The sequence below is a fragment of the Haematobia irritans genome, chromosome 4 (genome assembly GCF_050003625.1).
Source record: "Haematobia irritans isolate KBUSLIRL chromosome 4, ASM5000362v1, whole genome shotgun sequence".
Lineage (NCBI taxonomy): Eukaryota > Metazoa > Arthropoda > Insecta > Diptera > Muscidae > Haematobia > Haematobia irritans.
In genome coordinates this window covers 102982099-103126277 of record NC_134400.1, presented here as the reverse complement: position 1 = coordinate 103126277, position 144179 = coordinate 102982099, and the positions used below count along the sequence as shown (strand labels likewise).

Sequence of the window (144179 nt, the reverse complement as noted above, 5' to 3'; positions counted from 1 at the left end):
TTCGTCATAATAACGAACAATTTCGTTATATTAAAGAATGTTCTCCATAGGCTCACTTTCAATGACACATTTCGTTAATAAAACGAAACTTTTTTTTTTAGTGTAGGTTAGGTGAAAATATTACAGGTGTGAGAAAAACTTTCAGTTTTTTGTGGGATGCATTTTACAATAACGATTGCAATCATTGTGAGATAAATTAGAGATATTTTATGGTATATTATCTGATATCTAAAGGAATTTTGCCATTGAGCAAAAAAGGTTTTGCCAATAACTCTGGATGATTATCTCCATAGCATTGAACTAGTCTAACTAAGCAAATGAGTGTGACATTACAATTTTCCTACAATCACACACAAAGAAAATTTCATTAAAATTGAGCCAACGAAAATTTTTCATTGATACAACGAAATATTTTCATTATGACAATGAAAATGTTCGTTAATAGTACGAAACGTTTCGTTGAATCACAGAAAATTCGTTATAATAACGAAAATTTTCGTTATATCAATGAATTTTTTTCATTGGCTCAATTTTAATGACACATTTCATTAATATAACGAAACTTTTTCTACCAGTGCAGATATATGTTACATATGCAAATAATACATGCCATGGCAAACATATGTCTCGTATAATCCAATAATATTCCTCTCATAGCCATTAATCACAATAGCTTCAACAATATAATCAATTCTGCTTTCATACGAATATATCACATAACTTCACTACATTTTAGCAATCATATCCTATAGTGCACATTGAGTTTAGAACTTTAAGGGTAATAAATGGTTATATTTCTGTGGTTTCTTGGCGGTGTTTCTTTATTTGTCTGTGGCCATTCATACCTGCAATATTTTATGATTTACGATGAAACGTGATTTTCACAAGTATTTTTAGTAATCCCACAGCCAAACGACGAAACGTCGACGTCAACATCAAAAGCAAATTCCAACTTAAAATAAAAAAAGGATCCATCCAGCCAACAACGAGGAATATCAAATGGATTACTTATACATTTTACACAAAAATCCACTACAAGATACTCTATTTGTAGCGAAGGTAAAACATTTTCATGTTTTCTCCTTTATTATTTTCAAACATAAAAGACTACATCGAACAGGCAGAACACAAGCACAAGCAAGGGAAAGAGAGAGAGAGAGACATTTGGCCACAACCATCTGTGAGGAATACATATCCGCCATTAAAGGATCTGGCCAAGGTGCCACGGCCACTATACTCCAACCAAAACAGAAAAAAAAAATGAGAACAAAGTCGAAGTGAAAGGATATGAAATGAAAATAATATGCAAACGATTTGGCAACGATGAATACGTAGCATCATAAAATGCTGCACCAAGTGGCCAACTGCGATGAACCGGCAACCAAACCAACTGGCATTCGAAGCAACCAGCCGTAGAATGCACGACTTATGACGACGATTACCTTCATTGCACAGATGGAGGGCGTAGGAGTGCTGACTCTTAAGTAGCCAGTTTAGATTTTGTGAACATAGTGCAAATTCATGTAATAAAATCCTAAAATCATACTCCTTAGAAGCAAAGCATAAACGATGCAGTCGGTGTGCAAACTAAAATAGAGCCCAGGAATGCAAATGGAAAACACTAAAGCCAGAAACATTTCCTAGGACATGTAACATTCAGTAGGCATGCAATAGACCATCATATCATATACGAGAATTTCCTTGGTATGCGATCATTGCCAAAATTGGACATCATTTTCGCAACGTATTGTAATCGCATAAAATTACTATGAGGGTGACTAGCTAATTATGGACAAATTGAGGAACCTTAGTCATAAGCGTAGGAAGGCCTCTGGGGAGGGGGCTTAGACCCCTCCAGAAAAATTTTAATACCCTGGGGTGGAATACAATGTTAGTAAAAAGATATGGGAAACATTTAAATCTGAACCAATTTTGAGGCAACTTCGCAAAAGTGTATTTATGATTTATTGGAATCATTTTTACAATTTTTCGACTAAGCAGTGGCGATTTTACAAGGAAAATGTTGGTATTTTAACCATATTTGTCGAAATCAGAACAACATATATCTGAACGGATTTCAATTAAATTTGGCATGCATAGCAACAAAGCTAATTCTACTCCCTGTGCAAAATTTCAACTAAATCGGAGTAAAAACTTGGCCTCTATGGTCATATGAGTGTAAATCGTGCAAAAGCTATATATGAGAGCTACATATATCTTAATCTAAAGCGATATCAACCAAATTTGATATGGACAGTCAGAATGTTAATTCTACTTCCTGTGCTAAATTTCAAGTAAATCGGAGTTAAAGATTTGCCACTGTGGCCATATGTGTGTAAATCGGGCGAATTATATATATGGGAGCAATATCTAAATCTGAACCGATTTCAAACAAATTTAGCACACTTGACTTTAATATTAATTGTACTCCTAGTGCAAAATTTCAACCAAATTGGGCTAAAACTCTGACTTATGGGCCCATATAAGTGCATATCGGGAGAAAGATATATATGGGAGCTATATCTAAATCTGAATCAATAGGGTTCTATTCTGACCCAAAACACATACTTGTGTCAAACTTGAAGTCGATTGGACTAAAATTGCGACCTAGGTTTTGATTTCAAAAATGTATTCACGGACAGACGGACATGGCTAGATCGACTCAGGGACCCATCCTGAGCATTATTGCCAAAGACACCATGTGTCTATCTCGCCTCCTTCTGGGTGTTGCAAACATATGCACTAACTTATAATACCCTGTTCCACAGTGTGACGCAGGGTATAAAAATACCCATTCAAATGTGACAAAACGAGCTATAAACAAGTATATACCGAAGCTTATGTACCCTCCACCATGGATTGCGTAGAAACTTCTTCTAAACACTACCATCCACAATCGAATTACTTGGTTTGTGGCAACGCTCGCCGATGACAAGGTATCTTAAAACCTCCTAACACCATCTTCTAAATTGTATGTAAGTCCATACGTGGTATATATTAAATCAAAAAAGATCGATCCAATACATATATAATTCAGTTTGACAAAGTTGACATAAAATTTTCACAAAATTTTCTATAGAAATAAAAATTTTGACAAAATTTTCTATAGAAAAAAAAAATTGACAAAAATTTCTACAGAAATAAAATATTAACAAAATTTTCTATAGAAATAAACTTTTGACAAAATATTCTATAGAAATAAAATCTTGGTAGATTATTTTTGGCTCGAGTGGCAACCTGATTATGAACCGAATAAAATTTGAACAAAATTTTCTATAGAAATAAAATGTTGACAAAATTTTCTATAGAAATAAAATTTTGACAAAATTTTCTATAGAAATAAAATTTTGACAAAATTTTCTATAGAAATAAAATTTTGACAATGATAAAAATTTTATTATGAACCGAATAAAATTTTAACAAAATTTTCTCTAGAAATAAAATTTTGACAAAATTTTCTATAGATATAAAATTTTGACAAAATTTTCTATATAAATAAAATTTTGGTAGATTATTTTTGGCTCTAGTGGCAACCATGATTATGAATCAATATGGACCAATTTTTGTGTGATTGGACCAATTTTGGTATGGTTGTTAGCGACCATATACTAACACCACGTTCCTAATTTGAACCGGATCGGATGAATTTTGCTCCTCCAAGAGGCTCCGAAGGTCAAATCTGGACAACGTTTTATATGGGGGCTATATATAATTATGGACCGATATGGGCCAATTCTGGCACGGTTGTTAAAGATCATATACTAACACCATGTTCCCAACTACTACCGGATTGGATGAAATTTGCTTCTCTTGGAGACTTCGCAAGCCAAATCTGGGGATCGGTTTATATGGGGGCTATATATAATTATAAACCGATGTGGACCAATTTTGGCATGGTTGTTAGAGACCATATACCAATATCATGTACCAAATTTCAGGCGGATCAGATGAAATTTGCTTCTCTTTGAGGCTCCGCAACCCAAATCTGGGGATCGGTTTATATGGGCGCCATATATAATTATGGACCGATGTGGACCAATTTCTGCACGGTTGTTAGAGACCATATACCAATACCATGTACCAAATTTCAGCCGGATCGGATGAAATATGCTTCTCTTAGAGGCTCCACAAGCCAAATCTGGGGATCGGTTTATATGGGGGCTATATATAATTAAGGACCGATATGGACCAATTTGTGCATGGTTGTTAGAGACCATATACCAACATCATGTACCAAATTTCAGCCGGATCGGATGAAATTTTCTTCTCTTTGAGGCTCCGCAAGCCAAATCTGGGGATCGGTTTATATGGGGGCTATATATAATTATGGACCGATGTCGACCAATTTTTGCATGGTTGTTAGAGACCATATACCAACACCATATACCAAATTTCAGCCGGATCGGATGAAACATGCTTCTGTTAGAGGCTCCACAAGCCAAATCTGAGGGTCCCTTTATATGGGGGCTATACGTAAAAGTGGACCGATATGGCCCATTTTCAATACCATCCGACCTACATCGATAACAACTACTTGTGCTAAGTTTCAAGTCGATACCTTGTTTCGTTCGGAAGTTAGCGTGATTTCAACAGACGGACGGACGGACGGACGTACATGCTTAGATCGACTCAGAATTTCTCCACGACCCAGAATATATATACTTTATGGGGTCTTAGAGCAATATTTCGATGTGTTACAAACGTAATGACAAAGTTAATATACCCCCATCCTATTATGGAGGGTATAAAAAACAAGTAAGGAAAGTCTAAAGTCGGGCGGGGCGACTTATTATACCCTGCACCACTTAGTAGATCTAAATTTTCGATACCATATCACATTCGTCAAACGTGTTGGCGGCTATATATAAAGGTTTGTCCCAAATACATACATTTAAATATCACTCGATCTGGACAGAATTTGATAGACTTCTACAAAATCTATAGACTCAAAATTTATGTCAGCTAATGCACTAGGGTGGAACACAATTTTTAAAAAAATATGGGAAACATTTAAATCTGAAGCAATTTTAAGGAAACTTCGCAAAAGTTTATTTATGATTTATCGCTCGATATATATGTATTAGAAGTTTAGGAAAATTAGAGTCATTTTTACAACTTTTCGACTAAGCAGTGGCGATTTAACAAGGAAAATGTTGGTATTTTGACCATTTTTGTCGAAATCAGAAAAACATATATATGGGAGCTATATCTAAATCTGAACCGATGTCAACCAAATTTGGCACGCATAGCTACAATGCTAATTCTACTCGCTGTGCAAAATTTCAACTAAATCGGATTTAAAAATTGGCCTCTGTGGTCATATGAGTGTAAATCGGGCGAAAGCTATATATGAGAGATATATCCAAATCTGAACCGATTTCAACCAAATTTGGCACGCATAGTTACAATGCTAATTCTACTCCCTATGCAAAATTTCAACTAAATCGGAGCAAAAAGTTGGCCTCTGTGGGCAATTGAGTGTAAATCGGGCGAAAGCTATATATGGGAGCTATATCTAAATCTGAACCGATTTGGCTGGTATTTTGCAAGTTTTTCGAGACTCATAAAATATTCGGATGTACGGAATTTGAGGAAGATCGGTTGAGCCGAAACAGGACCCTATACCAAATTTTAGGACAATCGGACTAAAACTGCGAGCTGTACTGTGCACACAAAAATACATCAACAGACAGACAGACGGACAGACAGACAGACGGACATCGCTAAATCGACTCAGAATTTAATTCTAAGCCGATCCGTATACTAAAAGGTTGGTCTATGATTACTCCTTCTTGGCGTTACATACAAATGCACAAACTTATTATACCCTGTACCACAGTAGGGGTGAAGGGTATAACAAAACAATTTTTGCTTTGAAGTACATATGTGTTATAATTTGAATTTTTAAACTATCTGACACTTATACATGATATATAAGTCAAGGTCAAAATCTTTGAATTCAAGTAAATAGGTGTGGTCAAATCCGCATTGCTAATTTGCGCACCCAATACTTTTCATGTTTTTTGCTGGGTAATAATAAGATGACATTAGAGAGGACAAATAACTTAGTCGATAACATTTATTTGATTTTTTACTTATTACATACAAATTAAAATTACTTTTTGAATTTCCATTATAAATAAAGGAAATCAAAATGTTGGGTGGATCTAATGCCGTAGATTCAACATTTGGTATGGCGTGGTCCTTATTGTCTGTGGTCCTTACTTACTTGTGTTTGCTATTGTGCACCACTTGTCAACATTGCCAACCTATAAAATCGTTTGTATAAGGAACATTCTAAAGTTTTAAACAATCAATATATATCCACTTGGATGAAATGGTGTTGAGCCCTTCGCATCACTAGGCATTGTGAATAATCGGTATAAAGCAAAATCTAACTAAATATTTCATCATAATTGAAAAACTTTTTAACTCAGTTTGTTGAATATTTGTACTAACCTTCACATCCCAAAATGCCATTAACGTATCCATTAAACTAATAGCGAGATTCTGTAGCTCCAAACGCATATATACTCACTTCTGCACCACTGGCACTTTACCTTTTAGAGCTTGATTTGTTTGTCTACTTCAGAGCCTTCGATTTCATTAAATTTCAATTAAAAGCCATAAAAAGTTAATAAGCCATATTTCAATCTCTACGTCTGTGATTGTTACAATATGCAAATCGACGAATATTTATCGACATCTTTTCCTCTCTGTTCGATGGGCGGACGGCAAGATTGAGGTTCATGAAAATTTAAGCCAAAATTGTATAAAAGTTTGTTTACAAAACACTTTAACGAGCAAAATTTATGGATTTGCATGTTAAATATCTTTTGCCACTCTTCGATTCGATTTCCAAGTAGGTTGGAAACAGAAACGAGGGGACAATGAAGGTTAAAGATGTTCGACGTAAGGCACCACAACCTATGCCTCACTATCCACCGTCTATCGCGTGTAACAAGTACCCACTACGATTGGCTTTATTCATTTCAGCTTTTCACGTTGTTGTTGTTGGTGGTGGTGATGGTGGTGGTCCTATAGCTGTTGTTAATTAAAAAAGTTTATTCATTTGATTGATTCAATTAATATTTTTTGCCCATTAATTAGACAGACTCAGTTAAGTGTCTGATGTTGTAGGCATTATTGGCTTTAATAAATTGCAACAACAGCAGGTTAGAATTGTTTTATTTATCCATAAAATTGTTTTAATAATTTTTGATCAACGGAAGTGCCTGTAAATGGAAATGCATAAAATATGGTGGCTCTGCTATAGGCTGTCGTAATGTATTTGGCACACAGGACACTCTGTAATAAAGTAAACGTGACATTAAATTGATTAGGTCATAGATACATAAACATTTTATGTATTTTTTTAGTGTATCTTATCCTGTAATGTAATCATTAAAAATATTAAACGAATTGAAATTGAAATAAATATTGGATATAGATTCATTAAAACAAGTAAATATGGAATTAAGTTCTGCCAGGCTGAATTTTAAATACTCATCACCATGAACCAAATATATATGTTTTCTTTGAAAACTCTTTGTCGTAGAGGGTTACTTCAAAATTTTTAGAATTTCAGATGGATTTGATGACAGATACTCTGCTAAGCAAACTTATACACCAAATCATGGACCGTCGAATCGTAATATCGGTCTATATGGGGGCTATAATAAAACATGGACCGTTTCATACCATATTCGCCACACCTTTTTATGGACCTAAACTACCTAGAGGTTTTGAGTTTCAGGCAAATCGGATAAAAGTTGGGATGTCTAGACGCTCAAGAGGTCAAATTGGGAGATCGGTCTATATGTGGGACATATCAAACCATGGGCCGACTCACAGCATCTTCGGCAAAATTATGTGTGGACCTAAAATACTTCGAGATTTCTCATTTCGGACAAATCGGATATCGGGCTATATTGGGACTATACCGAAATATGGAATCGCTACACACCATATTCCGCACACTTATTTATGGACTAATATCTAGACGCTTAAGAAATCAAATCGAGAGATCGGACTATACCAAAATACGGACTGATACATACTAACGGGTTGTCTGATAAGTCCCCGGTCTGATACATAGATGGTGTCGCTAGTATTAAATGCATATTATTTTTATATAGTACCAACATTCAAATGATTCGTGTCAAAATTTGACGTCTGTAAGTCAATTAGTTTGTGAGATAGAGCGTCTTTTGTGAAGCAACTTTTGTTATTGTGAAAAAAATGGAAAAAAGGAATTTCGTGTTTCGATAAAATACTATTTTCTGAAGGGGAAAAATATGGTGCAAGCAAAAACTTGGCTTGATAATGAGTTTCCGGACTCTTCCCAAGGGAAATCAACAATAATTGATTGGTATGCCAAATTCAAGCGTAGTGAAATGAGCACGGAGGACGGTGGACGCCCGAAAAAGGTGGTTACCGATGAAAACATCAAAAAAATGCACAAAATGATTTTGAATGACCTGAAATGAAGTTGATCAAGATAGCAGAGGCCTTAAAGATATCAAAGGAACGTGTTGGTTATATCATTCATCAATATTTGGATATGCGAAAGCTCTGTGCAAAATGGGTGCCGCGCGAGCTCACATTTGACAAAAACAACAACGTGTTGATGATTCTGAGCGGTGTTTGCAGCTGTTAACTTGTAATACACCCGAGTTTTTCCATCGATATGTGACAATGGATGAAACATGGCTCCATCACTACACTCCTGAGTCCAATCGACAGTCGGCTGAGTGGACAGCGACCGGTGAACCGTCTCCGAAGCGTGGAAAGACTCAAAAGTCCGCTGGCAAAGTAATTGCCTCTGTTTTTTGGGATGCGCATGGAATAATTTGTATCGATTATCTTGAGAAAGGAAAAACCATCAACAGTGACTATTATATGGCATTATTGGAGCGTTTGAATGTCGACATTGCGCCAAAACGGCCCCATATGAAGAAGAAACAAATATATACGGCCGTAAGTTCGGCCAGGCCGAAGCTTATGTACCCTCCACCATGGATTGCGTAGAAACTTCTACTGAAGCCGATGGCAAAGTATCTTAAAACTTCCTAACACCGTAATATATACCACATAGTCCATACGTGGTATATATTAAACTAAAAAAGACCGATTAAATACGTATATAATTAAGTTTAAAGTTTCTATAGAAATAAAGTTTTGACAATATAAAATTTTGACAACATTTTCTATAGAAGTAAAATTTGGAAAAAATTTTCTATAGAAATAAAATTTTGACAAAATTTTCTATAGAAATAAAATTTTGTCAAAATTTTCTATAGAAATAAAATTTTGACAAAATTTTCTATAGAAACAAAATTTTGACAAAATTTTCTATAGAAATAACATTTTGACAATGTTTTCTATAAAAATAAAATTTTGGTAGATTATTTTTGGCTCGAGTGGCAACCATGATTACGAACCGATATGGACCAATTTTTGTGTGATTGGGGATCGGCTATATATAACTATAGACCGATATGGACCAATTTTGGCATGGTTATTAGCGGCCTTATACTAACTCCACGTTGCAAATTTCAACCGGATCGGATGAATTTTGCTCCTCCAAGAGGCTCCGGAGATCAAATCTGGGGAACGGTTTATATGGGGGCTATATATAATTATGGATCGATATAGACCAATTCTTGCGTGTTTGTTAGAGACCACACTCTAACACCATGTTCCAAATTTCAACCGGATCAGATGAATTTTGTTCCTCTAAGAGGCTCCGGAGGTCAAATCTGGGGATCGGCTTATATGGGGGCTATATATAATTATGGGTCGATGTGGACCATTTTTTGCATGGTCATTAGAGAACATATACCAACACCATGTACCAAATTTCAGCCGGATCGGATGAAATTTGCTTCTCTGCTTTGACTCCGCAAGCCAAATCAGGGGATCGGTTTATATGGAGGCTATATATAATTATGGACCGATATGGATCAATTCTTGCATGGTTGTTAGAGACCATATACTAACACTATGTACCAAATTTCAGCCGGATCGGATGAAATTTGCTTCTCTTAGAGCAATCGCAAGCCAAATTTGGGGGTCCGTTTATATGGGGGCTATACGTAAAAGTGGACCGATATGGACCAATTTTTGCGTGGTTGTTAGAGACCATATACTAACACCACGTATCAAATTTCAGTCGGATCGGATGAAATTTGCTTCTCTTAGAGCAATCTCAAGCCAAATTTGGGGTCCGTTTATATGGGGGCTATACGTAAAAGTGGACCGATATGGCCCATTTGCTATACCATCCGACCTACATCAATAACAACTACTTGTGCCAAATTTCAAGTCGATAGCTTGTTTCGTTCGGAAGTTAGCGTGATTTCAACAGACGGACGGACGGACGGACGGACATGCTCAGATCGACTCAGAATTTCACCACGACCCAGAATATATATACTTTATGGGGTCTTAGAGCAATATTTCGATGTGTTACAAACGGAATGACAAAGTTAATATACCCCCATCCTATGGTGGAGGGTATAAAAAGTGTTGTTCCACCAAGACAACGCACCGTGCCACAAATCATTGAGAACGATGGCAAAAACTCATGAATTGGGCTTCGAATTGTTTCCCCACCCACCGTATTCTCCAGATCTGAAACCCAGCGACTTTTTGTTGTTCTCAGACCTCAAAAGAATGCTCACAGGGAAAAAATTTGGCTGAAGGTGATCGCCGAAACTGAAGCCTATTTGGAGGCAAAACCTAAGAGTACTACCAAAATGGTATCAAAAAATTGGAAGGTCGTTATAATCGTTGTATCGCTCTTGAAGGAAACTATGTTGAATAATAAAACTAATTTTGACAAAAAAATGTGTTTTTCTTTGTTAGACCGGGGACTTTTCAGCCAACCTGTTATCAGGTATACCGGTATGAAGTGAGTGAAGTCAAGATACAAACAAGGTTTCGTTCACAACAATATTTGTTGCGAACGAAATCTTATTTTTTGTTTGTTTGCTATGACATCTGCGAAAAATATTTAGTATACATCAAGTCATTGAACAGACAACATCATATTTTTTCGAATTTTGTACCAGAAAATGATGATTTGCGGTAAACATTAATATATATATATATATATATATTTTTTTTTTTTTAATTTGAATAAAAGTACTCCACAGTCGCATCAATTGCTTGTCGAGGCATATGGTGATCATGGTCTATCAGAAGCAAAATGCAAAATATGGTTTCAACGGTTCAGAAATAATGAAATTTGATATGAGAAATGAAGAACTTGGAAGGCCACCAAAAAAAGTTCGAAGACGCCGAATTGCAAACGATATTGGATGGATATGACACTTTGAGTCAAATGGCAGCAATGTTAAATGTTGCACTAGAAACAATTTCTGACCGTTTAACAGCTATTGGAAAGAAAAAACGCAATTTCAGGCAAATAGGATACCAAACCAACCAAAGAAAAAAAAAGTATATACGACCGTAAGATCGACCAGGCCGAATCTTATGTACCCTCCACCATGGATTGCGTAGAAACTTCTATGAAAGACTAACATCCACAATCGAATTACTTGGGTTGTGCCATCTTAAAACTCCTTAACATCGTTTTCTAAATTGTGAGTTAGTCCATACGTGGTATATATTAGACAAAAAAGTTATGTATTTATAGTTAAGTCTACAAATAATTAGGAATCGATAGGGACTTTTTACACGGTACGTAGAGAGCCAGAATTGAAATATGGGGGTCGCTTATATGGGGGCTATATACAATTATGAACTTGATATGGACCAATTTTTGTGTGATTGGGGATCGATTTATCTGAGGGCAATATATAACCATAGACCGATATGGACCTAGTTAGGCATGGTTGTTAACGACCATATACTAGCACAATGTACCAAATTTCAACTCACTCGGATGAAATTTGGTCCTCCAAGAGGCTCCAAAACCAAATCTCGGGATCGGTTTATATGAGGCTTTGTATGATTATGGACTGATATGGACCACTTTTGGCATGGTTGTTAAATATCATATACTTCCACCACGTACCAAATTTCAAGCAGATCGGATGAATTTTGCTTGTCCAAAAAGGCACCGGAGGTCAAATCTGGTGATCGGTTTATATGGGAGCTATATATAATTATGGACTGATAGGAACCAATTCCTGCATGGTTGTTGGATACCATATACTAACATCACGTACCAAATTTCAACCGAATGGGAAGAATTTTGCTCTTCCAAGGGGCTCTGGAGGTCAAATCTGGGGATCGGTTTATATGGGGGCTATATATAATTATGGACCGATGTGGACCAATTTTTTCATGCTTGTTAGAGACCATATACTAACACCATGTACCAAATTTCAGCCGGATCGGATGAAATTTGCTTCTCTTAGCGGCCTCGCAATCCAAATCTGGTGAACGGTTTATATGGGGCCTATATATAATTATGGACCGATATCGACCAATTTTTGCATGGGAGTTTGAGGCCATATATTAACACCACGTACCAAATTTCAACTGAATCAGATAAATTTTGGTCTTCCAAGAGGCTCCGGAGGTCAAATCTGGTGATCGGTTTATATGGGGGCTATATATAATTAAGGACCGATCTGGACCAATTTTTGCATGGTTGTTAGATACCATATACTAACACCATGTACCAAATTTCAGCCGGATCGGATGAAATTTGCTTCTATTAGCGGCCTCGCAATCCAAATCTGGTGATCGGTTTGTATGGGGGCTATATACAATTATGGACCGATGTGGACCAATTTTTGCATGGTTGTTAGAGAGCATATACTAACACCACGTACCAAATTTCAGCCGGATCGGATGAAATTTGCTTCTCTTAGCGGCCTCGCAAGCCAATTCGGGGGATCGGTTTATATGGGGGCTATAAAGGGTGCTACGGTCAAAATTTGGTCAATATAAACTTGACGTATTTCTTTCAATTTTGCATTTAAAAAAACTGAACACCCCTCATTTTGAAGGTGTGTGTGTGTAGAATGTTGCTCCTATTTTGATTTTGGAATTCACTCTTCAGTTGTCAAAATGCCGTCCAAGCAAGAAGAGCGGCGTACCAAAATTTTGCTCGCGCATCCGAAATCGCGAAAATCCGAGCTACTCGCACGCAAAGCTGGCAAAATCGCTAAAAGTTGCCAAATCAACCGTTACGAATGTAATTAAAGTGTTTGGGGAACGTTTGTCGACAGCCAGGAAGTCTGGATCGGGGGGAAATCGAAAAGCGGAAGCCGCTGAGACGACAAAGAGAGTTGCCGGTAGTTTCAAGCGAAACCCTAACCTCTCTCTCTGAGATGCCGCAAATAAGCTGGGCGTATCGTCTACAACCGTGCATCGAGCCAAAAAACGAGCCGGACTATCGACTACAAGAAGGTAGTGACTCCAAATCGCGATGATAAACAAAATACGACGGCCAAAGCGCGATCCCGGAGGCTGTACACGACGATGCTGACGAAGTTTGACTGCGTGGTAATGGACGACGAAACCTACGTCAAAGCCGACTACAAGCAGCTTCCGGGATAGGAGTTTTATACGGCAAAAGGAAGGGGACAGGTATCAGATATTTTCAAGCACATAAAACTGTCAAAGTTCGTAAAGAAATGTCTGGTTTGGCAAGCCATCTGTACCTGTGGCTTGAAAAGCAGCATTTTCATAGCTGCCGGGACTGTCAACCAAGAAATTTACGTGAAAGAGTGTTTGAATAAACGTCTGCTGCCTTTCCTGAAGAAACACGGTTGTTCCGTACTGTTTTGGCCGGATTTGGCATCTTGCCATTACGGTAAAAAGGTCATGGAGTGGTACGCCGCCAACAACGTGCAGGTGGTTCCCAAGGACAAGAACCCTCCCAACACGCCAGAGCTCAGCCCAATTGAGAAATACTGGGCTATTGTCAAGCGGAAGATAAAGAAGACCAAAAAACTGCTAAGGACGAGCAGTAGTTCAAGGCAAACTGGCTTTCTGCGGCGAAGAAGGTGGACAAGGTGGCCGTACAAAATCTGATGGCAAGTGTCAAGCGTGAGGCGAAAGCCTAATCGAATATTTTTCCTGAATTTTATACTAATTGAACTTGAAAAATAAATTTAATTTGATTTTTTAAATACACGATTTCACCGATTTCGACGCGTTTTCCCTTGACCAAATTTTGACCGTATCACCCTTTATATAATTATGGACCGATGTGGACCAATTTTTGCATGGTTGTTAGAGACCATATACTTACATCATGTACCAAATTTCAGCCGGATCGGATGAAATTTGCTTCTCTTATAGGCCTCGCAAGCCAAATTTGGGGGTACGTTTATATGGGGGCTATACGTAAAAATGGACCGATATGGCCCATTTGCAATACCATCCGACCTACATCAATAGCAACTATTTGTGCCAAGTTTCAAGTCGATAGCTTGTTTCGTTCGGAAGTTAGCGTGATTTCAACAGACGGACGGACGGACGTGCTCAGATCGACTCAGAATTTCACCCCGAATATATATACTTTATGGGGTCTTAGAGCAATATTTCGATGTGTTACAAACGAATGACAAAGTTAATATACCCCCATACTATGGTGGAGGGTATAAAAACAAATTTACCACAAGGTAATTTCCTGCAATATCAACCAAACCTGCAAAATGTCATCCAAATCCGTTCAGATTTAGATAAACCTCTCATATCTATGTAGCACCCGATTTTCAAAAATGTTTCCCAAATAACCTTAATTTTGGCCACATGTATTAATAGAAAAATATGGACCGGTGTATTTCAAATTTAGCACAGCTCTTAAATGACTAAAAGTACCATTAGATTTCAAACCGTTATATACCAAATTTGTTACAGCTCTTTATAAACCTAGAATACCCTCTCCTTTTAAAAAATGCAAGCAAATTGGATGAAAATTGTGGCTTCCATGCCCCCAAGAAATCAAATCGGGAGATCGGTCTATATGGCGGCTATATCAGACCATGGACCGATATATACCAAATTTGGCACAGCTCTTTATAAACCTGAAAGACCACTGGTTATAAAATTTCGAACAAATTGGTTGAATATTGTGCCATCTATGCCCTCAAAACTTCAAATCAGGGGATCGGTTTATATCAGGGCTATGTCGAAACAGGGACCGATATAGCCCATCTTCGAACTTGACCTTTATGCACGCAGAGAAGAAATATGATTGTCATATATGGGAATTGAAATATGGGGGTCGCTTATATGGGGGCTATATACAATTATGAACTTGATTTGGACCAATTTTTGTGTGATTGGGGATCGATTTATCTGAGGGCTAACCTAGTTTTCTTTGAAATCCGTGTTTTTTGACATTCTTGTATAATGTCACTCCGACTTATAATGCTCTACCTCCGTTATGGTAGATATACCCAGTTGAATTTAATTTTTGACTTCTTTAGGTGATATTTGATTGAGTTGTTGTATAGTTCTTTTGATTATATGATTTTCTTTTGGCGTAGTCTTAGGGTTTCTTCTACCCCAGTGTACAGTTTTGGGGTATCCACTGTTTATAACTCGAGACGCAGTTGGTTTTTGCATATTGTACTCTTCCGAAATTCATTTTTGTGATACCCAAACTTTAAAATCATCGATATTTTGCTTTTTATTATGTTGATTATGCTTATTGCCGGCAATTTTATCGAATTATTCAAAAAATAGGGCATTAAGGCCTATGGCGATCTGTTTATGACCAAATTGAGCAATGAACTTAACGATATTTCTACAATGTTATTTTTGTACATTTCATCCATGTTCCTATAGGTTCCTAAAACTATTTCAGGTAAAAACAAGTAAGTAAAGTAGAAAGTCGGGCGGGGCCGACTATATCATACCCTAAACCACCTATACTGAATTAGTAATCATAAGCATTTGTGGGGTAACATTGATATAGGTCTGGAAGATAAATCGCAGTTGCATATTTAAGAAAATTAAGGGGTACATGTTTATGGGAGCCACCGTGATGCAATGGTTAGCATGCCCGTCTTGCATACGCAAGGTCGTCGGTTCGATTCCTGCTTCGACCGAACATCAAAAAAGTTTTTCAGCGGTGAATTATCCCACCTCAGTAATGCTGGTGACATTTCTGAGGGTTTCAAAGCTTCTCTAAGTGGTTTCACTGCAATGTGGAACGCTGTTCGGACTCGGCTTTAAAAAGGAGGTCCCTTGTCATTGATCTTAACATGGAATCGGGCAGCACTCAGTGATAAGAGAGAAGTTCACCAATGCGGTATCACAATAGACTGGATAGTCTAAGTGAGCCTGATACATCGGGCTGCCACCTGAACTAACCTATGGGCGCTTTGTCTAAATCTGACTATAGCTCATAGTCAGTGTTGCCAGGGAAAATGTTCGGTTTACCCTACAAGGACAAAAAAAGTTCCCTACTTTCCCATACAATTTTCCCTACAATATTTATACCCTTCACCACTACTGTGGTACAGGGTATAATAAGTTTGTGCATTTGTATGTAACGCCAAGAAGGAGTAATCATAAACCAATCTTTTAGTATACGGATCGGCTTAGAATTATTCTGAGTCGATTTAGCGATGTCCGTCTGTCTGTCCGTCTGTCTGTCTGTTGATGTATTTTTGTCTGCAAAGTAGAGCTCGCAGTTTTTTTCCGATTGTCCTAAAATTTGGTATAGGATCCTGTTTCCTGTCCGATTGTCCTAAAATTTGGTATAGGGTCCTGTTTCGGCTCATAGACGATCCCTATTGATTTTGGAAAAAATCGGTTCAGATTTAGATATAGCTGCCATATATATTTTTCACCGATCTGGTCATAATTGACGTGTATATCAACCGATCTTTCTCAAATTCCGTACATCCGAATATTTTATGAGTCTCGAAAAACTTGCAAAATATCAGCCAAATCGGTTCAGATTTAGATATAGCTCCTATATATAGCTTTCGCCCGATTTACACTCATTTGCCCACAGAAGCCAATTTTTTGCTCCAATTTAATTGAAATTTTTTCACAGGGAGTAGAATTAGCATTGTAGCTATGCGTGCCAAATTTGGTTGAAATCGGTTCAGATTTAGATATATCTCCCATATATAGCTTTCGACCGATTTACACTTATATGACCACAGAGGCCAATTTTTAACTACGATTTAGTTGAAATTTTGCACAGGGAGTAGAATTAGCATTGTAGCTATGTGTGCCAAATTTGGTTGAAATCGGTTCAGATTTAGATATAGCTCCCATATATATGTTTTTCTGATTTCGACAAAAATGGTCAAAATACCAAATTTTCCTTGTTAAATCGCCACTGCTTATTCGAAAAGTTGTAAAAATGACTCTAATTTTCCTAAACTTCTAATACATATATATCGAGCGATAAATCATAAATAAACTTTAGCGAAGTTTCCTTAAAATTGCTTCAGATATAAATGTTTCCCATATTTATTTTTTACTAAAATTGTGTTCCACCCTAGTGCATTAGCCAACTTAAATTTTGAGTCTATAGATTTTGTAAAAGTCTATCAAATTCTGTCCAAATCGAGTGATATTTAAATGTATGTATTTGGGACAAACCTTTATATATAGCACCCAACACATTTGACGGATGTGATATGGTATAGAAAATTTAGATCTACAAAGTGGTGCAGGGTATTATATAGTCGGCCCCGCCCGACTTTAGACTTTCCTTTCTTGTTTTTTTTTTTTTTTTTTTTTTTTTTAAGTAGTGGTTTTATCTTAAAAAGACAGTGTGCATTAAATTCAGTTCTCATTTACAAATAAACAATTTGATTTAAGTAGAAAATAGAGAACAGAGGTATTTTTACACTACACAGTTTTTTTACCAACATTACTTTCAAATCTGGTAAATATTATTTAACTTTAAATTTGTAGTGAACAGAAAAAAATTTCCGTAGTTAAACTAACACTAAATTTAACTTATTTTTAATGGAAAAAAATTATTTGCTTGTAGTTCAAATTTATTATTTTTACGAAATTTTCCACAGCTTAATGAAATTTTACTTTTTTTTTTTTAAGTAGTGGTTTTATCTTAAAAAGACAGTGTGCATTGAATTCAGTTCTCATTTACAAATAAACAATTTGATTTAAGTAGAAAATAGAGAACAGAGGTATTTTTACACTACACAGTTTTGTTACCAACATTACTTTCAAATCTGGTAAATATTATTTAACTTTAAATTTGTAGTGAACAGAAAAAAATTTCCGTAGTTAAACTAACACTAAATTTAACTTATTTTTAATGGAAAAAATTTATTATTTTTACGAAATTTTCCACAGCTTAATGAAATTTTACTTTTTTTATGTATGTCTCAAAACTTTATGAACTAAACGTGGGTATAAAGTTCAATGACCGTACACATGAGTTCAATATGAACTAAAGCAAAAGATTATTTTCGTACGATTCCCAAAAATAGTAAGAATGAACTTCTATATGGTTAAAATGGTCATGGTTTTAGTTAATTTTTTCTTCTATGAAATGATGTAGTTTCATGAACTGCAGTTAAGAAGTGCAACAGGGCATTAAAATTTCCTGGTTTTAACAACGCATTGTGGAAATCTCAAAATGTGGAGTAAAATTTAGTACAATGTTCGTGCGAGGTAGTTCATTCTTCCTATAAAACAGTTTACTTTTCTTCGGTGTGTTTTGATTTTTTGCTGAAAATTTGATTTTCAATTTTGGCTTCTGATTACTCAGAAAACATTTTTTTAGAAATAGCGCTATGATCCTTTAAATACAATAATCTTGATTTCATAGAATTCGGTCTCAATTTCTGATTGTATCTTAAGCGATACAGTGCGCATTTAAGGATTAAGTTTTATTATTATTGACAAAATTTTCCACAGTAAAGTGAAATTTTCCTCTTTTTAAGTAACATTTTATGAGCTTATCAATATCAATGGCCGTACACATATATTTAATATGAATTAAAGCAGAAGAAATTTTTCGTACGATTTCCAAAAATTGTGTACAATATATTCTTATAAGAATATATATTCTTATAAGAATGAACTACTTTACTATGATTAAACTGGTCATGATTTGGTGCCAATGATTTTTTTCTTTAATTGTAGTCAATTTTTTCTTCTATGACAGGGTGTAATCTCGTGAATTGCAGTTAAAAAGTACATCTGGTTTCAACAGCGCTCTGTGAAAATCTTAAAATGTGGAGTTTAATTTAGTTCAATTTTCGCACGATGTAGTTCATTCTTCCTTTAAAACAGTATTCCTTTTTATACCCTCCATCATAGGATGGGGCGTATATTAACTTTGTCATTCCGTTTGTAACACATCGAAATATTGCTCCAAGACCCCATAAAGAATATATATTCTGGGTCGTGGTGAAATTCTGAGTCGATCTGAGCATGTCCGTCCGTCCGTCTGTTGAAACATGCTAGCTTCCGAACGAAACAAGCTATCGACTTGAAACTTGGCACAAGTAGTTGTTATTGATGTAGGTCGGATGGTATTGCAAATGGGCCATATCGGTCCACTTTTACGTATAGCCCCCATATAAACCGACCCCCAAATTTGATTTGCGTATCCTCTACAAGAATAAAATTTCATTCGATCCGGCTGAAATTTGGTACATGGTGTTCGTATATAGTCTCTAACAACCGTGCAAAAATTGGTCCACATCGGTCCATAACTATATATAGCCCCCATATAAACCGATCCTACGATTTGGCTTTCGGAGAGAAGCAAACTTCATCCGATCCGGCTGAAAGTTGGTACATGGCGTCAGCATATGATCACTGACAACCGTGCAAAAATTGGTCCACATCGGTTCATAATTATATATAGCCCCCATATAAACCGATCCCCAGATTTGGCTTGCGGAGCCTCAAAGAGAAGCAAATTTCACCTGATCAGGCTGAAATTTGGTACATGGTGTTGGTATATACCATGCCAGAATTGGTCCATATCGGTCCATGATTATATACAGACCCCATATAAACCGTTCTCCAGATTTGACCTCCGGAGCCTCTTGGAGGAGCAACATTCATCCGATCCGCTTCAAATTTGGAACGTGGTGTTAGTATATGGCCGCTAACAACCATACCAAAATGGATCCATATCGGTCTATAGTTATTTATAGCCGATCTCCAATCATACAAAAATTGGTCCATATCGGTTCATAATCATGGTTGCCACTCGAGCCAAAAATAATCTACCAAAATTTTATAGAAAATTTTGTCAAAATTTTATTTCTATAGAAAATTTTGTTAAAATTTCATTTCTATAGAAAATTTTGTCAAAACTTTATTTCTATAGAAAATCTTGTCAAAATTTTATTTCTAGGGAAAATTTTGTGAAAATTTTATTTTTATAGAAAATGTTGTTAAAATTTTATTTCTATAGATTTTTATACCCTCCAACATAGGATGGGGGTATATTAACTTTGTCATTCCGTTTGTAACATATCGAAATATTGCTCTAAGACCCCATAAAGTATATATATTCTGGGTCGTGGTGAAATTCTGAGTCGATCTGAGCATGTCCGTCCGTCCGTCCGTCTGTTGAAATCACGATAACTTCCGAACGAAACAAGCTATCGGCTTGAAACTTGGCACAAGTAGTTGTTAGTGATGTAGGTCGGATCGTATTGCAAATGGGCCATATCGGTCCACTTTTACGCATATAAACGGACCCCCAAATTTGGCTTGCGAATCCTCTAAGAGAAGCAAATTTCATCCGATCCGGCTGAAATTTGGTACATGGTGTTGGTATATGGTCTCTAATAACCGTGCAAAAATTGGTCCACATCGGTCCATAATTATATATAGCCCCCATATAAACCGATCCTACGATTTGGCTTTCGGAGCCTCTAAGAGAAGCAAACTTCATCCGATCCGGCTGAAATTTAGTACATGGCGTCAGCATATGATCTCTAACAATCGTGCAAAAATTGGTCCACATCGGTTCATAATTATATATATCCCCCATGTAAACCGTTCCCCCGATTTGGCTTGCGGAGCCTCTAAGAGAAGGAAATTTCATCCGATCCGGCTGAAATTTGGTACATGGTGTCACCAAATGTCAAAAATTGGTCCACTTCGATCCATAATTATATATATATAAATATATATATATATATATATATATATATATATATATATATATATATATATATATATATATATATATATATATATATATATATATATATATATATATATATATATATATATATATATATATATATATATATATATATATATATATATATATATATATATATATATATATATATATATATATATATATATATATATATATAGGCCCTCAGATAAATCGATCCCCAATCACACAAAAATTGGTCTATATCAAGTTCATAATTGTATATAGCCCCCATAAAAGCGACCCCCCATATTTCAATTCTGGCTCTCTACGTACCGTGCAATAGTCCATATCGATTCGTAATTATTTGTAGACTTACCTATACATATCTTTTTTGTCTAATATATACCACGTATGCACTATTAACTCACAATTTAGAAAACGATGTTAAGAAGTTTTAAGACACCACATCCCAAGTAATTCGATTGTGGATGTCAGTCTTTCGTAGAAGTTTCTACGCAATCCATGGTGGAGGGTACATAAGATTCGGCCTGGCCGAACTTACGGCCGTATATACTTGTTTCTGTTTACACCGTACTATCAATTCTAATAGAGAGGTATTTTTGATTCGGCCCGGCCATAGTTTTGACCGTATATACATTTTCTGTGTTGCTTTCCTTAGCAGTTGACAAATAATTCGATTACCACTAAAACAAAATCGTCAACCACGGGTCAAATATTGCGAGAGCTTTAATTACAATTTCCTTTTAGAGATTTCGATTCGTTCTTGTTGCCTACATAAGCCGTGCAAAAAAAAAAAAAATTAAGTCCATAACATAATCTGGCATAAACAATTGAAAAAGTTAAATCCTTGAACTTTAAATAGGCCAGAATAATCGTGTTTAGAATTTTTTGGACACCATTGTTCGAACTACAATACCGGGGGGAAATTTAGTACGACATGACTATAATGTTGACGACTTTACGCGTTTTTTTTCGTCAAGGCATAATTCACTTTTTGCCCTTTAAATGGGATGTTCTTATTAGCCATTTCGCCCCTTCATCTATTGTTCTGTAGGCCAAATACGTAATCCTACTATACGCAGGCTTTTTTTCTGAGCTGTTCATGTTATGGTGCTTGTCGGTGGTGGTAGTGGTTCATTCAACCTATTTGCAAACATTACAATTAAACGCATAAAAATGGGTCTACTACGGTGCCATCATCATCGCCATCGTCATCATCAACGCCGACGCCAACAATGACGAGGGGGAAGGCAACAACAACAAGGAAAACAATAAGCAACAACAGTAACAATAATAAAATAGCCATGAAAAAATCTCATAATCCTCATGCATACTAACGAGTAGCTCCCGGCTAACTACACAGAAAAAATAGTGTCTCGTAAATTTAAGAAGATTTTTACAATAATTTATTACAAGAATTTTCCAGAATTTTAGTTCATTTTTCGTATCTTCAACGAAAATTAACTACTCGAAAGGAAATTTTACAAATTCTAAGTAGCAATCGTTTAGTTCATGGCCTACAAAATACGATGGAAATTTCCTTAAAAAATTTCTCAACTGGTAGTTAAAAATTCGTTTGTCATGCTATAAAACTACTTGTGAAATGTAAGGTATTTTCTAAATAATAAGTGCAATTTACCATAAGATTTTTTTGTATGAGAAAATATTTTTTTACGAAAAATGAACTTGAAAGTGGATAGCAATTTCTTACTGATAATTCCTATGGTTAATAATTGTTGGTAAAAAATTTCCCAATGAAATATTTTTAGTTCACATGTAATTAAATTTATAGACATTTTCGTCAAAAATGGGTAGATATCATTTCATGAAGTTATTGCTAATTTTAAGTTAAACGTTTCATCGTTCTTATACTGATATGCATTTAAGAGTATTGTTTTTAGAGTAAATTGTGGACAGATGCGATGAACTAATGCATAGTACAGAGATCTTTCTCGTCAAAGTGAAATATGTTTAATGTAAAGATGATGTTACTTTAATTTTTTTTTTTTTTTTTTTTGAGAGTGAGAGCATGCAATGCAATAATGAGAAATGGTAGCGAGTGATGGGGATGTTGTGTATATCTGAGCGTGGGGTTGTTTTTGTTCTTTCAGTGGTTTGTGTGTGTGTTTATTATTGGCGATTGGTTTATTTGTCTGGATGAGGTGTTGTTTTCAATGAAGGCACATGTGTTTTTGTTGTTGTAGGAATGTTTTGGTTTTGCTTGGTTTTGTTTGGCATGCTTCAGTTATATAGTTGGCGTTGGCGTGGGCTGTTGCGTCTTTTTAGCAAGTATGTAACAAGGGAATACAAAGGTATGGAATATTTTGGTTTTTTTAGACATATATTGGTGTTTGTTTATTAAAACTTTGAAATGAAAGTTATTAATATTTTAGCGATGAGATGTACGATGGCGAAGTGATGATCGGTAGCTTAGAAAAAAAGTTTAAGAATGTTCAATATTTAGGAAAAAATGCTGAAATGGAAAGTATATTGAAATTGTGTTATCTAATTTAATTTTTATTATTCAATGTAAAAAATAAATATTCAATTTCAGAGCAATTCCAGATGAATTTGGAAAATTGTTTGTTACACCTCAGCGTATAGTTTAATGATAAATAGGTAAGAGTTCTTTTTCAATGTGGTTTTCTTTTGAAAAATAATATTCTTTATGTATATTATTATTTGCTAATTATTATTATTATTAATTTTTTAACAAGTTTCTTTGTTGTAAAAAATATCTAAGTTAAGAGCAACCCAAGATGGATTCGGGCAAATTTTTATATTTCTCTTCAGCGTATAATTTAATAGAGAAGTGGTAAGTTTTCTTTTAAAAATTGGCTTTCTTTTCACTATAATATTTAAATTTTTATGACCTTTTTATTATCAAAATTACATGTTTCTAATACCTTATTTTAAAATTACAATAATCAAATATTTTTGGAAAATTTTTGTTACACCTCATCATATACATAGTTTAATCATAAATTGGTAAGTATTCTTTTTAAATTGTGGTTTTCTTTTAAAAACGATATTTTTTATTTATATCATTATTTGCTAATTATTATTATTATTTTTTTGAAACTAGTTTAATGTTTTTCTGTGTTGTAAAAAAAATATTTAATTTCAGAGCAACCCCAAGATGGATTCGGGCATATTTTTATATTCCTCCTCAGCGTATAATTTAATAGAGAAGTTGTAAGTTTTCTTTTAAAAATTGGCTTTCTTTTCAATAGAATATTTAAATTTTTATGACCTTTTTATTATCAAAATTACATGTTTTTAATACCTTATTTTAGTATTACAATAATCAAATATTTTTGGAAACAAATTTAATATTTTTATTGTAAAAAACAAATATTTAATTTCAGAATAACAATTTGGAAACATTTTTATGAATTGGTAAGCTTTCTTTAACATTCTTTTAACAAGAATATTTAGTTTTTTTTTTATGCATATTATTTCTTTAATTAGATTTTTTGGAAACCATTTTAATGTTTTCTATTTAATGTAAAAAAAAAATTTATTTACAGAGTATCCCCAAATGAATTTCGATAACTTTTTAACCTCAGCGTACAATTTAATAGAGAATTGGTAAGTTTTATATTAAAACTCTGGCTTTCTTTTGACAAGAATATTTATTGTATTATGTCCTTCACATCGATAACAACACAGTTTTATGAGTTAATATATTACTTAATTCATTATTTCTCTAATTGTTTCAGGTACAAACTTTATGAGGTACGTTTATCTAAGAAAAGTTGAATTCCTTACATCATTTAATAAAATGCCCCCAAATATGGTAAGTTACAAGCTAATTTAAAGAGATTAAAAATTATATTTTATTACATGTTAATTTTTAACAATTTTCATTATTCCTTCCATTTTTTTCAGCAAGATATGTGAATATACTAACGATGAATAAAAAACTAAGGAAAAGTCAAAATGTCCAAATAGCGAGTTAAAATAAACTACTTTCTTGTTCCACGTGGTCATAATTTTTATTCACAAAAACATTGTATTAAGAACTCTCATCATAAGTTTTTATAATAAAGTACTTTTGCTTAAAGAAAGTTGAATTTTAATGTATGAAAATTTTCATAATAGTAAAACGGGTTGTTGTTCCTTTAATTATTTAATTTCTCTGTACTGTGGAATGATTGATTTAAAAATAGTTTAGTCGTCGACATTTTAAGGAGACTGTTAACCACTTTTTATTATCGGGTTTCCCAAAAAATAAGCAGGTAAACCAAAATAATACTGACTTTTTAACTTGGTAGGGGTATATAAATCTTATGGTGTTGTAAAAATGAACTAAAATACAATGTTATAGATTAACTAAAATTTAAGAGAATTATAAACTAGACAAGTTGAAAAAAAACTTAAGGGCTAAATCATGGTCAATATTACTACAGTTTAGTTCATTTTGCAATGGAAAAGGGTTCACTGTTTTTTCAGTGTAACTGGTTATACGGCATACACACATCCTCCACCAGAATTTTTCTATTCAAGAAAAAATAAGGACAAGAAAATACGCCTCGAACTCCTCACACACCCATCCAACCATTAGGATATTCGTTGTCCATTGTAAGACTTGAGAAAAAAATAACGAAATCGAAATTTGAATACGATGGACGATCTAAAAGTTGAGTGGTCGTGTTATATTATAATTATCAACTTCGGGCCCATGAGAGAAAAATTGCAATGTATAAAAGCTCAAGTAGTAAAATCGGGAGATAGCGGTCTATAAATTATAATAATATAATCGCAAATTATCTCTAGATTTCAAATTTCAGACAAATCAAAAAAAAATCACTGTGGCTACACTCAAAAAAATGTTTACTTGGATCTAAAGATTTTGACTTTCCCTTAAGGATTTCGGTATTAATTCCTCATCAAAGATGCGGCTTCTTTGAAATAAAGAAATGTTAATTATCTATCTAGCTTTCAATCTAGGATCAATAAAATTAAAATTACAAATGTAAAAATTGGAGGATCTAATCAGATATGATTAGATCTCAAAATTGGCCCCTTTAGATATAAGCAGTTTTACCCATATATGATGAGATAGAATTAGATATAAATGTATACGATTCCATATATTACCAGATCTAACAACAGATCCAATTATATATAGGGATAGATATAATTATATCTAAGACATAATATCTGAGCCAATATTGATATCTGATCAGATCTATTTCCATAGTAATTAGATATGATTAGATCTTACCATTTTCGGATCATATCATATCATATCTAATTGTATCAAATTAGATCTCTCAATTTTTACGCGGTTATGATACAGATCGTATTATTATTATACCCTCCATCATAGGATGGGGGTATATTAACTTTGTCATTCCGTTTGTAACACATCGAAATATTGCTCGAAGACCCCATAAAGTATATATATTCTGGGTCGTGGTGAAATTCTGAGTCGATCTAAGCATGTCCGTCCGTCCGTCCGTCTGTTGAAATCACGCTAACTTCCGAACGAAACAAGCTATCGACTTGAAACTTGGCGCAAGTAGTTGTTATCGATGTAGGTCAGATGGTATTGAAAATGGGCCATATCGGTCCACTTTTACGTATAGCCCCCATATAAAGGGACCCTTAGATTTGGCTTGTGGAGCTTCTAACAGAAGCATATTTCATCCGATCCGGCTGAAATTTGGTATATGGTGTTGGTATATGGTCTCTAACAAACATGCAAAAATTGGTCCACATCGGTCCATAATTATATATAGCCCACATATAAACCGATCCCCAGATTTGGGGTGCGGTGCCTCAAAGAAAAGCAAATTTCATCCGATTCGCCTGAAATTTGGTACATGGTGTTGGTATATAGTCTTTAATAACCATGCAAAAATTGGTCCACATCGGTCCATAATTATATATAGACCCAATATAAACCGATCCCCAGATTTGGGTTGCGGGGCTTCTAAGAGAAGCAAATTTCATCCGATCCGCCTGAAATTTGGTACATGATGTTGGTATATGGTCTCTAACAACCATGCAAAAATTGGTCCACATCGGTCCATAATTATATATAGACCCCATATAAACCGATCTCCAGATTTGGCTTGCGAAGCCTCAAAGAAAAGCAAATTGCATCCGATCAGCCTCAAATTTGGTACATGGTGTTAGTATATTCATATCAGTCCATAATTATATATAGCCCCCATATAAACCGATACCGGAATTTGGTTTGGAGGAGCAAATTTCATCCGAGTCTGTTGAAATTTGGTACATTGTGCTAATATATGGCCGTTAACAACCATGCCTAACTAGGTCCATATCAGTCTATAGTTATATATAGCCCTCAGATAAATCGATCCCCAATCAAACAAAAATTGGTCCATATCAAGTTCATAATTGTATATACCCCCCATATAAGCGACCCCCATATTTCAATTCTGGCTCTCCACGTACCGCGCAAAAGTCCATATCGATTCATAATTATTTGTAGACTTACCTGTACATAACTTTTTTGTCTAATATATACCACGTATGGACTAACTCACAATTTAGAAAACGATGTTAAGAAGTGTTAAGATACATTGACATTGGTAAGTATTACCACAACGCAATTAATTCGACTTGTTTGTTTTTTTCAGCTTGTTTTTCTTCATAAATATGCTGTCCAAGTCCTTTAAAAATATGTTAACGACAAACATCTTTAAAATAAAGTTTTGAAAAAGGTGTCCTATTTTTGAACACTTTTTATACCCTGCGACACACTGTGGAACAGGGTATTATAAGTTAGTGCATATGTTTGCAACACCCAGAAGGAGACGAGATAGACACATGGTGTCTTTGGCAAAAATGCTCTGGATGGGCTCTTGAGTCGATATAGCCATGTCCGTCTGTCCGTGAACACATTTTTGTAATCATAGTCCAGGTCGCAGTTTTAGTCCAATCGACTTCAAATTTGGCACAAGTATGTGTTTTGGCTCAGAATAGATCCCTATTGATTTTGGAAGAAATCGGTTCAGATTTAGATATAGCTCCCATATATATATATTTCGCCCGATATGGACTTATATGGCCCCAGAAGCCAGAGTTTTACCCTAATTTGCTTAAAATTTTGCACAAGAAGAACAATTAGTACTATAGTCAAGTGTGCCAAATTTTATTGAAATCGGTTCAGATTTAGATATAGCTCCCATATATATCTTTCGCCCGATATGGACTAATGCGGTCCCAGAAGCCAGAGTTTTACCCCCATTTGGTTGAAATTTTGCACAGGGAGTAGAATTAGCATTGTAGCTATGCGTGCCGAATTTAGTTGAAATCGGTTCAGATCTAGATATAGCTCCAATATATAGCTTTCGGCCGCTTTACACTCAAATGACTACAGTGGCCAATTTTTTGCTCCGATTTTGTTGAAATTTTGCACAGGGAGTAGAATTAGCATTGTAGCTATGCGTGTCAAATTTGGTTGAAATCGGTTCAGATTTCGATATAGCTCCAATATATAGCTGTCGGCCGATTTACACTCATATGACCACAGAGGCCAATTTTTAACTCCGATTTGGTTGAAATGTTGCACAGGGGGTAGAATTAGCATTGTAGCTATGCGTGCCAATCGGTTCAGATTTAGATATAGCTCCCAAATATATGTTTTTCTGAATTCGGCAAAAATGGTCATAATACCAAAATTTTCCTTGTAAAATCGCCACTGCTTAGCCGAAAAGTTGTAAAAATGACTCTAATTTTCCTAAACTTCTAATACATGTATATCGAGCGATAAATCATAAATAAACTTTTTCGAAGTTTCCTCAAAATTGCTTCAGATTTAAATGTTTCCCATATTTATACCCTTCACCACTACTGTGGTATAGGGTATAATAAGTTTGTGCATTTGTATGTAACGCCAAGAAATAGTGGTCATAGGCCCATCTTTTAGTATACCGATGGGCTTAGAATAAAATTCTGAGTCGATTTAGCGATGTCCGTCTGTCTGTCTGTCTGTCCGTCTGTCCGTCTGTCTGTCTGTCTGTCTGTCTGTCCGTCTGTCTGTCTGTCCGTCAGTCTGTCTGTCTGTTGATGTATTTTTGTGTTCAAAGTACAGCTCGCAGTTTTAGTCCGATTGTCCTAAAATTTGGTATAGGGTCCTGTTTCGGCTCAAAGACGATCCCTATTGATTTTGGAAAAAATCGGTTCAGATTTAGATATAGCTGCCATATATACTTTTCACCGATCTGGTCATAATTGGCGTGTATTTCAAACCGATCTTCCTCAAATTCCGTACATCCGAATATTTTATGAGTCTCGAAAAACTTGCAAAATATCAACCAAATCGGTTCAGATTTAGATATAGCTCCCATATATAGTTTTCACCCGATTTACACTCATTTGCCCACAGAGGCCAATTTTTTGCTCCGATTTAGTAGAAATTTTGCATAGGGAATAGAATTACCATTCTATGCGTGCCAAATTTGGTTGACATCGGTTCAGATTTAGATATAGCTCCCATATATATGTTTTACTGATTTCGACACAAATGGTCAAAATACCAACATTTTCCTTGTGGTTTCGATCGGACATCATGACAACACAGCAAACTATTTGGTGGTGTGTAGGGTGACCTATTGACATTTTAAAATCTCTGTAACTTTTTTGTTTATGAATATAAGTAAATACTTCAGAAGCAAAAGTTTCATATTTTGTTAAGATCTTTAGAATGGTTATTAGAAATGGGCATCATAAGGGTACACGAAGCAAAATAAAACAAGTATATACGGCCGTAAGTTCGGCCAGGCCGAAGCTTATGTACCCTCCATCATGGATTGCTTAGAAACTTCTTCTAAACACTGCCATCCACAATCGAATGACCTAAGTTGCGGTAACGCTTGCCGATGGCAAGGTATCTTAAAACCTTCTAACTCCATCTTCCGAATAAAATTTGAACAAAATTTTCTATAGAAATAAAATTTTTACAAAATTTTCTATAGAAATAAAATTCTGACAATGATGAAAATTTTATTATGAACCGAATAAAATTTGGACCAATTTTTGTGTGATTGGACCAATTTTGGTATGATTGTTAGCGACCATATACTAACACCACGTTTCTAATTTAACCGGATCGGATGAATTTTGCTCCTCCAAGAGGCTCCGGAGGTCAAATCTGGAGAACGTTTTATATGGGGGCTATATAGAATTATGGACCGATATGGACCAATTCTGCCACGGTTGTTAAAGATCATATACTAACACCATGTTCCAAATTAAAACGGATTGGATGAAATTTGCTTCTCTTGGAGACTTCGCAAGCCAAATCTGGGGATCGGTTTATATGGGGGCTATATATAATTATGAACCGATGTGGACCAAATTTTGCATGGTTGTTAGAGACCATATACCAATATAATGTACCAAATTTCAGGCGGATCGGATGAAATTTGCTTCTCTTTGAGGCTCCGCAACCCAAATCTGGGATCGGTTTATATGGGCGCTATATATAATTATGGACCGCTGTCGACCAATTTTTGCACGGTTGTTAGAGACCATATACCAATACCATGTACCAAATTTCAGCCGGATCGGATGCAATTTGCTTCTTTTTGAGGCTTCGCAAGCCAAATCTGGAGATCGGTTTATATGGGGTCTATATATAATTATGGACCGATGTGGACCAATTTTTGCATGGGTGTTAGATACCATATACCAACATCATGTACCAAATTTCAGCCGGATCGGATGAAATTTTCTTCTCTTGAGGCTCGGCAAGCCAAATCTGGGGATAGGTTATATGGGGCTATATATAATTATTGACCGATGTGAACCAATTTTTTCACGGTTGTTAGAGACCATATACCAACACCATGTACCAAATTTCAGCCGGATCGGATGAAATTTGCTTCTCTTTTAGGCTCCGCAAGCCAAATCTGGGGATCGGTTTATATGGGGGCTATATATAATTATTTACCGATGTGGACCAGTTTCTGCATGGTTGTTAGAGACCATATACCAACACCATATACAAAATTTCAGCCGGATCGGATGAAATATGCTTCTTTTAGAGGCTCCACAAGCCAAATCTGAGGGTACCTTTATATGGGGGCTATACGTAAAAGTGGACCGATATGGCCCATTTTCAATACCGTCCGACCTACATCGATAACAACTACTTGTGCCAAGTTTCAAGTCGATAGTTGGTTTCGTTCGGAAGTTAGCGTGATTTCAACAGACGGACGGACGGACATGCTTAGATCGACTCAGAATTTCACCACGACCCAGAATATATATACTTTATGGGGTCTTAGAGCAATATTTCGATGTGTTACAAACGGAATGACAAAGTTAATATACCCCCATCCTATGATGGAGGGTATAAAAATAAAAAATCAAATTTGACGTCGGAATCAAAAATGACCAATGCACGAAATATAGCCCCTAATCAACCACGAACAACGATATGCGTTTCTTTTCGATCGGACTTTAAATGACGACACAGCAGAATAAATTGTATTTCGGGGGGTCGTAGGGTGCACGAAAAAAAAGTTTTGGTGTTCTGAAATTGTCTTCGAATATGCTACAAAACTGGGGGGTGAGCGCATCAACTTTTTTTCGTGACCCTATCTAAGGTATATGTAAAATTGAGGAATTTTAAAAATTTGGCTACTCAGACGATTTTACAAGGATAAGAGCTAGATCTCGCCAAGATAGGTGAATAGTTGTGGGTTTTAAGACAATATTTGGACAAATCGTGCGATATTTATAGAAGTTTAATTTGATCTCAACCGATTCTGAGGAAAGTATGCAATCTATGTGTGGGATATGACTACAATTCTTAATTATCATTGTGTGTTACATGTATTCGGGTATTCTGGCCAAATTTGCCCAACTCGGAAGAAGGGAGCCATATCTTAATCTTAACAGATTTGTACGAATCTTGGCACACATTGCCAATTAAGTATTAATAAATCGAAATGAAACATTGGCTTCCGGTGGTCATATGAATCTAAATCGGACATATCGGTTTATATGGGGGCTATATATTGTTACGTTTTTATATTTAGGCGTTTTTAATTACCCGACAATTAAAACACAGTTCTTTTAAATAACGACAATCTACAATTTATTTACTATGACTTCACACTTTACAATTCGTTCACACTGAAGTTATTCGTTTGACGCTTTAATTAAGACTGACTCGTTAGCAGCATGCGAGCGCTTTTATATATGACGGTGTGGCAACACGAGAACATTCTGGTAGCACTGCAATATTCTGGCAAAGCCAGAACATTCTTAGACAATGCTAGAAGGATCTACGACCATTAAGTTGTTCATCTGGTGGCTGCCAAACACATACACACTCACATAGATATATGCTCGCATGACTACAACAACAACAATAATGACAATAGACAATGAGATGAAATGAGAATGCAAAATAACAAAGCAAAGGGGTTGCTATTCTATGAGAGAGTAAGAACTAACATTTCGATAAGCAAACAAAAGAACATAAAAGAAATTCAGGAAAATACTAGAAAATGAATAGATGATTCCAACAAGTGATAGCGAAATTTTATCGTTACAATTTGAAATTTTAAATTAACGGAAACTAATTTAAATAAACTTATATCTATAACTTATATACTTATATCTTATAACTTATATCTATAATTCGTAACAATATAATTATGCACCGATGTGGACCAATTTTGCATAGTTGTTAGAGACCATATACTTACACCATGTACCAAATTTCAGCCGGATGGGATGAAATTTGCTTCTCTTAGAGGCTCCCCAAGCCAAGTCTGGGGATCGGTTTATATGGGGGCTATATATAATTATGAACCTATGTGGACCAACTTTTGCAAGGATATTAGAGACCATATACTAACACCACGTTCCACATTTGAACCGGATCGGATGAATTTTGTCCTCCAAGAGGCTCCGGAGGTCAAGTCTGGAGAACGGTTTATATGGGGGTTATATATAATTATGGATCGATATGGCCCAATTTTTGCATGGTTGTTATTGATCATAACATATGCTGACATCATGTACCAAATTTCAGCCGGATCGGATGAAATTGACTTCTCTGTGAGGCTCCGCAAGCCAAATCTGGGGATCGATTTATATGGGGGCTATACGTAAAATTGGACCGATATGGCCCATTTGCAATACCATCCGACCTACATCAATAACAACTACTTGTGCCAAGTTTCAAGTCGATAGCTTGTTTCGTTCGGAAGTTAGCGTGATTTCAACAGACGGACGGATAGACGGACGGACGGACGGACATGCTCAGATCGACTCAGAATTTCACCACGATCCAAAATATATATACTTTATGTGGTCTGACTCGATATGGGCAATATTTTGAATATTTGAGAATGTTTCCTAGTGCCTAGTTTTTTCCTGCAATGGTTGTGCAACCCTCGAATTGAAATATGTGATTATGTAACCGCGACTGAGCCTACAAGTATGCTGTAAATATTATGTTGAATGTATTCTTTCACGCCTCCTTCCGTTACTCCTTGGCTCCAAGGAAAAAAGTCATAAGCATGAATAAAGTTTGTTAAATATAAGTATATGGCCAAACTGCCGCCAAGTGTGGTAGGCTGCAGCAGCAGCAGCAGACATCACTACAACAAATGGAGGTCGTCGTGGTACTTGGTACCTTTCAAAATACAATAAATATAAAAACCCTCAGCCGCACATAGTTCGTCTATCCATGTCCATGGCTATGGACAAAGACGAAGAAGAAGAAGAAACCGACAAGACAAAAGGCAAGTGTACCCACCAAAGGAAAGAGACATCCGGTTTGTGTGCCTCAGTGTTTATTGTCCCACTACCCAACTGTGCTGACTAATGAAATTTTGGTGAAAATTTGGTTAAGAAAAGAATAAAAATTTAGAGGCGTTTGTGGAAAAATAAAACACGTTTAACCCAGATTCTATTTTTTTGTTCATACCTTTGCAATGGTCGCAGTTGATAATAAAAATGTTTCTTATTTCCTTTGCTTTTTCCGGAGATTTCCCTATTGATCTTGGGATGTTTTTTTTCATTTTAAATAAAAATGGAAAAAACTTGCCAGAGGAAATTATATAAACAGCAAGGATAAGGTCTCGAATTTATTATACACAGAAATCACGGGATGGGTAAAGCTAATTATTAAAGAGGGATCTATAAACACTGATTTGGTGTAATTTTTAATACGTTTCGAAAGTACACAGAAAAAAAATCCGTAGTTAAACTAACGCTAAATTTAACTTATTTTTATTAAAAAAAAATATTTGCTTGTATTTAAATTTTATTTTTTTTATCGAAATTTTCCACAGCTTAATGGAATCTTACTTTTTTTAAGTATGTCTCAAAAATTTTATGAACTAAACGAGAGTATAAAGTTCAATGACCATACACATAAGTTCAATATGAACTAAAACAAATGAAAAATTTCGTACGATTCCCAAAAATGGTAAGAATGAACTACTGTATGGTTAAAATGGTCATGATTTGGCGCCAATGTACGATTCCCAAAAATGGTAAGAATGAACTACTGTATGGTTAAAATGTCATGATTTGGCGCCAATGATTTTCTTCTTTACTTTTAGTTAATTTTTTGTTCTATGAGATGATGTAATTTCGTGAACTGCAGTTAAAAAGTGCAACAGGGCATTAAAACTTCCTGGTTTTAACAACGCTTTGTGGAAATCTCAAAATGTGGAGTAAAATTTAGTTCAATTTTCGTGCGTGGTAGTTCATTCTTCCTATAAAACAGTGTTATCTGTAAGAAAGCAAGTAAAGTCTAATGTCGGGCGGGGCCGAATATATTATGCCCTTCACCTCTACACCCAGAAAAAAGTGACCCCTTCTTTAAGTTAAAACAAGTAAGGAAAGTCTAAAGTCGGGCGGGGCCGACTATATTATACCCTGCACCACCTTGTAGATCTAAATTTTCGATACCATATCACATCCGTCAAATGTGTTGGGTGCTATATATAAAGGTTTGTCCCAAATACATACATTTAAATATCACTCGATTTGGACAGAATTTGATAGACTTTTACAAAATCTATAGACTCAAAATTTAAGTTGGCTAATGCACTAGGGTGGAACACAATTTTAGTAAAAAACAAGTATATACGGCCGTAAGTTCGGCCAGGCCGAAGCTTATGTACCCTCCATCATGGATTGCGTAGAAACTTCATCTAAACACTGCCATCCACAATCGAATTACTTAAGTTGCGGTAACGCTTGCCGATGGCAAGGTATCTTAAAACCTCCTAACACCATCTTCTAAATTGTATGTAAGTCCATACGTGGGATATATTAAATCAAAAAAGATCGATCCAATACGTATATAATTCAGTTTGACAAAGTAGACATACAATTTTGACAAAATTTTCTACAGAAATAAAATTTTAACAAAATTTTCTATAGAAATAAAATTTTCACAAAATTTTCTATAGAAATAAAAATTTTGACAAAATTTTCTATGGAAAGAACATTTTGACAAAAATTTCTACAGAAATAAAATTTTAACAAAATTGTCTATAGAAATAAACTTTTCACAAAATTTTCTATAGAAATAAAATCTTGGTAGATTATTTTTGGCTCGAGTGGCAACCATGATTATGAACCGAAAAAAATTTGAACAAAATTTTCTATAGAAATAAAATTTTGACAATGATGAAAATTTTATTATGAACCGAATAAAATTTTAACAAAATTTTATCTAGAACTAAAATTTTGACAAAATTTTCTATAGAAATAAAATTTTGGTAGATTATTTTTGGCTCTAGTGGCAACCATGATTATAAACCGATATGGACCAATTTTTGTGTGATTGGACCAATTTTGGTATGGTTGTTAGCGACCATATACTAACACCACGTTCCTAATTTGAACCGGATCGGATGAATTTTGCTTCTCCAAGAGGCTCCGGAGGTCAAATCTGGAGAATGTTTTATATGGGGGCTATATATAATTATGGACCGATGTGGACCAATTTTTGCATGGTTGTTAGAGACCATATACCAATATCATGTACCAAATTTCAGGCGGATCGGATGAAATTTGCTTCTATTTGAGGCTCCGCAACCCAAATCTGGGGATCGGTTTATATGGGCGCTATATATAATTATGGGCCGATGTGGATCAATTTTTGCACGGTTGTTATAGACCATATACCAATACCATGTACCAAATTTCAGGCGGATCGGATGCAATTTGCTCCTCTTTGAGGCTCCGCAAGCCAAATCGGGGGATCGGTTTATATGGGGGCTATATATAATTATGGACCGATGTGGACCAATTTATGCATGGTTGTTAGAGACCATACACCAACATCATGTACCAAATTTCAGCCGGATCGGATGAAATTTGCTTCTCTTTGAGGCTCCACAAGCCAAATCTGGGGATCGGTTTATATGGGGGCTATATATAATTAAGGACCGATATGGACTAATTTTTGCACGGTTGTTAGAGACCATCTACCAACATCATGTACCAAATTTCAGCCGGATCGAATGAAATTTTCTTCTCTTTGAGGCTCCGCAAGCCAAATCTGGGGATCGGTTTATATGGGGGCTATATATAATTATGGACCGATGTGGACCTATTTTTGCATGGTTGTTAGAGACCATATACCAACACCATGTACCAAATTTCAGCCGGATCGGATGAAATATGCTTCTGTTAGAGGCTCCACAAGCCAAATCTGAGGGTCCCTTTATATGGGGGCTATACGTAAAAGTGGACCGATATGGCCCATTTCCAATACCATCCGACCTACATCGATAACAACTACTTGTGCCAAGTTTCAAGTCGATAGCTTGTTTCGTTCGGAAGTTAGCGTGATTTCAACAGACGGACGGACGGACGGACGGACATGCCTAGATCGACTCAGAATTTCACCACGACCCAGAATATATATACTTTATGGGGTCTTAGATCAATATTTCGATGTGTTACAAACGGAATGACAAAGTTAATATACCCCCATCCTATGATGGAGGGTATAAAAAATTGGGAAACATTTAAATTTGAAGCAATTTTAAGGAAACTTCGCAAAAGTTTATTTATCGCTCGATATATATGTAAAGGGTGATTCTTTTGAGGTTAGGATTTTCATGCATTAGTATTTGACAGATCACGTGGGATTTCAGACATGGTGTCAAAGAGAAAGATGCTCAGTATGCTTTGACATTTCATCATGAATAGACTTACTAACGAGCAACGCTTGCAAATCATTGAATTTTATTACCAAAATCAGTGTTCGGTTCGAAATGTGTTTCGCGCTTTACGTCCGATTTATGGTCTACATAATCGACCAAGTGAGCAAACAATTAATGCGATTGTGACCAAGTTTCGCACTCAGTTTACTTTATTGGACATTAAACCAACCACACGAATGCGTACAGTGCGTACAGAAGAGAATATTGCGTCTGTTTCTGAGAGTGTTGCTGAAGACCGTGAAATGTCGATTCGTCGCCGTTCGCAGCAATTGGGTTTGTGTTATTCGACCACATGGAAGATTTTACGCAAAGATCTTGGTGTAAAACCGTATAAAATACAGCTCGTGCAAGAACTGAAGCCGAACGATCTGCCACAACGTCGAATTTTCAGTGAATGGGCCCTGGAAAAGTAGGCAGAAAATCCGCTTTTTTATCGACAAATTTTGTTCAGCGATGAGGCTCATTTCTGGTTGAATGGCTACGTAAATAAGCAAAATTGCCGCATTTGGAGTGAAGAGCAACCAGAAGCCGTTCAAGAACTTCCCATGCATCCCGAAAAATGCACTGTTTGGTGTGGTTTGTACGCTGGTGGAATCATTGGACCGTATTTTATCAAAGATGCTGTTGGACGCAACGTTACGGTGAATGGCGATCGCTATCGTTCGATGCTAACAAACTTTTTGTTGCCAAAAATGGAAGAACTGAACTTGGTTGACATGTGGTTTCAACAAGATGGCGCTATATGCCACACAGCTCGCGATTCTATGGCCATTTTGAGGGAAAACTTCGGAGAACAATTCATCTCAAGAAATGGACCGGTAAGTTGGCCACCAAGATCATGCGATTTGACGCCTTTAGACTATTTTTTGTGGGGCTACGTCAAGTCTAAAGTCTACAGAAATAAGCCAGCAACTATTCCAGCTTTGGAAGACAACATTTCCGAAGAAATTCGGGCTATTCCGGCCGAAATGCTCGAAAAAGTTGCCCAAAATTGGACTTTCCGAATGGACCACCTAAGACGCAGCCGCGGTCAACATTTAAATGAAATTATCTTCAAAAAGTAAATGTCATGGACCAATCTAACGTTTCAAATAAAGAACCGATGAGATTTTGCAAATTTTATGCGTTTTTTTTAAAAAAAAAGTTATCAAGCTCTTAACAAATCACCCTTTATTAGAAGTTTAGAAAAATTAGAGTCATTTTTACAACTTTTCGACTTAGCAGTGGTGATTTAACAAGGAAAATGTTGGTATTTTGACCATTTTTGTCGAAATCAGAAAAACATATATATGGGAGCTATATCTAAATCTGAGTCGATTTCAACCAAATTTGGCACGAATAGCTACAATGCTAAATCTACTCCCTGTGCAAAATTTCAACTAAATCGGAGTTAAAAATTGGCCTCTGTGGTCATATGAGTGTAAATCGGCCGAAAGTTATATATTGGAGCTATATCTAAATCTGCACCGATTTCAACCAAATTTGGCACGCATAGCTACAAAGCTAATTCTACTCCCTGTGCAAAATTTCAACTAAATCGGAGCAAAAAATTGGCCTCTGTGGTCATATGAGTGTAAATCGGGCGAAAGCTATATATGGGAGATATATCTAAATCTGAACCGATTTCAACCAAATTTGGCACGCATAGCAACAATGCTAATTCTACTCCCTGTGCAAAATTTCAACCAAATTGGGGTAAAACTCTGGCTTCTGGGACCGTATTAGTCCATATCGGGCGAAAGATATATATGGGAGCTATATCTAAATCTGAACCGATTTCAATAAAATTTGGCACATTTGACTATGGTACTAATTGTTGGGTCTATCTAAGTCCATATCGGGCGAAATATATGTATGGGAGCTATATCTAAATCTGAACTGATTTCTTCCAAAATCAATAGGGATCTATTCTGAGCCAAAACACATACTTATGCCAAATTTGAAGTCGATTGGACTAAAACTGCGACCTAGACTTTGATTACAAAAATGTGTTCACGGACAGACGGACATGGCTATATCGATTCAGGAGCCCACCCTGAGCATTTTTGCCAAAGACACCATGTGTCTATCTCGTCTCCTTCTGGGTGTTGCAAACATATGCACTAACTTATAATACCCTATTCCACAGTGTGGAGCAGGGTATAACAAGTAAGGAAAATCTAAAGTCTGGTGGGGCCGAATATATTATACCCTGCACCACTTTTTATACCCTCCACCATAGGATGGGGGTATATTAACTTTGTCATTCCGTTTGTAACACATTGAAATATTGCTCTAAACGCCCAAAAAGTATATATATTCTGGGTCGTGGTGAAATTCTGAGTCGATCTGAGCATGTCCGTCCGTTCGTCCGTCTGTTGAAATCACGCTAACTTCCGAACGAAACAATCTATCGACTTGAAACTTGGCACAAGTAGTTGTTATTGATGTAGGTCGGATGGTATTGCAAATGGGCCATATCGGTCCACTTTTACGTATATAAACGGACCCCCAAATTTGGCTTGCGATTGCTCTAAGAGAAGCAAGTTTCATCCGATCCGTCTGAAATTTGGTACATGGTGTTAGTATATGGTCTCTAACAACCATGCAAAAACTGGTCCATATCGGTCCACCTTTATGTATAGCCCCCATATAAACGGACCCTCAAATTTAGCTTGCGATTGCTCTAAGGGAAGCAAATTTCATCCGATCCGGCTGAAATTTGGTACATGGTGTTAGTATATGGTCTCTAACTACCGTGCAAAAATTGGACCACATCGGTCCATAATTATATATAGCCCCCATATAAACCTATCCCCCGATTTGGCTTGCGGAGCCTCTAAGAGCAGCACATTTCATCCGATCCGGCTGAAATTTGGTACATGGTGTTAGTATATGGTCTCTAACAACCATGCAAAAATTGGTCCATATCGGTCCATAATTATATATAGCCCCCATATAAGCCGATCCCCAGATTTGAACTCCGAGTCACTTGGACGAGCAAAATTCATCCGATCCGGTTTAAATTTGCAACGTGGTGCTAATAACCATGGCAAAATCGGCCCATATCGGTCTATAATTATATATAGCCGATCCCCAATCACACAAAAATTGGTCCATATCGGTTCATAATCATGCTTGCCACTCGAGCAAAAATAATCTAGCAAAATTTGTGGAAATTTTATTCCTATAGAAAATTTTGTCAAATTTTATTTCTATAGAAAATTTTGGCAAAATTTTATTTCTGCAGAAAATGTTGTCAAAATTTTAATTCTATAGAGAATGTTGTGAAAATTTTAAATATTTTGAAAATTTAGTAAAAATTTTATTTCTATAGAAAATTTTGTCAAAATTTTATTCCTATAGAAAATTTTGTTAAAATCGTATTTCTATAGAAAAGTTTGTCCAAATTTTACTTCTGTAGAAAATGTTGTCAAAATTTTATTTCTATAGAAAATTTTGTCAAACTTAATTATATACGTATTTAATCGGTCATTTTAAGTTTAATATATACCACGTATGGACTACGTGGTATATATTACGGTATTAGGAAGTTTTAAGATCGGCAAAAGTTACCGCAACCCAAGTAAATCGATTGTGGATGACAGTCTTCAGTAGAAGTTTCTACGCAATCCATGGTGGAGGGTACATAAGCTTCGGCCTGGCCGAACTTACGGCCATATATACTTGTTTTAGTGTGAATCGCGTTGTTATGGTATACGGGGGGATTGTTTAAAAAAAACGTAGTAAAATATTATAATAAAAAATAAGTAAAATATTTTGGTATTGGTATTGGTTCCGAGCCAAAGAAGCGGAGAATACAAATAAGGATACTTTTAAGACACAATTCTCTTTTAAATTTTGTTTTTGTGTACTTGCTTCTAGGAAGCAAATTTTAATTTTTCGCTTTCTCAACTTTTTTTCTTCATATGCTATCAAAGTTCTTTAAAAACGAGTTAACGGCAACTTTATTTTCCAAATTAGGACTCGACTTCCAGTAGAAATTATGCTATGTTTGAAGTAAAAAACTTCTTTTAAATAAATTTTTGAAAAACATGTCCTATATTTGAACGATTTTTTGCTTTGTAGTCAAGATGCAAAAAGACAACAAATTTAAAGACAATTTCATTAAATTTAAAGAATTTTTCTGAATTATTAAAGTCAAGTTGACCTTAGCCTATACATTTTTTCTTTCATGTTAAGATACCCATTTTTAAGTCAAATCACTTAATTATAAGGACAATACGACTTCATTGAAAAGTTTATCGACTTTTGGACAAGGAAAATAACTTTATTTTAGAGAAATGCGTCTTCTATGCTAAGCAAAATTTGACATGAAATCTTTGACCTCACTACAATATTTTTTTCAGTGTGAGAAAAAACTATATTTGTGATGTTGTATAAATAAAGAAAACGGAATAACAACCCCTTCATTTCGGAATCTTCTACACGGACGAAAAAGACTTTTTTTCATATGTTTGGGTATAAACATTATATGTCTGGAACTCAAATTTTTAAACACAATATTTTTGAGTGCAAACATATAATGTTCATAAACTAGCATAATATGTTTGGGACATATATGTTAATATGTTAGAACATATTATGTTTGGGACATAAAATGTTTGTAAATATAATATGCTTGGATTCAAACATATATTAATTTAGAAATAGCCCATAAACATATATGTGTTTACAAAGAGAGACAAAGTGTATGCTGGAAGTAAAATAATGAAAGTAACCAATTGGCGCATTACAAATATATATACACAAAGAAAATTTCATTAAATATAGGAAAAATACTACGTGTGAATATAAACAAGTATAAATTTACATATTATGAGTAACCATATATATGTTGTGATATAAGACTTCGCCAAAAATTGTATATGCTTACACAGAAAAAAATATCACCAAAATATTTCCAATTAAAAAGTTAATTGAAGTTGAAAATTTTTTTAATTAATAAATTAATTGATACAATAAACTTTTTAATCATGCTAGAAACATTAAGTTAATTAAGTCAATGATTGAAAATTTTAAAAAGTTTAATCAAAAAATTAATTGATACAATTAACTTTTTAATCAAATTCGGAAGACTAATTCAGTTAAAAAAGTGCTGATTTTTTTTAATTAAAAATGTATTTCAAACAATCATTTGTTAATCCAAATAAAAACTCTAAGCCAATTCATAAAGTAATTAAAAATAGTTACCTTTTTTAAAATAAATTAATTGAGTTTTGAAATCAACATCAATTAAATTTTTAATTGAATCAATTAAAAAATTAATTGAAATTTGCTAAAAAATCAATTAATTTTTTAATCAAGAATTTTTTCTATGCCCAATTAAAACTGTGATTGATACTATCATTTTCGTGATTGAAGACATTTCAATTAAAAAATTAATTGGATCAATTAATTTGGTGATTGAATCAGAAACAAATTTTTTTGTGTGTAAGTAAAACATTAAAATGAGTATTCGAAGAGAAAATTCATTCGGAACCAAGATAAAATATATTTGAAAAAAGGAGCATGAGTTTTGTTTATCATTTTCGCATTACGCGCACAATTTTTTTGTTTCGTCAAAACAAATCGGAACGTAGGTCGAGTAAGTCAAAATATTCAAACAAAGGTAATTAAAGGGATCTTCATAAAAACTAACGAAAGGGCACTATACACTGAACAAAAAGCATGTCCGGTTCCAAAGATTGTGTCTCCACTTTAACAATTTTGGTATTGATTCCGAACCAAAGAAGCGGAGAATACAAGTAAGGATGCTTTTAAGACACAATTCTCTTTTAAATGGGGTTTTGTGTATTTGACTCTACGAAGCACATTTCAGTTTTTCGCTTTTTCAGCTTTTTTTCATATGCTATAAAATGTCCGTTAAAAACAAGACTTCCAGTAGAAATTATGCTATGTTTCAAGTAAAAAAATGTCTATAAAATAAAGTATTGAAAAACATATCCTATTTTTTAATGATTTTTGCCTTGTAGTCAAGATGCAAAAATGCAACAAATTTAAAGACAGTTTCAGTAATTTTAAAGAATTTTTCTGAATTATTAAAGTCAAGTTGACCTTAGTCCAAAATTTGTTCTTTCATGTTATGATACCCATTTTTAAGTCAAATCACTTAATTATAACGACAACACGACTTCATTGAAAGTATCGACCTTTGAACATGGAAAAAAACTTTATATTAGAGAAATGCGTCTTCTAAGCTAAGCAAAAGTTGTATTCTTATTTTAAGGACATGAACTCTTTGGCCTCACGACAATACTTTTTCAGTGCACTCTTTTTAGAGTTGTGAAAGTAAAATGAAAATAGGGGGAAACAGTGAACAATTAAACAGTAAGATCTATAAAAACAAAGATTAGTTCCTCTTTATTAATGAGTAGTCCAAGAGGAGTTGACGGATTTTTTCGAAAATAAAAGCGTTCGAGTTTTGCCGCTAAAATTATTTCTCATTTTAGCGGCAAAACCAAATTAACATTACAACTTTTTCCGGTAAATTGTATTATAACATGGTGGGGAAAGATCCAAAGCAACAATTGAATAAGTTTATTTTCTTTAAAAGAAATTATTAAAGAAAAGTAAAAGGGTAAACATGGCCATTTTAACGTGAAAATGCCAATTATACCGGCCTTAAGAATTAAATTAAGTACAAAATTATTCGTTAATAAAAATTTATATATTTATTTATATTTCTAAATTAATGGTGTTACATGCTAGCAAACAATTGTTCACACCAAAATAAATTTATGTGCTGTTGTAAAATTACTGTTTAGAATTTAAATATAATGTGCTTTTGAATGGTTATCGTTAACCTTAGGATTCGATGGAAAAATATTTTTATATATATTGTATATATATTGTAAGAGTTTTTGAATTTCTTCGAAAATTTTAAGCTTGTATACAAAAACCTTTATTTGTTACACAATCTTTATTGTTGCAATAAAAAAATAATATTTGATTTGAACTCAGTCCATTTCGTTTATATCAAGCACTTTTCTTTTCTGATTTTAAGTCTTTTATAAAACACACTTTACAATTTCGTAGTAAAAATTTAATATAATAGTATGTAATGCTGAATACGGGCCAAATTTGGGAATATCGAGCGATGCATATATATGGAAGCTATATCTAAATCTGAACCAATTTGCATAATATTTTGCGGGTTTGATTAATATCACAAAAGGTTACCTTGTGCAAGATTTGAGTAAGATCGGTTAAGAAATGAGGCCTGTATGGTCAAACATAAGGTTATTAGGGGCGAATTTTTCAAAATCGGGTGATACATATATGGGAGCTATATTTACATCTGAACCGATTTCGATGAAATTTCGCACATATAGTTAGTACTATAGAGGACTGGATCTAGCCAACTTTTAGTAAGATCGGTTAATAAATAAGGGTTCTATGGCCAAATTTGGGAAAATCGGGCTATACATATATATAGAAGCTATATCTAAATCTGAACCGATTTCGATGATTTTTTGCACATATAGTTAGTGCTTTAGAAGACTACATTTAGCCAAATTTGGGTAAGATCGGTTGATAAATAAGGGTTTTATGGCCAAATTTAGAAAAATCGGGCGGTACATATATATGGGAGCTATAGCTAAATCTGAACCGATTTCGATGATTTTTTGCACGTATAGTTAGTGCTATAGAAGATTATATTTAGCCAACTTTGAGTAAGATCGGTTGATAAATAAAGGTTTTGTGGCCAAATTTGGGAAAATCGGGCGATACATATATATGAGAGCTATATCTAAATCTGAACCGATTTGGATGAAATTTTGCAGACTTAAAGGGCGGTGAAAAAGATTACCTTTTGCCAAATTTGGAACGCAACGTGACCCCATTTGTCGAAATCGGGCGATACATATATATGGGAGCTATATCTAAATTTGATCCGATTTCTTCCAAATTCAATACCGTTCGTCCTTGTGCCCAAAAAACTCCCTGTACCAAATTTCATCTAAATTGGTTAATAATTGCGACCGGAATCCTGTGAACAACAAATACATGGACAGACGGACGGACGGACACCAGCGTTGCCAATTTAGCTTTTTTCCCGCTAGATTTGGCTTTTTTTGAAGACGTTTAGCGGGGAAAAAATGCATTTAGCTTTTAGCTTTTTTTCTGGCTTTTTTTCATGACCCTTTTATCTATTTTTGGCTTTTTTATTTTCGACATGTTTCTATTGAAATATGGATAAAACGGCGTTTTTATCTAAGCCTTGCTGCAAGAATAAGGGTTTCCACATATTTCAAAGCTCAGTTGAAACATTAATAATGATTCCAGCCATTATGCGGGCATTTTTGTAACAAATACACCTTGTTGTAGTTTTTTCATCATATTCATAAAAGTTGTCATTTGGCTCGTTTGTCGTTTTTATGTTATTATAACATTCTAAAGTTATTACGATATTACTAAATTAAAATAGTAGATGTGAATTGCTTTGTGCACTGAAAAAAATATTGTCGTGAGGCCAAAAATTTCATCTCCTTAAAATACGAACGCGAATTTTGGTTATAATAGCATTTGTGAGTTTCTCTTATATAAACTGTTTTCCTTGTCCAAAAGACGATAAAGTCGTTTTGTCCTTTTTCTTTTCATGAATGAAGGAAGAATTAATGAAATAGTCTTTAAATGTGAGGAGTTTTTACTTCTCGACCACAAACCAAAATAGCGTTCAAAAATAGAAGATGTTTTTCAACACTTTATTTTAAAAACGTAAACATATAATAATTTCTACTTGAAGTCGAGTCTGAATTTGGAAATTTAAGTTGGCGTTAGCACGTTTTTAAAGCACTTTGATAGCTCATGAAGAAAAGGAAAATGTTTTACTGGGAAATGTAAACTGTAGGTATTTTCTACAATTTAAATAAAAGTAATGTATTTCGAATTTCTCACAATTTCACAACCAAACTAAAATTTTATTTAAAAAAATGACAAATCATTTTTTTTTTTACAAAATCCAAAGCATGCTTAAATTATTTAATATTTCAAAATAACAAGTAAATAAAATAGAGGTGTTGGGAAGGTAGCTCCCACAAAACGAAGGACTTCCAGTAAAAAATTTGTGATAGTAATCAAAATGTATTGAATACGCAAACAGAGCTAATATGCCTTAGATATTGTTACAGTCTCAGAGAAGTGGAATTAAAATGAATTAAAATGAAAATAATATGCATTTTAAGTGAAATAAAGCCTTTAAGTTTGTTAAATTTCAATCAAAAATGTGACTTTTGATACAAAAAAAATTTAGCTTTTTTTCTAGGTATTTTTTGCATTTTTTAGCTTTTTTTAGCTATTTTTTTGGGCAAATCTAGCGGTTTTTGGTGAAACAATTCTGGCAACGCTGACGGACACCAAGCGCTAGATCGACTCAGGAGGTGATTCTGAGTCCATCGGTATATATTTTATGGGGTCTAAAATCTATATTTCTGGTAGGCAGGCGATTTACAACAAATAGTCTGTCAAGTTTAAAAATCAAAATGGCGCAATTCTTTTACTATCCAATTTTTTTGTCTTTAAAAATGTGTTAAGAACACTTTCGCTTTGTTTTTAAAGATTTCACTATTTGTTTGGCGCGTCCATGTTCTAGACAAATTAATGAATTTCTTTTGTAGAGATTTTGTGGCATAGCAACGCTCACATCCATAGGGTAGTTGTATCTGCTGGGGTGTGGTACGGTTTCCAAAAACAGAAGACAAGAAGAGGAAGAGCGATATCCATTCAACGACAGTGATTTATGAGGATGTGTCAATTATATAAGAAATTAATGAATGATATGTTATGAAATATCGATGTTATTTTTGTTTCACTTTATATGTGTAGGTTTCACAACGACGGCGATTATTAAAGAGTGAATTTATTACATATTTCAACACTTGAATGAAATGTAAGAAAGGAAGCAATCTACTTGTTGTAGCAACAACAAACTTTCTTCCCAACGGGAAATGGGTGCAAATGGCCAAAGGCATACCAATCCCTGGACTGGTTCTGATTCTCCAGATCCCAGCAAATAAGCGAACCAGAACCAAAAAAGTAGTGAAAATGTGCTTTTTGGATCCGGAGGTGGTACAAAATTGGCGCAGAAGCGATGAATTTAACATTGGCTTGTCATAGAACGGATGTCCACCATTTCCACAGCCGCTGCACTGAATTTGCATCACTTATTAGGGTGTAATCCGAATTTTGGATGTGAATTAGAAAAATTTGCAATATTTTGCCAAATAAATAATTTGTTATAATTTGTTATGATTTTTAATGCATTCTAACGCTTGCCTGAAATATTTGGCATCAAATATTTCCACAAATTCGCAATTTTTCTAGAATGTATTTAGCATTTTTTTCTACAAAATTTAAACAAGTTTTGCCATTTTATTAATCCTTACTCTGTTTTTAACATATTTAAAAAAAAAAAATAAATTTACCCTTTAAAAAAATTAAAAAAAAAAACAGTTATAAAAAATTGAATTAAAAGAACTTCCTGAGTAGTTAAAATAAATAACATCTTTGGAGGACATTTTTTGGAAGTTGTGCTCTTGGAAGTATTTCCAAATTTTGCTGCTGGGATGGGTTCGTCATAGGACGTATGTCCACCATTTTAACAGCCGTTACACTGAATATACATCACTTTTAAAGGTGTGATACGAATTCAGTGTTTTGGATGTGTACAAAAAAATTTATGACATTTTCATAAATAAATAAGTTTTAAAACATTTTATGATTTGTGCTGCACTCTATCTAGCGCTTGTCTGAAAAGCGTGATGTCAAATATTTTAAAAAATTTGTAATTTTTCTAGAATGGACTTAGCATTTTTTCGACAAAATTTAAATAATTTGTACCATTTTATTAACTCTTACTCTGTTTTTAACATTTTTGAAACAAAAACAAGTAAGGAGAGTCTAAAGTCGGGCGGGGCCGACTATTTTATACCCTGCACCACTTTGTAGATCTAAATTGTCAATACCGTATCACATCCGTCAAATGTGTTGGGGGATATATATAAAGGTTTCTCCCAAATACGTACATTTAAATATCACTCGATCTGGACAGAATTTGATAGACTTCTACAAAATCTATAGAAAAATGTAAGTCGGCTAATGCACTAGGGTGGAACACAATGTTAGTAAAAAAACAAGTATATAAAGTAGTAAGTTCGGCCGGGCCGAATCTTAAATACCCACCACCATGAATCAAAAATTTCAGAGGGATTTGGTGACAAGCAGATTAATTCAACCTGTACATTTCCCGAAGATAAATTCAAAGATTCTACCTATGAAGACTAGATCAGATTCTGGATTTAAAGGGTGACACGGTCAAAATGTGGTCAAGGGAAAACGCGTGTAAATCGGTGAAATCGTTTATTTAAAAAATCAAATTAAATTTCTTTTTCAAGTACAATTAGTATAAAATTCAGGAAAAATATTCAGTTAGGCTTTCGCTTTTCCAAATCCGAATTGCCGGGCCTCACGCTTGACACCTGCCATCAGATTTTGTACAGCCACCTTGTCCACCTTCTGCGTCGCAGAAAGTCAGTTTGCCTTGAACTGCTGCTCGTCCTTAGCAGTTTTTTGGTCTTCTTTAGGTTCCGCTTGACAATAGCCCAGTATTTCTCAATTGGGCGGAGCTCTGGCGTGTTGGGAGGGTTCTTGTCCTTGGGAACCACCTGCACGTTGTTGGCGGCGTACCACTCCATGGCCTTTTTACCGTAATGGCAAGATGCCAAATCCGGCCAAAACAGTACGGAACAACCGTGTTTCTTCAGGAAAGGCAGCAGACGTTTATTCAAACACTCTTTCACGTAAATTTCTTGGTTGACAGTCCCGGAAGCTGCTTTTCAAGCCACAGGTACAGATGGCTTGCCAAACCAGATATTTCTTTGCGAACTTTGATAGTTTTATGCTTGAAAATATCTGCTACCTTTCCCCTTCCTTTTGCCGTATAAAACTCCTGTCCCGGAAGCTGCTTGTAGTCGGCTTTGAAGTAGGTTTCGTCGTCTATTACCACGCAGTCAAACTTCGTCAGCATCGTCGTGTACGGTCTCCGGGATCGCGCTTTGGCCGTCGTATTTTGTTTATCATCGCGATTTGGAGTCACTACCTTCTTGTAAGTCGATAGTCCGGCTCGTTTTTTGGCTCGATGCACGGTTGTAGACGATACACCCAGCTTATTTGCGGCATCTCGGAGAGAGAGGTTAGGGTTTCGCTTGAAACTACCGGAAACTCTCTTTGTCGTCTCAGCGGCTTCCGGTTTTCGATTTCCCCCCGATCCAGACAAACGTTCCCCAAACACTTTAATTACATTTGTAACGGTTGATTTGGCAACTTTTACCGATTTTGCCAGCTTTGCTTGCGAGTAGCTCGGATTTTCGCGATGCGCGAGCAAAATTTTGATATGCTGCTCTTTTTGCTTGGACGGCATTTTGACAACTGAAGAGTGAATTCCAAAATCAAAATAGGAGCAACATTCTACACACACACACCTTCAAAATGAGGGGTGTTCAGGTTTTATAAATGCAAAATTGAAAGAAATACGTCAAGTTTATATTGACCAAATTTTGACCGTATCACCCTTTATAAGAACCATATTTGTTTGAGTTTTAGAGGAATCATAAACATCTCGTGCAAGAAAACGATGAAATAACGCCATGATTTAAAATCTAACATCGGTAGATTTTTACCACCATTATTTAAATGATTACCAGAAGTAAAATCTGGAAACTATAATTCAGTTTCAAGCAATTTTCATTATCAGTGCACATGGCCCGATATTCACCATTTTCGGCACACCTCTTTATGTTCTTAAAATACTTCTAGATTTAAAGTTTCATGCAAATTTGATAAAAAAAACTATGGTTTCTAAAAGCCCAAGACGTAAAATCGGGAGATCGGTCTATTTGGGAGATAAACCAAAACATGGACCAATACACGCCATTTTGGGCTCTCATATTTAAGGTCCTAAATACCTCTAGATTTCTCATTTCAGGCAAATTAGATAAAAACTACGGATTCTAGAAGCCTAAAAAATAAAATCATTTCTTGTACACCTATTTATATTCCTAAAAACCTACAGATTTTCGATTTCAGGCAAAGTGGACAACAATTACGGTTTCTAGAAGCCCAAAAAGTAATATCGGGAGATCGGTCTATCTGATGGCTATATCAAAACATGGACCTATACTCACCATTTTCGGCATACCTTTTTATGGTCCTAAAATACCTCTAGATTTCCAATTTGAGGCAAGTTGGATAAAAACTACGGTTTCTATAAGCCCAAGAATAAAATCTGGAGATCGGTCTATATGGGGGCTATATAAAAACATGGTTCAGCACACCTCTTTAGAGTTCTAAAATATCTCTAGATTTCCAATTTCAGGCAAATTGGATAAAAACTACGGATTCTATAAGCCCAAGACCCCATATCGGGATATCGGTCTATATGGGGGATATACCAAAACATGGACCGATACTCAACATTTTTGGCACACCTCTTTGTGGTCATAAAATACCTCTAGATTTCCAATTTCAGGCTAAAAACTACAGATTTTAGACGGCCAAGAAGTAAAAACTGGAGATCGGTCTATATGGGGGCTATACCAAAACATGGAGCGATACTCACCATTTTTGGCACACCTCTTTGTGGTCATAAAATACCTCTAGGTTTCCATTTTCAGGCAAATTGGATAGACACTAAGGTTTTTATAAGCCCAAGACCCCAAATCGGGAGGTCGGTTTATATGGGGACTATATCAAAACTTGGACCGATATAGCCCATCTTCGAACTTGACCTGCCTGCAGACAAAAGACGAGTTTGTGCGAAATTTCAGCACGATTGCTTTATTATTGAAGACTGTAGCGTGATTACAACAGACAGACAGACAGACGGACAGACAGACGGACAGACAGACGGACATGGCTATATCGTCTTGGAATTTCTCCCTGATCAAGAATATATATCGGGCCGTATTTTTTCCAAAATGAGGCCGGTCAGACAGTTACTGTGAATGGTGTTCGCTATCGTGAGATGATAACGAACTTTTTATGGCCCGAATTGGAAGATATGGAAGTGGACGATATGTGGTTTCAGCAGGACGATGCCACTTGCCACATAGCTAACGAAACAATGGTTCTTTTGCGCAACAAATTCAATGGCCGTGATTTGACACCGTTGGACTTTTTTCTTTGGGGTTATTTGAAAGAAAAGGTGTACGTCGATAAGCCAGCAACAATTCAAGAGCTAAAGTATGAGATAATTCGGCACGTTAACGGCATAGAACCTCCATTGTGCCTCAGTGTCATCGAAAATTTGGACCATCGGATGAAGGTGTGGCACCGAGGTCGCGGCGCCCATTTGGCCGATATTTTGTTCCATACATAATGGAGTAATACCAATATATGATGATAATAAAATAAAATTACAATAATTTCCTCAATAATTTGTGTTTTATTCAAAATCAACATCGGCCCTTGAAATTTTAATCACCCTTTATTAATGGTATCAACCAAATCTGCAAAATATCATCTAAATCGGTTCAGATTTAGATACAGCTCCCATATCTATGCATCGCTCGATTTTCCCAAATTTGGCCGTAATACTCTTATTTATTAACCAATGTTACTCAAATTTCAAATTTTGAAGTGTTAATAATGGACTCAATATTAGTGGCATATTAATTCTATTGCTCCCAATATCAGACATTCTTGTTCAGATTGTGATAAAACTCTTAAATATGGAAATGCAGATTATCTCCGAAATCTGTACCATTGATACCCCACAAGCAGTGTTTACTAATTCAGTAGGGGTGGTTTAGGGTATGATATAGTCGGTCCCGCCCGACTTTCTACTTACTCACTTGTTTAATAATGGACTCAATATTAGTGACATACTAACTCTGTAGGTGCAAAATCAACTATACTAATATCAGACATTTCTGTTTAGATTTTGATAAAACTCCCATAAACATATATCTCTTAATGATATTAAATATGGAAATGCGGTTTATCTCCCAAGCCTGTACCAATGATACCACACAAAAGCTTATATTAATACTAATTCAGTAGGGGTGGTTAGGTTAAAGTGGCAGCCCGATTAAGATTCAGGCTCACTTAGACTATTCAGTCCACATGTTTGCTGAAATATCAAACATTGTCTGCTATTTTGTAAGATCGATTACACTAAAACATGTCTTAGTTTGGCTGAAACAAAAAACATGTCAAATGAAGGGCTAGCATGGTTTAGGGGTGGTTTAGGATATGATATAGTCGGCCCCGCCCGATTTCCTACTTTACCTACTTGTTATACCCTCCATCATAGGGTGGGGGTATATTAACTTTGTCATTCCGTTTGTAACACATCGAAATATTGATCTAAGACCCCATAAAGTATATATATTCTGGGTCGTGGTGAAATTCCGAGTCGATCTAAGCATGTCCGTCCGTCCGTCCGTCTGTTGAAATCACGCTAACTTCCGAACGAAATAAGCTATCGACTTGAAACTTGGCACAAGTAGTTGTTATCGATGTAGGTCGGATGGTATTGAAAATGGGCCATATCGGTCCACTTTTACGTATAGCCCCCATATAAAGGGACCCTCAGATTTGGATTGTGGAGCCTCTAACAGAAGCATATTTCATCCGATCCGGCTGAAATTTGGTATATGGTGTTGGTATATGGTCTCTCACAACCATGCAAAAATTGGTCCACATCGGTCCATAATTATATATAGCCCCCATATAAACCGATCCCCAGATTTGGCTTGCGGAGCCTAAAAGAAAAGCAAATTTCATCCGATCCGGCTGAAATTTGGTATATGGTGTTGGTATGTGGTCTCTCACAACCATGCAAAAATTGGTCCACATCGGTCCATAATTATATATAGCCCCCATATAAACCGATCCCCAGATTTGGCTTGCGGAGCCTAAAAGAAAAGCAAATTTCATCCGATCCGGCTGAAATTTGGTACATGGTGTTGGTATATGGTATCTAACAACCATGCAAAAATTGGTTCCCATCGGTCCATAATTATATATAGCCCCCATATAAACCGATCCCCAGATTTGGCTAGTGGAGCCTCTAAGAGAAGCATATTTCATCCGATCCGGCTGAAATCTGGTACATGGTGTTGGTATATGGTATCTAACAACCATGCAAAAATTGGTTCCCATCGGTCCATAATTATATATAGCCCCCATATAAACCGATCCCCAGATTTGGCTAGTGGAGCCTCTAAGAGAAGCATATTTCATCCGATCCGGCTGAAATCTGGTACATGGTGTTGGTATATGGTCTCTAACAACCATGCAAAAATTGGTTCCCATCGGTCCATAATTATATATAGCCCCCATATAAACCGATCCCCAGATTTGGCTAGTGGAGCCTCTAAGAGAAGCATATTTCATCCGATCCGGCTGAAATCTGGTACATGGTGTTGGTATATGGTCTCTAACAACCATGCAAAAATTGGTCCACATCGGTTCATAATTATATATAGACCCCATATAAACCAATCTCCAGATTTGGCTTGCGAAGCCTCAAAGAGAAGCAAATTGCATCCGATCCGGTTGTAATTTGGAACATGGTCCATATCGGTCCATAATTATATACAGCCCCCATATAAAACGTTCTCCAGATTTGACCTTCGGAGCCTCTTGGAGGAGCAAAATTCATCCGATCCGGTTCAAATTAGGAACGTGGTGATAGTATATGGTCGCTAACAACCATACCAAAATTGGTCCAATCACACAAAAATTTGTCCATATCGGTTCATAATCATGGTTGCCACTAGAGCCAAAAATAATCTACCAAAATTTTATTTCTATAGAAAATTTTGTCAAAATTTTATTTCTAGAGAAAATTGTGTTAACATTTTATTCGGTTCATAATAAAATTTTCATCATTGTCAAAATTTTATTTCTATAGAAAATTTTGTTCAAATTTTATTCGGTTCATAATCATAGTTGCCACTCGAGCCAAAAATAATCGACCAAGATTTTATTTCTATAGAAAATTTTGTCAAAAGTTTATTTCTATAGAAAATTTTGTTAAAATTTTATTTCTGTAGAAATTTTTGTCAAAATTTTCTTTCAGCATTGTTGTTGTTTTTTTATTTCAGCTTAAAACCATACATTGACTAAACTACAAGAGTAGCTTAACCAACAGAGGAAAAGAATGTTTGTCAAATTTATTTGGGCAAAGCCCTATAGACTGCAAGATGGTTGGATGGACGCACGTTTCGGAATTACCACATTCCTCATCAGCATCCTCTACTTGCAGCAAAACTATCAACCAATTATCAGAATAAATTCAGGCAGTTTATTAAACCCAACAAAAACCACACTTGAACCCTCCGAAAAAAGGTTTTACATTGATAGCCGGCTTATGCCGAAATAAACTCGAAACAAACATATCTCTTTTCCTATGCCACTGTCAAATCATCGATTTGAATTCACATGGCTGGGTTTATTTTGAGCGTGCCTCCTCTTCTTTTTCCATTTGTTTTGTTTTGTTATTGTTTCGAGTTTATTTCGGCATAAGCCGGCTATCAATGTAAAACCTTTTTTCGGAGGGTTCAAGTGTGGTTTTTGTTGGGTTTAATAAACTGCCTGAATTTATTCTGATAATTGGTTGATAGTTTTGCTGCAAGTAGAGGATGCTGATGAGGAATGTGGTAATTCCGAAACGTGCGTCCATCCAACCATCTTGCAGTCTATAGGGCTTTGCCCAAATAAATTTGACAAACATTCTTTTCCTCTGTTGGTTAAGCTACTCTTGTAGTTTAGTCAATGTATGGTTTTAAGCTGAAATAAAAAAACAACAACAATGCTTAAAGAACAAAACCAACAATAACAAAACAAAACAAATGGAAAAAGAAGAGGAGGCACGCTCAAAATAAACCCAGCCATGTGAATTCAAATCGATGATTTGACAGTGGCATAGGAAAAGAGATATGTTTGTTTCGAGTTTATTTCGGCATAAGCCGGCTATCAATGTAAAACCTTTTTTCGGAGGGTTCAAGTGTGGTTTTTGTTGGGTTTAATAAACTGCCTGAATTTATTCTGATAATTGGTTGATAGTTTTGCTGCAAGTAGAGGATGCTGATGAGGAATGTGGTAATTCCGAAACGTGCGTCCATCCAACCATCTTGCAGTCTATAGGGCTTTGCCCAAATAAATTTGACAAACATTCTTTTCCTCTGTTGGTTAAGCTACTCTTGTAGTTTAGTCAATGTATGGTTTTAAGCTGAAATAAAAAAACAACAACAATGCTTAAAGAACAAAACCAACAATAACAAAACAAAACAAATGGAAAAAGAAGAGGAGGCACGCTCAAAATAAACCCAGCCATGTGAATTCAAATCGATGATTTGACAGTGGCATAGGAAAAGAGATATGTTTGTTTCGAGTTTATTTCGGCATAAGCCGGCTATCAATGTAAAACCTTTTTTCGGAGGGTTCAAGTGTGGTTTTTGTTGGGTTTAATAAACTGCCTGAATTTATTCTGATAATTGGTTGATAGTTTTGCTGCAAGTAGAGGATGCTGATGAGGAATGTGGTAATTCCGAAACGTGCGTCCATCCAACCATCTTGCAGTCTATAGGGCTTTGCCCAAATAAATTTGACAAACATTCTTTTCCTCTGTTGGTTAAGCTACTCTTGTAGTTTAGTCAATGTATGGTTTTAAGCTGAAATAAAAAAACAACAACAATGCTTAAAGAACAAAACCAACAATAACAAAACAAAACAAATGGAAAAAGAAGAGGAGGCACGCTCAAAATAAACCCAGCCATGTGAATTCAAATCGATGATTTGACAGTGGCATAGGAAAAGAGATATGTTTGTTTCGAGTTTATTTCGGCATAAGCCGGCTATCAATGTAAAACCTTTTTTCGGAGGGTTCAAGTGTGGTTTTTGTTGGGTTTAATAAACTGCCTGAATTTATTCTGATAATTGGTTGATAGTTTTGCTGCAAGTAGAGGATGCTGATGAGGAATGTGGTAATTCCGAAACGTGCGTCCATCCAACCATCTTGCAGTCTATAGGGCTTTGCCCAAATAAATTTGACAAACATTCTTTTCCTCTGTTGGTTAAGCTACTCTTGTAGTTTAGTCAATGTATGGTTTTAAGCTGAAATAAAAAAACAACAACAATGCTTAAAGAACAAAACCAACAATAACAAAACAAAACAAATGGAAAAAGAAGAGGAGGCACGCTCAAAATAAACCCAGCCATGTGAATTCAAATCGATGATTTGACAGTGGCATAGGAAAAGAGATATGTTTGTTTCGAGTTTATTTCGGCATAAGCCGGCTATCAATGTAAAACCTTTTTTCGGAGGGTTCAAGTGTGGTTTTTGTTGGGTTTAATAAACTGCCTGAATTTATTCTGATAATTGGTTGATAGTTTTGCTGCAAGTAGAGGATGCTGATGAGGAATGTGGTAATTCCGAAACGTGCGTCCATCCAACCATCTTGCAGTCTATAGGGCTTTGCCCAAATAAATTTGACAAACATTCTTTTCCTCTGTTGGTTAAGCTACTCTTGTAGTTTAGTCAATGTATGGTTTTAAGCTGAAATAAAAAAACAACAACAATGCTTAAAGAACAAAACCAACAATAACAAAACAAAACAAATGGAAAAATTTTCTTTCTATAGAAAATTTTGTCAAAATTTTTATTTCTATAGAAAATTGTGTGAAAACTTTATTTCTATAGAAAATTTAGTTAAAATTTTATTTCTGTAGAAAATTTTGTCAAAATTGTATGGATCGATCTTTTTTGATTTAATATATACCACGTATGGACTTACATACAATTTAGAAGATGGTGTTAGGAGGTTTTAAGATACCTTGCCATCGGCAAGCGTTACAGCAACTTAAGTAATTCGATTGTGGATGGCAGTGTTTAGAAGAAGTTTCTACGCAATCCATGATGGAGGGTACATAAGCTTCGGCCTGGCCGAACTTACGGCCGTATATACTTGTTTTTATAATTAAGTGCGGATAAATTGCTAATAGAAATAAGAATTTAATGAAAGCCCATATATTTTTCTTTTCATTCTAGGTACTTTCTCTTCTGTGATGATTAAAAGCGTCATGATCACTCAAAAATGCATTTCATTCGATAAAGATTTTATGATGAAGAAACAAAAAAAAAAAAGAAAAGAGAATAACGATATGAATTTGTCAGGAACATAAAGCCAGTCAGTTTAGTCATCTTTACATTCGCTCACCTTGCTTGCACATGAGGCTGAGAAAAACAAACGTATCAGAAACTGGTGCTGCATTCGCATCATCGGTAAGTAGAATTTCCTCTCCTTTTTGCGAAAAAAATAATACACAAACATACTGACGTTGACACGCTGTGAATGCTTCGACTGAGGCCAAATAAAAGACGGTTTAACATCGCAACATCATGGTATCATAAGCCATTGCAAGGTTTAACGGTGCTCCTTCCAACTACACGGATAGAAAAATATGTGTGGATGGTTATTAGAGACCATATACTAACACCACGTACCGAATTTCAACTGGATTGGATACATTTTGCTCCTCCAAGAGGAGGAGCAAGCAGTCACTGTTTGCTGAAATATCAAACATTGTCTGCTATTTTTTAAGCTCGATTACACTAAAACAGGTTTTAGTTTGGCTGAAACAAAAAACATGTCAACTTAGGGGCTAGCATAACACAATTAAAACAATATTTTATGAATATCTATAGTATTTATCAAAAAAAAAAAAAAAAACAAAAATTATAATATTTATCAAACTGAGGCATAACAGCAAACAAACTGATTGCTTCTAAGTATATTACAGTGCAAAAATATACCAAAAACTATTTCTAGTTCATAAATATGCTTTGGGAAAAAAGTATAACCTAAAAATTGTATACTTGAAAGCAACCGCTGTTGAAAGGGTGTACAACCGTCCCATGACTATTCACCGTTTCTGCGCCAGTTTTGCAACACTTCCGGATCAAAAAATTTTTGGCGACGCTTTTTTATACCCTCCACCATAGGATGGGGGTATATTAACTTTGTCATTCCGTTTGTAACACATCGAAATATTGATCTAAGACTCCATAAAATATATATATTCTGGGTCGTGGTGAAATTCTGAGCATGTCCGTCCGTCCGTCTGTTGAAATCACGCTAACTTCCGAACGAAACAAGCTATGGACTTGAAACTTGGCACAAGTAGTTGTTATTGATGTAGGTCGGATGGTATTGCAAATGGGCCATATCGGTCCACTTTTACGTATAACCCCCATATAAACGGAACCCCAACTTTGGCTTGCGATTGCTCTAAGAGAAGCAAATTTCATCCGATCCGGCTAAAATTTGATACATGGTGGTAGTATATGGTCTCTAATAACCATGCAAAAATTGGTCCACATCGACCCATAATTATATATAGCCCTCATATAAGCCGATCCCCAGATTTGATCTCCGGAGCCTCTTAGAGGAGCACAATTCATCCGATCCGGTTGAAATTTGGTACGTGGTGTTAGTATATGGTCTCTAACAATCATGCAAGAATTGGCCCATATCGGTCCATAATTATATATAGCCCCCATATAAATCGATCCCCAGATTTGTCCTCCGGAGCCTCTTGGAGGAGCAAAATTCATCCGATCCGGTTGAAATTTGCAACGTAGTGTTAGTATAAGGCCGCTAATAACCATGCCAAAATTGGTCCATATCGGTCTATAGTTATATATAGCCGATCCCCAATCACACAAAAATTGGTCCATATCGGTTCATAATCATGGTTGCCACTCGAGCCAAAAATAATCTACCAAAATTTTATTTTTATAGAAAACATTGTCAAAATGTTATTTCTATAGAAAATTTTGTCAAAATTTTATTTCTATAGAAAATTTTGTCAAAATTTTATTTCTATAGAAAATTTTGTTAAAATTTTATTTCTATAGAAAATTTTGTCAAAATTTTATTTCTATAAAAAATTTTGTCAAAATTTTATTTCTATAGACAATTTTTTCCAAATTTTATTTCTATAGACAATTTTTTCCAAATTGTATTTCTATAGAAAATTTTCAAAATGAGGACCGCATGAACTTCAAAGCCGACAAAGACCACTCTGCATAGATTTACAGAAATCTAATACAAAATCACAAACACAATTAAGATAATAATGCAGTTAGACATGAGCATTGTAAGGAGAAAGTCTATTACTTTGTAAAATGTAAATACAATTAATGTTATATTTTTGTTCCAAAACGTTGTTAAAGTTAATATTGTAAAATATTTAAATTATTACAATTTATAGATAATATCTCGCTGAATATGATCACCGATGGTGTATCGAAATATCCGAGAAAAGCTATATTTCAATTAAAAGTAATGAAAAACATTAACACCAGCTTTTTCATTAGTCCATGACCTCAAGCCAAACAAATAATCCCAAAATTGTAAAATTTTACTTCTATAGAAAATGATGTCAAAATTTTATTTTGTCAAAATTTTATTTCTATAGAAACTTTAAACTTAATTATATACGTATTTAATCGGCCTTTTTTAGTTTAATATATACCATGAATGGACTATGTGGTATATATAACGGTGTTAGGAAGTTTTAAGATACCTTGCCATCGGCTTCAGTAGAAGTTTCTACGCAATCCTTGGTGGAGGGTACATAAGCTTCGGCCTGGCCGAACTTACGGCCGTATATACTTGTTTTGGCTGGGTTATTATAGTGTAGTATATTGTTATAGTGTAATTCTCATGACCGGCCCTTGAGTCTATGATATGTAGCCATGTCCGTCTGTCTGTCAACACATTTTTGTGCACGCAGAGAAGAAACATGATTGTTACAATCATATTCGAAGAGCAAAATAATATGATAGGAGCTATTTTTGCGGCGACCATGTAACATTCTCACCTGCAATCATGTTGGCTCAGAGAACATGGTTCTAAGAAAAATAAAATGTTCATCATTTAAAATGTTATTATATTGACAAAAAGAATTTTGTTTCCATTAAAAGACAATGGTCACGGTCTAAAATGTTATGGTATTCGTCAAAAATATTTTTCTTCCAGTTAAAAGAACATGGTCACAACCTTAAATGTTTTGATCTTTATGAAAAAAACTTTTTTCGTCGTCGAAAAAAGGACGCCACTTGAGAAAAGAAAACACAAAATTAACTTCATTTATTTATTTATTTATTTATAGTTGATACTAAATTTATAGTAAATATAATATTAGTATAAAGATAAAGGGTGATTCTTTTGAGGTTAGGATTTTCATGCATTAGTATTTGACAGATCACGTGGGATTTCAGACATGGTGTCAAAGAGAAAGATGCTCAGTATGCTTTGACATTTCATCATGAATAGACTTACTAACGAGCAACGCTTGCAAATCATTGAATTTTATTACCAAAATCAGTGTTCGGTTCGAAATGTGTTTATCGACAAATTTTGTTCAGCGATGAGGCTCATTTCTGGTTGAATGGCTACGTAAATAAGCAAAATTGCCGCATTTGGAGTGAAGAGCAACCAGAAGCCGTTCAAGAACTGCCCATGCATCCCGAAAAATGCACTGTTTGGTGTGGTTTGTACGCTGGTGGAATCATTGGACCGTATTTTTTCAAAGATGCTGTTGGACGCAACGTCACGGTGAATGGCGATCGCTATCGTTCGATGCTAACAAACTTTTTGTTGCCAACAATGGAAGAACTGAACTTGGTTGACATGTGGTTTCAACAAGATGGCGCTACATGCCACACAGCTCGCGATTCTATGGCCATTTTGAGGGAAAACTTCGGAGAACAATTCATATCAAGAAATGGACCGGTAAGTTGGCCACCAAGATCATGCGATTTGACGCCTTTAGACTATTTTTTGTGGGGCTACGTCAAGTCTAAAGTCTACAGAAATAAGCCAGCAACTATTCCAGCTTTGGAAGACAACATTTCCGAAGAAATTCGGGCTATTCCGGCCGAAATGCTCGAAAAAGTTGCCCAAAATTGGACTTTCCGAATGGACCACCTAAGACGCAGCCGCGGTCAACATTTAAATCAAATTATCTTCAAAAAGTAAATGTCATGGACCAATCTAACGTTTCAAATAAAGAACCGATGAGATTTTGCAAATTTTATGCGTTTTTTTTTTTTTTTTAAAGTTATCAAGCTCTTAACAAATCACCCTTTATAACAAGCATTGACAACTGAGGCCATCAGCTAGAACTTAATTATTTGTTTTTATTTATTTACTAGCGTAACCCGGCCCGCTTCGCTGCGCCTTCGAAACGTATTTGGAGGAACATTTTGCATTAACTTAGTCAACTATATCCTTCGTGCTGAAAACAAATTCGAAAAGATTTCATTCCTTTTAAATTTTTTTAATATTGTTCTGTATTCAAGTAGTTGGACAATCTTCTATATTTCTTGTGAATTTTAAGCACTATATTATAATAACGTACAAAGAATTACTGTTTCCCATCCAATAAATCGGAAAAAGCAAAAGTAGTAAAAAATTTTACCACATTAATATTTGCTAAAATGTTGGAAAATGATGCACCCTCTACGTTAGCTGCCAATTTCATGTAAATTTAAGTTCTTTACTAAAAAGAAGTCTGGCAGAAGCCTGTACAAAAATCATAAAATTATGTACCGAGTTCCCATTTACGGACAACCCTCTACTTTCAACTTAAGAAAAAAAAAACGGACAAAAGGGAACCCTCTCTTTACTAAAAAGAAGACTAACAAGTATATACAGCACTAAGTTCGGCCGGGCCGAATCTTAAATACCCACCACCATGAACCAAATATTAGGGTTTCCTATGAAATTTCAGGAGGGCTTGAGGACACTTCCCGAAGATAAATTTAAAGATTTCACCTATGAGGACTATATCAGATTCTGGATTTATAGGAATCATTTTTGTTTGAGTTTTAGAGAAATCATTAACATCTCTTGAAAGTGTGCAAGAAAATTATAAAATAACGTCTTGATTTGAAATCTTAAATCTGTAGAAGTAAAATCGGGAAATTTTACATTGAGTTTCAAGCAATTTTCATGATCAGTGCGCCTTCTACACCCTCAAGAAGTGAATTCGGTCTATATGGAGGCATTACCAAATGGACCTGTAAAAACTGAATCCCATACACGTTTTCGTGAACCTAAAATACCAGAATATTTACAATTTCAGGCGAATCAGATAAAAACTACGGTTTCTAGAAACCCAAGGAGTTAAATCGGGAGATCGTTCTTATGGGGTCTATACTAAAATATGGACCGATACTTTCCGTTTTCGGCACACCTCTTTATGACCCGAAAATACCTCTAGATTTTCAATTTCAGGCAAATAGGATAAAAACTTCGGATTCTAGAAGCCCAAGAAGTAAAATCGGGAAATCGGTCTATATGGGGGCTATACTAAAATATGGACCGATACTCACCATTTTCGGCACACCTCTTTATGGTCCTAAAATACCTCTAGATTTCCCATTTCAGACAAATTGGATAAAAACTACGGTTTCTATAAGCCCAAGACCCCAAATCGGGAGATCGGTCTATATGGGGGCTATACCATAATATGGACCGATACTCACAATTTTTGGCACACGTATTTGTGGTCCTACAATACCTCTAGATTTCCAATTTCAGGTAAATTGAATAAAAACTGCGGTTTCTATAAGCCCAAGAAATAAAATCGGGAGATCGGTCTATATGGGGGCTATACCAAAATATGGACCGATACTCACAATTTTTGGCACACATATTTGTGGTCCTACAATACCTCTAGATTTCCAATTTCGGATAAATTGAATAAAAACTGCGGTTTCTATAAGCCCAAGAAGTAAAATCGGGAGATCGGTCTATATGGGGGCTATACCAAAATATGGACCGATACTCACAATTTTTGGCACACGTATTTGTGGTCCTACAATACCTCTAGATTTCCAATTTCAGGTAAATTGAATAAAAACTGCGTTTTCTATAAGCCCAAGAAGTAAAATCGGGAGATCGGTCTATATGGGGGCTATACCAAAATATGGACCGATACTCACAATTTTTGGCACACGTATTTGTGGTCCTACAATACCTCTAGATTTCAAATTTCAGGTAAATTGAATAAAAACTGCGGTTTCTATAAGCCCAAGAAGTAAAATCGGGAGATCGGTCTATATGGGGGCTATACTAAAACGTGGACCGATACTCACCATTTTTGGCACATCTCTTTATGGTCATAAAATACCTCCAGATTTCAAATTTCAGGCAAATTGGATAAAAACTACGATTTCTATAAGCCCAAGACCCCAAATCGGGAGGTCGGTTTATATGGGGACTATATCAAAACCTGGACCGATATAGCCCATCTTCGAACTTGACCTGCCTGCAGACAAAAGACGAGCTTGTGCAAAATTTCAGCACGATTGCTTCATTATTGAAGTCTGTAGCGTGATTACAACAGACAGACAGACAGACAGACAGACAGACAGACAGACGGACAGACGGACATCGTTATATCGTCTTAGAATTTCTCCCTGATCAAGAATATATATACTTTATATAGTCGGAAATCGATATTTCGATGCGTTACAAACGGAATGACAAACTTATTATACCCCCGTCACCATTCTATGGTGGTGGGTATAAAAAGAAGTCTGGCAGAAGCCTGTGCAAAAATCATAAAATTATGTACCGAGTTCCCATTTACGGACAACCCTCTACTTTCAATTTAAGAAAAAAAAAAAAAACGGACAAAAGGGAACCCTCTCCCCACCTTCGCTCCACTCCGACCTGATATCGGACTATCACGTACCCTATATAATTTCGCAACTACTCAATGGTCCCTATAAATTCTATCGAAGTAAATCGATAAAGTTTATTTCAATTTTCCCCTTCCCCAACCAGATATCGAAAAATCATATAGTAATTTAAAAATTATGTATAAATTTAATCACCTCCTGCCACGTCCCTGTAAATTTCAAGTAGATCGGAGATGTTTAAATTTTGCTCTATTGTTTTAAAGGGACGTCACTTTCCCCGATACAATATCGACACCCCTAACCTTCCCTGAAAATTCTTGAAACTTTCCTTCAAGTGTGGGGCAAGGAAGGTTGCCTCTTCGTTCATAACCTTCCCCCACTGCCTTTGTAAATTTCAAGAAAACTTAATTTTTTTTTGTAGTTTTAGAGGAGGACCTCCTCCCCGACCAAATATCGAAAAGTGATTTAGCGTATCTTTTGTAAACGTCCCAGAAAATGTCAAGCAAATTATAAGCCTAAAGGGGCGGCCACTCTTCCGTCCAAATATCACAAAATCAGGTATCAACTATTACGGTTGACGGAGGTTACGATCTCTCCCCAGTCCTCTGTAAATTTCAAGTAACTCGGTAAAGTTTAATTGTTTCTCTGTATATACTTAAGAGAAGCGGATGTCTCCCTATGTCCTTTTATTTTTATTAAAAAATCAGGAACCTGATATAAATTTCGAAACCCATTTTTTCCGTAAAATTTCAGTCGGAGGAGTTTAGTTTTGTTTGAACTTAAAAAAAAATTCGGGCAAAGGGGTGGTCCCCCTCCGCGACCAAATATCGAAAAATAATGTAGCGGATTTTTGTCTACATGCCAACCCCAACATTCAATGAAAATTTCAAGCAAATCGCATAATTTTGTTCCAAGTTTCAAAAAGTAGGGCAAGGGGGAGGTCCCCCTCCCCATCCACATATGAAATCATCGGGTACCCCATATTAATTCTATAACCTCACCGCATGTTCTCTGTAAATCTCAGATAATTTAGATAATTTTAGTTTTTTCACTGTACTTAAAAAAAAAAAAAACAACAAAGGGGAGGCCCCCCCTCCGCCACAAAATATCGAAATAAAAAGTAGCGGATCTTTGTCTAGATGCCAACCTCAATCTTCAACGAAAATTTCAACCAAATCGGTCAACTTTGGTCCAATTTGCAAAAAGTCCGACAAAGGGGAGGTCCCCCTCCGCGACCAGGTGTCAAAAAATGAGGTACCCTATTTTCAGCACATGAACGCCCCCTACGATCTCTGAAAGTTTCAAGTAAATCGGTTCAGCCGTTTCGGAGCCAACTCGGAACATACAAACAAACAAACAAACAAATAAACAAACATAGATTGAATTTTATATATATAGAAGATAGATAAACTAATTCATTGTATATTTGTATTTATAATATCGTGAAAGCAAACATCGAATATTTTTATACACTCTATTTTGGTTCAATTTCAATAATAAGTAATCATTCCATAATTACTTCGTACCCATCAAATGTACCAACGCAGACATCATGTAACTGCAAATAAAAATAAATTATACTATATATCAAAATGCAGAACAAACAAGTATATACGACCGTGAGTTCGGCCAGGCCGAATCTTATGAACCCTCCACCATGGATTGCGTAGAAACTTCTACGAAAGACTGTCATCCACAATCGAATTTCTTGGGTTGTGGTATCTTAAAACTTCTTAACATTGTGAATTGTGAGTTAGTCCATACGTGGTATATACTAGACAAAACAAGTAAGGAAAGTCTAAAGTCGGGCGGGGACGACTATATTATACCCTGCACCACTTTAAATATCACTCGATTTGGACAGAATTTGATAGACTTTCAAAAAATCTATAGACTCAACATTTAAGTTGGCTAATGCACTAGGGTGGAACACAATTTTAGTAAAAAACAAGTAAGTAAAGTAGAAAGTCGGGCGGGGCCGACTATATCATACCCTAAACCACCATTACAGAATTATTAATCATAAGCATTTGTGGGGTAACATATAGGTCTGGGAGATAAACCGCAGTTGCATATTTAAGAAAATTAAGGGGTACATGTCTATGGGTGCTTTGTGTCAATCTGACTATAGCTCATAGTCAATGTTGCCAGGGAAAATGTTCGGTTTACCCTACAAGGACAAAAAAAGTTCCCTACTTTCCTATACATTCCCAAACAATTTTCCCTACTATATTTTTCGTTAAATTTAAAAAATTTTACAAAACAAAAATGGTTCTAAGTACTTTATTATCTTAAAACATGAATATGCAACGTATATAACTTAGAATATAAATTTGTATTACGACCACGGTTGCCACAGTTGGTATAATTCTACTTAAATTAGTAATCTTTTTTGTTAAATCTTTATAAAAATAAAATTTTGGAAAAAGTTTCTATAAACAAATTTTTGTGAGAAATTTTTCTATAGAAATAAAATTTTGAGACAAAATTCCACAGAAATAAAATTTTGAAAAAAATTTTTATAGAAATAATATTTTGAAAAAAAATTCTATAGAAATACAATTTTGACAAAATGTTCTATAGAAATAAAATGTTGACAAAATTTTCTACAGGAATAAAGTTTATCACACATTGTTAAAGATCAAGCCTTGACGGCTTCTAATTTCCTCCTCTAGAGCCACCAAAATGTAAAAATTATTACAAATTGTGTTGAGTGAAAATGTCCTACATTGTGGCCATACGTCCCTACAAGACGCTAAATATTAGAAAAACCCTACATATAGGAAATTTCCCCTACTTCTAGCAACACTGGCTGTAGTCGATATTGCACCTACGGAGTTAGTATGCCACTAATATTGAGCCCATTATTAAAAAAGAGAAAATCGGGCTATACATATATATGGAAGCTATATCTAAATCTGAACCGATTTCGATGATTTTTTGCACATATAGTTAGTGCTATAGAAGACTACATTTAGCCAAATTTGAGTAAGATCGGTTGATAAATAAGGGTTTTATGGCCAAATTTAGAAAAATCGGGCGGTACATATATATGGGAGCTATAGCTAAATCTGAACCGATTTCGATGATTTTTTGCACATATAGTGCTATAGAAGACTACATTTAGCCAAATTTGAGTAAGATCGGTTGATAAATAAGGGTTTTATGGCCAAATTTAGAAAAATCGGGCAATACATATATATGAGAGCTATATCTAAATCTGAACCGATTTGGATGAAATTTTGCAGACTTGAAGGGCGATGGAAAAAATTAGCTTTTGCCAAATTTGGTGACGATCCGTTTGAAAAACAGCGCAACGTGACCCCATTTGTCGAAGTCGGGCGATACATATATATGGGAGCTATATCTAAATTTGATCCGATTTCTTCCAAATTCAATATCGTTCGTCCTTGTGCCCAAAAAACTCTCTGCACCAAATTTCATCAAAATCGTTTAATAATTGCGACCGGAATCCTGTGAACAACAAATACATGGACAGACGGACGGACACCAAGCGCTAGATCGACTCAGGAGGTGATTCTGAGTCGATCGGTATATATTTTATGGGGTCTAAAATCAATATTTCTGGTAGGCACATTTTTTGGCAGATCTAAGTTATTATACCCTGACCACTATGTGGTTTAGGGTATAAATATGGGAAACATTTAAATCTGAAGCAATTTTAAGGAAACTTCGCAAAAGTTTATTTATGATTTATCGCTCGATATATATGTATTAGTAGTTGAGGAAAATTAGAGTCATTTTTACAACTTTTCGACTAAGCAGTGGCGATTTAACAAGGAAAATGTTGGTATTTTAACCATTTTTGTCGAAATCAGAAAAACATATATATGGGAGCTATATCTAAATCTGAACCGACTTCAATCAAATTTGGCACACATAACTATACTACCAATTGTACTCCTTGTGCTATATCTAAATCTGAATCGATTTCAACCAAATTTGGCACGCATAGCTACAATGCTAAATCTACTCCCTGTGCAAAATTTCAACCAAATTGGGCCAAAAATCTGGCTATTTCTAAATCTGAACCGATTTCAATCAAATTTTGCACACTTGACTTAGTCGTATAGTTTGTTTGTAAAAAATTTCAAGCAAATCGGTATAAAACTCTGGCTGCTGGGTCCATATTAGTGCATATCGGGCGAAAGATATATATGGGAGCTATATCTAAATCTGAACCGATTTCTTCCAAAATCAATAGGGTTTTATTCTGACCCAAATTAGGAACATGTGCCAAATTTGAAGGCGATTGGACTTAAATTGCGACCTAGACTTTAATCACAAAAATGTGTTCACAGACAGACGGACGGACGGACAGACGGACATGGTTATATCGACTCAGGGACCCACCCTAAGCATTATTGCCAAAGACACCATGTGTCTATCTCGTCTCCTTCTGTGTGTTACAAACATATGCACTAACTTATAATACCCTGTCCACAGTGTGGCGCAGGGTATAAAAAGGTGTGTATAGGTAAGTCTACAAATAATTACGAATCGATATGGACTTTTGCACGGTACGTAGAGACCCAGAATTGAAATATGGGGGTCGCATATATGGGGTCTATATACAATTATGAACTTGATATGGACCAATTTTTGTGTGATTGGGGATCGATTTATCTGAGGGCATGGTTGTTAACGACCATATAAAGGGTGATTTGTTAAGAGCTTGATAACTTTTTAAAAAAAAAAAACGCATAAAATTTGCAAAATCTCATCGGTTCTTTATTTGAAACGTTAGATTGGTCCATGACATTTACTTTTTGAAGATAATTTCATTTAAATGTTGACCGCGGCTGCGTCTTAGGTGGTCCATTCGGAAAGTCCAATTTTGGGCAACTTTTTCGAGCATTTCGGCCGGAATAGCCCGAATTTCTTCGGAAATGTTGTCTTCCAAAGCTGGAATAGTTGCTGGCTTATTTCTGTAGACTTTAGACTTGACGTAGCCCCTCAAAAAATAGTCTAAAGGCGTCAAATCGCATGATCTTGGTGGCCAACTTACCGGTCCATTTCTTGAGATGAATTGTTCTCCGAAGTTTTCCCTCAAAATGGCCATAGAATCGCGAGCTGTGTGGCATGTAGCGCCATCTTGTTGAAACCACATGTCAACCAAATTCAGTTCTTCCATTTTTGGCAACAAAAAGTTTGTTAGCATCGAACGATAGCGATCGCCATTCACCGTAACGTTGCGTCCCACAGCATCTTTGAAAAAATACGGTCCAATGATTCCACCAGCGTACAAACCACACCAAACAGTGCATTTTTCGGGATGCATGGGCAGTTCTTGAACGGCTTCTGGTTGCTCTTCACTCCAAATGCGGCAATTTTGCATATTTACGTAGCCATTCAACCAGAAATGAGCCTCATCGCTGAACAAAATTTGTCGATAAAAAAGCGGATTTTCTGCCAACTTTTCTAGGGCCCATTCACTGAAAATTCGACGTTGTGGCAGATCGTTCGGCTATTCATGATGAAATGTCAAAGCATACTGAGCATCTTTCTCTTTGACACCATGTCTGAAATCCCACGTGATCTGTCAAATACTAATGCATGAAAATCCTAACCTCAAAAGAATCACCCTTTACTAGCACAAGGTACCAAATTTCAACTGACTCGGATGAAATTTGCTCCTCCAAGAGGCTCCAAAACCAAATCTCGGGATCGGTTTATATGGGGGCTATATATGATTATGGACTGATATGGACCACTTTTGGCATGGTTGTTAAATATGATATACTACAACCAGATCGGATGAATGTGGCTTCTCCAAAAGGCACCGGTGGTCAAATCTGGAATCGGTTTATATGGGGGCTCCATATAAATATGGACTGATATTCCTCCATGGTTGTTGGATACTATATAGTAACATCACGTACCAAATTTCAAACGAATCGGATGAAATTTGCTTCTCTTAGAGGCTCTGCAAGCCAAATCTGGGGATCGGTTTATATGGTGGCTATATATAATTATGGACTGATGTGGACCAATTTTATATATATATATATATATATATATATATATATATATATATATATATATATATATATATATATATATATATATATATATATATATATATATATATATATATATATATATATATATATAATATATATATATATATATATATATATATATATATATATATATATATATATATTTTTTTTTTTTCATAATTTAATTTATTGACAGTAGGAGCCAATTGGCCTTACATTTGAAATATAGAGATTTTTAGACTTATAAAATGATTAGATTTGTTAGTATTCAATTGGCGCCAAAAGTGCAATTTACAGCTCTTTTGCACTCATAAGTAAATAAGATAATTTATACCGGCTCGTTTTTAGTGGAGGGTACCCATACAGTTCCAAATGAGTTTTATTAAAATGCGATTTAGTTATATTATATTATATTTTTTGGTCAAAATTCTTCCAAATATATTATATGTCCACATAAAACACACATCACAATTCTTTCGGGAATATCCAAATATATATGTGCTACTTACCAAATGTGTTTGTGACACAGAGCGATTTTTTTTGGGTGTATATGTGCTGGGTGAGGATGCCAAGTACGCAGTCCAATCATCCACCTGTGGAGGCTAAAGAATATTCATTGCATTCACATGTGTAGACCACCAACCCCGTTCGCTTCAAGTCACTCGTTGTGTTTACTCAGTGGGAGGAAAGCTAACGTGAAATTCCGTCGCACAATATGGTGCTTTGGGAAATGGTGGCCCATGGGTAAACAGAATTTTTAAAAATGGCTTAATTTAAAGTTGATTTCTTTGTCGACGCGAACTGCCTTCTCCACCAACGAATCAAATTATATTAAAATGCCTGCCGGTAAAGTTACAACAAATAAGGCATCAGGAAAGGATTTAAATGCGAATGGATATGTTTTTATTAAATTAAATTTGTAGTAATTTAAATAAAAAGTCTACATGAAATTTGGAAAGTAACTCGATGATTGTCCAGATCGTACTCACTGTAAAGTGTTTCCCAACAATAATCGTCTGCCACTTTTGAGACTTTTATATCCTTCTCCGCTACTATGGTACAAGCTGTAATAAATTTGTGCATTTGTATGTAATGCCAAGAAGGAGGAGTCTGGTTAGGTTAGGTTAAAGTGGCAGACCGATTAAGATTCAGCAATGTCACTAGCATTATCTAAGAGAGGTGGCGAATTGGCTGAGAAGTAATGTTCCAAAAAATGTGGGCATTAATATATACCCAGACAGTCAACCTGCAATAAAATCCTTGGACTCTGTGCTCCTCAACTCGAAAACGGCCATCGACTGCCGCAAATCTCTCAATGAGATGGCTGAGCAGTACAATATTCACCTAATATGGGTGCCTGGCCATGGGAACATACCGGGGAACTGCGAAGCGGATGAGTTGGCAAGGCTAGAGACTACCTTACAGATTCCAGGGGAACTAGAATCTGTTGGTATGCCCCTGGCTACCTGCAAGCTCATGTTGCGTGAGAAGGCTGTCATGATGGCAAATGTTCGATGGGAGAATTGCAAGGGCTGTAACGACACCAAGCAAATATGGCCCCATTAAACCGCACACTAGATATGCTAGTGTTCTCGAGACGTCAGATATCACTCCTGATATCTGCTATAACGGGTCGCTGCCTGATAGGCGATTTTGCAAAAACTATAGGCGCGAAGTATAATGACTATTGTATGAGCTGTCATGATGCGGAGGAAAAGGAATCAATTAAACACCTCTTGTGTGAGTGTCCTGCATTTTGTGTACAGCGCAAACAACTTTTAGGAGCATATAGCATATGTAATAGGTACTTTTAGTTAATGTGGTATCACAATGAATTTAAAATAGATGCAGGGTCAGAAGGGTTTGCAGGTATCCACGCATGTGCTCTAGATCTAGCCGGTATACCTTTCTTCTCGACTAACTCTAGAACAGCTCCTTCCCAAACTTCACCAATTAGTATCAGAGCAGATTTAAAACATTCTATTGACCTCTGGTCCTCAAATGCCACTAGCTTAAATCGTCCTTGATACCAACCAGCCTCTTGGTGTCGAGGATCTGGGCCGGGAAACTTTTCCAGCACCTGTGAGTAGACGCCAGACAAAGCATTCTCAATTTCCCCCAATTTTTGCTTTGGAACCATACCGTCCAATGCTCCTTTATTTATGATAGCCATCACAAGACTGTCTTTAGCAACTGAGGCAAACGATCGTTGATCCCTTTTGGAGAATGGCAGCTCATCCGGCGATCGTTCCGTTTTTCCAGTCTCAAGAATTCCTTGAGCCCATTTTAAGGAATCGCTTTGTTTAGCCGACAGCGTGCTTGGGTCGACTGATCCTAACTTCTTTAGGATAAACAACGTATTTCTGCGTTCCTTGAATCTCTTTCGTGAAGGATTACCTCCTTTTGATGTCGTTACCTTAGAAAAAGTTCGGCTTGTCAGAGTGTCGCCACCTGTCGAACCGTCTGCAGGTCGACTAATTGGGCCTAACTCTTGGTCATTGCCCAGATTTATAACTCCAGTCGATACCCGTCCACTGGGCCCTGAAGTTAGCAACCCAGTGGATGACTTTGAATTTCGCTGCATGGTGGCTTAATATCCCACCACACTTGAAATTCTTAGTAGGTACCTATTACGATGAGTTTATCCGCCATTAAAAAAAACACGTCCGTTCCGTTCGACGGTTGAATAGATAGAAGGAGGAGTCTGAGAGCCACCGTTTAAAATACCGATCGCCTTAGAATTAAATTCTGAGTCAATTTAGCTATGTCCCTCTGTCTGTTTGTTCATGTGTTTTTGTATGAAAAGTACAGGTCGCAGTTTAAGTTCTCAAATTTAGCATGAGGCCTTGCTTTGGTTCTAAAACAATCGCTATTGATTTTGGAAAAAGTCGTTGAAATTTAGATATAGCTGCTTTATATATTTATCACCGATCTGGTCATAATTGACGTGTTTTTAAACGATCTTCTTCAGGCTCCATAAATTTAAATTTTTTGTGCGTTATGCACCCTCAAAAAAGATTCTCTAACATACGTTCCAAACATATTTTGCAGGAAGCACATACATTTTGGATATTGCCGAAGGTTAGGTTAGGTATAGTGACAGCCCGATATTTCAGGCTCACTTAGACTATTCAGTCCATTGTGATACCACAATGGTGAACTTCTCTCTTATCACTGAGTACTGCCCGATTCCATGTTAAGCTCAATGACAAGGAAGCTCTGTCAGCAATGTCACCAGCATTACTGAGGTGGGATAATCCACCGCCGAAAACTTTTTTGGTGATTGGTCGAATGGAAATAAAACATTATTTTTTAGAAATGTGGATTATTAAAGATTTACAGTCAGAAAAGAACAGTTCTTGATATAAACGAAATGGGCTGAGCTTTTGGATAAAATATTATATTTTTTATTGCAAAAATAATAATTTTGTAACAAAAAAAATTTGTTGGTTTATACTAAAATTTTCGAAGATATTCAAAAACTCTACAAAAAAAAAAAAAACGTGAAGTCGAGTATAAACATAAATAGTTTTACAATATTTACATAAATTTATTTAGATGTGAACTATTTTTTACCAGCATTTTTATATCCTCCACCATAGGATGGGGGGTATATTGACTTTGTCATTCCATTTGTAACACAACGAAATATTGCTCTAAAACTCCATAAAGAATATATATTCTGGGTCGTGGAGAAATTCTGAGTCGATCTAAGCATGTCCGTCCGTTCGTCTGTTGAAATCACGCTAACTTCCGAACGAAACAAGCTATCGACTTGAAACGGAAGTTAGCGTGATTTCAACAGACGGACGGACGGACATGCTTAGATCGACTCAGAATTTCTCCACGGATGCTGTAGGTCGGATGGTATGCAAATGAGCTATATCGGACCACTTTTGGCATAGTTGTTAAATATCATATACTACCACCACGTACCAAATTTCAACCAGATCGGATGAATTTTGCTTCTCCAAAAGGCACCGGAGGTCAAATCTGGGGATCGGTTTATATGGGGGTTATATATAATTATGGACTGATATGAACCAATTACTGCATGGTTGTTGGATACCATATACTAACAGCACGTACCAAATTTCAACCGAATCGGATGATTTTTGCTCTTCCAAGGGCCACATCTGGGGATCGGTTTATATGGGGGCTATATATAATTATGGACCGATTTCGACCAATTTTTACATGGGTGTTTGAGACCATATATTAAAACCATGTAGCAAATATCAACTGAATCAGATGATAACACCATGTACCAAATTTCAGCCCGCTCGGATGAAATTTGCTTCCCTTAGAGGCTCCGCAAGCCAAATTGGGGGATCGGTTTATATGGGGGCTATATATAGTTATGGACCGATGTGGACCAATTTTTGCACGGTTGTTAGAGACTATATACGAACACCATGTACCAAATTTCAATCGGATCAGATGAAATTTGCTTCTCTTAGAGGGTCTGCAAGCCAAATTTGGGGGTCCGTTTATATGGGGCTATACGTAAAAGTGGACGGACGGACATGCTCAGATCGACTCAGAATTTCACCACGACCCAGAATATATATTCTTTATGGGGTCTTAGAGCAATATTTCGATGTGTTACAAACGGAATGACAAAGTTAATATACCCCCATCCAATGGTGGAGGGTATAAAAATATTCGGCATTACATACTACTATATCAGATTTGTACTGCGAATGCTCATAAAGGCAGAGCTTGACATAAACGAAATGGTTTTGGAATAGACAGAATTTCTTTGTTGCAAAAATAAAAATTTTGTAACTACCTTGTTTTTTTTAGTGATAAAGGTTTGAATGTTTTGAATGAATTAAAATAATTACTACCCGCTTTCCAAACGTTTGTTTTCGCAGTGTTTATATGCTGTCATACTTTGTTTTCTTTAAAGCCTTTTTTCTTCGGCTGTCTACTAGTATAATGTAAATGTATGCTGCATGAAAATTGGAGCAGTGATATTTAAATTTAATTTACGTAAATTTTTATAGCAACGGGCATGGAACTTTAAATGAATGGAACATTGAAAGAGTTGACATTCAACTTGTGTACACCCAAAGGAGGCATAGTTGAAACACATGTGTCCTTGGTTCCTGTCGCCCCGGAATTATTTTAGACATAAATTTTATTAGGACTTTCTCGTATATTAATACATGGAGATAAAATAAGACGTTAATGAAGACGAACACTTCCCTAATGAAAGCACAAGAATTTATATTTGTTTTATACACATACTGATACTGATTACACTGAAAAAATAGCATACTCGGTTCCAAAAATTTTGTCTTTACTTTAAAAAATTTGGTATTGATTCCGAGCCAAAGAAGCGGAGAATACAAGTAAGGATACTTTTAAGACACAATTCTCTTTTAAATTTAGGTTTTGTGTACTTGCTTCTAGGAAGAAAATTTTAATTTTTCGCTTTCTCAGCTTTTTTTCTTCATATGCTATCAAAGTCCTTTAAAAACGAGTTAACGGACACTTTGTTTTCCAAATTAGGACTAGACTTCCAGTAGAAATTATGCTATGTTTGAAGTAAAAAACTTCTTTAAAATAAAGTTTTGAAAAACATGTCCTATATTTGAACGATTTTTTGCTTTGTAGTCAAGATGCAAAAAGACAACAAATTTAAAGACAATTTCATTAAATTTAAAGAATTTTTCTGAATTATTAAAGTCAAGTTGACCTTAGCCAATACATTTTTTCTTTCATGTTAAGATACCCATTTTTAAGTCAAATCACTTAATTATAAGGACAATACGACTTCATTGAAAAGCTTATCGACTTTTGGACAAGGAAAATAACTTTTTTTAAGAGAAATGCGTCTTCTATGCTAAGCAAAATTTTTATTCGTATTTTAAAGACATGAAATCTTTGACCTCACGACAATATTTTTTTCAGTGTATATATGGCATGGTATACTTAAAAAGAACTCACTTAACCCTCTAATGCCCAATCCCGCCATTAGGTGGGCTTCATTAAATCAGCAAGTTTTTAGTAAGAGGCACCTTAAGACAAACAAAAATTGATAAAATAAAAAGAAAAATTAGTTAAAACTACCCTGCAAAAAATTTTGGAAGTTCTTCCAAAGTCACAACTTTAAAAGCACTTCCAGAAGATGCACTCCCAATGATTTTCTTTATTTTAACTACCCAGGAAGTTCTTTGAATTCAACTTTTTATAACTTGTTTTTTTTTTTTTATATACTTTAATGGGTAATTTTAACTTTTTTTGTTTCAAATAGGTTAAAAACAGAGTAAGAATTCATAAAATGGTACAAATCATTTAAATTTTGTCGACAAAAATGCTAAATCCAATCTGAAAGAATTGTGAATTTTTGAAAATATTTGAGGTCAAACGTTTCCTACAACCGTTAGAATCCATTAAAAATCATAAACAACTTTAAAAATTATTTATTTATCAAAATATCACAAAATTTCTTAATTCACATCCAAAACACTGAATTCGCCTCACACCTTAAGAAGTCATGCAATTTCAGTCCAGCGGCTGTTGAAATGGTGGACATCCGTTCTATGACAAGCCCATGTTAAATTCATCGCTTCTGCGTCAATTTGGCACCAATTCTGGATCCAAAAAGAACATTTTCGCTACTTTTTTGGCGACGCTTTTTTTGCTGGGTATATTCAAAAGGCTTTACAGCATATACTGAATTTTACCGTATATTTTTTTCTTGTTTAGTTTTCTTCTTTTTGTGTCGTTAACATTGACTATTTAATCCGCTGGCAAAAAAATCGGGCATTAGAGGGTTAAATCCTTATTTATCAACCGATCTTACTCAAAGTTAGCTAAATGTAATCTTCTATAGCACTAACTATATGTGCAAAAATTCAACGAAATCGGATCAAATTTAGATATAGCTCCCATATATATGTATAGCCCGATTTCGACAAATGGGATCTCGTTGCGCTTTTTTAAAACGGATCGTCACCAAATTTGGCAAAAGGTAATCTTTTTCACCGCCCTTTAAGTCTGCAAAATTTCATCCAAATCGGTTCAGATTTAGATATAGCTCTCATATATATGTATCGGCCAAAAAATGTGCCCCATAAAATATATACCGACTCAATATATATCGACTCAGAATCACCTCCTGAGTCGATCTAGCGCTTGGTGTCCGTCCGTCCGTCCGTCTGTCCATGTATTTATTGTTCACAGGATTCCGGTTATTATTAACCGATTATTAACCGATTTTGATGTAATTTGGTACAGGGAGTTTTTTGGCAACAAGGACGAACGCTATTGAATTTGGAAGAAATCGGATAAAATTTAGATATAGCTCCCATATATATGTATCGCCCGATTTCGACAAATGGAGTGACGTTGCGTTTGTTTTCAAACGGATCTTCACCAAATTTGGCAAAAGGTAATCTTTTTCATCGTTCTTCAAGTCTGCAAAATTTCATTTAAATCGGTTCAGATTTAGATATAGCTCCCATATATATGAATCGCCCGATTTTCCAAATTTGGCCATAAAAACCTTATTTATTAAGCGATCTTACTAAATCTTGGCTTACTCTAATCTTTTATGGTACTGACAATATGTTCCAAAAATAATCGAAATCGGTTCAGATTTAGATATAGCTCCCATATATATGTATCGCCCGATTTGACCAAATTTAGCCGTAAAACCTTTACTTATCAACCGATAGTGCTCAAATTTGGCTAAATATAATCTTCTACACCTCTAGCTGTATGTGCGCAATTTCATTGAAATCGGTTCAGATTTAGATATAGCTCCCATATATATGTATCGCCCGATTTTACCAAATTTAGCCGTAAAACCTTTATTTATCAACCGATAGTGCTCAAAGTTGGCTAAATATAATCTTCTACACCTCTAACTGTATGTGCGTAATTTCTTCGAAATCGGTTCAGATTCAGATATAGCTCCCATATATATGTATCGCCCGATTTGGTCAAATTTGGCCGTAAAACCCTTATTTATCAACCGATCGTACTCAAGGTTGGCTGAATGTAATCTTCTATAGCTCTAACTGTATATGCGAAATTTCATCGAAATCGGTTCAGATTTAGATATAGCTCCCATATATATGTATCGCCCGATTTTTGCCAAATTTGGCCGTAAACTCTTATTTATTAAACCGATCATAACCACGGTTGGCTAAATGTAATCTTCTATAGCACTAACTGTTTGTGCAAAATTTCATCGAAATCGGTTCAAATTTAGATATAGCCACGTATATGTATCGCCCGATTTTGAAAATAACCTTATTTTTGACCATAGGGGCCTCATTTATATACTGATCGTACTCAAATTTTACACAAAGTGACCTCCTAAGGTATCAATCATACCTGCAAAATATTATACAAATTGGTTCAGATTTAGATATAGGTCCCATAATAATGCATCGCTCCATTTTGTCTTATCTGACCATAATACTCTTATTTATTAACCTATGTTATTCAAATTTTGATGTACTAGCTGGTCGTATTTAAACTTACATGTAGCTCTTACATAAATCTATTGCCCTATTTGCAGAAATTGGGATTTATTACCCACAACTTATTGACCGATTTCCTCTTTTTTAATAATGGACTCAATATTAGTGGCATACTAACTCTTTTGGTGCAAAATAAACTACAGCTCCTAATATTAGACATTTCTGCTCAGATTGTGACAAGACACCCATAAACATGTACCCCCCTTTATGTTCTCCAAAACCTATACCAATGATACCCCACAAATGTTTATGTTTACTAATTCATGTTTACTTTCTACTTTACTCACTTGTTTAATAATGGGCTCAATATTAGTGGCATACTAATTTAATAATTGGCTCAATATTAGTGGCATACTAACCCCGTAGGTGCAATATCCACTACAGCTAGTGTTGCTAGAAGTATGGGAAATTCCCTATATGTTGGATTTTTTCTAATATTTAGCATCTTGTAGGACGTAGAGCCACAATGTAGGGACATTTTCATTCAACACAAGTTGTAATAATTTTTACATTTTTGTGGCTCTAGAGGAGGAAATTAGAAGCCGGCGAGGCTTGATCTTTAACAATGTGTGGTAACAACAGTTACCACTCGTGCCAAAAAAATCTAACAAAATTTGAAGATTACCACAAATCTACCAAACAAATGTTTCTATAGAAATTTTTGTTAAAACTTTATTCCTGTAGAAAATTTTGTCAACATTTTATTTCTATAGAAAATTTTGTCAAAATTGTATTTCTATAGAATTTTTTTTTTCAAAATATTTCTATAAAAAATTTTCTCAAAATTTTATTTCTTGGAATGTTTTCTCAAAAATTTTTTTATAGAATTTATTGTCAAAATTTTATTTTTATAGAGATTTAACAAAAAACAAGTGCGTAAAGTCTAAAGTCGGGCGGGGCCGACTATATTATACCCTTCACCCCTATGTAGGCCAAAATTTGGGTTACCATCTCAACTACTTTTTTTACTTATACAAAATCTCTAGAATTAAAATTTAAATCGGCTAACGCTATCCAGTTAATTGGAGGAAACTTCCATTGAAAATGGGTCTAAGATGTGTAACAGTCTACCATATTTCCCCAACTCTGGTGTACGTATATATGGGAGCTATATATATATAATCTGAACCGATTTTAACAAAATTTGACATGTATAGTTAGAGTAATAATTCTGCTATCTATGCGAAATTTCACGTAAATGGGAGTATAACTTTGGCCCCCCTGGTCATATGAAAGCAAATCTGATGGAAGATATATATGGGAGCCATATCTAAATCTGAACCGATTTCAACCAAATTTGGCACAATTACCGATACTACTAAACGTACTCCTTGTGCGAAATTTGAAGCAAATCACGGCAAAACCGTGGATTTTGAGGCCATATAAGTTCAAAGCGGACGAAAAATATATATAGGAGCTATATCTAAATCTGAATCGATTTTGACCATATTTGGCACATGCAAGTACCGCTTGTGCAAAATTTGAAGTAAGTCAGGGCAAAACTCTGGCTTTTGAGACCATAAAAGTCCAAATCGGGCGAAAGATATATATGTGAGCTATATCTCAATCTGAACCGATTTTAACAAAATTTGACACACTTAACGATACTATTAAACGTATCCCTTGTGCAAACTTTGAAGCAAATCACGGCAAATCTCTGGCTTTTGTGGCCATATAAGTTCAAATCGGACGAAAGATATATATTGGAGCTATATCTAAATTTGAACCGATTTCAATGAAATTTACCAAGCATTGGTAGAATATCAATTCTACTCTCTGTTCAAAATTTCACGAAGAACCTCTGTGGTCATATGAGTCTAAATCGGACGAAAGATATATATGGGAGCTATATCTAAATCTGAACCGATTTGGCTGATATTTTGCAGGATTTTCGAAATTCATAAAATATTTGGATGTACGGTATTTCAAGAAAATCGGTTGATAAACACGCTAAATATGACCAAATCGGGAATAAATATATATGGCAGCTATATCTAAATCTGAACCGATTTTTTCCAAAACCAATAGCGATTGTCTCTGTCCCAAGAAACGGCCCTATGCCAAATTTGAGGACGATCGGACTTAAATTGCGAGCTGTACTTTGTGCACAAAACTACATATACAGACAGACGGACGGACAGACAGACAGACGGACATCGCTAAATCGACTCAGAATTTAATTCTAAGCCGATCGGTATACTAAAAGATGGGTCTATGACCACTATTTCTTGGCGTTACATACAAATGCACAAACTTATTATACCCTGTACCACAGTAGTGGTGAAAGGTATAAATATGGGAAACATTTAAATCTGAAGCATTTTTAAGGAAACTTCGCAAAAGTTTATTTATGATTTATCGCTTGATATATATGTATTAGAAATTTAGGAAAATTAGAGTCATTTTTACAATTTTTCGACTAAGCAGTGGCAATTTAACAAGGAAAATGTTGGTATTTTGACCATTTTTGCCGAAATCAGAAAAACGTATATATGGGAGCTATATCTAAATCTGAACCGATGCACAGTGGTCGATCCCTTTGGCCAAAAATAAAAAATCAAAGTTAGAAAATTTTCAAAAAGTGTGGCATCACTGTTTCTTGTGCAAACAAGGATTTACAATGTGTATTTGTTTTTGTTTTATTCCATCTGTACTCTTTAAGAACGGCTTCAAAACAGAGAGCAAGTAAGCTGTTCGTTTTTGAAGTGTGAAAAAGTATAAAATTAAGTGCACTTTTAAATAAATAAAACAAAAGAATGAACAATTATATCGAAATAAATTGAAATGGATATTGAACTAAATATTATTACCTATATTTTAAAATAAAACAAGTATATACGGCCGTAAGTTCGGCCAGGCCGAAGCTTATGTACCCTCCATCATGGATTGCGTAGAAACTTCATCTAAACACTGCCATCCACAATCGAATTACTTAAGTTGCGGTAACGCTCGCCGATGGCAAGGTATCTTAAAACCTCCTAACACCATCTTCTAAATTGTATGTAAGTCCATACGTGGTATATATTAAATCAAAAAAGATCGATCCAATACGTATATAATTCAGTTTGACAAAGTAGACATAAAATTTTGACAAAATTTTCTACAGAAATAAAATTTTAACAAAATTTTCTATAGAAATAAAATTTTCGCAAAATGTTCTATAGAAATAAAAATTTTGACAAAATTTTCTATAGAAAGAAAATTTTGCCAAAAATTTCTACAGAAATAAAATTTCAACAAAATTTTCTATAGAAATAAAATCTTGGTAGATTATTTTTGGCTCGAGTGGCAACCATGATTATGAACCGAATAAAATTTTAACAAAATTTTCTCTAGAAATAAAATTTTGAAAAAATTTTCTATAGAAATAAAATTTTGACAAAATTTTCTATAGAAATAAAATTTTGGTAGATTATTTTTGGCTCTAGTGGCAGCCATGATTATGAACCGATATGGACCAATTTTTGTGTGATTGGACCAATTTTGGTATGGTTGATAGTGACCATATACTAACACCACGTGCCTAATTTGAACCAGATCGGATGAATTTTGTTCCTCCAAGAGGCTCCGGAGGTCAAATCTGGAGAATCTTTTATATGGGGGCTATATAATTATGGACCGATATGGAGCAATTCTGGCACGGTTGTTAAAGATCATATACTAACACCATGTTCCAAATTACAACCGGATTGGATGAAATTTGCTTCTCTTGGAGACTTCGCAAGCCAAATCGGGGGATCGGTTTATATGGGGGCTACATATAATTATGAACCGATATGGACCAATTTTTGCATGGTTGTTAGAGACCATATACCAATATCATGTACAAAATTTCAGGCGGATCGGATGAAATTTGCTTCTCTTTGAGGCTCCGCAACCCAAATCTGGGGATCGGTTTATATGGGGGCTATATATAATTAAGGACCGATGTGAACCAATTTTAGCATGATTGTAAGAGACCATATACCAACACCATGTACCAAATTTCAGCCGGATCGGATGAAATATGCTTCTCTTAGAGGCTCCACAAGCCAAATCTGGGGATCGTTTTATATGGGGGCTATATATAATTAAGGACCGATATGGACCAATTTTTGCATGGTTGTTAGAGACCATATACCAACATCATGTACCAAATTTCAGCTGGATCGGATGAAATTTGCTTCTCTTTTAGGCTTTTCAAGCCAAATCTGGGGATCGGTTTATATGGGGGCTATATATAATTATAGACCGATGTGGACCAATTTTTGCATGGTTATTAGAGACCATATACCAACACCATATACCAAATTTCAGCCGGATCGGATGAAATATGCTTCTGTTAGAGGCTCCACAAGCCAAATCTGACGGTCCCTTTATATGGGGGCTATACGTAAAAGTGGACCGATATGGCCCATTTTCAATACCATTCGACCTACATCGATAACAACTACTTGTGCCAAGTTTCAAGTCGATAGCTTGTTTCGTTCGGAAGTTAGCGTGATTTCACCAGACGGACGGACGGACGGACGGACATGCTTAGATCGACTCAGAATTTCACCACGACCCAGAATATATATACTTTATGGGGTCTTAGAGCAATATTTCGATGTGTTACAAACGGAATGACAAAGTTAATATATGATAATAAAGTGTCAAACAGTGTAGACGTGTTTTTCATAAGCTCCCAATAAAAGCTTTTTTTAATACAAAATACAACGTTAAATGGACAAATAAAGTAACAATCATATGCAAATGCAACCGTGCGATACATTGGTGATATTGTTATACTGTCAATCGATATTAAAAATTAAAATTTTGCATTTGAAAATATAAGATCGACGCATTACACAAACCAAAAAAAAAAAACTAAAGGTGAAACCAAAACAAAACTATAACAAAGAGAGAGTGAGAAACAGTCAATATTGAGAGATTTGTTATTGACAAATATTACTTGTGGTTACTTACAAATTTATATTGCTACTCGATATTGTTGAAAGCTTTTTATAACAGTTTTACTAAGAGCTAACAAAACTGTTTAATTCCTATTGCATACTTTGAGGAGTAACATTTAATTAGCATTAACAAATATTAATGGACACTTCACACGATCAAAACGCTGGCCGTTATATCGGAGACTATACACAGCTTAAAATGTTTGATTCTAAACGAGAAAGAGAAGACGACAACGATGCAGGCATCTCAACAGTTGGAAACTCTAAGACACCGCGACTTGGTAATAATGATTCGCCGTTTCGCGTTGTGAATGTAATGGAAGAAGGCTTCGAGAAACAATCGGATTTTATGAAAGACGAGGTTACTAGTTTAAAGAATACTATTTACATAATTGAATCTGAGTGTAAGGAAGAAATTACTCAATTGAAAAACGAAGTACACTTTTTAAAATCACAAATAAAAAAGCAAGAAAATCTCAAAGTTTCTCGTGAGATAAGAATTAACGGGATACCTTACAGTAAAACTGAAAATTTATGCAAGCATTTTGAAAACATATGTTGTGCTCTTAACATTAATGTTCCGCCTTATAAGACAATCTATCGCTTATCTACAAACAAAAAGAATAAAACTACTCCTGATGGAACCATAATTATTAAACTTTTTACACCGTATGACAAACATTTTTTACTAAGAGCTGTATCCATCTTCTGCAAACAAAATAAATGTCAATTATCGCTCAATCATATTGGCTATGACTCCAATAAACCAATATTTTTAAACGAAAACTTAACTTCGTCTAACTTCAAAATACTTCAAACTGCAATTAAAATTAAAAAACAAAAAATTATTTCATCTGCTTTTTCTCGTCGGGGACTCATTTTTATTAAACAAAATGCTGAAGCTGAACCTATACTTATTGATGATATATCAGAACTCAATAAGTTTTTTCCATCGGACCAAGAGAATGAGGCCTAGGTTTTCTACGATTCTTATTATATATTTAAATATAAATTCTCTTTGCATATTGTTAACATATAAATTTATCATTATATTTATTACTACTTATATAATTGTAAAGCCAATTTGCGTTGCCAAAATGTTTATTTTCTATGTCCTTACTTAATACTACACCAGCGAGTTCCATTGATTGTACAAGCAGTGTATTACGGATTCTAGCGAAACAATGTCATGGCTTTAATGTCTGCCACTTGAATGCTCAAAGCTTAACCAAGAAAATCGACGAGTTTAGACATTTGTTTGAGAATTCAAAAATTGATATTGTCTGTGTTTCTGAGACCTGGTTCACTTCATCGGTCGCTGATGCTCAGGTTAAGGTAGATGGATATAAAATTGTGAGAAATGATCGAAGCTCTCACGGCGGAGGTGTAGCTGTATATGTTAAAAACAATGTCGCATTTAAAGTAGTGAAACAATCCCAACCAGATGAACGGATTGAGTATGTCTTAATTGAAATCAAACACAACGGAAAAAATGCACTAGTTGGCGCTGTATATAGACCAAATTCAAGAATAAATTTTGACAATTTTATGCATGAAATATCTCTTGTAACTACGTGTTATGACGACGTTATTTTAGCTGGTGATTATAACTCTAATGCACTTAAAGACGATAGCATTGTAGTCTCATTCAATTCAATTGGTCTTTACAATGTTAACGAGATTGTACCTACTCACTACTCTGAAACATCAAACACTTTGCTTGACTTATTCCTGGTAGATGACAAAAGTAAAGTTTTAAAATATGATCAATTATGTGTTCCCTGTTTTTCCAAACATGACCTTATATTTATGTCCTATGGTCACTTGCATCGAAATGACGAGTGTCACCGTACCGTTTTTGATTTCAAAAAAATAGACTATTGTCAATTGTATGAAGAATTTGTTTCAATGGATTGGAATGCTATATATAATAAGGTATCAGTAAATGATCAAATTTCATATTTAAATGAGAACGTTTCTAATCTAGTGAATAAAACGGTCCCAACACGAATAGTCCGTCCAGGCAACACTAATAGCTCATGGTTTAACACGTCTATAAAAAACATGATTAAACAACGAGATATTGCATATAAACGATGGAGACGTTTTAAAACCTCCGAATTGCATGAAGAATTCCGTTTACTAAGAAAACAAGAAAATAAAGAAATTAGCAATGCCAAACGTCAGCACTTTGAGGAAAGTTTCCGATCTGCCGTCGACTCAAAAAGTAAGTGGCGTAAAATAAGAGAAATTGGAATTGGCAAACCTCTAACAGATACAATCAATGCGAATCCAGATGAACTAAATGAAAAATTCCTCAATTTCTCCGACAACAGCATACGAGCACCTTCAGTTTCCTATGTGAATCCATTTGACGCAAACTCTTCATTTGAATTCTCGTGTATTACGGATGTCGAAGTACTTACAAGTTTTCAGACCGTCAGGTCAAATGCAATGGGACTGGATAACTTGCATCCAAGATTCATAAAAATAATACTTCCTCTAATTTTACCGTACATCACTCACATATTTAACACAGCAATCATGAGTAGCACCTTCCCAACAGTATGGAAATTTGCAAAGATTGTGCCAATACCTAAACCTAACACCACATCTGAATTTCGACCAATAGCCATTCTACCATTCCTTTCGAAAGTATTTGAAAAGTTAATACATCAACAAATATGTAATTATTTGAATATTAACAATTTAATGACAACGGAACAGTCTGGATTCAGACAAAATCATAGTTGTGTGACAGCACTCGTTAAAGTTACTGACGATATAAGAATGGAAATGGATAAAGGTTTTGCCACGATTTTGGTATTGTTAGATCATTCGAAGGCGTTTGATTGTGTGGACTATGACATCCTTTGTAGTAAACTTTTCTCTCAATACAACTTTTCAAATACAGCCGTATCATTGCTATCTAGTTACCTCCGTAATCGTTCTCAAGTAGTTGCTATTGGTGAATCTTTTTCGAATCCCCTTCCACTATCTAGGGGAGTACCGCAAGGCTCAATACTTGGACCTCTCTTGTTCTCCATTTATGTGAATGACCTCCCTAATCAGCTATTAAATTCCAAAATCCATTTGTATGCAGACGATGTACAAATATATTTAAGTTGTAAACATGACTCCTTGGCGGATGGGGTGTCTCGTATTAATGAAGACTTGGAAAGAGTTTGCATCTGGGCTGCCAGTAATTCATTGACTCTCAACCCGCATAAATCGAAATGTATGATAATTACAAACAAACGTCGCAACATTACAAATTATAACCCAGTATTACTAAGGGGACAAGCAATTGAAGTAGTCAACCGTTCCAAAAACCTGGGTATAATCTTCAACAATAACCTCTCTTGGAGTGATCATATATCATCTGCTGCTGGAAAAGTATTTGGAATGCTGCGTACACTATACCATTCTCAATCATTTACGCCTATACACATTCGGATTTTACTTGCCAAATCATACTTGTTACCTATCCTTCTGTACGGCTGTGAGTTGTTCAGCAAATGTGACGCTAAAAGTAAACAGCGCTTGGAATCCGTATACAAAGCTATAATTCGCTACGTATTTGGCTTAAAAAGATACGACAGCTCTTCTTCTTTCATTAACTCCTTATATGGCTTCCCGTTATTGGACTTGTTAAAGGTACGAACCCTTCTTTTCCTTCACAAGATAATATACTTGAAACAACCTGAATACTTATATGACAAGATACGTTTCGGGCGGTCTAACAGAGGTGTACTGCTTATACCAGATCGACATCGACTTCAAGTGAGCGAGAGACAATTTATGCTACATTCTGTCTTTCTTTGGAACTCGTTACCAACAAACCTTCAATCACTTGGCAACGCAAACAAATTTAAGAAATCACTTTTCAATCATTTTAAGAATTTGCAATAATTTTCTTTTCTTAACTTTGTTCTATTTCAATACTTTTAACTTTTTTATATTTTGTTATATTCTATATTTTATTTTAGTAAAGTAATTTTTGTTATATGAAATCTTATTTTTATATGTTCATTAACCTACTTAAAATATTTCAATGCTAATACCAATTTTATATGTATTTAGTTTAATTGCTTTCGTTTTCTTACATTTTTTCTATAATATTTTAATATGTAATTATGATAAGAATTAACTTCATACCTTGCAATGATAGACACATACTTTAATTGAAAAAATTGTTAAAATTTTGTTGTATGTGTAATTCCCTAAATAAAATAAATAAATAAATAAAAATAAAATACCCCCATCCTATGATGGAGGGTATAAAAAGTATAAAACTTGTTTTAAATTTGTAATAAAATCAATTTTTGTCAGCCTCATTGTTTCGTGTTCGTTCGTTCTTGTATGTAAATTTTATGTAGAGTTTTAGTTGTGTTCCCCTCTGAAGTCTCCAATGGGATTTTTTGTGGTTTGTTAGTTAATATTTCAAGATTCCAAATTGTTAAAAATCAGCTGCTTTCTTTTGCCCCCCTTTGTGTTATCTCCCTAATACCGAAGTGGTCTTGTTTCTTTATATCCAAATATGAATTTTTGTGTGGTGTTTGTTAACACTATTTTACACTGAAAATGTACATTTGATGACTGTATTTTGATCTGCTGAATTTGAAAATGAAGATTAAAAATTTTTTTATGAAACCGTTTTTGAGATATCCCGTTATTTTTAGTTTTTCTGGCTTTTATCGTTAACAAATTATACCTCGAGCTAGAAATGTCCGATTATATCGTTGGTTGTACGGGAGCCACCGTGGTGCAATGTTTAGCATGCCCGCCTTGCATACACAAGGTCGTGGGTTCGATTCCTGCTTCGACCGAATACCAAAAAGTTTTTCAGCGGTGGATTATCCCACTTCAGTAATGCTGGTGACATTTCTGAGGGTTTCAAAGCTTCTCTAAGTGGTTTCACTGCAGTGTGGAACGCCGTTCGGACTCGGCTATAAAAAGGAGGTCCCTTGTCATTGAGCTTAACATGGAATCGGGCAGCACTCAGTGATAAGAGAGAAGTTCACCAATATGGTATCACAATGGACTGAATAGTCTAAGTGAGCCTGATAAATCGGGCTGCCACCTAACCTAACCTAACCTAACCTATCGTTGGTTGTACTTGAATGCAAGTTATTGAGATGTCGAACAAACGTGTATAATAAGATCAATGATACGTTTAGTGGTTCAAAATATTTCGATGTAAATAGGGCGAATTTACAAAACAGTCTTGTTTTACAACTTCATGAAAATCGAATAAAAACTACTGCCCTTGGAGTAACATCGAGAGATCGGTGTATACGTGGGCTATACCAACACATGGGCTGATTCACCTCATTTCCGTTACATCTATTTGTGATCTTAAAATAACTCTAGATTATAAATTTAGGCAAATCGGATAGAAAGTACGTTTTCTAGAAGCCCAAAAAATAAAATCGGAAGATGGTTATATATAAAGGGATGTTCCAACACATGAACCTATAACCATCATTTTCTTCACACCTATTTGTGGTCCTAAAATACCTCTGTATTTCAAGTTTAAGGCAAATCGGACAGAAAATAAGGTTTCTAGAAGCCCAAGAAGTAAAATCGAGATATCGGTCTATATGGGGGCTATATAAATACATGGACCGATAGACACCATTTTTGGCACTCCTATTTGCGGCCCTAAAATACCTCTAGATTTCCAATTTCAGGGAAATCGGATAGAAACTATGGTTCCAAGAAGCTCAAGAAGTAAAATTGGGAGATCGGTCTATATGGGGATATACCAAGACATCGACCGATACACATTAGCACACCTACTTTTGGTCCTAATATACCTTTAGATTTCAATTTTCAGCCAAATCGGATAGAAAATACAGTTTTTACACGCTCACAAAAAATCGCTTCTGTAACATATACTCCCAAACATATTTTGCTTCAAGCATATACATTTTTGGGTATTGCCCAAACATTTATATGTTTGATCTCTTCCAATATATAATATGTTTGAAAGCATATTGGTCTAAACAATATATGTTTGGGTAGTCTAAGTTCCAAACATTTTGTATTTTTGCATCCAAATTCAATAATGTTGTCTTCCAAAAAACAATATGTTATTATGTGAACATATAATATGTTTGGAAGCATTTTGCACCCAAAAATATTATATGCTTAAAAAAAATTCTCCCAAACAATATTGTGCTCAAAATTTTATTTATTTATTTATATATTTACAATCATAATGAATTATGAAAATAAACAGGTAATATAGGTGCTAACAACATAGGTTTTCGACCTGAATGCTCAAAATTTTGTTTCTGCCCAATTGTATATTCCCCCACATCTTTCTCACTTCCACGAGATTTTTTAGTTCTTAGCACCTTTTTCTGTAATACAAACATTGTAGAAGAAATTATTAAATTTTATGATTTTTTTTTATTTTAATTTTACCTTTTGCCGGACGGGGATTCGAACAGCGGACCACATAGTTTGTAAGGATCAAAGAAGTATCTGATCAATTGCCCAAGGAAAAATAAAATGTTAATTTTGTAATAACAAGCAACAACCACCAACTTAATTCAATATCGCTCCCTGTTAAATAGCGCTCCAAGCTACTAAACACATATATGTTTATAGGCTATTTCTAAATTAATATATGTTTGCATCCAAGCATATTATATTTACAAACATTTTATGTCCCAAACATAATATGTTCTAACATATTAACATATATGTCCTAAACATGTTATGCTAGTTTATGAACATTATATGCTTGCACTCAAAAATATTGTGTTTAAAAATTTGTGTTCCAAACATATAATGTTTATAGCCAAACATATGAAAAACAGTCTTTTTCATCCGTGTAGAAGCCCAAGAAGTGAAATCGGGAGATCGGCCTATATGGGGGGGGGGGCTATACCAAAACGTCATCAATCAATGCCATTTTATAATTAAATAGTCCTGACATAATTATAAAGCCGTGACCGAAGTTTCACGATGATACCTATACTGGAAGTATTTTTGGCCGCTAACTCCATATAGCACCGACCACTGTTCGATGTCAACCAAATTTGGCACTCATAGCAACAAAGCTAATTCTACTCCCTGTGCAAAATTTCAACTAAATCGGAGTTAAAATTTGGCCTCTGTGGTCATATGAGTGTAAATCGGGCTAAAGCTATATATTGGAGATATATCCAAATCTGAACCGATTTCAACCAAATTTGGCACGCATAGTTACAATGCTAATTCTACTCCCTATGCAAATTTTCAACTAAATCGGAGCAAAAAATTGGCCTCTGTGGGCAAATGAGTGTAAATCGGGCGAAAGCTATATATGGGAGCTATATCTAAATCTGAACCGATTTGGCTGATATTTTGCAAGTTTTTCGAGACTCATAAAATATTCGGATGTACGGAATTTGAGGAAGATCGGTTGATATACACGCCAATTGTGACCCGATCGATGAAAAATATATATGGCAGCTAAATCTAAATCTGCACCGATTTTTTCCAAAATCAATAGGGATCGTCTTTGAGCCGAAACAGGACCCTATTTTGTGTGCAAAGTACAGCTCGCAGTTTTTATCCGATTTGCCTGAAATTTCACTTCTTGAGGGTATAGAAGGCGCACCGATCATGAAAATTTCTTGAAACTCAATGTAAAACTTCCAGATTTTACTTCTCGGGTGAAAATCTACAGATTTAAGATTTCAAATCAAGGCGTTATTTTATAATTTTCTTGCACACTTACAAGAGATGTTAATGATTCCTCTAAAACTCAAACAAAAAAGTTTCTTACAAATCCAGATTCTGATATAGTCTTCATAGGTAAAATCTTTAAATTTATCTTCGGGAAATGTACTGGTTGAAATGTTCTGCTTGATTTGTCCTCAAACCCCCCTGAAATTTCAAAGGAAACCCTAATATTTTATTTATGGGGGTGGGTATTTAGCTTCGGCCTGGCCGAACTTACGGCCGTGTATATTTGTTAAATTTGAAGTTTTCGTATTTGATTGTATGAAGAAAATTTTAATTTATTCGTTTTTTCATGATATGATATCAAAGCCCACTAAACAAATTTTAACGACAACTTAAATTTTTACATTCAGACTCGACTTCAAGTAGAAACTATGCTATGTTTCAGGTAAAAAAAAAAACTTTTTTAAAATAAAGCGTTAAAAATGCCTCTTATTTTTAGACGCATTTTTGACGACTTTAAAGAAAAGTTTGTCGACATTTGTACAAGAAAAAAACGTTATATCAGAGAAATGCGTCTCTGTGCTAAGCAAAATTCGCATTCGAAAGTTAAGTACATAAAATCTTTAGCCTCACGACGATATTTTTTCAGTGTGGACACCAAGGGCTAGATCAACTCAGGAGGTGATTCTGTGTCGATAGCAGCGTTGCCAGAATTGTTTCACCAAAAACCGCTAGATTTGCCCAAAAAAATAGCTAAAAAAAGCTAAAAAATGCTAAAAAATAGCTAAAAAAAGCTAAATTTTTTTGTATCAAAAGTCACATTTTTGATTGAAATTTAACAAACTTAAAGACTTTATTTCACTTACAATGCATATTATTTTCATTTTAATTCCACTTCTGTGAGACTGTAACAATATCTAAGGCATATTAGCTCTGTTTGCGTATTCGATACATTTTTATTACTATCACAAATTTTTTACTGGAAGTCCTTCGTTTTGTGGGAGCTACCTTCCCAACACCTCTATTTTATTTACTTGTTATTTTAAAATATTAAATGATCTAAGCATGCTTTGGATTTGGTCAAAAAATGATTTGTCATTTTTATACCCTGCTCCACACTGTGCACGCAAAGAAAAAAAACGTTTGGAAAACGTGTACCGAAAACGTTTTTCTTTTGTTAGAGTTTTTTTGAATTGCTTCGAAAAGTATACTCTTTTATCACCAAAAAAATTCGTTTGTTACAAGATTTTTATTTTTTCAGTAAAAAAAGTTATTTTTGAACCAACAACACAGTCCATTTCGTTTATATCAAACACTGTTCTTTTCTAAATTTAGGTCTTTAATAAGACACATTTTACAGTTCATAGTAAAAATTTAATATAGTAGAATGTAATGTTGAAAATTTTTTCGGAATCTTCCGATCATATCTGGAATATATGTAAAAAAAAAAAAAACTTTGGTCGAAGCAGGGATCGAACCCACGACCCTTGCCATGCAAGTGAGACGTGCAACCACTGCTCCACGGTGCCCAACTAAATGTATTTTTCTGTTAAATAAACTTTGTTTAATCGGCTCGTGGGCGCCGCAAGCTATGCTATATAAATATAACTTAGTTATATGGGTAATTGTCTATTGATGACAATAGCGGCTACATGGCTCAGTGGATAGTGTGTTGGCTTACAAATTGCATGGTCCGCGGTTCGATTCTCCGTCCAGGCGAAAGGTAAAAAAAAAAAAATTAAAAATTTATAAAATCGTATAATTTCTTCTACATTGTTTGTGTTACAGAAAAAGGTGCTAAGAACTAAAAAACTTCGTGGAAGTGGGAAAGATGTGAGGGAAAATGCAATTAGCCAGAAAAATTTTTTTTTTGAGTTAGTCTTTATGAAATTGTTTTTACGTCCTGGAAAAGAATAAACGTTTATCACAAAAAAAACTATACTTTTCTTCCAAATACACTTCCTTTCAACGAAAAGCAAATGAGAAACGAACTTTGTTTGTCTAAAATTTCGTTTGGGAGGAAAGAATTATTTTTTTGCGTGTGGAACAGGGTATTATAAGTTAGTGCATATGTTTGCAACACCCAGAAGGAGACGAGATAGACACATGGTGTCTTTGGCAAAAATGCTCAGGGTGGGCTCCTGAGTCGATATAGCGATGTCCGTCTGTCCGTGAACACATTTTTGTAATCAAAGTCTAGGTCGCAGTTTTAGTCCAATCGACTTCAAATTTGGCACAAGTATGTGTTTTGGCTCAGAATAGATCCCTATTGATTTTGGAAGAATTCGGTTCAGATTTAGATATAGCTCCCATATATAGCTTTCGCCCGATTTACACTCATATGACCACAGAGGCCAATTTTTTGCTCCGATTTAGTCGAAATTTTGCACAGGGAGTGGAATTAGCATTGTAGCTATGCGTTCCAAATTTGTTGAAATCGGTTCAGATTTAGATATAGCTCCAATATATAGCTTTCGGCCGATTTACACTCATATGACCACAGAGGCCAATTTTTGCTCCGATTTAGTTGAAATTTTGCACAGGGAGTAGAATTAGCATTGTAGCTATGCGTGCCAAATTTGGTTGTATACGAACCTTTTAGTATACGGATCGGCTTAGAATTAAATTCATTTGCCCACAGAGGCCAATTTTTTGCTCCGATTTAGTTGAAATTTTGCATAGGGAGTAGAATTAGCGTTGTAACTATTCGTGCCAAATTTGCTTGAAATCGGTTCAGATTTGGATATATCTCCCATATAAAGCTTTCGCCCGATTTACACTCATATGACCACAGAAGCCAATTTTTAACTCCGATTTAGTTGAAATTTTGCACAGGGAGTAGAATTAGCATTGTAGCTATGCGTTCCAAATTTGTTGAAATCGGTTCAGATTTAGATATAGCTCCAATATATAGCTTTCGGCCGATTTACACTCATATGACCACAGAGGCCAATTTTTGCTCCGATTTAGTTGAAATTTTGCACAGGGAGTAGAATTAGCATTGTAGCTATGCGTGCCAAATTTGGTTGTATACGAACCTTTTAGTATACGGATCGGCTTAGAATTAAATTCATTTGCCCACAGAGGCCAATTTTTTGCTCCGATTTAGTTGAAATTTTGCATAGGGAGTAGAATTAGCGTTGTAACTATTCGTGCCAAATTTGGTTGAAATCGGTTCAGATTTAGATATAGCTCCCATATATATGTTTTTCTGATTTCGACAAAAATGGTCAAAATACCAACATTTTCTTTGTAAAATCGCCACTGCTTAGTCGAAAAGTTGTAAAAATGACTCTAATTTTCCTAAACTTCTAATACATATATATCGAGCGATAAATCATAAATAAACTTTTTCGAAGTTTCCTTAAAATTGCTTCAGTTTTAAACGTTTCCCATATTTTTATACCCTGCGCCACACTGTGGAACAGGGTATTATAAGTTAGTGCATATGTTTGTAACACCTAAAAGGAGACGAGATAGACACATGGTGTCTTTGACAATAATGCTCAGGGTGGGTCCCTGAGTCGATATAACCATGTCCGTCTGTCCGTCCGTACGTCCGTCCGTCTGTCTGTGAACACATTTTTGTGATCAAAGTCTAGGTCGCAATTTAAGTCCAATCGCCTTCAAATTTGGCACATGTTCCTAATTTGGGTCAGAATAGAACCCTATTGATTTTGGAAGAAATCGGCTCAGATTTAGATATAGCTCCCATATATATCTTTCGCCCGATATGCACTAATATGGATCCAGCAGCCAGAGTTTTATACCGATTTGCTTGAAATTTTGTACAAACATAACACTGAAATTTTGTACAAACATAACACAGAATTAGATATAGCTCCCATTTATATCTTTCGCCCGATATGGACTTATATGGCCCCAGAAGCCAGATTTTTCGCCGAATTTGGTTGAAATTTTGCACTAGGAGTACAATTAGAAATATAGTCAAGTGTAGCTCCCATATATATCTTTCGCCCGATATGGACTAATATGGTCCTAAAAGCCAGAGTTTTGGCATAATTTGGTTGAAATTTTGCAAAGGAGTAGGTTTAGCATTGTAGCTATGCGTGCCAAATTTGATTGAAGTCGGTTCAGATTTAGATATAGCTTCCATATATATTTTTCGACCGATATGGACTTATATGGACCCAGAAGCCAGAGTTTTTGCCCAATTTGGTTGAAATTTTGCACAAGGAGTACAATTGGTTGTATAGTCATGTGTGCCGAATTTGATTGAAATCGGTTCAGATTTAGATATAGCTTCCATATATATTTTTCGCCCGATATGGACTTATATGGCCTCAGAAGCCAGAGTTTTGGCCCAATTTGGTTGAAAATTTGCACTAGGGGTACAATTAGTAATATAGTCATGTGTGCCAAATTTGATTGAAATCGGTTCAGATTTAGATATAGCTCCCATATATAAGTTTTTCTGATTTCGACAAAAATGGTCAAACTACCAACATTTTCGTTGTAAAATCGCCACTGCTTAGTCGAAAAGTTATAAAAATGACTCTAATTTCCCTAAACTTCTAATACATATATTTATCGAGCGATAAATCATAAATAAAATTTTGCGAAGTTTCCTTAAAATTGCTTCAGATTTAAATGTTTCCCATATTTTTTACTAACATTGTGTTCCGCCCTAGTGCATTAGCCGACTTAAATTTTGATTCTATAGATTTTGTAGAAGTCTATCACATTCTGTCCAGATCGAGTGATACTTAAATGTATGTATTTGGGACAAACCTTTATTTATAGCCCCCAGCACATTTGACGGTATCGAGAATTTAGATCTACAAAGTGGTGCAGGGTATAATATAGTCGGCCCCGTCCGACTTTAGACTTTTCTTACTTGTTTTAAATAAAATTTTGGTTTGGTTTTGAAATTGTGAAAAATTCGAAATACATTACTTTTATTTAAATTGTAGAAAATACCTATAGTTTACATTTCCCAGTAAAAATATTTTCCTTTTCTTCATGAGCTATCAAAGTGCTTTAAAAACGTGCTAATGCCAACTTAAATTTCTAAATTCAGACTCGACTTCAAGAAGAAATTATTGAATATATACGTTTTTAAAATAAAGTGTTGAAAAACACTAAGATGCAAAAACTCCTCACATTTAAAGACTATTTCATTAATTCTTCCTTCTTTCATGAAAACATACCCATTTTTAAGTTGAATCACTTAATTATAAGGACAAAACGACTTTATCGTCTTTTGGACAAGGAAAACAGTTTATATAAAAGAAATTCACAAATGCTATTATAACCAAAATTTGCGTTCGTATTTTAAGGAGATGAAATCTTTGGCCTCACGACAATATTTTTTCAGTGCACAAAGCTATTCACATCCACTATTTTAATTTAGTAATATCGTAATAACTTTAGAATATTATAATAACATAAAAAGGATAAACGAGTCAAATGATAATATTCCCAATAATTTACTGACAGTTTATCTAACAAATTTGTATGGTAATAGTAGATTTAAAGTTTACGATAACTTTTATGTATATAACGAAAAAACTTTACAATAAGTTTTTGCTACAAAAATGCCCGCATAATGGCTGGAATCATTATTAATGTTTCAACTGAGCTTTGAAATATGTGGAAACCCTTATTCTTGCAGCAAGGCTTAGATAAATCGCCGATTTATCCATGTTTCAATAGAAACATGTCGAAAATAAAAAAGCCAAAAATGGCTAAAAGGGTCATGAAAAAAGCCAGAAAAAAAGCTAAAAGCTAAATGCATTTTTTTTCCCGCTAAACGTCTTCAAAAAACGCCAAATCTAGCGGGAAAAAAGCTAAATTGGCAACGCTGGTCGATAGGTATATATTTTACGCGGTCTAAAATTAATACTTTTTGTAGGCACATCTTTGGCAGATCAATTGAAAATTCGTTTAAAATTTTTTAGATGTTGGTTGATCTCACAATTTTTTATGAAAGATACCCATTTTAAACTCAAATCACCCACCTTTCAGGACACAACGACTTCACAGCAAAACTTCTCACTTTTTTGTCATGTAAGAGACCCATGCACCTGAGAAATGCGTTTTTTATACCCTCCATCATAGGATGGGGGATATTAACTTTGTCATTCCGTTTGTAACACATCGAAATATTGCTCTAAGACCCCATAAAGTATATATATTTTGGGTCGTGGTGAAATTCTGAGTCGATCTAAGCATGTCCGTCCGTCCGTCCGTCTGTTGAAATCACGCTAACTTCCGAACGAAACAAGCTATCGACTTGAAACTTGGCACAAGTAGTTGTTATCGATGTAGGTCGGATGGTATTGAAAATGGGCCATATCGGTCCACTTTTACGTATAGCCCCCATATAAAGGGACCCTCAGATTTGGCTTGTGGAGCCCCTAACAGAAGCATATTTCATCCGATCCGGCTGAAATTTGGTACATGGTGTTGGTATATGGTCTCTAACAACCATGCAAAAATTGGTTCATATCGGATCATAATTATATATAGCCCCCATATAAACCGATCCCCAGATTTGGCTTGTGGAGCCTCTAAGAGAAGCATATTTAATCCGATCCGGCTGAAATTTGGTACATGGTGTTGGTATATGGTCTCTAACAATCATGCAAAAATTGGTCGACATCGGTCCATAATTATATATAGCCCCCATATAAACCGATCCCCAGATTTGGTTTGTGGAGCCTCTAAGAGAAGCATATTTCATCCGATCCGGCTGAAATTTGGTACATGGTGTTGGTATATGTTCTCTAACAACCATGCAAAAATTGGTCCACATCGGTCCTTAATTATATATAGCCCCCATATAAACCGATCTCCAGATTTGGCTTGCGAAGCCTCAAAGAGAAGCAAATTGCATCCGATCCGGCTGAAATTTGGTACATGGTATTGGTATATGGTCTCTAGCAACCGTGCAAAAATTGGTCCACATCGATCCATAATTATATATAGCGCACATACAAACCGATCCCCAGATTTGTGTTGCGGAGCCTCTAAGAGAAGCAAATTTCATCCGATCCGGCTGAAATTTGGTACATGGTATTGATATATGGTCTCTAGCAACCGTGCAAAAATTGGTCCATATCGGTCCATAATTATATATAGCCCCCATATAAAACGTTCTCCAGATTTGACCTCCGGAGCCTCTTGGAGGGGCAAAATTCATCCGATCCGGTTCAAATTAGGAACGTGGTGTTAGTATATGGTCGCTAACAACCATACCAAAATTGGTCCAATCACACAAAAATTGGTCCATATCGGTTCATAATCATGGTTGCCACTAGAGCCAAAAATAATCTACCAAAATTTTATTTCTAGAGAAAATTTTGTTAAAATTTTATTCGGTTCATAATAAAATTTTCATCATTGTCAAAATTTTATTTCTATAGAAAATTTTGTTCAAATTTTATTCGGTTCATTATCATGGTTGCCACTCGAGCCAAAAATAATCTGCCAAGATTTTATTTCTATAGAAAATTTTGTCAAAAGTTTATTTCTATAGAAAATTTTGTTAAAATTTTATTTCTGTAGACATTTTTGTCAAAAATTTCTTTCTATAGAAAATTTGTGGAAATTTTTATTTCTATAGAAAATTTTGTCAAAATTTTATTTCTAGAGAAAATTTTGTTAAAATTTTATTCGGTTCATAATAAAATTTTCATCATTGTCAAAATTTTATTTCTATAGAAAATTTTGTTCAAATTTTATTCGGTTCATTATCATGGTTGCCACTCGAGCCAAAAATAATCTGCCAAGATTTTATTTCTATAGAAAATTTTGTCAAAAGTTTATTTCTATAGAAAATTTTGTTAAAATTTTATTTCTGTAGACATTTTTGTCAAAAATTTCTTTCTATAGAAAATTTGTGGAAATTTTTATTTCTATAGAAAATTTTGTCAAAATTTTATTTCTAGAGAAAATTTTGTTAAAATTTTATTCGGTTCATAATAAAATTTTCATCATTGTCAAAATTTTATTTCTATAGAAAATTTTGTCCAAATTTTATTCGGTTCATTATCATGGTTGCCACTCGAGCCAAAAATAATCTGCCAAGATTTTATTTCTATAGAAAATTTTGTCAAAAGTTTATTTCTATAGAAAATTTTGTTAAAATTTTATTTCTGTAGACATTTTTGTCAAAAATTTCTTTCTATAGAAAATTTGTGGAAATTTTTATTTCTATAGAAAATTTTGTGAAAATTTTATTTCTATAGAAAATTTTGTTAAAATTTTATTTCTGTAGAAAATTTTGTCAACATTTTATGTCTACTTTGTCAAACTGAATTATATACGTATTGGATCGATCTTTTTTGATTTAATATATACCACGTATGGACTTACATACAATTTAGAAGATGGTGTTAGGAGGTTTTAAGATACCTTGCCATCGGCAAGCGTTACCGCAACTTAAGTAATTCGATTGTGGGTGGCAGTGTATAGAAGAAGTTTCTACGCAATCCATGATGGAGGGTACATAAGCTTCGGCCTGGCCGAACTTACGGCCGTATATACTTGTTTTCCATTGAAAATATGCATTTATATTTTAAGGTTAAGAAATCATTTTACTCGTGACACTATTTTTTGTGTAATTGTTGGCTTTAACGTATTGTTGGAGTCATTCAAATATTGTTCATTTATAGTATTGTCTTTTCAAAGGATTTCAAGCATATTTTGTGTGTCATTGTTCAAGTTGCTATGTCCTCGATTCGTGTATTACATTGTATTGTCCACTAGAGAAATGGTAGCGACACAATAGCATTGACCACCGCCTTCCGCCCTAAATGTTGTCGAGTGTGGGAAATAATTGTTTCATTCCTCTTAAGCAGTTTGCTACAGCAATTGTTCCAGTCATCCTCTAACTAAAAAGGCTATGTTTTTTGTTCAACATGATGCTTATAATTAAAAATTGTGTTTATAGGTATTTTGTAACATGTTTCTTTTCTTACACTCAAAAAAAAGTGAACTTCCTATTTCACTAAAGCCAATTTAACTTTCGTTTAGTTCATGGAATTATTATGTTTGGAGAAAGTTTCCTCTACTCTAATATTTTTTTGTGTACGTTAGTTAAATTAACTAAAACCGAGGAAAAAAATATACACAAATGAAGGATAAAGATTAACTAAATTCGTGTCTTCCACAAAATAGTTCAATATTTCTTTAAATTTGTAAATTTTACTACAAATGCGTTCATCATGAACTTCGTATGTCACTAAAGACATTCTTGCAATTTTGAACTCTAAGTTTTTCCTTAAAACTACAAAATTTTCTTTAACAAGTGAAAAAACTTAATTATGTCTAATAAATTTTCTTGAATTTGTTGAAAAAAATTTACTTATTTTTATGACATCGGCGTGATGCCAGCGTTTGTTATACTGTTTAGTTAAAATTTTCTAAAAATATTCAAAATTTTCTAAAATTAACCGAAATTTTTCTTCCTGGTGGGTTCACTGTTTTTTCAGTGTAGGATGTGGATAAATACAAACATGTAAGGAATGTGTAAAATCGGACGGCGCCGACTACACCCAGAGAAGGATTATGATCACCTCATACATGTTTTAAGAGCAAAATGTTATTTTTGAGTGGTGACCATGTAACATGGTTTTCGCAACCATATTATTTTCTCGGAAATCATGTATCTGATTTCGGCAAACAGGTTATATTTGACGAGAAAATAACATTTAAGTGACAAACATGTTACATGGTCACCATACGAAAATAACATTTTGCTCTTGAAACATGTTTGAGGTGATCATATTCCTTCTCTGCGTGTATATTATAACATTCACTACTGATATGGTACCATACAATTGTTGGTACCATATCAAATCCTTTATATTTGTTGGGAGCTATATAAAGGTTTATATTCCCACACTGAAAAAAAACTATGTCCGGTTCCAAAGATTTTGTCTTTACACTAATGATATTGGTATTGATTCCGAGACAAAAAAGCGGAGAATTGAAGTGAGGATATTTTTAGGACAGATCTCTCTTTTAAATTGAAGTTTTGCGTACTTGATTCTAGGAAGCAAATTTTAATTCATTGTTTTCTTTTTCACCTGTTTTTATGTGCTATCAAAGTCCATTACAAACGTGTTAACGACAACCAAATTCAGACTCGACTTCAAGTAAAAATTCTGCTATGTTTGAAGTACAGAACGTCTTTAAAATAAAGTATTGAAAAAAATCCTATATTTAAGGCGTTTTTGCTAAAAAGTCATCAAACTTAAAGACAATTCAACTAGTGTGGAAGATTTTTTTATAGCTGTTAAAGTCAAGTTGACCTTAGTCAAACAAAATCTTCTTTCATGTAAAGATTCCCTTTTTTAAGTCGAATTACTTAAATATAAAGACGGAATGACTACATTGAAAACTTTATCATCTTATGGACCAGAAACATTTTTTATACCCTAAACCACATAGTGGTTTGGGTATAATAAGTTTGATCGGCCAAAAAATGTGCCTACCAGAAATATTGATTTTAGACCCCATAAAATATATACCGATCGACTCAGAATCACCTCCTGAGTCGATCTAGCGCTTGGTGTCCGTCCGTCCGTCCGTCTGTCCATGTATTTGTTGTTCACAGGATTCCGGTCGCAATTATTAACCGATTTTGATGAAATTTGGTACAGGGAGTTTTTTGGGCACAAGGACGAATGCTATTTAATTTGGAAGAAATCGGATCAAATTTAGATATAGCTCCCATATATATGTATCGTCCGATTTCGACAAATGGGGTCACGTTGCGCGTTTTTGCAAATATTTATATTTTCCATCGCCCTTCAAGTCTGCAAGATTTCATCCAAATCGGTTCAGATTTAGATATAGCTCCCATATATATGTATCGCCCGATTTTCTCAAATTTGGCCACAAAACTCTTATTTATCAACCGATCTTACTCAAATTTGGCTAAATGTAGTCTTCTATAGCACTTACTATATGTGCAAAAAATCATCGAAATCGGTTCAGATTTAGATATAGCTCCCATATATATGTATAGCCCGATTTTCCCAAATTTGGCCATAGAACCCTTATTTATTAACCGATCTTACTAAAAGTTGGCTAGATTCAGTCCTCTATAGTACTAACTATATGTGCAAAATTTCATCGAAATCGGTTCAGACGTAGATATAGCTCCCATATATGTATCACCCGATTTTGAAAAAATCGCCCCTAATAACCTTATGTTTGACCATACAAGCCCCATTTCTTAACTGATCTTACTCAAATCTTGCACAAGGTAACCTTTTGTGGTATTAATCAAACCCGCAAAATATTATGCAATTTGGTTCAGATTTAGATATAGCTTCCATATATATGCATCGCTCGATTTTCCCAAATTTGACCATAGTACTCTTATTTATTAATCAATGTTACTCAAATTTCAAATTTTGATGTACTAGCCGATCGTTCCTATACGTACTTGTAGCTCTTACATAAGTATATTGCTCGATTTTTACACATTTGTATTTATTACCCACACTAATTTAACGATTTTCTCTTTTTATACCCTCCACCATAGGATGGGGGGTATATTAACTTTGTCATTCCGTTTGTAACACATCGAAATATTGCTCTAAGACCCCACAAAGTATATATATTCTGGGTCGTGGTGAAATTCTGAGTCGATCTGAGCATGTCCGTCCGTCCGTCCGTCTGTTGAAATCACGCTAACTTCCGAACGAAACAAGCTATCGACTTGAAACTTGGCACAAGTAGTTGTTATTGATTTTATTTATTTATTTATTTATTTATTTATTCGTATTTTGGTGATCCTTAGTACAACAGGATTAAATCTTATATATGACAGCACTAAGGTTTAAGTCGATTAACAATTTATGTTAGGTTTTTGGATACAAAAATAAAATAAAAAAATAAAGGGAACTATATAAATGGATTTTAATACATTTAACATTAATTATGAACATTAATTGTATTTAATAGTTTATATGAATGACAATAAAAATGGTTGCGATTTTAAATGCTACAAATATACACATTAATCAAGATTGTATAATAATAAGATTATTCTAAATGTGATTTTAATTCTTTTTTAAAAATCAATGCGTTGCTTATTAATTGAATTGTTGTAGGGAGATTGTTCCAGAGACGGATCGCATATATCAGAAATTGCTGCTCAGATCTGGAATATTTGTATCTTAATTGGATGATTTTTCTTCCTCGATTTGATCGAGCGAACTTTAACCTCTTGAATATATAAGGGGGCTCGCCACTATAAATAATTTTTTGCAGAAAAAGTAAACATCTGAATTTAATCAAGTTTTCGAAACTCATGTTGAACAGCTGGTAGGAAAACGACGATATGTGATCATAACGTTTCTTATTGAAGACATAACGGGCAATATTGTTGTAGGCTACAAGTAGCTTTTGTTTATCATCACAACTGCAATTTGCAAATATTTCAATTCCATATAAAAGAGTTGGTACAAGATACGTTTTCGCCAAAAGCATTCTGATTTGTATCGGTGTAGATAATTGTACAGCCCACAAATTCCTTAACATTCCATATGTTTTAGCGATATTTTGTTGTAAGTGGTTGGTCCAAGTTAGCGAATTATTGAATATAACTCCAAGGTTTGTAGCTGTTTGTACAATGTCGATATTGGTGTTATTTATGGTAATTTGATATTGTGAATGGTTGATGAATTTGTTTTTGGAAATTAACAGACATTTAGATTTTTTTGGATTTAGTTTAAGGTCATTGTTATAAGCCCAACTATTGATTCTGTCCAGATCATCATTTAGTTTAGATATGCAGCACGGAAGATCGTCAAGATTTGCACTTGTATAAACTTGAACGTCATCAGCATAAAGGTGAATATTGCAGTGGTGAAGGACAAGTGGCAAGTCATTAACATAAATACAGAATAGTAGCGGCCCGAGTATTGAACCTTGTGGAACACCTTTGTAAATACTAAGTATATTCGAGTTTTCTGAGTTGTGACAAACTGATTGTGTTCTACCGCTCAAATAAGACGAGACAAGTCTACATGCTGATTGAGAAAAATTAAATCTTCGTTGCAGCTTTTGAACTAGAATAGAGTGGTTTACTGTATCAAATGCTTTGCTATGGTCGAGGAGTACGAGTATTGATACCAAATTTTGATCCATCTTCGATCTTAAATATTCGACGACATCAGTAAGTACAGTAGCACAGCTTCTCATAGGTCTAAAGCCTGATTGCCGTTCAGTCAACAGTTTTTTTGATATTATATATGTATTTATTTGTTCATACATTAACCGCTCTAAGACTTTCGACAGATACGGCAATATGGCAATTGGACGAAATTCTTTGTTTGGTTTAGGTAGAGGTATTATCTTTGTGTATTTCCAAGTATTGGGAAAAATCGACTTTGTCAGAACTGTGTTGAAAATGTGTGTGAAATATGGCAGGCATATTGGTAATAATAACTTTAAAAATTTTGGGTTCAGTTCATCCATACCTACAGCGTTCGATTTAATAGATAGGAAGCTTTTTCGAACATCATATTGATCTACGCACTTGAAGGTGAACTCTTCAAACGAGAGATCTCCACAAGAGGGAAGACATTCACATGCAGAATTATTATTTTGATTGCCTAACGCAGTTTGGTTAGCAAAAATCTCATTTAGATCATTAATATCAATATTAATAGGTGTGGTACTTTTCCGCCCAATTCCAATGTTTCGAATTGTCATCCATTTTGCTCCGCTATCAACTGCATCATTAAATTTTCTTTGATAATAAGAAGATTTTGCGATATTTATTGCTTTTGTAACTTCACGTCTGGCAAGTTTAAAATGGTCATAAAGTTGTGTAGTTTTATAGCGTTTCCATCTTTTGTATTTAATATCTCTATCACGTATCAACTTCTTAATTTCATAATTAAACCACGGCTGCTGAGTAGGTTTAGTCCTTAAAACTTTTTTAGGCACACAGGCATCAAACAATATTTTTATTTTACCTTGCATAAAATTTACTTGATCTTCAACTGCTTCGTAGTAATAAACCTCGTTCCAGTTTATATTGTTAGCTATGTCATTCAGTAGATTATAGTTAATTCTGCGGAAGTCTCTGAATTCGAATACTTTGCTCTCTTTGAAAACGGTTACATCATAAGTCAAAAATAGCAAATCATGTTTGGAGAAGGATGATGCAGAAAGTTGATCATATAGTATAACTTTTTCACAATTGTTAACAAATATTAAATCAAGTAAGGTATTCCCCGAATTCGAGAAATGCGTAGGTATAATTGTGTTTACTGAGTACAAGTCAAGAGTATTCATAGATTCATTGAGTCTCTTTTCTACCAAAATGTTGCTGTTGAAATCACCTGCGATTATAACATCATTGTAGAGCAATGTAAGATTTTCCAGAGTATCAATCAGATTATTAAAAGGTATAGTTCGATGCGGCCTATAAACTGTGCCGACAAGTAATTTCGTATTATCTGCAGTACAAACTTCTAAGAAGATGAACTCTATTTGGCTTCCACTATCTGATTTTAGTTTCATACAACTATTCAGTTCGTTGCGCACGTACATACACACTCCACCAGCATGAGAATCTCTATCTGAACGAAATAGTCTATAACCTTGTAGATTATAAATGCCATCAACAATTTCAGGTTGAAACCACGTCTCAGAGACACATATGATATCAATATTTGATGATATAAAGATTTGCCGGAACTCGTCTAATTTATTTTGTAGACTTTGTGCATTGATATGGACTATAGTTAATCCTGGTTTCTGCTTTGTTAACACACGTACCATATTGAAAAGACCGTCTTTGGAACTGTAGCAATTATTAAATGTCAGTGATGTATTTAGAGAAGCAACGCATTTTTGGTTGTATTAGACATGTTATTATATTATTATTTTTTGTTGAATATTTTATTCTGGTTATTTGATTCGGTTGTAATAAATAGAATAATCGCAATTTATAAAGAAGAATTAGGGCAAAACATATAATTATTTTTGTAATTACTATTACATTAAAATTTGGTTTTGATAAATTTAAATCGTAGATTTTAACGAAAAAACTGTTCAAGCTGTTCCTGGGAATCAATACGTACACCTCTGTCGTTGTCTGAAAGTTTCACATATACGAGCCCGCGTACTGTGAATGCAGCTGTCAATTTTTTAAGTTTTTTGTATTTAAGTGCGGATTGAAATATTTTATAATTTTCTTTACTTAAATCTTCATTGACAAAAAAATGTCTATCGCTGTCAAAACCGCACATTGTTAACGAAAGTTGGGTTTTTTTAACGCGTTTGAATTGAGCTATAGTTTTCATAATAAAGTTTTTATGCATTGGTGAACATAGTTTAATTAATATTGTTCCATCATTAGTTTTAGAACGGGTGTTAATGCGATGGATACTATTTATATTTGGCGTCACAATCTCAAGCGATTCACACATAGTTTTGAAAATTTCGTAAAGATTTTCATTCTTATATGATGGAATGCCGTTTAATCTCAGATTACATGCTACATTTAGATTATCTTGTCGATGTAATTTAAATTTGAGTTCATGAATTTCATTTTTTAGTACACTAATTGATTCATGTTGGTTTTCAATTTCAATAATCCTCTTCTTGAGATCATTTATATCTTTTGTCATTTCAATAATTTTTGTTTCCATAGCACTCATGGCTTTTGATACTGCCTGATCTATTTTTGCCGTCAAAATTTCGGTTTGACGAGCAAATTTTTGATCAATTAATTGAATCAATTTAGGTGAATTGTATTTTGATGATATTGGAGTATTATCAAGATCCGGTTTATCTTTAATTGGTGTTGAAAGAACGGTTTTTCGAAGGTTTATGCTTCTGTTGTTCATATTGACGATTTATATTAATGTCTTTAACACAATAGGGGGTGGTAACACTATAAAGTCACGTTTTAATAGTAGTTGTGTTACCCTGTTATTGCTTTCGATGAGAGAGTAGTTCTTGCAGTTTCTGTTATCGTTATCGATCAAAGTATCTTCACTATGTTTGAAGGAAAGAGTAAGCAGTTTTGTTTTGATATTTTGTGTTGTGGTAGTGTCAGTGATTAAACTTTCCAATATTAAATTCGCGTAGTCATTTAACACGATATTTTATTTCATTAAAAATAAAATGGTTGGTAGATCCCCACAAGCGGACTCCAGCACACAGTGTCACAAAGTTTACAAACAACAGCTTCACTCATCAAAATCCTTTGTAAGGTGCGTATATTGTCTTTTTGCAAACAAAAACTCGGAGCAAAACACAAACACGACCAAGCGCGAGAACAACAAATTGAATGTTGATGTAGGTCGGATGGTATTGCAAATGGGCCATATCGGTCCACTTTTACGTATAGCCCCCATATAAACGGACCCCCAAATTTGGCTTGCGAGGCCTCTAAGAGAAGCAAATTTCATCCGATCTGGCTGAAATTTGGTACATGGTGTTAGTATATGGTCTCTAACAACCATGCAAAAATTGGTCCACATCGGTCCATAATTATATATAGCCCCCATATAAACCGATTCCCCGATTTGGCTTGCAAGGCCTCTGAGAGAAGCAAATTTCATCCAATCCGGCTGAAATTTGGTACATGGTGTTAGTATATGATCTCTAAGAACCGTGCAAAAATTGGTCCACATCGGTCCATAATTATATATAGCCCCCATATAAACCGATCCCCCGATTTGGCTTTCGGAGCCTCTAAGAGAAGCAAATTGCATCCGATCTGGCTGAAATTTGGTACATGGTGTTAGTATATGGTCTCTAACAACCATGCAAAAATTGGTCCAGATCGGTCCATAATTATATATAGACCCATATAAACCGATCCCACGATTTGGTTTGCGAAGCCTCTAAGAGAAGCAAATTTCATCCGATCCGGCTGAAATTTGGTACATGGTGTTAGTATATGATCTCTAAGAACCGTGCAAAAATTGGTCCACATCGGTCCATAATTATATATAGTCCCCATATAAACCGATCCCCCGATTTGGCTTTCGGAGCCTCTAAGAGAAGCAAATTTCATCCGATCCGGCTGAAATTTGGTACATGGTGTTAGTATATGGTCTCTAACAACCATGCAAAAGTTGGTCCACATCGGTCCATAATTATATATAGCCCCCATATAAACTGATCACCAGATTTGACCTCCGGAGCCTCTTGGAAGACCAAAATTCATCTGATTCAGTTGAAATTTGGTACGTGGTGGTAATATATGGCCTCAAACTCCCATGCAAAAATTGGTCGAAATCGGTCCATAGTTATATATAGCCCCCATATAAACCGATCCCCAGATTTGACTTCCGGAGCCCCTTGGAAGAGCAAAATTCATCCCATTCGGTTGAAATTTGGTACGTGATGTTAGTATATGGTATCCAACAACCATGCATGAATTAGTTCATATCAGTCCATAATTATATATAGCACCCATATAAACCGTTCCCCAGAGTTGACCTCCGGTGCCTTTTGGAGAAGCAAAATTCATCCGATCTGGTTGAAATTTTTTACGTGGTTAGTATATTATATTTAACAACCATGTTAAAAGTAATTCGATTGTGGCTGACAGTCTTTCGTAGAAGTTTCTACGCAATCCATGGTGGAGGGTACATAAGATTCGGCCTGGCCGAACTTACGGCCGTTTATACTTGTTTAATAATGGGCTCAATATTAGTGGCATACTAACTCCGTAGGTGCAATATCAACACAGCCAGTGTTGCCAGAAGTAGGGGAAATTCCCTATATGTAGGATTTTTCTAATATTTAGCGTCTTGTAGGGACGTAGGCCCACAATGTAGGACATTTTCACTCAACATAATTTGTAATAATTTTTACATTTTGGTGGCTCTAGAGGAGGAAATTAGAAGCCGGCAAGGCTTGATCTTTAATAATGTGTGGTATACTTTATTCCTGTAGAAAATTTTGTCAACATTTTATTTCTATAGAACATTTTGTCAAAATAGCATTTCTATAGAAATTTTTTTCAAAATATTATTTCTATAAAATATTTTCTCAAAATTTTATTTCTGTGGAATTTTTTCTCAAAATTTTATTTCTATAGAACTTATTGTCAAAATTTTATTTCTATATAAAATTTTATTTCTCACAAAAATTTGTTTATAGAAACTTTTTCCAAATTTTTATTTTTATAGAGATTTAACAAAAAAAGGTTACTAATTTGGGTAGAATTCTACCAACTGTGGCAACCGTGGTGGTAATACAAATTTATATTCTAAGTTATATACGTTGCATATTCATGTTTTAAGATAATAAAGTACTTAGAACCATTTTTGTTTTGTTATTTTTTTTTTAAATTTAACGAAAAATATAGTAGGGAAACTTGTTTGGGAATGTATGGGAAAGTAGGGAACTTTTTTTGTCCTTGTAGGGTAAACCGAACATTTTCCCTGGCAACATTGACTATGAGCTATAGTCAGATTGACACAAAGCACCCATAGACATGTACCCCTTAATTTTCTTAAATATGTAACTGCGGTTTATCTCCCAGACCTATATGTTACCCCACAAATGCTTATGATTACTAATTCTGTAATGGTGGTTTAGGGTATGATATAGTCGGCCCCGCCCGACTTTCTACTTTACTTACTTGTTTTTTAAATCCGAGAAATACGTCTTCAATGCTAAGCAAAATTTGCATTTGTATTGTAAGGACATGAAATCTTTGGCCTCAAGATAATATTTGTTCAAAGTACATACATAAATTATACCCTTCACCAATCTGAACTGTTTTAACAACATATTTTAAAAGTCTGCTATTACAGTGTGTATGATATGCCTACAGTATTAGGAAATCATCACTGTTGTGGGTATTCTGCCCATTTGTGCCAAAGCCGGGGAAGTATATATGAGGGCTTTATGCAAATCTGATCTCATTTAAAACAAATGTTACACATTTAAATACAACGCTAAATCTCTTCCATGTATAAAATATCGAGTCAATTGGAGTAAAAATCCTTTCAAAATAAAATTAAATTGTCTACCATATTTTCCCGAATCAGGCGTACATATATATGGGAGCTATATATAAATCTCGAGCGATTTGATCTAAATTTGGCACACATTGCTACAATTTTAATTCTACTCTCAATGCAAAATTTCAAGAAAATCGTAAAGAATGAATTTAATCGGGTAAAAATTACACTAGTTTACACTCAAAATGCACACTTGATGAAAATCAACTGAGCTGCTGAATTCGAAAAGAAATGTTTAACATTTTTTTATGGAACAGTTTTTGAGATATCCCGTTATTTTTAAATTTTCGCTCTTTTTTCACTAAACACAATATATCTCGAGTTGGAAATGTCCGATTATAACGTTGTTGGTACTTAAATGCAAGGTAATAAAATGATGAATAATCGTGTGTAATTGTAGTCTGTGATGAGTTTAGTGTTTCAACAAATATCAATGCGAAAAGTCAAAATTTTTCAAAAATATCGTATTTTTCAATGAACTTATTCCGGCAGAAAAGTATAAACCTTTAAAATTGTTTTTTTCTCTTCATGGTCGTATATACGATACTCTAACGTAAGTAATAAGACCAACTAGAAGAAAAACGACCGAATAATGACAAAGTTATAATGTGAAATCATTCAAATATGAGCCACTCACCCACACAAAAATGCATTTCTCTGTGGCCTAGAGAAATTTTTGTGTGGGTGATTGGCTCATATTTGCATGATTTACCATCGGATTTGTTCACTCAATTGCTTATAACTTTGTCATTTCTCGGTCGTTTTTTTCTTCTAGTTGGTCTTACTACACCCTCAAAAAAAATCGCTTCTTTAATATATGTTCCAAACATATTTTGCAGGAAGCACATATATTATTGCATACTGCCGAAACATTAATATGTTTGTTTTATGTGAACATATTATATGTTTGGAAGCGTTTTGAGCCAAAAATATTATATGCTTGGAAGAATTTTTCCCAAACACGATTGTGCTCATTCCCTAACATACTCGTAATTTTCACTTCCACGAAATTTTTTAGTTATTGGCACCTTTCTCTGTAATACAAATAATGTTGAAGAAATTATTCACTTTTATAAATTTTTTTAAATTTTACCTTTCGCCTGCACGGAGAATCGAACCGAGGACCATACAGTTTGTAAGCCAACACACTATCCACTGGGCTACGTAGCTGTTATAGTCACCAGTAGATAATTATCGTTTTAAGTTACATTTATATAGCATAGTTTGCAGCGCCCACGAGCCCATGCAAACATAACATTATTTAACAGAAACATACATTTGTTTGCCACGTGGAGCAGTGGTTAGCATGTCTGCCTTGCATGCAAAGGGTCGTGGGTTCAATCCCTGCTCCGACCGAACATTTTTTTTGTTTTTTTTTTTTAATTTACACATTTATATTTATACTATATTAATTTTTTTAAATGAAACATCGAAATGTGCGTTATTAAAGATTTATTGTCAGTAACAGTGCTTGATATAAACGAAATTGAATGATTTTTGGATAAAATATTATTTTTTATTGCAAAAATAACAATCTTGTAATAAAAAACTGTTTTCGTACAAAACTTTAAAATTTGGAAGGAATTCAAAAACTAACAAAAGAAGAACGTGGAGTCGAGTATAAACATACATACATAATTTTATAATATAAACATAAATTTATTTAGGAGTGAACAGTTTTTTACTAGCATTTAACACCATGGATCTAAAATTCCTTTTATTTTTCTTTAATAATTCATTTTAAAGAAAATAAACTTTTTAAATTGTTTTAGCTGTAAAAGTCGAACTTAATGCCCGCTTTTATATTTGATGGTGTCCGTCAACTCCTCGTGGACTACTTTTTAATAAAGAGAAACTAAACTTTGTTTTTATACATTTTACTGTGTAATTTTTCACTATTTCCTCCTTATTTCATTTTACCGTCCCAACTCTAAAAAGAGTATAGTGCCCTTTCGTTATTTTTATGAAGACCCCTGATTTCTTTCAACGAACCAAGAAAAAAATAATGCCAAAATGATAAACAAAACACATGTCCACACATACATAAAATGCTGCTCTCAAGGCGAAAACATAAGCTGTTTGTTTTTCAAATGTCTATTCTCTTGGTCAGAATGTATATTCTCTTTATTCAAATTAAATAATATTTAGACTTAAACATATCAAATTTTTGGCCTTATCATAAAACAGTTTTCCGAAACAACATACAAGCGGTTTCACAGAAATTGTACTCTTTTGACTCTTTTGCTGTGTTATATTGATATGTTTCGTCAACTCTCCCGGTTTCCATCTCTATTTCTCTCTATACTCTCTCTGTCGCTTTGAATAAAATATCACAACATATGTATGTTTAGTTGAAATTTGTAAATTTATATATGTTTGTATTCACACATATGATTTTTATGAAACATTCATGCCCCAAACATAATATATTCTAACATATTAACATAGATGTCCCAAACATTTAGTGTTAGTTTAGGAAAATTACATGTTCGCACTTAAATATATTGTGGTTTAAAATCGTGCCCGAAACACATTTTGTTTATATCGGAACATATGAAAAACATATTTTTCTAACAGTGTACTTACGTTAGAGTATCGTATATACGACCATGAAGTGAAAAAAATGGTTTATACTTTTCTGAATTTTCGCATTGATATTTTTTGAACAACTTAACTTATCACAGATCCAATTACACACTATTATACCAACAACGTTATAATCGAGATATATTGTGTTTAGTGAAAAAAGAGCGAAAATTAAAAAAATAACGGGATATCTCAAAAACTGTTCCATATTTGTATACCCTAAACCACATAGTGGTTTGGGTATAATAAGTTTGATCGGCCAAAAAATGTGCCTACCAGAAATATTGATTTTAGACCCCATAAAATATATACCGATCGACTCAGAATCACCTCCTGAGTCGATCTAGCGCTTGGTGTCCGTCCGTCCGTCTGTTGTTCACAGGATTCCGGTCGCAATTATTAACCGATTTTGATGAAATTTGGTACAGGGAGTTTTTTGGGCACAAGGACGAACGCTATTGAATTTGGAAGACATCGGATCAAATTTAGATATAGCTCCCATATATATGTATCGTCCGATTTCGACAAATGGGTCACGTTGCGCGTTTTTGCAAACGCATCGTCACCAAATTTGGCAAAAGGTAATCTTTTCCATCGCCCTTCAAGTCTGCAAAATTTAATCCAAATCGGTTCAGATTTAGATATAACTCCCATATATATGTATCGGCCGATTTTCCCAAATTTGGCCACAAATTTGGCCACTTATTTATCAACCGATCTGACCCAAATTTGGCTAAATGTAGTCTTCTATAGCACTTACTATATGTGCAAAAAATCATCGAAATCGGTTTAGATTTAGATATAGCTCCCATATATATGTATAGCCCGATTTTCCCAAATTTGGCCATAGAACCCTTATTTATTAATCGATCTTACTAAAAGTTGGCTATATTCAGTCCTCTGTAGTACTAACTATATGTGCAAAATTTCATCGAAATACAAGCCCCATTTCTTAACTGATCTTACTCAAATCTTGCACAAGGTAACCTTTTGTGGTATTAATCAAACCCGCAAAATATTATGCAATTTGGTTCAGATTTAGATATAGCTTCCATATATATGCATCGCTCTATTTTCCCAAATTTGGCCATAGTACTCTTATTTATTAACCAATGTTACTCCAATTTCAAATTTTGATGTACTAGCCGATCGTATTTATACGTACTTGTAGCTTTTACATAAGAATATTGCTCGATTTTTACAAATGTTGATTTATTACCCACACTAATTTAACGATTTTCTCTTTTTTAATAATGGGCTCAATATTAGTGGCATACTAACTCCGTAGGTGCAATATCAACACAGCCAGTGTTGCTAGAAGTAGGGGAAATTCCCTATATGTAGGATTTTTCTAATATTTAGCGTCTTGTAGGGACGTAGGCCCACAATGTAGGACATTTTCACTCAACATAATTTGTAATAATTTTTACATTTTGGTGGCTCTAGAGGAGGAAATTAGAAGCCGGCAAGGCTTGATCTTTAATAATGTGTGGTATACTTTATTCCTGTAGAAAATTTTGTCAACATTTTATTTCTATAGAACATTTTGTCAAAATTGTATTTCTATAGAAATTTTTTTCAAAATATAATTTCTATAAAAAATTTTCGCAACATTTTATTTCTGTGGAATTTTTTCTCAAAATTTTATTTCTATAGAATTTATTGTCAAAATTTTATTTCTATAGAAAAATTTCTCACAAAAATTTGTTTATAGAAACTTTTTCGAAATTGTTATTTTTATAGAGATTTAACAAATAAAGGTTACTAATTTGGGTAGAATTCTACCAACTGAGGTAACCGTGGTGGTAATACAAATTTATATTCGAAGTTATATACGTTGCATATTCATGTTTTAAGATAATAAAGTACTTAGAACCATTTTTGTTTTGTAATTTTTATACCCTCCATCATAGGATGGGGGTATATTAACTTTGTCATTCCGTTTGTAACACATCGAAATATTGCTCTAAGACCCCATAAAGTATATATATTCTGGGTCGTGGTGAAATGCTGAGTCGATCTAAGCATGTCCGTCCGTCCGTCCGTCCGTCTGTTGAAATCACGCTAACTTCCGAACGAAACAAGCAATCGACTTGAAACTTGGCACAAGTAGTTGTTATCGATGTAGGTCGGATGGTATTGAAAATGGGCCATATCGGTCCACTTTTACGTATAGCCCCCATATAAAGGGACCGTCAGATTTGGCTTGTGGAGCCTCTAACAGAAGCATATGTCATCCGATCCGGCTGAAATTTGGAATATGGTGTTGGTATATGGTCTCTAACAACCATGCAAAAATTGGTCCACATCGGTCCATAATTATATATAGCCCCCATATAAACCGATCCCCAGATTTGGCTTGAAGAGCCTAAAAGAGAAGCAAATTTCATCCGATCCGGCTGAAATTTGGTCCATGGTGTTGGTATATGGTCTCTAACAACCATGCAAAAATTGGTTCACATCGGTCCATAATTATATATAGCCCCCATATAAACCGATCCCCAGATTTGGCTTGTGGAGCCTCTAAGAGAAGCATATTTCATCCGATCCGGCTGAAATTTGGTATATGGTGTTGGTATATGGTCTCTAACAACCATGCAAAAATTGGTCTACATCGGTCCATAATTATATATAGCCCCCATATAAACCGATCCCCAGATTTGGCTTGAAGATACTAAAAGAGAAGCAAATTTCATCCGATCCGGCTGAAATTTGGTACATGGTGTTGGTATATGGTCTCTAACAACCATGCAAAAATTGGTTCACATCGGTCCATAATTATATATAGCCCCCATATAAACCGATCCCCCGATTTGGCTTGCGAAGTCTCCAAGAGAAGCAAATTTCATCCAATCCGGTTGTAATTTGGAACATGGTGTTAGTATATGATCTTTAACAACCGTGCCAGAATTGCTCCATATCGGTCCATAATTATATATAGCCCCCATATAAAACATTCTCCAGATTTGACCTCCGGAGCCTCTTGGAGGAACAAAATTCATCCGATCTGGTTCAAATTAGGCACGTGGTGTTAGTATATGGTCGCTATCAACCATACCAAAATTGGTCCAATCACACAAAAATTGGTCCATATCGGTTCATAATCATGGCTGCCACTAGAGCCAAAAATAATCTACCAAAATTTTATTTCTATAGAAAATTTTGTCAAAATTTTATTTCTATAGAAAATTTTTTCAAAATTTTATTCGGTTCATAATCATGGTTGCCACTCGAGCCAAAAATAATCTACCAAAATTTTATTTCTATAGAAAATTTTGTTGAAATTTTATTGCTGTAGAAATTTTTGGAAAAATTTTCTTTCTATAGAAAATTTTGTCAAAATTTTTATTTCTATAGAACATTTTGCGAAAATTTTATTTCTATAGAAAATTTTGTTAACATTTTATTTGTGTAGAAAATTTTGTCAAAATTTTATGTCTACTTTGTCAAACTGAATTATATACGTATTGGATCGATCTTTTTTGATTTAATATATACCACGTATGGACTTACATACAATCTAGAAGATGGTGTTAGGAGGTTTTAAGATACCTTGCCATCGGCGAGCGTTACCGCAACTTAAGTAATTCGATTGTGGATGGCAGTGTTTAGATGAAGTTTCTACGCAATCCATGATGGAGGGTACATAAGCTTCGGCCCGGCCGAACTTACGGCCGTATATACTTGTTTTTTTTTTTTAAATTTAACGAAAAATATAGTAAGGAAAATTGTTTGCGAATGTATGGGAAAGTAGGGAACTTTTTTTGTCCTTGTAGGGTAAACCGAACATTTTCCCCTGGCAACATTGACTATGAGCTATAGTCAGATTGACACAAAGCACCCATAGACATGTACCCCTTAATTTTCTTAAATATGTAACTGCGGTTTATCTCCCAGACCTATAAGTTACCCCACAAATGCTTATGATTACTAATTCTGTAATGGTGGTTTAGGGTATTATATAGTCGGCCCCGCCCGACTTTCTACTTTACTTACTTGTTTTTTAAATTTTTTCGAATTCAGCAGCTCAAAATACATAAGAAAAGTTAATTTTCATCAAGTGTACATCCATTTTTATACCCACCACCATAGGATGGGGGGTATATTAACTTTGTCATTCCGTTTGTAACACATCGAAATATTGCTCTAAAACCCCATAAAGTATATATATTCTGGGTCGTGGTGAAATTCTGAGTCGATCTGAGCATGTCCGTCCGTCCGTCCGTCCGTCTGTTGAAATCACGCTAACTTCCGAACGAAACAAGCTATCGACTTGAAACTTGGCACAAGTAGTTGTTATTGATGTAGGTCGGATGGTATTGCATATGGGCCATATCGGTCCACTTTTACGTATAGCCCCCATATAAACGGACCCCAAAATTTGGCTTGCGAGGCCTCTAAGAGAAGCAAATTTCATCCGATCCGGCTGAAATTTGGTACATGGTGTTAGTATATGATCTCTAACAACCATGCAAAAATTGGTCCACATCGGTGCATAATTATATATAGCCCCCATATAAAACGATCCCCGGATTTGGCTTGCGAGGCCCCTAAGAGAAGCAAATTTCATCCGATCCGGCTGAAATTTGGTACATGGTGTCAGTATATGACCTCTAACAACCATGCAAAAATTGGTCCACATCGGTCCATAATTATATATAGCCCCCATATAAACCGATCCCCCGATTTGGCTTGCGAGGCCTCTAAGAGAAGCAAATTTCGTCCGATTCGGCTGAAATGTGGTACATGGTGTTAGTATATGATCTCTAACAACCATGCAAAAATTGGTCCACATCGGTCCATAATTATATATAGCCCCCATATAAACCGATCCCCCGATTTGGCTTGCGAGGCCGCTAAGAGAAGCAAATTTCATCCGATCCGGCTGAAATTCTGTACGTGATGTTAGTATATGGTCTATAACAACCATGCACAACTTGGTCCACATCGGTTTATAATTATATATAGCCCCCATATAAACCGACCACCAGATTTGACCTCCGGAACCTCTTGGAAGACCAAAATTCATCTGATTCAGTTGAAATTTGGTACGTGGTGTTAATATATGGCCTCAAACTCCCATGCAAAATTTGGTCGATATCGGTCCATAATTATATATAGGCCCCATATAAACCGATCCCCAGATTTGACCTCCAGAGCCCCTTGGAAGAGCAAAATTCTTGCCATTCGGTTGAAATTTGGTACGTGATGTTAGTATATGGTATCCAACAACCATGCAGGAATTGGTTCCTATCAGTCCATAATTATATATAGCTCCCATATAAACCGATCCCCAGATTTGACCTCCGGTGCCTTTTGGAGAAGCAAAATTCATCCGATCTGCTTGAAATTTGGTACGTGGTGGTAGTATATGATATTTAACAACCATGCCAAAAGTGGTCCATATCAGTCCATAATCGTACATAGCCCCATATAAAGCGATCCCGAGATTTGGTTTTGGAACCTCTTGGAGGAGCAAATTCCATCCGAGTGAGTTGAAATTTGGTACATTGTGCTAGTATATGGTCGTTAACAACCATGCCTAACTAGGTCCATATCGGTCTATAGTTATATATGGCCCTCAGATAAATCGATCCCCAATCACACAAAGATTGGTCCATATCAAGTTCATAATTGTATATAGCCCCCATATAAGCGACCCCCATATTTCAATTCTGGCTCTCTACATACAAAAAGTCCATATCGATTCGTTATTATTTGTAGACTTAACTATACATAACTTTTTTGTCTAATATATACCATGTATGGACTAAATCACAGTCTTTCGTAGAAGTTTCTACGCAATCCATGGTGGTGGGTACATAAGATTCGGCCTGGCCGAACTTGCGGCCGTATGTACTTGTTTTCTGTAAACTAGTGTTTTTTTATGTAGTTCAATTTTATTATTTTTGTTTTCGAAAATTTCCACAGCTCAATGAAATATTCTAAGGTTAGGTTAGGTTAAAATGGCAGCCCGATTAAGATTCAGACTCACTTAGACTATTCAGTCCATTGTGATACCACATTAACTAAAAGTACCTATTACATATGGGCGCTTCTAGTTTTAACCGCTGAACCTTCTTGATTATTTTTCTTTGTTGAACCAACCAGATTGTTTCAAAAACATTAGCAGACTGCTTAAGTTAACGTTTTCCAGATCCGCCAGTAATCTGAAGCTATATGCCCTTATTTGCTTACGCCTTACACAAAATGCAGGACACTCACACAAGAGGTGTTTTATTGATTCCTTTTTCTCCGCATCATGACAGCTCATACAATAGTCATTATACTTCGCACCAATACTTTTTGCAAAATCGCCTATCAGGCAGCGATCCGTTATAGCAGATATCAGGAGTGATATCTGGCGTCTCGAGAACACTAGCATATCTAGTGTGCGGTTTAAGTTTAAATGGGGAGATATTTGCTTGGTGTCGTTACAACCCTTACAATTCTCCCATCGAACATTTGCCATCATGACAGCCTTCTCACACAGTATGAGCTTGCAGGTAGACTGAGGCACACCAACAGATTCTAGTTCCCCTGGAATATGTAAGGTAGTTCCTAGCCTTGCTAGCTCATCTGCTTCGCAGTTCCCCGGTATGTTCCTGTGGCCAGGCACCCATATTAGGTGAATATTGTGCTACTCAGCCATCTCATTGAGAGATTTGCGGCAATCGATGGCCGTTTTCGAGTTGAGGAACACAGAGTCCAAGGATTTTATTGCAGGTTGACTGTCTGAGTATATATTAATGCCAATATTTCTTGGAGCATTACTTCTCACCCAATTCACCACTTCTCTTATTGCTAATATTTCAGCCTGAAAAACACTACCGTGATCAGGTAATCTTTTCGCTATTCGAAGTTCCAAATCTTTAGAATATACTCCGAAACCCACTTGGCCATCCAATTTGGAGCCATCAGTGTAGAAATCTATATATCTTTTATTCCCCGGGGTCCGTGTACACCACGCCTCACTGTTGGGAATTAGAGTCTCAAACTTTTTGTCGAAAAGTGGACTCGCCAAAGTGTAATCCACTAGGCACATCTGCCATTATTTTGAGGACCGAACTGTGACCGTAACTTTTTTCCTACCACTGCGATAGCTCGCGCAACCGCACAGCCGTTGTTGGGCAAAATGTCTAAAGGCAATAGATGCAGTATGACATTAAGGGAGTTTGTTCCTGTCTTGCTGAATGCACCTGAGATACACAAGCACGCCATACGCTGAACTATGTCTAAACTTGTCGGCTGGTGAAGTGCCGGCCACCAGACTACAACACCATATAGCATTATAGGTCTAACCACTGTCGTGTATAGCCAATGTATAATTTTTGGTTTTAGTCCCCACTTTTTCCCTATTGCCTTTTTGCACGAGTATAAAGCTACCGTTGCTTTCCTCGCCCTTTCTTCAATATTAAGCTTAAAGTTCAGCTTCCTGTCCAAAATAACGCCAAGGTATTTTGCACACTCCCTAAAGGGAATTTCAACATCTGGCATTATTTTGAGGACCGAACTGTGTCCGTAACTTTTTTCCTACCACAGCGATAGCTCGCGCAACCGCACAACCGTTGTTGGGCAAAATGTCTAAAGGCAATAGATGCAGTATGACATTAAGGGAGTTTGTTCCTGTCTTGCTGAATGCACCTGAGATACACAAGCACGCCATACGCTGAACTTTGCCTAAACTTGTCGGCTGGTGAAGTACCGGCCACCAGACTACAACACCATATAGCATTATAGGTCTAACCACTGCCGTGTATAGCCAATGAACAATTTTTGGTTTTAGTCACCACTTTTTCCCTATTGCCTTTTTGCACGAGTATAAAGCTACCGTTGCTTTCCTCGCCCTTTCTTCAATATTAAGCTTAAAGTTCAGCTTCCTGTCCAAAATAACGCCAAGGTATTTTGCACACTCCCTAAAGGCAATTTCAATACCCCCTAAGGAAATGGGTCTAACCGTGGGAGTTTTGCGATCCTTGCAGTACATGACTACACACAAAAAATTATCACCAAAATTTTTTCAATTAAACACTTAATTGAATTTGGAAACTAATTCAATTAATATGTTAATTGATTCAATTAATTATTTAATCAAATCCGAATAAAATCCAATTAAAAAAATGATTGATATTTGTTACGTTTCCAATTAAAATATTAATTGATTCAATCAATTTGTTAATAAATTCGGAAATAATTTTCAATTACAAACGTGATTGAATTTTTTTCCGTTTCCAATTACATATGTGATTGATCCAATCACCTTTGTGATTGAAACTGAATAATTTTGAGCAATGGAAAGAGCGAAAAGAGAACAAGAGAATGGGTATTTATTCAACAATGTATGATGGAGAGATCAGTCTGTGGAAGTAACTCGTAACGAACGGTTGGGTTTTTGTTTTTCGCGTAAATTGAAAAACATGATTGGCGACATTCTGTCTGCTGCATTCAAATGTGTGCATAAATATTTTGAACGCAACAACAAATCATAGCAAAGGGTTGAAATAAATAAAGTGTGCAACAACAAACGGACACGTGGTAAAGGTTTGAAAAAAATATATGACAGAACGCATTTGAAATTACCTTTTTTTGTGGTATTGTAAAAATGGAAAACAATCTACGTTTATTGAAGGTAAAAAATTGTGAAATGTGAATACCGTTTTCCATTGAAGCCTGTTTACATTAAACGGACTAAAATAATATATTTTTTATTCATTTCTTTTAGTGACCAATTTTATTTCGTGAAATTGACCAATCAATCCCATCAACTCCATCATTTTATCAAATATATAATAATATGTTTGCAATAAAAAAGTGGGTACCGTATTGATCTTTTAAAATTATAATTTTTTTTTCACTCCTAGTTTTCTTAAAACCAAGAGCGGTATGGGTTTGTTGGAAGATTCACCTTGAAGTTGCGAAGTAGCGTAGGCATTAAATTGCATTTTTGTTTTACCTGTCTTTTTCAGTTTGAACCCAAGTAGGTATATAAACTAATGAGCTGAATTATGTAATGGTAAAAAAGTTCTTTCTTTTGGATTTAAAAATATGAAAAATATCCGATAATAATAAAAATATGTATTTTCCATTTATATTTTTTTCTATTTCCAGAATTTGCAAAGTATCATCAATATAATACCAAATATTACATTGCTTTCCAATTATTTTTGTCTTTGATTGGTTCAAATTTTAATAGATGATTTTAATGTGTGGAAATTTTGGAAAGGAATTGTTACTAAAATTAAATTACCGAGCTCCTTAATACACCTTTTTATGCTAAAAGACTACAACTGCAAAAGAAGATTATAAATCTGCAACCTGGAACTAAGAATTGAACTTGATATTCTATGCAGGTAATGTTTAACAAAATTAACTTTTAATTGGACAAAATTAAATTCGAATTATTCTGTTTACTTTCAGAAAAACTAATTTAGCTTACAGGCTGCTGGAAATCTAGGCGCATCTACATATTAGAAGGAACATGCTAACATGGTTATTATTATAAGGAAGATAATGATTTATGTAATTTATTTTTTCACCCTATAGTTGTTATTGATAGTAGTTGTATTTGTAAGTTATGTTAGAACAAAACACAAATGACAAGAACCAAATTTATTTGTCTATTGCATAATTCAAAAAATAATAAAATATTAAATATCTTTTTCTTTTATTTCAAAAGAAAAAAACTAAATTCGATTTTGGGTTCGCAATATATACATTTTTTGATCGAAATTTATAGCCAATTTCAATTAATTATTTAATTGAATGAATCAAATAGTTGATTGATTTTTGTCGCGAAATTAATTAAAATTTTAATTGATTCAATTAAAACTGTGATTGAATTTTATGTTAAAAATCAATCACGTTTTTAATTGATTCAATCACACAATTAATTGATTCCGTGACAAAAGTCAATTAAATTTTTAATTAAAAATCGTGTTGGTTTTCAATCAAAATGGGTGATTGATACTATCATTTTCGTGATTGAAGACATTTCAATTAAAACAAGTATAAACGGCCGTAAGTTCGGCCAGGCCGAATCTTATGTACCCTCCACCATGGATTGCGTAGAAACTTCTACGAAAGACTGTCAGCCACAATCGAATTACTTTTAACATGGTTGTTAAATATAATATACTAACCACGTAAAAAATTTCAACCAGATCGGATGAATTTTGCTTCTCCAAAAGGCACCGGAGGTCAACTCTGGGGAACGGTTTATATGGGTGCTATATATAATTATGGACTGATATGAACTAATTCCTGCATGGTTGTTGGATACCATATACTAACATCACGTACCAAATTTCAACCGAATGGGATGAATTTTGCTCTTCCAAGGGGCTCCGGAAGTCAAATCTGGGGATCGGTTTATATGGGGGCTATATATAACTATGGACCGATTTCGACCAATTTTTGCATGGGAGTTTGAGGCCATATATTAACACCACGTACCAAATTTCAACTGAATCAGATGAATTTTGGTCTTCCAAGAGGCTCCGGAGGTCAAATCTGGTGATCAGTTTATATGGGGGCTATATATAATTATGGACCGATGTGGACCAACTTTTGCATGGTTGTTAGAGACCATATACTAACACCATGTACCAAATTTCAGCCGGATCGGATGAAATTTGCTTCTCTTAGAGGCTCCGAAAGCCAAATCGGGGGATCGGTTTATATGGGGGCTATATATAATTATGGACCGATGTGGACCAATTTTTGCACGGTTCTTAGAGATCATATACTAACACCATGTACCAAATTTCAGCCGGATCGGATGAAATTTGCTTCTCTTAGAGGCTTCGCAAACCAAATCGTGGGATCGGTTTATATGGGGCTATATATAATTATGGACCGATCTGGACCAATTTTTGCATGGTTGTTAGAGACCATATACTAACACCATGTACCAAATTTCAGCCAGATCGGATGAAATTTGCTTCTCTTAGAGGCTCCGAAAGCCAAATCGGCGGATCGGTTTATATGGGGGCTATATATAATTATGGACCGATGTGGACCAATTTTTGCACGGTTCTTAGAGATCATATACTAACACCATGTACCAAATTTCAGCCAGATTGGATGAAATTTGCTTCTCTCAGAGGCCTTGCAAGCCAAATCGGGGGATCGGTTTATATGGGGGCTATATATAATTATGGACCGATGTGGACCAATTTTTGCATGGTTGTTAGAGACCATATACTAACACCATGTACCAAATTTCAGCCAGATCGGATGAAATTTGCTTCTCTTAGAGGCCTCGCAAGCCAAATTTGGGGGTCCGTTTATATGGGGGCTATACGTAAAAGTGGACCGATATGGCCCATTTGCAATACCATCCGACCTACATCAATAACAACTACTTGTGCCAAGTTTCAAGTCGATAGCTTGTTTCGTTCGGAAGTTAGCGTGATTTCAACAGACGGACGGACGGACGGACGGACATGCTCAGATCGACTCAGAATTTCACCACGACCCAGAATATATATACTTTGTGGGGTCTTAGAGCAATATTTCGATGTGTTACAAACGGAATGACAAAGTTAATATACCCCCATCCTATGGTGGAGGGTATAATACCCCCCATCCTATGGTGGAGGGTATAAAAATGATTGAATCCGCGATTTTCGTGATTGAAATCAAAAACTTTTTTATAGCAACATTCCAAAGAAGAGGCGATAGAATTCCTCCTTGAGGAGTGCCTCTGTTCACATACCTTTGTATGTTTGCTTGTCCTAGTGTGGCTGAAATGCGTCTCTTCCTTAGAAGTTCGTCTAACAGCCTAAGTATACCTGGATCAACATTAATATCGAGCTCGGATGGACGTTATTGAACGCCCCTTCGATGTCTAGAAACGCCACGATTGTGTATTCTTTGACAGATAGTGAGCTTTCAATAAAGCTGACTAGTTCATGTAATGCGGTCTCAGTAGACCTGCCCTTCGAGTATGCATCTAAGATAAATATCTATCATCCTCTCCAGAGTCTTAAGTAGGAATGATGATAAGCTGATTGGTCGGAAATCCTTCGCATTCGAGTGAGAGGCTTTTCCCGCTTTAGGTATGAAAACGACTTTTGATTCCCTCCACTTTCGTGGAATATATGCTAAGTTCATACATCCTATATATATCGCCGACAACCAGGGGATAATTCTGTCAGCCACCGCTTGTAACTCCGCCGGAGTAATTCCATCAGGTCCGGGGGATTTGAATGATCCAAAGCTATTTAACGCCCATTTTATTCTAGATTCTGATACAATTTCCTCGATAGGAAACGACCGCTGAGCCACTGTGGCACCGCCAGTGCATGGTTCAACCGTCTGATTTCCGGGAAAATGTGTGTCCAATAGTACCTCCAGCGTCTCCTCACTGTACGTTGTCCAATTGCCCTCCGATGTTTTAATGAAACCTGGAGCGGAGCTCGTGGATGCTAGCACCTTCCGTAGTCTGGAAGCCTCGGACGTATTCTCAATGCTGCTGCAGTAATCATTCCAAGAGTTATGCTGAGCCTTTCTCAGTTCTCGCTTGTATCCTCTCAGATTCTTCTTGTAAGCGTCCCAATCCACAGGAGCTCTGGTGGACTTTGCTTTGTTAAAGAGCCTCCTGCACGATTTCCTCATATTACCTAACTCCGTAGACCACCATGGTGGTCGATTTTTCCCCCTTGGCTTCCCTTTAGGGCATGCTGCTTTCAGTGAAATGTTGAAGGCCTTGGTAATCCTCTCCACTGCGTGTTCGATAACGTGCACAGTGCTCATATTTGTCTCTGGTATTTCCGGTATCATCATATTAAACGATTCCCTATACCTATTCCAGTCAGCTTTCCTAACATTTGGCGGAAATATGGTCTTGGTGGTATGAACATAAAATTTGAAACTGATGTAACGATGATCTGAGAAGCTGTGTTCATTTAAAAACTGCCACTCAGATATCATTTCATTCAGTTCTTGCGAGGCCAAGGTGATGTCCAAAACCTCTTGCCTGTTTTTAGTGACAAAGGTTGGGGCATCTCCCTTGTTGCAAACTACCAGATTAGTACGCAAAATAAACTCTATTAGCGACTCTCCCCTTGCATTAGTATCACTACTTCCCCATATAATATGATGCGCATCCGCATCGCTTCCCATAATGAGTTTCGTCTTTGTTTTCAGTGACTCCTCAACTAAGGTCTTAACGGCACATGGAGGCATCTCCCTGTCATGTCCCATATAGAGCGAAGATACCAAATATTTGCATTGGCTATTTCTAAATTGGCAACGACAGTGTCTGCATTGCACATTGAAGGAAGCAGAAACAAGTTAAGCTCGTTTTTAACAATTATACAGGCTCGAATTACATCATTACCAGTATACTGCAATAGTTTGAACCCCGGAGTACTTAATTCACATATTTTGTTTCTATAAACATATGGTTCTTGAATAAGAACTATGTCTATGTCCCCTTTCATCAGGAGAACTTTTAAGGCAGCACATGCAGCCTTACAATGATGAAGATTTATCTGGAGGATCCGTAGGACCATCGAGATTTTCAACAACCGTCACATCAGCCGCTTCAATCGAGTCATCAAGAATGTCCTCTTCAGAGATCTCGGTGACTCTCGCAATAACCATAGGTTCAACTTTGGTGAGTTCTGAGGCAGTAGAAGCCTCCTCACGCATACGGTATCTATCCATGTCTTCAACTTTGGTATCTCCCTCGACTTCGCAAGAGGATCCGCTTACTTCTGATTCAGACAGAGGCTTGTCCATTTCTGAATCCCTTAGCTGATCGTTTTTATACACCTTCATTTGGATATAATGAAAGCTATAACATACCCGGCCCTGAGACTTTGCTAGATGTGGCAAAGACTGAGTGTTCAATATAAACACTGCAAGACGTCTTGGTCCATCCACTTCATCCAAACGGCCAACCTTCCAATCAGCTGTTGGAAGATCTTGATTGCATAGTTTCAGTCTATTTAAAATAGATTCAGGGTCAGGAGGGTTTGCAGGTATCCACGCATGTGCTCTAGGTCTAGCCGGTATGTCTTTCTTCTCGACTAACTCTAGAGCAGCTCCTTCCCAAACTTATCCAATTAGTATCAGAGCAGCTTTAAAACATTCTATAGACCTCTGGTCCTCAAATGCGACTAGCTTAAATCGTCCTTGATACCAACCAGCCTCTTGGTGTCGAGGATCTGGGCCGGGAAACTTTTCCAGCACCTGTGAGTAGACGCCAGACAAAGCATTCTCAATTCCCCTCCATTTTTGCTTTGGAACCATACCGTCCAATGCTCCCTTATTTATGATAGCCATCACAAGGCTGTCTTTAGCAACTGAGACAAACGATCGTTGATCGCTTTTGGAGGATGGCAGCTCATCCGGTGATCGTTCCCTTTTTCCAGCGTCAAGAATTCCTTGAGCCCATTTTAAGGAATCGCTTTGTTTAGCCGACAACGTGCTTGGGTCGACTGATCCTAATTTCTTTAGGATAAACAAAGCATTTCTGCGTTCCTTGAATCACTTTCGTGAGGGATTACCTCCTTTTGATGCCGTTACCTTGGAAAATGTTCGACTTGTCAAATTGTCGCCACCTGTCGACCCGTCTACAGGTCGACTAATTGGGCCTAACTCTTGGTCATTGCCCAAATTTATAACTCCAGTCGATACTCGTCCACTGGGCCTTGAAGTTAGCAACCCAGTGGATGTCTTTGAATTTCTCTGCATGGTGGCCTAATATCCCACCACACTTGAAATTCGTAGTAGGTACTTTTTACGATGATTTTATCCGCTATTAAAAAACACGTCCGTTCCGTTCGATGGTTGAATAGAGAGAATAAACAAGTGAGTACAGTAGAAAGTCGGGCGGGACCGACTATATCATACCCTACTGAATTAGTAAACATAAGCATTTTTGGGGTATCATTGGTATAGGTTTTGGTGAACATAAAGGGGAGGGGGGGGGGAGGATACATGTTTATGGGTGTCTTGTCACAATCTGAGAAGAAATGTCTAATATTAGGAGCTATAGTTTATTTTGCACCAAAAGAGTTAGTATGCCACTAATATTGAGTCCATTATTAAAAAAGAGGAAATCGGTCAATTAGTTGTGGGTAATAAATCCAAATTTCTGCAAATAGGGCAATAGATTTATGCAAGAGCTACATGTAAGTCAAAATACGATCAGCTAGTACATCAAAATTTTAAATTTGAATAACAGGTTAATAAATAAGAGTATTATGGCCAAATAAGACAAAATTGAGCGATGCATTTATATAGGACCTATATCTAAATCTGAACCAATTTGTATAATATTTTGCAGGTATGATTGATACCTTAGAAGGTCACTTTGTGTAAAATTTGAGTACGATCAGTTAATAAATGTGGCCCCTATGGTCAAAAATAAGTATTAGGGGCAAATTTTTCAAAATCGGGCGATACATATATATGGGAGCTATACCTAAATTTGAACCGATTTCGATGAAATTTTGCACATACAGTTAGTGCTATAGAAGATTACATTAAGCCAACCTTGGTTGCGATCGGTTGATAAATAAGGGTTTTACGGCCAAATATGGCAAAATCGGGCGATACATATATATGGGAGATATATATAAATCTGAACCAATTTCGATGAAATTGCGCACATACAGTTAGAGGTATAGAAAATTATATTCAGCCAACTTTGAGTACTATCGGTTGATAAATAAGGATTTTACGGCCAAATTTGCCAAGATCGGGCGATACATATATATGGGAGCTATATCTAAATCTGAACCGACTTCGATTATTCTTGGCACATATTGTCAGTACCATAAAAGATTAGAGTAAGCCAAGTTTGAGTAAGATCGCTTAATAAATAAGGTTTTTATGGCAAAATTTGGGAAAATCGGGCGATACATACATATGGGAGCTATATCTAAATCTGAACCGATTTCGATGAAATTTCGCAAACTTAAAGGGTGATGAAAAAGTTTACTATGTGCAAAATTTGATGACGATCGGTTTGTAAAAAAGCGCAACGTGACTCCATTTGTCGAAATCGGGCGATACATATATATGGGAGCTATATCTAAATTTGATCCGATTTCTTCCAAATTCAAGAGCGTTCATCCTTGTGCCCAAAACCAAATTTCATCCAAATCGATTAATAATTGCGACCGGAATCCTGTAAACAACAAATACATGGACAGACGGACGGACGGATACCAAGCGCTAGATCGACTCAGGAGGTGATTCTGAGTGGATATGTATATATTTTATGGGGTCTAAAATCAATATTTCTGGTAGGCACATTTTTTGGCCGACCAAACTTATTATACCCTGACCACTATGTGGTTTTGGGTGTAATTAATAGTATCAAGTTTTCAATTGATAATATAATTTCTGTGATTGAAGACATTTCAATTAAAAAATTAATTGGATCAATTACTTTCGTGATTCAATTAGAAATATTTGTATACCCTTCACCACTACTGTAGTACAGGGTATAATAAGTTTGTGCATTTGTATGTTACGCCAAGAAGGAAAAGTCTGAGACCCATCGTTTAGTATACCGATCGTCTTAGAATTAAATTCTGAGTCGATTTAGCGATGTCCGTCTGTCTGTCCGTCCGTCTGTCTGTATATGTAATTTTGTGTGCAAAGTACAGCTCGCAGTTTAAGTCCGACCGTCCTCAAATTTTGGCACAGAGGTTAACATTGGCTCAAAGACAATCGTTATTGATTTCGAAAAAAATCGGTTCACATTTAGATATAGCTGTCATATATATTTATCACCGATCTGGTCATAATTGACGTATTTATCAAGGTATTTTATTAAAATTTCGGGCAGCCAAATATTTTGGGGCTTTCATGAGATATGCAAAATATCAGCCAAATCGGTTCAGATTTAGATATAACTCCCATATATATCTTTCGTCCGATTTCGACTAATATGGCCTCGAAAGCCAGAGGTTTGCCCTGATTTGCTTCAAATTTTGCACAAGGTGTACGTTTAATGGTATCGTTAAGCGTGGTATCGTTAAGCGTTGGTTCAGATTTAGATATAGCTCCCATATATGTATATCTTTCGCCCGATTTACACCCATATGACCACGGAGGCCAAAATTACACATATATGTTTATAGGCTATTTCTAAATTAATATATGTTTGCATCAAAGCGTATTATATTTACAAACATTTTATGTCCCAAACATAATATGTTCTAACATATTAACATATATCTCCCAAACATGTTATGCTAGTTTATGAACATTATATGCTTGCACTTAAAAATATTGTGTTAAAAAATTTGAATTCCAAACATATAATTTTTACACCCAAACATATGAAAAACAGTATTTTTCGTCCGTGTACTTTATGGGGTCTTAGAGCAATATTTCGATGTCTTATAGACGGAATGACAAAGTTAATATACCCCCCATCCTATGGTAGAGGGTATAAAATTTGTAAAACTGAATCAAAAACAAATTTTCCTATACCTAATACGTATATATCGACCGATAAATCATAATTGCATTTTTGCAAAATCGCATGAAAATGAAATTTGCGTCACTCTGTGAAAGTCGTATGTTTTTGAGGTAAGGCCAATTTCCCTTGAAGTAACGAAGAGCTTTTTTTGATTAAAGAAATAATCTCTAAATTAACTGAGAAATTAAATCTTAAATCTTATCTTAAATTAAAGTTCAAGAAACGTTTGCATCTTTAGTTTAAGCACCCAGAGAAGGAATATGATCACCTCAACCATATTTCAAGAGCAAAATGTTATTTTTGAATGGTGACCATGTAACATGTTTGTCGCAACCATGTTATTTTCTCGGAGGTTATGTGTCTGATGTCGGCAAGCATATTATTTTTGGCGAGAAAAGAACATTTTTGCCATAAACATGTTACATGGTCACCATCCAAAAATAACATTTTGCTCTTGAAACATGGTTGAGGTGATCATATTCCTTCTCTGCGTGAGGTTACCTTTCATTATATATTGAAAAAAGTGAACGAAAATCCAAAGCTGTCTGTATTCTCAATAAGCAGCATCTTTGGATCGGAATCAGTACCACAATCTTTAAAGAAAGCTCAAAATATTTGATTTCAAGCAAACATTTGTTTGAGTGTAGTATTGTCAGTACTGCTTTTCTTTCCTCGTTATCCACAACTTAGTATAGACCCAATATTAACCGATTTTCCACCAACGTTTATAGACTCCTTTTAGGAAAATCGAATACTATGATTCAAAATTTAAATCGTCTCATAACTTTGTCTACTCCTTCATCTGTATTAAAGACAAAATACTTCCAATGTCTTCTGTACATGTTTACATTTGCGAAAAGTTCTTTGAAATCAAAGGATAAGAAATCACTAATGCAATATAAAAATTCTAAGAAGAAATAAAGTATACTTTTGCTTCTAATTTAATGACTGAAGGTGCAGATACTTAATGAACGCACTTCTGTTCATCAGCTCAAAGGAAATTATAATTAAAAAATCAAGAATGACACACTTGAGTGCTTCGCAAAATACACTTTACTTGGCAATCCCGTCAAACTATATCTTATATCTTCCTTTCAGGTATTCGTTTGGTGCACACAAATAAAAAGAAGGCAGTTGGACAATTCAGAAGGCCTTTACATGCACGCAGAGAAGGAATATGACCACCCCCAACAAGTTTTAAGAGCAAAATGTTATTTTTGGACGGTGAACATGGAAAATTTTTGTTGTAAAAATGTTGTTTCTCGGCAAAAAAAAATACATGGTTGTCGAAATCAGATACATAATTTTCGAGAAAATATCATGGTTGCGACAAACATGTTCCATGTTCACTGGCAAAAAATTAAATTTTGCTCTTGAATCAATACCTTGCATTTCTTTTACATTTCTAGCTCCAGATATAATTTCTTTAGTGAAAAAAGCCAAAAAAAGAAAAACTAAAAATAACACCCAGAAAAAAGTGACCCCTTCTTTAAGTTAAAATGAACTCATTGTGAAGAAAATTGAACTTCGTATTGCGCCAAAGACATTTTTTTTTATTGAACGAATTGATTTTCGTTGAAATTAGGTAGAATGCATTCCATATATAAGTTAACATTTTCCTATATTTATATACCTTTATACTACAGAATGAAAAAATTTAACTGAATTGAATTCATATATGGAATGATTTTATTGAAATTTTTTCATTCATTGGGACAAATCTTACATATTTGTGGTAAACCTTTTTACTTCAAACTTAGAACTGCTTACCTTCGTTTTTAAATACAATTTTATTTATTTATATAGGCCATTTTTTCTTCAATAAAATGCACGTTTTATTAATATGTTAAATATATTTATTAAGAATCAACAGAATCGACTGGCCTTAAAATATTAGTTTATTATTCCACTATTTCCAATTTCCATGTAGTGTCATCAACTGTAAAACGCATTTTTTTCTTCTTCTTGTACCTTTCACTTTTAATAAGTTGCTGCGTAACGATTTTGTACAATTTCAATACCTACAAATATAAAAAATCATAAACCAATTTTTTCCAAAAGGTTAGCGTCACTGAATGTTACCTGGTAATTGAAGATTCCAAAATGAAGACGAATGAAGGGGTTGTTATTCTGTTTTCTTTCTTTATATACCATCGCGAATATAATTTTTTCACTAATATAAAATAACAAATATTTTACATATTTTGGCTTTGAATCTAGGACCAATGAAATTAAAATTAGGATACAGATTTCATTTATCAAAATTGCATTCTCTTTTCCCGGTTTATTAATAATTGTACTCGCATACAAACAAATGCTACTTTAACAAGTGAGTAAGGTAGAAAGACATTTTGGCCAAACAGTCAGCTGCAACAACGGCTGTGCGGTTGCGCGAGCTATCGCTATGGTCGGAAAAAATGTACGGTCATAGTTCGGTCCTCAAAGTAATGCCAGATGTGCCTAACGTAGTGGATTACACCCTGGCAAAACCACTTTTCGACAAAAAGTTTGAAACTCCAATTCCCAACAGTGAGGCGTGGTATACACAGACCCCGGGGAATAAAAGATATATAGATTTCTATACTGATGGCTCCAAATTGAATGGACAAGTGGGGTTCGGAATATATTCTAAAGATCTGGAAATTCGAATAGCGAAAAGATTACTTAATCACTGTAGTGTTTTTCAGGCTGAAATATTGGCAATAAGAGAGGTGGTGAATTGGCTGAGAAGTAATGTTCCAACAAATATTGGCATTAATATATACTCAGACAGTTAACCTGCAATAAAATCCTTGGACTCTGTGTTCCTTAACTCAAAAACGGCCATGGACTGCCGCAAATCTCACAACGAGATGGCTGAGCAGTACAATATTCACCTAATATGGGTGCCTGGTCATAGGAACATACCGGGGAACTGTGAAGCAGATGTGTTAGCAAGGCTAGGAACTACCTTACATATTCCAGGGGAACTAGAATCTGTTGGTATGCCTCTGGCCACCTGCAAGCTCTTACTGCGTGAGAAGGCTGTTATGATGGCCAATATTCGATGGGAAAATTGCAAGGGTTGTAACGACACCAAGCAAATATGGCCCCATTTAAACTTAAACCGCACACTAGATATGCTAGTGTTCTCAAGGCGTCAGATAGCACTCCTAATATCTGCTATAACGGGTCTCTGCCTGATAGGCGAATTTGCAAAAACTATAGGTGCGAAGTATAATGACTATTGTATAAGCTGTCATGACGTGGAGGAAAAGGAATCAATAAAACACCTCTTGTGTGAGTGTCCTGCTTTTTGTGTAAGGCGTAAGCGAATTTTAGGAGCATATAGCTTTAGATTACTGGCTGGCCTGGAAAACGTTAACTTAAGCAGTTTGTTAATGTTTTTGGAGCAATCTGGTTGGTTCCACAAAAGTAAATAATAGAGAAGGTTCAGTGGTTAAGACTAAAAGTGCCCATATGTAATAGGTACTTTTAGTTAAATGTGGTATCACAATGGACTGAATAGTCTAAGTGAGCCTGAAATTTAATCGGGCTGCCACTTTAACCTAACCTAACCTAACCTAAGGTAGAAAGTCGGGCGGGGCCGAGTATATCATACCCTAAACCACCCCTACTGAAAACATTGTTTGTGGGGTAGTCACCGTGGTGCAATGGTTAGCATGCCCGCCTTGTATACACAAGGTCGTGGGTTCGATTCCTGCTTCGACCGAACACCAAAAAAAGTTTTTCAGCGGCGGATTATCCCACCTCAGTAATGCTGGTGACATTTCTGAGGGTTTCAAAGCTTCTCTAAGTGGCTTCACTGCAATGTGGAACGCCGTTCGGACTCGGCTATAAAAAGGAGTTCCCTTGTCATTGAGCTTAACATGGAATCGGGCGGCACTCAGTGATAAGAGAGAAGTTCACCAATGTGGTATCACAATGGACTGAATAGTCTAAGTGAGCCTGATACATCGGGCTGCCACCTAACCTAACCTAACCTTGTGGGGTATCAATGGTATAGGTTTGGGGAAAACCCGCATTTCCGTATTTAAGAATGGGAATGGGAGTTTAATCACAATCTGAACAGAAATGTCTGATTTTGCCACTAATATTGAGTCCATTATTAAATAAACGCAAGGGAGCCACCGTGGTACAATGGTTGGCATGCCCGCCTTGCACAAGGTCATGGGTTCGATTCCTGTTTCGACCGAACACCAAAAAATTTTTCAGCGGTGGATTATCCCACCTCAGTAATGCTGGTGACATTTCTGAGGGTTTCAAAACTTCTCTAAGTGGTTCCACTGCAATGTGGAACGCCGTTCGGACTCGGCTATAAAAAGGAGGTCCCTTGTCATTGAGCTTAACATGGAATCGGGTAGCACTCAGTGATAAGAGAGAAGTTCACCAATGTGGTATCACAATGGATTGAATAGTCTAAGTGAGCCTGATACATCCGGCTGCCACCTAACCTAACCTAAATAAACGCAATCTGACCCCATTTATCGAAATCGGACGATACATATATATGGGAGCTATATCTAAATTTGATGTGATTTTTTCCAAATTCAAGAGGTGATTCTGAGTCGATCGGTATATATTTTATGGGGTCCAAAATCAGTATTTCTGCTAGGCACATTTTTTGGCAGATCAAAGTTATTATACCCTGACCACTATGTGGTTTAGGGTATAAAAATCCAAATTATAACGGATACATTAACGTCCAAAATGTTTTCTTAATACCAAAAAAATTTAAGCCATAAATGCTAAATCCTCAAAATAAGTATTAGCCTATATTTGAAGCGCTTTTATCTTAAATTTAAAGATTCAATATTTCAGTTTATTTAAGGACGATTTCTTTAAATAAAAAATGTGCTACTTTACTTTAAGGAAAATTCGCCTTAGTTCAAAGATATACGACTTTAACCGAGGGACGCAAATTTCTAAAATTTGTGTACTAAATTTAATAAAATTAGAAGATTATAAACTTTATCTTAATTAAAATTTCATTATTTTAAATAAATTTGTCCTTAGAAATTTCTAAATTGCGCATCCTAAAATTTAGGCTGCGTAATCTTTAATATTACGTAAATATTTTTTTTTTTTCAGTGCAGCATTACAGAGGTGGGATAATCCACTTTTTGGTGTTCGGTCGAAGCAGGAATCCAACCCACGACATTGTGATGTATGCAAGGCGGGCGTGCTAACCATTGCACCACGGTGGCTCCCGTCATATGAGTGTAAATAGGACGAAAGATATGTATGGCAGCTATATCTAAATCTGAACCGAATTAACCAAAAATGGTTAAAAATTTAGAGCAAATCACGGTAAAAATCTAGCTTCCTTGTTAAATGAAATTGATTTAGGTGTCGAACTATATTTTATTTATAAATTTTGTTACCTTTACTTACTGCGGGTTGGAAAATGTCGTGAGTCTCGTGAATTTGTCGTGAGTCACGTGAATTGTCGTGAATCGTGCGTGAGCGTAAGTCTGTGAAAGTTGTTCGTGTGTGAGCGTGCGTGAGTACTGCTTTTCATCTCGTGAATGTGCGTGAGTGTGAGTGAAATTTCACTCACCCGCACACCTCTACATGTAAATGTAGCAAAATAATGAAAGGACTTAGGACATTTTTTTTACTTTAAGGGAAATTAACTTTACTTCAAAGATATGCGTGTAGCAAATTTAAAGAAGACAATTCTTAAAGCAAAGCTTATAAACGTCATTTTAATTAAAATGTGGTCCCTGCCTTTTACGAATTGTCTAAGACCATCATTTGCCAAAGAGCCTCGCAGAATACGCTACTGGCGACTACAACTGAATGTGGGCGACAGCTAGTATCTATTTGCCCGAGATGCCAGAATGTGAATGTGTTCTCATGGAGGATAGTGGTGGTCGTGGGTGAATGTTATATGTCGATGTGTGCTGGTTTGATTTTTGTTAAGCTTATCACCTAAGCTCACTTCTGAAAGTCAGCGACTTTTGCTTTTAGTATTAGCTGCCACCTTTAGAAAACCGCAAGCGTATTTCATCAATCACTCAGTATGTCTAACTGACGAAATGACTGTCGTCGTCTTGGGTGAGTGTCGGAATGTTCTAAATAGTTTATGAGGCGATGGAATGCCGCAAAATTACTTTTATACTTTAGATACATGTCAAACGTGGATGGATATAACTGAGCAGGAGTTTGCCATTAGGACTTTTCGTCCATGTCATCACTCGGGACTCGGATGGCTGACTGGCTCGACGCAGGATGTTGTCAATGTGAGAGGCAAAATGAAGCTTACATTTACGGCAGTGGTTGACCGCTCGTCGAAAACTTCCTCGATTATTTTCGTATGAAGTTTACGCATAGTGAATATCAACTAATGAAATTGGTGGCAATCTTTCAGCATTCTTTACCTTTCGCCACGAATGAATAAATCGAAAAAAGTAAATAAAATGATATCAAATGACATTGGAAGTATATGCGCAAAATGATATTTTCATTCTTATCAAATCGATATCTTCATTCCAGAGTACGCTAAGTCGGATTTCGTTTTTTATACCCTTTGATGGATTTCGTTTTTGATACCCTAAACCACATAGTGGTTAGGGTATAATAACTTTGATCTGCCAAAAATGTGCCTGTCCGTCCGTCCGTCTGTCCACATATTTGTTGTCGCAATTATAAACCGATTTTGATGAAATTTGGTACAGGAAGTGTTTTGAGCACAAGGATGAACGCTATTGATTTGGAAGAAATCGGATCAAATTTAGATATAGCTCCCATATATATGTATCGCCCGATTTCGACAAATGGGGTCAGATTTCGTTAATTTACTAACCGATCGGCGTCAAAATTGCCAAAAAGTAATCCAATTGACCACCCTTTAAGTGTGCCCAATTTCATCGAAATCGGTTCAGATTTAGATATAGCTCCCATATATATGTATCGCCCGATTTTGCCAAATTTGGTCATAAGTCCCTTATTTGCCAAGCGATCTGACTCAAAGTTGGCCAAATTTAATTTTCTATAGCATTTAGTATATGTGCACAAAATCATCGAAATCAGTTCAGATTTGGCTATAGCTCCCATATATATGTATCGCCCGATTTTGCCAAATTTGGCCGTAAAACTTATTATAAACCGATTGTACTCAAATTTGGCTAAATGTAATCTTCTATGGCACTAACTGCATGTGCAAAGTTTCATCGAAATCGGTTTAGATTTAGATATAGCTTCCATAGATATGTATCGCCCGATTTTGCCGAATTCACCCCTAATAACCTTAATTTTTACCATAGAGGCCTCATTTATTAACTGATCGTACTCAAATTTTGCACAAGGCAACCTCTGTCTGTGATATTAATCATACCTGCAAAATATTATACAAATTGGTCCAGACTATATGTGCAAAATATCATCCAAATCGATGTAGATATAGCTCTCATATATATGTATCGCCCGATTTCGACAAATGGGGTTACGTTGCGTTTTTTTACAAATGGATCGTCACCAAATTTGGCAAAAAATAATCTTTTTCATCGCCCTTCAAGTCTGCAAAATTTCATCCAAATCGGTTCAGATTTAGATATAGCTCTCATATATATGTATCGCCCGATTTTCCCAAATTTGGCCACAAAACCCTTATTTATCAACCGATCTTACTCAAAGTTGGCAAAATGTAATCTTCTATAGCACTAACTAAATGTGCAAAATTTCATCCAAATCGGTTCAGATTCACCATATTTCCCATATATATGTACCGCCCGATTTTTCTAAATTTGGCCATAAAACCCTTTTTTATCAACCGGTCTTACGCAGAGTTGGATGAATGTTATCTTCTATAGCACTAACTATATATGCAAAAAATCATGGAAATCGGTTCAGATTGAGATATAGCTCCCATATATATGTATAGCCCGATTTTCCCAAATTTGGCCATTTCAAATTTTGATGTACTAGCCGATCGTACTTATACGTACTTGTAGCTCTTACATAAGAATATTGCTCGATTTTTACAAATTTGTATTTATTACCCACACTAATTTAACGATTTTCTCTTTTTTAATAATGGGCTCAATATTAGTGGCATACTAACTCCGTAGGTGCAATATCGACTACAGCCAGTGTTGCTAGAAGTAGGGGAAATTCCCTATATGTAGGTTTTTTCTAATATTTAGCGTCTTGTAGGACGTAGGGCCACATTGTAGGGACATTTTCACTCAACACAATTTGTAATAATTTTTACATTTTGGTGGCCAGAGGAGGAAATTAGAAGCCGGCGAGGCGTGATCTTTAACAATGTGTGGTAACAACAGTTATCACTCGTGCCAAAAAAAAATCTAACAAAATTTGAAAATTACCACAAATCTACCAAACAAATATTTCTATAGAAATTTTTATCAAAATTTTATTCCTGTAGAAAATTTTGTCGACATTTTATTTCTATAGAAAATTTTCTCAAAATTGTATTTTTATAGCAATTTTTTTCAAAATATTATTTCTATTAAAAATTTTCTCAAAATTTTATTTCTATGGAATTTTTTCTCAAAATTTTATTTCCAAAAAAATTATTGTCAAAATTTTATTTCTATAGAAAAATTTCTCACAAAAATTTGTGTATAGAAACTTTTTCCAAAATTTTATTTTTATAGAGATTTAACAACAAAAAATACTATTTTTGGTAGAATTCTACCATTTTCTAAGTTATATACGTTGTATTTTCATGTTCATATCCATCACCACTACTGTGGTACAGGGTATAATAAGTTTGTGCATTTGTATGTAACGCCAAGAAATAGTGGTCATAGACCCATCTTTTAATATACCGATCGGCTTAGAATTAAATTCTGATTCGATTTAGCGATGTCCGTCTGTCTGTCTGTATATGTAATTTTGTGCACAAAGTACAGCTCGCAATTTAAGTCTGATCGTCCTCAAATTTGGCATAGGGTCGTTTCTTGGGACAGAGACAATCGCTATTGGTTTTGGAACAATCGGTTCAGATTTAGATATAGCTGCCAAATATATTTAGCCCCGATGTGGTCATAGTTAGCGTGTTTATCGACCGATGTTCTTGAAATACCGTACATTCAAATATTTTATGAATCTCGAAAATCTTGCAAAATATCAGCCAAATCGGTTCAGATTTAGATATAGCTCCCATATATATCTTTCGTCCGATTTAGACTCATATGACCACAGAGGCCAAAGTTTACTACCGATCTTCGTGAAATTTTGCACAGAGGGTAGAATTGACATTCTACCAATGCTTGGTAAATTTGATTGAAATCAGTTCCAATTTAGATATAGCTCCCATATATATCTTTCGTCCGATTTGAACTTATATGTCCACAAAAGCCAGAGTTTTGCTGTGATTTGCTTCAAATTTTGCACAAGGGGTACGTTTAATAGTATCGTTAAGTGTGTCAAATTTTGTTAAAATCGGTTCAGATTTAGATATAGCTCACATATAAAGGGTGATTTGTTAAGAGCTTGATAACTTTTTTTAAAAAAAAAACGCACAAAATTTGCAAAATCTCATCGGTTCTTTATTTGAAACGTTAGATTGGTCCATGACATTTACTTTTTGAAGATAATTTCATTTAAATGTTGACCGCGGCTGCGTCTTAGGTGGTCCATTCGGAAAGTCCAATTTTGGGCAACTTTTTCGAGCATTTCGGCCGGAATAGCCCGAATTTCTTCGGAAATGTTGTCTTCCAAAGCTGGAATAGTTGCTGGCTTATTTCTGTAGACTTTAGACTTGACGTAGCCCCACAAAAAATAGTGTAAAGGCGTCAAATCGCATGATCTTGGTGGCCAACTTACCGGTCCATTTCTTGAGATGAATTGTTCTCCGAAGTTTTCCCTCAAAATGGCCATAGAATCGCGAGCTGTGTGGCATGTAGCGCCATCTTGTTGAAACCACATGTCAACCAAGTTCAGTTCTTCCATTTTTGGCAACAAAAAGTTTGTTAGCATCGAACGATAGCGATCGCCATTCACCGTAACGTTGCGTCCAACAGCATCTTTGAAAAAATGCGGTCCAATGATTCCACCAGCGTACAAACCACACCAAACAGTGCATTTTTCGGGATGCATGGGCAGTTCTTGAACGGCTTCTGGTTGCTCTTCACTCCAAATGCGGCAATTTTGCTTATTTACGTAGCCATTCAACCAGAAATGAGCCTCATCGCTGAACAAAATTTGTCGATAAAAAAGCGGATTTTCTGCCAACTTTTCTAGGGCCCATTCACTGAAAATTCGACGTTGTGGCTCGTTAGTAAGTCTATTCATGATGAAATGTCAAAGCATACTGAGCATCTTTCTCTTTGACACCATGTCTGAAATCCCACGTGATCTGTCAAATACTAATGCATGAAAATCCTAACCTCAAAAGAATCACCCTTTATATCTTTTGCCCGATTTGGACTTATATGGTCTCAAAAGCCAGAGTTTTGACCTGACTTACTTCAAATTTTGCACAAGCGGTATTTTTAACGATACTATAGTATGTGCCAAATATGGTCAAAATCGATTCAGATTTAGATATAGCTCCCATATATATATTTCGTTCGATTTGAACTTATATGGCCTCAAAATCCAGGGTTTTGCCGTGATTTGCTTCAAATTTCGCACAAGGAGTACGTTTAGTAGTATAGGTAATTGTGGCAAATTTGGTTGAAATCGGTTCAGATTTAGATATGGCTCCCATATATATCTCCCGTCCGATTTGCACTCATATGACCAGGGGGGCCAAAGTTATACTCCCATTTACGTGAAATTTCGCATAGATAGCAGAATTATTATTCTAACTATGCATGTCAAATTTAGTCAAAATTGGTTCAGATTGTATTTAGCTCCCATATATACGTACACCAGAGTTGGGAAATATGGTAGACTGTTTCATATTTTAGACCCATTTTCAATGGGATTTTCCTCCAATTGACTGGAAGTTTCCTCAGAATGGCCAAAATTCTCACACTTTACACAAAATTCTGTGATGATTTCCCCATATCTTAGCCATATCCTACACACTGCAATGCCAAAATTTCCACAGAACGGATGAGTTTTAAATAAGGCTCCAAGTCGCCCGACTAGACCAAATAATATATCACAACCCACACTTGACCACATATCTTGGCGAGATCTAACCAATATCCTTGTAAAGTCGCCACTGCTGAGTAGCAAAAATTGTAAATATTACTCTAATTGTCCTATATCTCGAATACATATGTACCGCCTGAAAAATCATAAATCTCTTTTGTACAATTGCATTAAAATTTCTCTCGCTTCATATTTCCTATATTTATACCCTTCACCACTACTGTGGTACAGGGTATAATAAGTTTGTGCATTTGTATGTAACGCCAAGAAGGAAAAGTCTGAGACCCATCGTTTAGTATACCGATCGTCTTAGGATTAAATTCTGAGTCGATTTAGCGATGTCCGTCTGTCTGTCTGTCTGTCCGTCTGTCTGTCTGTTGATGTATTTTTGTGTGCAAAGTACAGCTCGCAGTTTTAGTCCGATTGTCCTAAAATTTGGTATAGGGTCCTGTTTCGGCTCAAAGACGATCCCTATTGATTTTGGAAAAAATCGGTTCAGATTTAGATATAGCTGCCATATATATTTTTCACCGATCTGGTCATAATTGGCGTGTATATCAACCGATCTTCCTCAAATTCCGTACATCCGAATATTTTATGAGTCTCGAAAAACTTGCAAAATATCAGCCAAATCGGTTCAGATTTAGATATAGCTCCCATATATAGCTTTCGCCCGATTTACACTCATTTGCCCACTGAGGCCAATTTTTTGCTCCGATTTAGTTGAAATTTTGCACAGGGAGTAAAATTAGCATTATAGCTATGCATGTCAAATTTGGTTGAACTCGGTTCAGATTTAGATATAGCTCCCATATAAACTTTCGCCCGATTTACACTCAAATGACCACAGAGGCCAATTTTTCGCTCCGATTTAGTTGAAATTTTGCACAGGGAGTAGAATTAGCATTGTAGCTATGCGTGTCAAATTTGGTTGAAATCGGTTCAGATTTAAATATAGCTCCCATATATAGCTTTCGCCCGATTTACACTCATATGACAACAGAGGCCAATTTTTTGCTACGATTTAATTGAAATTTTGCACAGGGAGTAGAATTAGCATTGTAGCTATGCGTGCCAAATTTGGTTGAAATCGGTTCAGATTTAGATATATCTGCAATATATAGCCTTCGCCCGATTTACACTCATATGACCACAGAGGCCAATTTTTAACTCCGATTTAGTTGAAATTTTTCACAGAGAGTAGAATTAGCATTGTAGATATGCGTGCCAAATTTGGTTGACATCGGTTCAGATTTAGATATAGCTCCATAGATATAGCTCCCATATATATGTTTTTCTGATTTCGACAAAAATGGTCAAAATACCCACATTTTCCTTGTTAAATCGCCACTGCTTAGTCGAAAAGTTGTAGAAATTACTCCAATTGTCCTAAACTTCTAATACATATATATCGAGCGATAAATCATAAATAAACTTTTGCGAAGTTTCCTTAAAATTGCTTCAGATTTAAATGTTTCCCATATTTTTTTTACTAACATTGTGTTCCACCCTAGTGCATTAGCCAACTTAAATTTTGAGTCTATAGATTTTGTAAAAGTCTATCAAATTCTGTCCAGGTCAAGTGATATTTAAATGTATGTATTTGGGACAAACCTTTATATATAGCCCCCACCACATTTGACGGTTGTGATATGGTATCGAAAATTTAGATCTACAAAGTGGTGCAGGGTATAATATAGTCGGCCCCGCCCGACTTTAGACTTTCCTTACTTGTTTTTACTAACATTGTGTTTAATCACAGGGCGTTGGCGGATTTGAATTTTAATTCTAGAGTTTTTGTAGAAGTACAAAAAATTGTTTTCATTAAAAGTATTTGTATCTGGAAATGCAAACTTTTTTATAGCTCCCAGCAAATTTTAAGTAGTTGAGAAGGTAACACAAATGTTTGTCTACATAGTGGTGAAGGGTATAATATAGTCGGCTCCGCCCGACTTTAGACTTTACTTACTAGTTTTAACTCCGATTTAGTTGATATTTTGCACAGGGAGTAGAATTAGCATTGTAGCTATGCGTGCCAAATTTGGTTGACATCGGTTCAGATTTAGATATAGCTCCCATATATATGTTTTTCTGATTTCGAAAAAAATGGTCAAAATACCAAAATTTTCCTTGTTAAATCGCCGCTGCTTAGTCGAAAAGTTGTAAAAATGACTCTAATTTTTCTAAACTTCTAATACATACACTGTTAGAAAATATGTTTTTCATATGTTCCGATATAAACAAAATGTGTTTCGGGCACAATTTTTAAACACAATATATTTAAGTGCAAACATGTGATGTTCCTAAACTAACACTAAATGTTTGGGACACATATGTTAATATGTTAGAATATATTATGTTTGGGACATGAATGTTTTATAAAAATAATGTGTGTGAATGTAAACATATAAATTTACAAATTTCGAGTAAACATATATATGTTGTGATACTTTATTCAGAGAGCAACAGGGAGAGAGAGTTTAGAGAAAGAAATAGAGATGGAAACCGGGAGGGTTGACGAAAGATATCAACATAACACAGCGAGAGAATGAAAAGAGAGCAATTTCTGTGAAACCGCTTGTATGTTGTTTCGGAAAACTGTTTTATGTTGAAGCCAAAAATTTGATATGCTTAAGTCTAAATATTATTTAATTTGAATATTAGAATGAGTATTCGGAGTAAAGAGAATAGACATTCGGAACCAAGAGAATAGACATTTGAAAAAAAAACAGCATGTGTTTTCGCCTTGAGAGCAGCACTTTATGTATGTGTGGACATGTGTTTTGTTTATCATTTTGGCATTGTGGGTAAAATTTTTTTTCTTGGTTCGTTAAAAGGAATCGGAACGTATGCTAACCAATGCTCCACGTGGCCAACAAATGTATGTTTCTGTTAAATAATGTTATGTTTGCATGGGCTCGTAGGCGCTGCAAGCTAT

At 35.3% G+C, this 144179-nt stretch overlaps 1 long non-coding RNA gene across 1 annotated transcript; it reads left to right on the top strand.

Moving 5' to 3' along the window:
• Positions 1-57378: 57378 nt before the first annotated feature.
• LOC142237025 (uncharacterized) lies at positions 57379-121891 on the top strand. Its single transcript, XR_012722303.1, has 2 exons — positions 57379-57571; positions 121828-121891. It is a non-coding gene; the product is annotated as an uncharacterized LOC142237025 (long non-coding RNA).
• The last annotated feature ends 22288 nt before the right edge of the window (positions 121892-144179 follow it).